The sequence below is a fragment of the Solea senegalensis genome, linkage group LG13 (genome assembly GCF_019176455.1).
Source record: "Solea senegalensis isolate Sse05_10M linkage group LG13, IFAPA_SoseM_1, whole genome shotgun sequence".
Taxonomy (NCBI): Eukaryota; Metazoa; Chordata; class Actinopteri; order Pleuronectiformes; family Soleidae; genus Solea; species Solea senegalensis.
In genome coordinates, this window is record NC_058033.1 from 19,060,802 (window position 1) to 19,204,980 (window position 144,179).

The 144,179-nt window shown below is 40.2% G+C and overlaps 6 protein-coding genes across 10 annotated transcripts; 4 read left to right on the plus strand and 2 right to left on the minus strand.

Moving 5' to 3' along the window:
• Positions 1-13,053: 13,053 nt before the first annotated feature.
• On the plus strand, positions 13,054-24,182 carry LOC122779735 (dynein axonemal heavy chain 11-like). The gene is made up of 26 exons (XM_044042323.1): positions 13,054-13,446; positions 14,687-14,830; positions 14,948-15,141; positions 15,555-15,744; positions 15,857-15,956; positions 16,079-16,290; positions 16,472-16,693; positions 16,773-16,940; positions 17,086-17,202; positions 17,288-17,425; positions 17,510-17,625; positions 17,733-17,928; positions 18,176-18,280; positions 18,377-18,772; positions 19,450-19,782; positions 19,992-20,246; positions 20,343-20,512; positions 20,599-20,821; positions 21,626-21,742; positions 21,825-21,911; positions 22,000-22,158; positions 22,275-22,358; positions 22,480-22,638; positions 22,737-22,859; positions 23,454-23,576; positions 24,051-24,182. Exons 1-26 carry the CDS (start codon positions 13,228-13,230, stop codon positions 24,180-24,182), a joined length of 4,482 nt encoding a protein of 1,493 aa, XP_043898258.1. The 5' UTR covers positions 13,054-13,227.
• A 140-nt stretch (positions 24,183-24,322) lies between these two features.
• LOC122779272 (POU domain, class 4, transcription factor 3-like) lies at positions 24,323-26,920 on the minus strand. The gene is made up of 2 exons (XM_044041441.1): positions 26,597-26,920; positions 24,323-26,246 (listed from the first exon to the last, which is right to left on the minus strand). The coding sequence occupies exons 1-2, from the start codon at positions 26,711-26,713 to the stop codon at positions 25,302-25,304; spliced, it is 1,062 nt and encodes a 353-aa protein (XP_043897376.1). The 5' UTR covers positions 26,714-26,920; the 3' UTR covers positions 24,323-25,301.
• A 7,463-nt stretch (positions 26,921-34,383) lies between these two features.
• On the minus strand, positions 34,384-51,554 carry rbm27 (RNA binding motif protein 27). Of its 3 annotated transcripts, none has more exons than XM_044042645.1 (21): positions 51,368-51,554; positions 49,741-49,859; positions 48,721-48,848; positions 48,434-48,513; positions 47,043-47,242; positions 46,270-46,587; positions 45,109-45,333; positions 43,964-44,146; positions 43,072-43,218; positions 42,529-42,682; positions 41,432-41,585; positions 41,076-41,303; positions 40,863-40,988; positions 40,139-40,264; positions 39,888-39,962; positions 39,604-39,780; positions 39,328-39,432; positions 38,126-38,353; positions 37,950-38,033; positions 37,730-37,849; positions 34,384-36,552 (listed from the first exon to the last, which is right to left on the minus strand). In XM_044042645.1, exons 1-21 carry the CDS (start codon positions 51,424-51,426, stop codon positions 36,454-36,456), a joined length of 3,135 nt encoding a protein of 1,044 aa, XP_043898580.1. In that variant the 5' UTR covers positions 51,427-51,554; the 3' UTR covers positions 34,384-36,453. The 3 variants fall into 3 exon arrangements, with proteins under 3 accessions (XP_043898580.1, XP_043898579.1, XP_043898581.1); XM_044042644.1 differs by having other exon boundaries at positions 34,384-36,555; XM_044042646.1 differs by lacking the exons at positions 47,043-47,242; positions 48,434-48,513; positions 48,721-48,848; positions 49,741-49,859; positions 51,368-51,554 and adding an exon at positions 46,745-47,012 and having other exon boundaries at positions 34,384-36,555.
• Positions 51,555-51,786: 232 nt separating this feature from the next.
• lars1b (leucyl-tRNA synthetase 1b) lies at positions 51,787-70,689 on the plus strand. Its single transcript, XM_044041448.1, has 32 exons — positions 51,787-51,916; positions 52,282-52,403; positions 52,762-52,849; positions 52,952-53,032; positions 53,558-53,695; positions 54,011-54,172; positions 54,430-54,542; positions 54,682-54,745; positions 54,967-55,055; positions 55,187-55,412; positions 55,771-55,858; positions 56,400-56,476; positions 56,602-56,655; positions 56,762-56,902; positions 57,313-57,390; positions 57,482-57,567; positions 57,769-57,834; positions 58,038-58,120; positions 59,249-59,387; positions 59,758-59,970; positions 60,115-60,172; positions 60,530-60,593; positions 61,639-61,822; positions 62,552-62,642; positions 62,826-62,966; positions 63,767-63,907; positions 65,306-65,416; positions 65,965-66,075; positions 66,793-66,897; positions 67,591-67,686; positions 68,232-68,364; positions 69,424-70,689. Exons 1-32 carry the CDS (start codon positions 51,911-51,913, stop codon positions 69,627-69,629), a joined length of 3,555 nt encoding a protein of 1,184 aa, XP_043897383.1. The 5' UTR covers positions 51,787-51,910; the 3' UTR covers positions 69,630-70,689.
• A 69-nt stretch (positions 70,690-70,758) lies between these two features.
• plac8l1 (PLAC8 like 1) lies at positions 70,759-77,248 on the plus strand. The gene is made up of 5 exons (XM_044041452.1): positions 70,759-72,194; positions 72,665-72,876; positions 73,681-73,817; positions 74,178-74,323; positions 74,641-77,248. The coding sequence occupies exons 1-4, from the start codon at positions 72,169-72,171 to the stop codon at positions 74,307-74,309; spliced, it is 507 nt and encodes a 168-aa protein (XP_043897387.1). The 5' UTR covers positions 70,759-72,168; the 3' UTR covers positions 74,310-74,323; positions 74,641-77,248.
• Positions 76,221-108,499, plus strand: LOC122779279 (glutaredoxin domain-containing cysteine-rich protein 2). Of its 3 annotated transcripts, XM_044041449.1 has the most exons (11): positions 76,221-76,284; positions 88,797-88,860; positions 90,148-90,255; positions 90,510-90,669; positions 93,278-93,364; positions 99,555-100,641; positions 101,622-101,774; positions 102,126-102,309; positions 104,489-104,598; positions 105,327-105,551; positions 107,461-108,499. In XM_044041449.1, exons 7-11 carry the CDS (start codon positions 101,718-101,720, stop codon positions 107,632-107,634), a joined length of 750 nt encoding a protein of 249 aa, XP_043897384.1. In that variant the 5' UTR covers positions 76,221-76,284; positions 88,797-88,860; positions 90,148-90,255; positions 90,510-90,669; positions 93,278-93,364; positions 99,555-100,641; positions 101,622-101,717; the 3' UTR covers positions 107,635-108,499. The 3 variants fall into 3 exon arrangements, with proteins under 3 accessions (XP_043897384.1, XP_043897386.1, XP_043897385.1); XM_044041451.1 differs by lacking the exon at positions 90,510-90,669 and having other exon boundaries at positions 100,547-100,641; XM_044041450.1 differs by lacking the exon at positions 90,510-90,669 and having other exon boundaries at positions 76,263-76,284; positions 88,766-88,860.
• The last annotated feature ends 35,680 nt before the right edge of the window (positions 108,500-144,179 follow it).

Here is a 144,179-nt window from a genome sequence, read left to right on the forward strand (position 1 = left end):
ATACGATCTGGACGACTGCAAAATCTTGTGATGTAGTAGTTACTGTATGTACATTTGCAGACTATTTTAAGTCGGAGACAGGGTGTGTTGTACTGTTAGTGGTGGTCATAGGAGGTGGTGTATGTGTGTGTGTGCGTGTGTATTTGGGGGGTAGGGGGGGAGAGCAGGAGGTGGCAGCCCTCACCTCCCTCACTAATCCCCCGAGTAACAAAGGCCTGGTTCTCTGCTCTGCTGGACTCTGAGCTCTGGTCTGACTCTGCCTCGGCCTCCAGGCCCAAAAACCTGCTGTTTACAATTTCCTTATTCTTGCTTTAAATATTGCCTCTTTCTGAGAGGGCGGGGTGAGGATCGTTGGAGAGAGAGAGAGAGAGAGAGAGAGAGAGAGGCCACAAAGGTGCTGTTTTGTCCGGTGGGAACAAGGGAGCTATTACATGAGAGATGGAGGGAGGAAGGAAGGAAGGAAGGAAGGGAGATCCAGTTGGGGGGTTGTGGAAGAGGAGGAGGAGGAGAAGGTGTAACACGGCAGCGCTGCTCAAACTGACTTTTAAAGATTGCACTGTAGTGATGACGGGTTTAAAAATATGCATGTGGGATGAGAATAGCCTGGATTTGCGGTACTTTGGTGTTGTAGTACGAGACAACACAACATGGACTTGGCGTCAACTGTTTTTTTCTTTCTTTCTTCCTTGTTTTTTTTTCTTTCTTTCTTTCTTTCTTTCTTTCTTTCTTTCTTTTTGGTCAGACCTGTTCAGCACAAGGAATAACATTCACATGCCAATACTTGTATGTATTTGGCTGTAGCTCTATTTAACAACAAGAGTGTTGACAGCTATAACAGTCACCGCTGCTGGCACCAAAAACTCTTCATTTTTGTGTGTTAACCTACTGTTTATGTGTCTGTGTTGACTGTTGGTAACAGAATGAAAATGGGAAGAGTGATAGTAAGCCTCTGCAGGCCCTGCGGACTACAAATGACATGTATGTATCAGCCTTTCACGGGCTCATACTGAATCAAGCCATTGCTAAATATTGATGTATTTTTCAATTTCCCAGTCTTCCCACCCAATCAGTCACCAGTGTTTGTGGGCTTCAGGGCTAAGTGGTGTTGGCATGATTTGGCTGATTATAGTCAATCAGCAGGGGGTGAAACCAACATTTCCTTCAAAATAACCACATATATAGAGGTCTGAAATTTCTCCTTGCGGCAGATCAGCTAATGGCGTGGCCAAATTTTCATAGACCAAATGACAGCTTGATTGTGAGCGGCGTGCTCTGTGGAATTGGGGACACTGATTTGGTGCCGTTAGGGGGACTCCAGCGAGGACAAACACTGAATATAATCAACATCTCTAAAAGTTGAACAGAATGCCGCCATCAAAGACATTGATTGGAGGAAGATATTGTAACGGAGCTGATCTGACCCAAGAACAAAAACAGCCTTAAATCTGACATTTCAGTGTGCCGCACCACAATCAGACTTGAATCAACAACATCTCGTATTGTCATTATATCAATTTTAAATGTAGAACCTGATATTCAGAGTTGATTACGCCAAGTGCAGGTAGGAGATTCATTTTCATTTGGTACGTCGCCAACCGAAGAAAGCACTTTGACAAAAGGAAATCAGTTTGTATAGTTAAATTGCTGTTTTACTTCAAGCAACTTTATTAGTCCCACTCGGGGGAATTGTGCAGCAAAAACATAATGACACAAGTGCGCCAGTAGGCAAGATAAAAAGAAGCATAAAAAAACACTACATATAGAAAATGTGTAAGTTGTGTGTGTGTGTTGCACCACCTCAACTTTCCCTTTCAAGTATGTTGGAGAACCCACATAGCACACGAAGGCAACATCCGGCCCATGTCCTCACGTTGCGCCCTTACCTTGTTTTGACTCTTGCTCGACAGATCGGCGTTTTGATATTGGCAGGTGTGACGTCAGAATCTGAGCGGCTCAGAAACAGGAAAAAATCACCTCGGAACGTTTTCAATTTTAGCCAAGAGTGGGTTCAAAGTCTGATACGGTGAGACATATGAAGAGACGATGCTCAGGATCTGTGGAGCTCTATACAGAGTTACTGCATACACAGACCAAACATGGCAGGTTCACACCTTCTCATTAATAGCATTTAACCCACAGACTTTGATTTTTGAAATGTATCAGGGAATGTAAATAATGTATATTGCATATAAAATAAGTTTAACCCTTTATTAGGCAAGGGACTTCTGTGGATATCCACAATGGCAGCGCTATGCCACCCCGTGAGGTTGGAAGTTGTATTATACTTTTTATATATATACATCTTTGAGAAAATGTTTTACCCTAGATGGACAAGGAACCATATATGGTAACTTCATTGATCATGATTTTCAACATGATAATTTGATATTTTAGGACTTGACACTGACATTTCCAAGAATTTCAATGACTGCCCGATTATTTCTTTATTTGTGGCCTTTTGCCTGCTTTATTTATGTCACTGTGGCCCTCTGGCAAAAGAATGTGGCCCATCCACCCTTGCCATAGAGTCATTTCAAAAGTCAAAAGATATTTAGTTTGTTCATTGTGGGCTATTGAAACAACAAAATGGTGGCTCGTGTAGAGATGGCTCCTGATATAAATACAAAAGCCTCATTCTGGGTATAACGAAAAACAACAATTTATACAATCAGGTGATTGTCTCCTTTACAATAAAATATAATGATTTTATTTTCAATTTCTGCCAAATAAAAAATAATTTATAGTTATATAAAAAATTGATTTCTGATGAGAAGACCTGTCTCTGTCCTACAGTGTCTGTCCATCTTCCACCTCCCCAGTCACTCCTACTTAAGCAGTAGCACAAGTGCAATGATTCAGCAACTTCTATTCGACTGTAGTCCATATGTCTTATGTTTTTAAATGTCAACATTCCTGTTTTTAAATTTTTACACTTGCACTTTAATTTGTAGTTTGAATATCAGTGCTAAAATAATAATAATAATAATAAGGATAATTGTAATGATGATTTTCTTTTCTTTCTTGCTTGCACACACAGAAAGTGTCACTGTGGACATTATTTACAGTATAATGTTGTCATATACACATGGCGAAGTTACTTACTTATTATTATTATTCTTTCTTCCTAAACCAAAGCTGGAGCATTATTTACACCATCTGCCAAACCGTGTCACTGTGTAATGGTGAGGTAACAAATGATATTACCTTTTTTTTGACAATTCTGAGGCGATTTAAGATGCAAAAGTAGTCTTTCATTCAATCAAGTGGACGACTGCTGTGAAATAAACATCACTACAGTCACTGACATTACCATGTGTCAGATAAGGGACTTTCAAGTATCTTTAGAGGACTAAATAACTGCCATTCATATCTTAGCATTTCAATGGCCACCTTAACTCTCCGAGCTGTCATTGTTTTTATTTAAGGCCCGGCCTTTGCTGCCGGTATCAGTTAAGTTTCTCATTGAAGAGGAAATCAGAAGAAACAAACATTTAAATGAGGGATAAGAGGTTTCTCTGTTTCAAGAGGTTGAATTGGTGAATCAACTCAGAGAACAAAGCAATAGCAATAGTGACCTCACCCACTTTGTGCAATCAATGAATAAAACAAAATGAAAAAGAGGACATTTCATGAAATTCACAAAAGGTGTTTTTGGGGATTCAAAATTTGAATTAAATAGTATTATTAAAATCTAATTATCTCCCCTTATATGGCCTTTCAAGAGTACTTGGAAAAACCCAAAATGTCATCTCTTCAGCTGCAGTCATTTAAGGTCATTTTTAGTTAGTTAATTGCTTTGTTTAATTTTGTTCATTTCAAAAATACAAATGCATTTAATGATGATTATAGTCATGGAAAAATCATTTCAGAAGGCAAAATAGAGTGAGTGAAGTGCCCTCAGCTTTGTCAGTATCAACCGATCCAACTGTGTATGAACTTACAGTAGATTGACAAATCTTTGTGTGGGCTTCTTGAGGCAGCAGCTAGTCCCAAATTGAATTACATGCGCATTTCTCAGCCACAAAGGGGAGCCATCACTAATTAAAACCATGTGATTGATGACAGTGACGCTTCATGCCAACGGAGGATAAATCACTCTCACAGTCACTTTGCTGCATTGGCCCCTGTCTCTCAACACCACACGCTACTGTAAGTTCAACACTTTCTCAGCTGAGAGGAGTAAACAACTGAACATGGCTTCTTCTTCTTCTTCTCCTTCTTTCTTTTTTTTTTTTTTATCATTTGCTGTGCATTATTTCCGTAAGTCTATAGCTTCTTTTCAGTGAAATAATCCAAGGAAACAAAGTCACTTGTGAGGGCCAACACTGCATGAATCTTTCTCTAATGTATATGAATTTGTCCCTCTCTAGCCTACAGTACCTGCTCCTAATTGTGTTGAGCCGAGTGAAACTTTGACCTGTTAAAAGGGAAGCTGTCAACCTGCCCGTCCATGGACAGCACTTTGTGAGTAATCGCTGTCTAATGGCGTTTACATTGAATCAGTGTTTTATACACTCAAATCCATACATGTCTACGCACATGCGTCTAAACCAAGATGGACTCGACTGTTTCCTTTTGATTTTACAAAGACAATCCAAAATCTGAAATTCAGCAGGCTAACATGAAGAAACTATTAAATATTTCTAAATCCATATTTTCTGCTAGGGATTCTTGTTTGACATTAAACTGTTTTGTGTGACTGGAGCAGTGCTGTGTCCATCGTGACGTATACCTAATATCTATGGAATCAACACAATTGTGTACATGTGTAAACGTGACCACGGCTCTTCGTGTTAAAACTGTTAAGTGTCTAATAAAAGAACCAAATGACAGAGGGGGTTAAAAAAAAGTCCCCCTCCTCTTTATAAAGCCCTCCTTTATGAACATAATCACACATGTGTTGCCACATGACACTTCACGTTAACTCTCTCTATAGGTGGACTATTACAGTGGTTTAAAACTGCTGTCGGTCTATGGCCAGGAACGATTTTTGCACTCTTTTTAAGCTGCATACAAGTCACATCCTGTCAGTGGGTTAGTTTTGTTCAAAGGACCAATTTGTGGGTCCTACCTTAGCCTGCAGCTAAAAGGCCTAATGGCGGGGGCATCCACCTGAGAGGTGCAGCGCTCCCCCCACTGGGCTTTAATTTGAGAGAGGGGTGGGTGGCAGCTTCTGAGGCTTTTACCATTACACAGGACTTCATTGTGGCTGCTGACCGTTTGATCTTAAAATAATTTACTTAATGATCTCACCACGGGAGCAATTGGTGCTGCTCGATTAGTCTGCGAGGTCTAATGGACATGGGAAAGAAAAAGAAGGAGGGGGAGGGGGGCAAAGTAGGGGCTAAATGAATATATATCTAACCTTAGGGAGGTACATTTTTAGGATATATTCAGAGGTGAAATTTTCACTCTGTGACTGATGTAACAGTATGAGCGGTTGCAACAGTCTTAGAAGCCAAATCATCAGGTAAAAGAATTTTTTTTTTATATATGTGTATATATATATATATATATATGTATATATATATATATATATATATATATATATATATATGTATGTATACATATGTATACATATATATATTTTTAGCATGAAAGGGCTAAAAAGAATATGAAATAAAACGAAACGAAATTACAGTTTCAATTTATAAATAATATTTAAATTAACATTTGTGTTGCAATCTTTTTTAACAATAATTTCGTTGTATTGGCTTGTGTGAGGTATTTCTTTTTCACAGCTGAATTTAAAATGTATCCTTTTTTCAGTTTTGGAATTATGAATGCTTTGTTGTCTGTTTATCGTCCCGCAGCTGTTGCAGCACTCTTGAATACATAAATAAATGCATTTATTCTCACTGTGGGAGACAACAACGTATATTTGACTTGATTTCGAACATTACAATAACTAAATATGATTCCATCTAAGTGTTAAGTTCTCACTCCCTTCAATTCCTAATCAAAGTATCATCTAAGATGCTGAATGAGACAAGAAAAGCCCAGTTGGCTTCAGGGAAAAAAAAGAGAAGAGTTGAAAAGGTCACTCCACTTTCAGCTCACACCCAGCGATACAAAACTGAAAGGACTTCCTGACCACTGTGCCTAGATAACACATACTGAGGTGGGGGTCTAATGCAGCCATTAGAGGACAAGATAGTTGCCGTTATGTAAGTTGGTGCAGTTTACAGTAATCCCTCTGGCAGTGTTTGAAAAGCGGAAAGGGGAGGGTGGGTGATTAACACAGATCACTGTTATTAAATCATGCAAGAAGGTTGTTAGTGCACATGAAGTTGTCTGTGACATGTCATGACAAAATCTGGCCCAGTGCAATGAGGAACACGCAAATAAATCTCTGAATGGAAAAAAATTTCCTTGCAAAGATACAGCGTGATAAGTGTCAACACATTAAATGATGAAAATTACGGCTGGTTTGCTTGTCAGCATTAAAACCTTATTCACAAAAAAAAAAAGGGTTGCAGTCAAATGATAGCTTCCTGGGCATGTATGGAGGTTTGTTTGAATCTTTTCCCCCCAAAAACTATCGAGACATATCTATAAAATGTGGAAAATCTGCTGTGCAAAGTACCATGGCTCAGTTATTTGTCCTACAGAAATGTCAGTGGAGAATCAGCCACTTTTCTCCGTTAATTTCTCAAAATAAACCTTCGATTTTAATATGCTCTGAGTGCTAAGCAGACGACGACCTGTGATTTAAAATATCAAGTAGGTGTGCAATTATGTGGTGGCTACAAAAATAGACAAACGCTTGAGTTCTGAGGGGGTTTGCTCTCTTGATTTAATGCTAAGGCTTTTATTGGGACATGAGCAAAGCTCTTCACTCGAGAGTGGGCATTGACCACACAATCAACAATGCAGTAATTAACAGCCAATATATTATTTTATAAGATATTTGTATATCATTTTCAATGATCATCATCCCTATAAGTAATAGTAGATTATTTTATTCATGATGGCAGTAATTAAATAAACAACACACTGTGCATTCTGATTATAATCCTCTGTGATATTGTACTGCACTGAAAAGAAAAACATCTACATGGGTGTTTGTATAATGACTATCCAACTGTAAGAGCCTCAGATACATTTTAAACATTTATTGACCCACCCACCCCCCACTGAACGGGAGTAATCCTCGTACCACAGACCACGAGGTGTGCATATTAAAAGTTTTTACTGAGGCTCCACAACACCTGTGATCTCTCACCATTGAGCCTTGCACTATAAGAACATAAATCACTGCTTGTGAGTGGAATATCTCATGGAGAGCGAGCATTCCCCTGCTCGTGCTGGGATTAGGAAATCAAAAGGGCACACGCTCTGCAAATGTTCCACAAGGCTCCGAGGAGGCCAGCATGTTGAGAAACAGCCAAGGAGGCGCACTCAGCTCTGTCATTTATAATGGTGCCGGACTGACAGAAGCCCCTGGGACATTACTGCTACAAACCCCAAACCACTGACTGTATGTGCCATCCAAACAAGTACAAATTATGGTCTAAACGAAGCGGAAGAGCTACTGCAAATTGCAGGAAGCGTTCTCCTGTGTCTTCATTATCTTGTTAGGTTTTAGATAAATGTATCTTCAGTAGCATATGGCAATGATCGTCACTCTAAGAGCAGCTAATTTTCCCCATGGGGAAAAAAAAACAGAACTTGCCATTCTATATAATATCATATGAGCCAAATAACTTCAGAGGATATGGATATGGTCGCTTGTCATATTGGAAAGGTTATAATCTCATCTGACTGTGTGTGTGTGTGGGAGGACATCCACGATTTGCCTTTATAGTCCATAATGTTGTCCCCACGCACGAAGGAAGGGTAAACTGTACTGTGAGAAATCCACGTATTTGATATGCAAAGATGCTCCCTATGTATCCTTGCCTCATGTTGGTCAAAACATTGATGAGATTAATTTGCATTTATGGAGTGAAAGATTACACAAGTACACTATATGAGGAATAAAGGGCCCAGCTCAGGTTAAGGCTGATGGACAGCAGCATTGTCTGGTCGGGCTTCACTTCATTTTCAAGAAGTCCACAGTGACCTCAGGCATTATGGCCATGGGGACAGTGCCAGTCTCTCAGGATGCTTATTAAGTGGGATCAACCAGACCCTCAGACACAAGTGCCTTGGCTGTCCTCAGGGGAAACCTGTAAGCGCCTGGGCCTAGGTTCCTTCACAACACCCTCACCACACCCTGCTGTGCGCACACAATCATGCAGACATATAAGTGTTGTGTGCCATTTATGTTAAAGTATTTCATTTCATTTAATGCAGTTTTATGCATTAGATCTACACCAAAACTCCAAAAAAAAATTAAGTTAATTTAAACTTAAGTTAACAAGTGACACCTACTTCTTACTTTAGTATTAAGTAGCTTAATTTGTGTAGGTGTTATCAAGGGAAATGTTTTTGGGTTTATTTAATGTTTGTCAACCATTTTATTTTTTTCAGTCTACATTTTGGTCCCACATAAGCCACTTAAACCAGTATAGGCTTAAACCCCAATTCCTAATTAATGCCATATGCTCCAACAGGCCACGTATGTGTGTGTGTGACCCAACTAAACAATAGGGATTGTACAGCCATTGAAAGGTAATGGGTGCCTTTAAAGCTTTTGTTTCCCACCAGAGGAACACTTAAAACAAGGCATTCATGATAAGCGGTCGGCTGTTGTGCTGTGGCTTCCCCTGTCCCTCAGGACAACATATCCATCACCAGATGCCCTCGGGTGTGGGCTAACAAATTTGTCCATTCTGGGGGCTTACATAACCCCCCAGGACTTTCACTATCTGGTTGGATTTTGTGTGATCTGCCACCAGAGATCTCACTGTCAGGGCGAGCTCACACCAGGCTTGTTTTTTTTGTTGTTGTTGTTGTTTTCTTTACTTTCATTACAGGGGCGTTAATTCACTGCAGTGCAAAATTCTCCACATGCAGGTTATTATTTGCCACCAACACAATGAAACTAGTTTATCGCGTCTGTATTTCCATAGACAGGCGAAGCAATGACTTATGACGGAATAACTGACAAGATATTATTATTTAGTCAATGTGATCAATTATTATGCGGCGGGAGACCACCAAACAGCAGACCCATCACCCAGCATGCGCCACCTGATGACTCTGTGTTTTTAAAATAGGCCCATGACTTACAAATTGATTTCAGGACCTTTGTCACCACCAAATGACAGCAATTGTTAGGCCTGTAAATGATCACATCTATCTATCGGTCCGTATGTCTCTCTGTCTGTTTCTCTATAAGGCTGTTTTGGAACCTTGAGTAGTTTAGTTTCCTGAGAGTAATGCTTACCTTTTCAGCAAATTCTTTCATTTCACAAAGTATGTTCTCTCCATGCTGGATCTCTATTCCCCCAGACCTCCATGAAGATCTGCCAGTGCCCTCTACAGGCTGCAGCTGCTGGTGACAGACACACACACACACACACACACACACACAGGGAGGCAAGATCCACGGCAGGAAGTCACGCACCGTGACTGTCAAGTTGTTGTGTTTTAACAGTGAGTAAATCAATTTGTCCATAATTACATTACATTTTTATCATACCATCTCTATCAAAAAGAAAGGAAATATCTGTTCCCAACCAGCCTGGATCTAAAGGTTTGAAGAATTATTGTTCTTCTTTTTGTTTTGTTTTGTTTTGTTTTTTAAATACAAATGCTATTTTACATCAAGAGACTTCTACAAGATTTTCACTGGCTAAAATAACAATGACACTACTTTGAGAGTACAGCTCTCACGTAGCGGTAACCCTGTAGAGGGCGTCCTTGGGGTGCAGACCTTTCTGACACCCAGGGGTCAGATGTCTGATCACAGCAGTTGGCTTATTGTTGCAAATACAATGTAATAAGTAGTGATATAGAATTTGTAATGAAAAATCAAGATTCAAAACAGCCATAGATACATAGATACAAAGATAGAGACATAGATACATCGATAGATACATAGATAGATTTATGTACGTATATACACAAGTGCAAATAATCATAAGAACCTAAAGGATTAAAGAGAGGAAGCTATTTTGAAAGGATGGAGTCCAGTGTGTGCATTTGGGAGCAGAGATAATTCCAGAGTTTGCGTAGAGCACAGGAGAAGGACTTGGGAATGCTAAGAGAAATAAAATATTAAAATAAAATATACGAGCCGTAGTGAAGCACAGGGATGCCCATGCAGTAATCCAGTCAAAACAATGAGTATGTACTCAGTGCAAGTGTGCAGTTTGGGAATTGTCATAAAGCTGCACAGGTGCAGGGATATGGATGTTAAGTTAAACAGCACAACAGTGTCCTGCTGTGTTGCACAGTCCCATTGCATGTGGTTGGAAAAAAAAAATTATTGGAGCAATTCGTGCGACAGTAAAGCTGTACGAGTTGTTCTCTGTTATGGCGGTGTTAATGAAGCTCAATGTGATGTAGTAAATGTTTGGAATGACAGGATGAGTCTTTTATAAATGCATAATGTGTCTCATTGGATAAAATAAACCCGGACCCTCTACACATAATCGGTTACTGCTCAGTGGAAAAGAGATTCAAGCTTCAGTGGCATAAATATTTCTCAACTGTAAGTTGGTAAAACATGTGACGTGACGATTGTCTCGTCACAAATAAAAACTATTGTGACAAAATAGAATCCAAACACATGTTTGTTGTTGGTGTAACTGCTGCACTTCCTTCCGTGTGCTTGATCCATGAAATGATGCCACTGTTTTACAATTTCCTTTTCTTACTTTCCTTTGCCTACATCAATCTTCTGTCTCCAATTCTCCAATAATAAGAATTGATAGCCAGTGTCTGATTTTATGGGGCTCTTGCGGGGGGAAAAAAATCATTCAAACAGTAATGTGTTGATATTTATATACAGTTCTGGTATCAGTGTACATAGACAGCTTGCCTCTGAATAAGAGATTGCATCATTAAACAAACATGACTGATTTTAAGTCTTGGACATATTCGCTTGCTCACTGCTGCTTATTGGATTGACTGGGCTGCTGTGATGGAGCGCTATGTTGTGATTCAGTTTAGGGAATCAATACAGCATTGTCAACAGAACTCTGTCGACACTGCCAGTCATTGATGAGCTGCTCCATATTACAGATTATGGATTATAACACAGTACAATATTCAACGGCCAAATGATGTGCAACATACAATAAAAGCACAGACCAGCATATTTACATTCTAAACTACCTGAAGTGCAGTATTATTATATCATACACTTCACCAGCACAGAACATGAAATGGCTTCATGTGATGAATGACCTTTATATTTAATATTTACAGTCAGATTGTTATGTTGTGTTGTGTTGTAGTTGTGGCAGACTGCACAACAAGCAGTGGATGGAGACATTAGGATGGCCAGCTCAGCTGTGTGACAAGCCTTGGCAGTACAATGGTCGAAGTAATGGGTAAAGTGCCAGGTTTGAACAGCAATGTTTGCTAAGGAATAGTTCTGTGTTCCTTGGGAAGGCGTTATTGTTGCAATCTGTCTTGCACACTTTGTGATGTTACAGCTCCTGGATGCCGGGGCTCAGACAGACACAGACTGACAGGGAGCAACAAAACAAAGAAATGTCTTTGTTCCTTTATTGACACAGAGACCAAACTGTATGGATGTCACTACATGGAATTGCATTGCCAGATGTCAACCTTTTTTCTCTGTCATATCATCCCATTTCAGGGTCCAGTGGTTTCTTTTGCAAAATTGAACGACTCATGTTCTGGACCATGTTAACACCTGTACTGATTTTCAGAGTAAAATGAGCATGTGGATTACATCAGGAGCCATCTTCACCTTAACTGCTTGAATGCATTGCTTCCAACTTGTTATTATGGACACCATAACACCATAGCAACAGGCAGACAAGACCCCGTAGGTGGTCTTGTCATTGCTGTGTTGATGTGGCCCAAAACAGTGATGCCACCTGCAAACCTGAGGAGTTTATCTCATTTTCTTGTCTTTTTCGTGTTGGAGATGCTGTTTCTCGATGTGAGAAAGAAGAAAACACATGAAAAAATAGACAAATGATATCCTGCATGTGTTTTATACAACAAACTGCTGTCCGTGCTTTAGAGAACCTTACAGTAGTATCTGGTATCACTTTTATGACAGGATGCCAACAATTTAAGATTCTTTAAAATTATAATTTGTTATTTATTTCAAGAGACTCCTCAGACTCCTAGGAAATAAAGTGTGGCAAAGTGGCTTGTAAATTGCTGTTGCCGGGTAAATTGCTGCGCTGCCAAGACAACAGTCAAAATGGCCTCAAACACACATTTTATTACAGTCTGTGACTCCAACACCATAATCCCTTCATGTCTAATCGTGTCATTTGCAGAATGTTAGTCACAGGGGTAGGTAACAGGTATTACTGAACATTTATATACACTACACTGAATGAAATCCCCTAATCATAAAGGTTTGCATGAAGTGAGATGAAATAAATTATGACTTCAAGGTCCACTGTGTATAGATGTAATTATAATTGTTAGGCTGAATTTTAGATAAAATGCTTTTATGAATTGTTATTTTCCATTACCCTAGAATGAGCCATTAATAGTTGCATCGCTAACGAGGCTGTTAGATTGTTTTTACAATAGTCTACAATAGACAAACTAAACACTTTTTGAGTTTTGATGCTAAATGACACCTACATAGATTACCACATTTGGAAGGGAAGTGTGAGATGAAGGGTATTCAGGTGCAACATGCAACTTCACCAATACATACATTTTACACACTGTGCCTTTAAGAAAAAAATGTTTGGCCCAAAGTACGCAGTTGGTTATTACTATTTGTATTTTTGAGACTCTTTTCCATTCACCAGTTCTTAATTGTTTTGATTTATTAGCTCAATTTTATAAACGTAATGATTAAAAACAATTTGAGTTGTTGAGTTTTTTTTAAAAAAACATCCCTCGGTTGACTTCGAAAAAAGTTACTTTACATTCAGGCACTTGGCAGTGATTGACGGTCGTGGCCGTTGCTAAGCAACGGAATGCGGACACGCCCCCGAGACTGTACAGCTCTTGCCAGTCCTCTTATTAAACAGGCGTGAAGTAAAAGTACTGCTAAGAAAAGAGGTGATAAAACATGTTATAGCTTTTCCACGACTGAGTTTCCCTTGTTCCTCCTGCGGTCAGAGAAAGTGACGAAGTGAAGCAGGTGATGGTCGAGGTGGAGCAAACATGTCCGACGACGACGACGAGAGTGTTTGCAGTGTAGTTGAGGACGTGAGGGTGAAGTTTGTGGAGGAGACAGTTTGTGCTCTGCTGCGACTCAGCCGTCAAACATGGGAAAAAAGTGCCGCTGACGAGGAGTTTCAGACTCTTCTGAAAGACTTTTTTGAGAAGGAGTTTGTTATTTTCTTCACAGCGATAAAAGGTTGTCTGGTTGCCTTAAAGCAGGTATGACTGTGTAATGTTATTCATAATTAGCATTAGCATATGTGTGCTGTGATTTTAGCATTCCCCAAACACACCAACGTTTTACTGAATTACTGTTTTAAAGGTTCTGTGAGTCACATTTAAAAAGCTTTATCTGCAGACATTAGTTATACCATCGGTTAGAATGTTTGTGTAAGTGCACAACTGCCTAAAATTTTAAAAGGTTTGTTCTTTTTAAGCCTTATATATATGTACTTGGGCCTTCCTTATAGAGGTGGCCATCTTGCCCTGCCATCTTACTACAGTAGCCTGAATGGACAAACCAGAGTGTGCATTTCACTTTCTAAGCGTAAATGTTCAACACAAATGAATATGAATTAAGTCCTTTCTGGTATGATGTGAATGAAGGAGTCCTCTCTGTTACACTCTGCACTCGTCACCAGATGTCTTTTATTCTTACTCACTTTCGTTCTTAAAATATTCAGTAAGGTGCAAAACCTAGTCAAATATGTATTGTGTTGTCTTTACATTTCAATACTAAACGTGCACTAGAACGGGATTAGAATGTGTCAATAGTTTGTACAGAATCAGGTGTTTATCACAGATGACGGATTATCTTATGTGGTTTCCATATTCCCGTTGCATCCTCCGCACTGAAACCACTTGAAGCTCAGCTTCAACTGTTTTTTTAACTGCGGTGAGATGGTGATTGGAAAAATGTCACTTCCCAGGAAGCTGGGCTTCCATGAAAGTGGATAGGGGGTTGGGTGGTTGTGGTGCGGGGCTTTTGCATGATGATGGGAGGAACAGTTTCTGATTGGCAGCATTTGAGAAACATACACAACAGTGGAGCCTTTTCTGCATCAGTCCTGTGTGGATTTTGCGAGGGTCGTCTGTTGACAAATAGCTGGTTGTTGTGTGTTATTTGCTCAGCGATATATTCCTTTTTTTTTTCATTTTTACATATATACAATTTAAATAAAAACACCATTATACCATTTCAGTTTTACATAAAATTCCTTGTTCCAGTTGTTTGTTTGCAGAATTTATGTAAGAACTGTGCCTGATATGAGCTTCCCCATTTCAAAGACCAGCAACCCCAACTGCATTGTGATAATAATCAATGTTAAATAATTTATGAAGCATTTTATTACAATAATATGTTTGGCCATATCATCCAGCATTAGCAAGGTGGCCTTTTATTTGTTTAGAATTGCCATTATTTGTTTTTTGTAACATTTTGTTTCATTGTCAAATGCAGGTCCCACCTGTTGCTCAAGACAAGAAAATCTATTTACTAAAGAAGAGGTTTGAGCCTGTGAGCTCTGAAAACTACAGGGAACTTGTGCTTTCTGGCCTCTTGTCTCCCTCGCCACTTCTGCAGCTGGCAGGCACAGTGGAGCAGGTGACTGTTACACCCCCTCATCATCACACACCTGCTGCATCTGCCGCAAGTTATTTTTGTTTGTAGCTTGCCTTTGTGAGTTCTGGATGAATTCATTTTGTGTCTCTTTTTGCATAGGTATGCGCCCCACTGCTGTCAAACAACAAAAACCACCAGATGTGGCCAAATCTGACATCTGAAGACATAATTCGACATGTGGAGAACATGTGCAGCAAAACGTCAGTCTTACGAGGACAGGTTTTAGGGGAAAGCGTCCTCCCTCTCCCAACTGCAACTGACTGGATAGAAAATTTACACGACTCCGTTGAAATGTAGGAATATACATTAAACAGCCACTTAGGTGCTAAGTGTACATAATAAAGTGTCCAAAAGTCTTGTTCGATGTTCACCATCTTGAACCAGTTTGGTCATGCTCCTCTGACCTCTGGCATAAACAAGGCATTTTGCCCCCAGAGACATTAAAGATGGTTCTGTATGAAATCCCAGTTGGTCGTCAGTTTCTGAAATACTCAGAACAGCCTGTCTACCACCAACAACCATACTATATTCAAAGTCTAATCACCTGTCTTCTTGAACTTCAACAGGTGTAAATGCATTTGGTTGCTTCCATGAGATGGCTGATTACAGATATATGCAGTAACAAGCAGTTTGACTTAATTAAGTGACCAGTGAATTTAAATATGAAAAATTCCTATCATCATCATCATTTACACACTTTTCACAGGTATAATAACTATGACCGGGTGTTGGCCCACACCATAGAGACCCAGGTCATCATCTGGGCCAGTCTAATCCAGAAGATTTTAAAGGAGAATTCATCAGATCTACTCATGACAGGCTGTAATCCCGGGCCCACCGTAGAGCTGAAGTTTTGGGCATCCAGGATGAGCAATATACAGAACATTTATCACCAGGTATTCTCTTTTACTCCTGATATCTCCTAAAAATATAGTTTAATTTATTTTCCTCTTCTGACAGCCACTGTGTGTCCAAGTGTTTGCAACTTTCACTTGCTTTTACTTGTAGCTTCAGAGTCCAATTGTTCAAAAGATGGCAAAAATGTTGGAGATGATGGATAGCAGCTATCATCCAACAATCAAGACTCTAGTTGGAAATGTATTTGAGGGTAAGAATAGTTGCTCTCTTTCCCAAAGTTGAAAGAGTGTTTGCAAACTTTTTAACATTGATTATGTTGTAATTATTTATATACTGTCTGAATACTGTATATATTTTGTCTGAATCAAAAAGCGCTACAAGAAGCAGAGGACATTAACCTCCATCTGCAGCCACTGCATGCTCATGTGTCTCAGCTGAAGAAGAAAGGATTTTCTCACTGGGAAACTCTCCTCCCTGCACTGTTTCACATACTCTTCCTTATCTGGGCCAACTGTAAATCTTATCAAAGACCAGCACGCATTGTCGTGTTACTACAGGAACTGTGCAATATGCTCATTGAAGAGGTAAGAATCCTAATTTAAAACTTCTGTGACGTATTACATCGATATTACAAGTACATGTGAAGTTAGCTTTCAAATGTGCCTTTTTTATTTTGCTTCTCTGAGACTCGGTTATTATTCTGAATACGGTTAATGATTGTGAGTTTGAGCAAACTCAACGATACACATTTTTTTCAACCTGCAGGCATCCACCTACCTATCTGATGATCTGCTGCTCAGAGAGGACCCAGTGGAAAGTCTGCAAATGGTAAAGAGAGTAATCCAAGTTTTCAGATGTTTCAGAGGCTGTTACCAGACCCAGAGGGAGCGGTTGGTCAACCATGTGAAACATGCACCCTGGGATTTCCCATCTGCCATGATTTTTGCACGTTTCAACCAGTTCCATAATCGTATGCTACAGCTGGAGGTGAGGCGAGGTTTTTTCGTATTCAGGTGTCACAGTGAAGTTGTTGGGTTTGTTTTTCAATGCAATGTTATCTTCACAGGGCTTATTTGAAATAATGCTGGAATTTCAGAGGATGGAAAAGCTGGAATTTGGTGGACTCCAAGGGAAACTCTACAGTGAGCGTGTTGCTCAGCTGTATAAAGAGTTTACTAATCACTGCCAAATGATGAAGCACAGTGAAAACAGCCCATTTGACTTAAACTCTCAGGTAAAAATATTTATAAATCACTTAATTGGCATTCCAAATGTTAACTATGAGTTAGTACTCACTGTAGATTATTCTAATTCAGTTGTTTATGATATATTCATTTAAAGTGCATGGTAAACTCTTGTCTTCTTAAATATGTCACCAGGATTTTGAAAATGAATATAAGGCTTTCAAAGAGTGGATTGTGGACTTTGAACGCCACCTTGCCAGCCTTCTATGCTTGGCTTTTAAGGATTGTTCAGGACTGGAGTCAGCTTCCAAAGTAAGCAGGATTGGATGACAGTATGATATTGATTAGTGCCAGTAAAACAGTGGGACAACTTTTGTTTTATTTTATTGTCTTTAAGCTGCTAACTATTGTTGGACCCTTCCTGGAGAGAAGACAAATTAGACTGATATTCAGCCCCAGCCTCCATTTGCTGCAGCAGTATTTCAGAGATGAGTTGGAGAAATGTAAATTCCTGTTTAAATCCCAGATCTATCAGGTACTACAGGTCACACTTTGATATTTTGTCTATCCAAGACACATGAATAGAAAAATAATTGATTTTACTTTTTTTGGATTACAGCGGGAAAGAGGTCTGATTAAGAACACGGCTCACACATCTGGGGCTTTGAAGTGGGCAAAAATGATCAGACAACGCATTGAAATACCATGGAAGAAACTAAGAATACTTTTTGACATGTTAGTAAAAACACTTATTTATTATTATTCAATCATCAGCAACGCTAGTTAGCCAGAAAGAGTTATTGGCAGATTGATTCAGTTAACTGACAGTTTACTGTCTCCAGGCTTGCAGGAAGCGTGGAGATGGCGAAGGACCACAAAATGTACATGGAAATGCTGAGTCTCCTGGAGCAATATGAGCATGATGTTTACACTGACTGGTGTAATGGTTTAGAGCAGTCTTGCTTGATCAACCTGAACCAGCCCCTAATCTCCAGAAATGCCACATCTGGCCTGGTCTCAGTCAACTTCAATCCAAAGGTAATCAATCAATCAATGTCTCTGCAAACACAAATGCAAGTCACTGCTTAATATGGTCAGCTGTCCCATGCCTAAATATGTATTTTTATATATATATGTACATGTATGTATATGTATATGTGTATGTATACTATATATGTGTATATATACTGTATATATGTATATATATCTGTCATTGTTTACACTAAACATTTCTTGAGACATTTCCACATTTCCACTGTATTTATCCATTTACTTCACTCCTCAGCTCGCTGAAGTCTTAAAAGATGTGAAATACATTCAGAGTCTCAGTAAGGGTCAGATCCCTGCAGCTGCAATTACTGTTTTTGAAAAGCGTGACATGTTCACAAAGGTAAGAAACAATCAAGTTACCTGCAGCCTAATTTACTCTAATGTATACTTATCTGAGTTAAGCCATAACCAATATGTGTTCTTGTTCCTCACATAGTATGTGAGCAGTCTGCAGCTGTTAGTACAATGGTACAACAAGCTCAAGATGACAGTGCTGGCAGTAGAACTTCCTCTAATCCGAGCTGAGCTGGACTCTATAGACCTGCAGTTGATGAGAGCAGAGACTGACTTCACATGGCAGGACCTGGACTGCGGGAGCTTCATCAGCACTACAAAAGATCTGGTCCAAGACCTTGCAGGTCGAGTCTGTAAAGCCAAGGATAACTGTGAAGCCATTCAGTCTCTCATGAAAGAATGGCGCAAACAAGCCATGTTTTGTAGAAAAGACAACAAGAGAGGTTCACTTATACAACTGGAAGACAGAGGAGACCGTGTCAATAAGAAGTACAACGCAATAATGAAGGACGGAGCTGCAGTCCATAAGCTGGTGCAGGTGCATATGGCTACATTTATAATAATATTCACTCTTGTGCATTATAGATTTTTTTATACAATACTTGGTGCATCGTGTCAAAACCGGTGATATTTGTTTTTTCATAATTAAAAAAGAAATAGAAAAAAAGGTGTTTTGACACTGTGAGAAACTCAGCAGAGGTTTGCCTTCTCTGGGTGCTTTCTCTAGTTTGTAGAGAAAACACTCAATACAGGTATGATAGAATAAGTGAAAATCAAATTTGTATTGAGGTTCAGCAAAATGTCTGTGGAGAAAATAATAAGGGACTCTGTCTTCAAGTGAAGGTACAGTGTATCATTCATTTATATTTTTTAACATTTCTGAGCTCTTGCTTGAAAAATAAATTCATAATAATGCTTCACCTGATGAAGACTTGCACTGAGACATTGCAGCAGTTGATGCAAGTTGTACCCTATGCAGGACTGCAAAGATTCCTTTTGTTTTTTTGATGTGCAGTGTTAGTGTCTAGCAGGACCTCAGGAATTTTGTTTGTGTGTATTTTTCCCTGCCTCACTAAAGACCACCTGTCTGTTCTTTATGGGTTTTTGTTCTGATTCTGATCTTCTTATTGAATATCACCTACTTATTCTGAAAATTATTCAAATTATTAACAGTTTTGTGCAAACCTTCTCTCCAATATCCTATAACATCTTCAGGAGAATATGGTCCTTTTTCATGCTGACCCAGCTTCAGAGATGTGGCAGTCATACCTGGAATATGTGGACGAGATGGTGGTGGAGGGGCTTTACAGCTACATCAGTAGCTCTCTTCAGTTTTTTGTTGACAACATGGAGTCTCGGTCAAACCAGGCTCCTCTCTTTGAGGCTCAGTTGATGCTGAATGGCTCCCGAGTGGTTTTCCATCCCTCACTGGAGCGAGATGCAGGGGACGGCCTCTATGAACTGATAGAAGGACTGGTCAGAGACATATACAAGACATCAGTGAATGTGAAAAGAGTGGCTGATCACCTGTGCATGGAGAGTTACCAGGTACTTGAAACATGCAAGACAAATAACAACACATACATACAATACATTTTGTGTTAATCAGTCTGTACATTGTCTAAAGTGCAAGTGTTTTGTATTGACCAAAAAACTCCTATTGTGATGGATAAAACTTTGTGAAATCTTTACATTGTATTCCTGTAGTAATAGTAGACACTCCAGGTGTTATATTTTATGTAATCTTACTCTTACAGGATGTAATGGATGACATGCAAGATTTGTTGGACCTGAGACAAGAAATAATGGAGCGCGTGGAAAATGTTCTGAGGAAAGCAGTAATTTACCAGGGAAAGTTTGACTGCTACACGCATCTGTGGAAAGATGACAGTGCTGAGTTTCTCAGCTTGTTTCTCCTGTATGGACGTCCACTTACAGATGAAGAGACAGAGGCTCACGGAGCAGATGTGCTCCCTGAGAGCCCTCCCACAATCGATAACTTCAAAAAACAGGTAAAACAGAAGGCTTTCATGAAATCATGCATCACATTTTTCCATACATGGCAGCTGCCCTAATTGTTTCCCCCCACTGCGGTCTTATTTTTACAGATCGATTGCTTTGAGGATCTCTACATAGAGATTTCCAAGCTTGAGGATTTCAGAGTCTTTGATGGATGGTTTCGGGTGGACATCAAGTTCTTTAAAGTCAGCCTCCTTAACTCTGTTATGAAGTGGAGTTGGCTTTTCAAAGAGCACCTTCTCACATACGTCACACAGAGGTAAAATTCAGTTCTGCATGGCTATTAAATACAGGCTTCATTATAATATTAGCGGTTGTCCTCACTGTGTGTTCTTTCCCACTCAGTCTCGATGAGCTGCAAATGTTCATTCGAGACACTGTTGAAGGGTTAAATCATCCTGTATCTAAAGGAAACCATTGTGGTCTGGTGGAAGTTATGAGTCACTTGCTGGCTGTCAGAGACAGACTAACAGCCACAGACAAGATGTTTGAGCCTCTTAAAGACACAATAGTACTCCTAGAACGATACGGTGTGGCCATACCAGAACAGGTCTACTCCCAGATGGAGGTAAGAAAAATAATTCATTGTTGGTAGTCTTTACTTAAAGGTTTAAATGCATAACATTTAAACATAAACAAATGTCTGTTATATTCAAACATTGTCAAATGAGTTCACACAATACTCTCTGTGTTTTCATGATTCTCTCTGAGAATTGTAGTTTTTTTATGTTTGTGTTTGTTGTGACATTCCCATTCTGCACACAGATTAATGCTTTTTATGTCATGACTAAGTAGGTGAGTTGGAAGAAACATGTTTGAGTAAATCAAAACAGGTTCATACATCAGAACTATGGCTGGAAACACAAAGAAGTGCCCATGAAACGTTTCAGAAATTCTACAGCTAAAAATGTACCTGGATAATCTGTAGGACTTCACAGCCATATTTTAATCACTTTGGCTTTTGATGAATGTGCAATATTGAAAATCTGTAATCGGCCAACAGCAGTTGAACGCTGGCTGAACAACTGCCTGACTGTGTGCCACAACTGCTGCTGTTTCTACCACCAGCTACACTTACGATACTGTATACAACACATAACCTACCTCACTCTCTCTCTCTGTCTCTGTCTCTGTCTCTCTCTCTCTCTCTCTGTGAGTGTGCGTGTGAGTGACTGAGAGAGAGTGTTGGTTAGGGAGGGTCAAAGAGACCGCAGACTGTTTTGGTAATTACTCAGAAATCCACAGAGGGCAATAGAGGTTCCACACTGGAGCTTTAACTCTTTTACTAACAACAGATACATAATTTGGAGGCTAATAATCTTAATGCTGTGTATTTATTTTTTGTGGCCATGCAAACCAATTTTGTCCATAGGAGCTCCCTGAGAAATGGTGTGCTGCTAAGAAACTAACCATTAAAGTGAGGCATGAGGTGGCTCCCATGCAGAATGCGGAAGTGATGGTTTTACGCAGACGATGCATGGCATTTGAGGTGACCTGTCACTCTTTGCTCTTATTTTCAGGGAAATTACATGTGCACGTGTTTGATCTAAATGTACTTTTTTATGTTTTAGGTTAAACAAACTGAATTCAGGGAGATGTTCAGAGCAACAGCACCCTTTGGTTACATTGCAGTGTATCCCTACATCAGTTTGGAGAAAGTAGGAATTTAGCAATTGCTTGATTATAGCATAAAAACGACAACAGAATGTTCTGTATGGATAACAGTTTTCATGTGTTGTTTCCAAGTCTGAAAAAGCAATTCGAGACATGGAGAAGGAAGTAGCAGAGCTCCAGAAGGCCACAAATCTATTTGATGTTATTATTCCTGACTATAGAGACATTAAGCTCTGCAGGAGAGAAATCACCATCCTCAAAGAGCTGTGGGACATTGTCATATTTGTGCAGGTAGTAGCTTAATTTGAAGTGAATCCAGCTTAATAACTATCTAAATTTAATTTAAAGAACTAAATTTACCCATTAAGTCCTCTGACCCCGGTCTGTATGCAACTTTATCTTTACAGAACAGTGTGAAAAACTGGACAATGACCAAATGGAGGGAGATAAACGTGGAACAGATGGATGCCGAATTGAGGGGGTTTGCCAAGGTGAGGTCACCAACAGTGCTACATCACATCACACATCTCTCCTGCTGTCTTACTGTCAAGTACCGTTTGTCACAGTTGCCCCTAATAAATCATTACGTTTACCTGCCTTCTGTTTGTGTAGGACATACGGAAGCTTGACAAGGAGGCTCGTGTATGGGATGTGTATTCTGGGCTAGACCTTTACGTAAAGAACCTGTTGACATCACTGCGTGCTGTGAGTTATCTACAGAACCTGGCAATACGAGAGCGCCACTGGATGCAGCTAACTGGAACAACACAGGTGCATTCAGTACTCACAGTAGAGGTCTTGCTCGAGAACCCTTGTTTTCCTACGGGACAGAACTTACTTTGCATTTTACTGTAATTCTTTTTAAACAGATGAACATCACTGTCACTGACACTACCACCTTGGAAGACCTCTTGGCGCTGCAGCTCCATTTGTTCGAAGATGAAGTTCGCAATATAGTGGATAAGGCAGTCAAAGAAGTGGCCATTGAGAAGGTTCTTGTTTACTTATAAATGGTCAAACACATTGGTATTAATTTTAATTTAACTAACTAAATGCATGATCTAAAAAGATCTTAAATGTGGCTTAGGTTAAGGTTACAAAATGTGGGTGTTGGATAGTAACATGAAACTAAGAAAGCCACCTGAATTGTGTTTAGCTTCACTTTGGGTTGGGTTTATAGTCTATAGGACTTACAGATCCAGACAGACAAACTGTTGGTGGCTTATCAACCGGACATAGTGGTTGTTGATAAGCAGCAAAGAGGGCAGTAATGATAGTTGTTGCAATCCCAAGCGAAAGAGAAACATCAAGAAGTAGGAACACAGGAAGCTTGAGCAATACCAAGGGAGCGAGAGAAGATGTGGGGAGTAAAGGTAACTGTGGTCCCAGTGATGACAGGAGCACTAGGAGCTGTAACCTCTAAAGTGGCTCCAACAGATTCCAGGAACAACGTCTCTGTCAACATTTAAATTCTGCACAATATTAAATTAAATACAGTTCACTTAAAATACTGCAGATGAATATCAGATGAAATACAGTATTCATCTGAATTGATATCATTGTACTTTCCATTATTTACATTTCAGGTTGTGACAGAAATCAGTGAAAGGTGGGCATCAATGGAGCTTTCATATGAAGATCATTACCATACCTCCGTGCCTCTTCTTAAATGTGATGAGGAGCTTATTGAAACTCTTGAGGATCATCAGGTAAATATCCAGGTCACTGAACATGACTGTCTGTGAGAGGCACTGATAGTGAATAGAGATGAGAGTTCAGAAGGAGAGGCCCCATTGACTGTCAAACAGCACAGCTGTGGGGAGAGAGGTCCCTATTGAGTCCCCTAGATTTATTGCTGCTGTAGGACACAGGCCATTGTTGCACTGTGGCAGTCTTTGTACTTGTACAGCAGATGTATCGGACCAAAGGGGTTATAGCCAGCAATTAGAAGTCATGACACTTTAGTGTGTCTATCTTTGTATAAAAAGACTGTTACATCCCACACTTTTTTATTGCATGACATGCTAATGAGGTTGAATGTGGGTGGAAATTAAACTGACACATGTTATGATGTCTGGAAATCAAGAAATATCTCCAATCAGGTGTTAGTTTTGTTTGAGTTTTGCTTCAGACCAAAACCTTAAGAAAATATGTGTTAATGTTTCTATGTTCTCATCCTCAAGGTTCAGCTTCAGAGTGTCTTTCAGAGCAAGCATGTAAATCACTTCCTGATCCAGGTGTTGGCGCGAGGCCCCTTATTTTCCCGCGGCGCTTATATCACACACGACAATAATATATTGTTTAATCCCACGTGAGATTTCGGGATTCATAAATAAAACAGTGTAAACAAACGCTCTAATCCAACATCCCATTAAAACATCCCAAAAATACAAATTCCATAAATCACAAATAACAAAAAAAAAAAGTCCGCTTCGGAGGGATTTTTAAAAAATAACCGATTATTTATTTAGTTAGTTAGTTCATACTTCACACACTTTTTTTTGCAAGTGAAAACAAGAGTGCAGGGGAGCAACCATAAATAAATAAACACTTAAATTAGATGATACTGTAAATAACATGGGCTATATAAATCCATATAGCTTACATAAATAAAAACCTATTCACATTAAAATGTTAAAATGTAGCAGCAGCAGCAGCCAAAAGCCACACTGGTGTGTATCAGTGTCATTTTAATTCATTATTTTAAATAAAGATAAAGAAAATGAGTGTGTAAGAATAGCTTCTTCTTTTTTTGCTGTGCATGAAACACAATCACATGATTTAGTAAAAGAGTAGATTCGTTTGCAAAAAATTGTGGTGTTGGTAAAAGTGTGAGATATTGTTGTTTAATCCCTTTTTTTTTTAAATAAAACAACAACAAACAGGTGAAAATACACTTGGGTGCTTCTGCATAATGTGAGGTGAAAGGTCAACGCTGACCACGACCAACAATAATACAAATTCCAATTCTATCTTTTTCCACAAAGCCACAACTCCGCTGTCATTCTTTAAGAAGTATATCCCAACAATAATAAACTCAATTTATGACTTTCTTTTAAATAAAAATAACAAAACGTGAAATATCCCTGAATGTGACGAACTGCCAGGGTGAATTTACTGAAAATCCGTTCTGAGTGTGTGCAAGATACGAGCTCAACAACACCAACACCTGCTCACAGTTTTTTTTATATATATTTAACATCGTCATTGATAATAAAGTCCCCATATCAAAATCACAAAAATCCATCAAAGTGCAACGAGTGAGTGACACGAAAATGAAAAGCTTCAAAGACCAAAGTCTTTTAATCCCAGACGAGAGAGAGAGACGCTGCTTAGAGCTGTTGACAGATCCCTGTGAGTTATAGGCTACTTAGGTTATTATTAATCACTCGATCAAAAATGTAGTAGGCTATTTTATTCATGATGTGAGAAACTCAGTGCACCGCAGAGTATTTCATCCGTTTCTGTTTCTGCCGCTGGTTGCAGAACCACACTCGAACCACGTTCTTTTTCAGGTCCAGCTTTTCTGCGATGGCCGCAATTTTCTCCGAGGACGGCCGCGGCTGGATGGCAAAGTACGCCTCCAGAGAGCGCTTCTCCGGCGCCGCGATGGACGTGCGCTTCCTTTTCCTCTCGTTGCCGCTGAAAAGGTCCGGCTTGTTGCTTTTCTCCCGGTACGCAGCCTCCGCCTCCTCCAGCCAGGCCTGGAGAACCGGCTTCAGCGCGATCATGTTGTTGTGGGACAACGTGAGGGACTCGAACCTGCAGATGGTGCTCTGGCTCAGTGACCCCACTCCGGGGATCTTGAGGTTGGCCAGCGCAGACCCGACGTCCGCCTGGGTCACTCCGAGCTTGATCCTCCTCTGCTTGAACCGCTCGGCGAAGGCTTCCAGCTCCCTGGGATCCGACTCCACGTCGTTGATGCACGCCATGCCGCCGTGCACTGACAGGGAGTGAGGGTGGGCCATGTTGGCCATCGCCTGATGCAGCTGCCCCATGGTCTGCAGGTGGTGGTGGGGGTGCTGGTGGTGGTGGTGCGCCGTTGCAGTCATCCCTGGAGGTTCCGGAGCACCCATCCCGGTCACGGCCAGGCTGGTGGAGAGGTGCTCCAGGAGGTCCCCGGCCTCCAGGGTCTGTCCCAGGTGATGGTGGTGGTGGTGGTGATGGGACGCGATGGTGGAGGGGATGTGGGAGATGGGCACCGTGGTGGAGGAAGAAGAGGAGGCTGAGGTGCAGGGGACACTGCTCATGGTATGGTAAGTCACGTCTGGTTTGAACGGGTGACTCTTGCCGTGAGAGACAATGCTGTCAGCAGCCGCCAGAGCTTCTGCCCGTGCCAGCAGGCTCTCATCAAAGCCTCCGAATATATTGCCCTGCAGCTGCAAGCAAGAGTGCGCATACTGGAGTCAGTGGGGAATTCTGTCAGGCAACTCTCAGCATCTAAAAAACATTTTCCAAAGGCATGCAGCGCCGAGGAGAGCAGAGAACCCTCCTCAAAGCGCAGGTCATAAAAATTAATATGAAAGCAAGAGCATCGGTGGAATAGACGTGGGGGAGGAGGGGGGAGATGGGAGGGGGTGAGAGTAAGGGGGAGAGATAGGGGATAGAACAAAGTCCTGTCAAATCAACTTAACAGACATTTTCCAGTGTGATATCCCCTCCCCACCACCACCACCTCCTCCTCTCACCCACTCCACTCCACCACCAGTCTACCGCGACCTGAACGTACCTGCGGGGCGGGCAGACAGACTCTGCGCATGCCCTCCGAGCCTGAATGCAGGCCGGTGTACTTGGGCTCGTGCAGAGCAGGGTGCATGGAGAAATGCTGCTTGCCGTTCATGGTCATCCTCCTCCTCCCTGAAAGCACCTCGCAAGCAGTGTGGCCCCTGACATGTAAGCCGGGGGGGCGGACAGCTTCAGAGCTCCTCTGCTCTCCTTCACCGGACTGAGCTGTTCACATTGGCGGCGCCTCCCGGCATCGCCCCCAACCTCCCCACACCTCCTCCCCCCCCTTCTTTTTCAGCCTCCCTCCTCCTTCCCTCCCACTTACTCCTCTTACAAGTTGCAAAATCTTGGCCTGTGTGCGCAAGCGTCGAATCAATCCTAACCTGATACGGAATCACTATAACCTGATAAAATATCGATCATTGTTGAGACATTAATTATGGCTATACAGTATGTCACGTATATTTTTAAATAATCCTCATCCTTGTGTGTGTGGTTTTGTACAAATTCAACATCATCTATATCAGTATAATAATTACATTTTAGTCACCATCGCCACTTCTGTTAATAAGATTATTATTAGTATTGACGTGTGTCATTAACGTGTGTTCAGCCATTCAGTATTAAAGGAAACAAGGATTTGTACTCTTTCAGCACCATGGACCGCGCAGGAGCGACCCGCGTCACCTGTTGAGCGCAACTCTTTCAGAACCATGGACAGTGCAAGAGCGACTTACGCCCCCGTGGTCCGCACATTCACATTCAGCACCATGGACAGCACTCTCTCCGTAAAACTATTGTTGTCTTGTTTGAACTCTTTCAGAACCATGGAGAGCGCAGGAGCGACCTGCACTAACCTGTGATGCGTTGTGTTGGTGAAACACACAGAAACTGCACTAAACATAACAACAGGTTCTGACACAGGAGCCTTTGCCCGGCCTTTCCCCCCCAAAAAAACGCGCACCGTTCCCGGTGCCGCAGCGTTACAGGCTTGTCATGTGACTGCCTGGTTTAAACCCACGTCCAGAAAGAGGAGCCAGGGCGGGCAGAGGTGAAATGATGACACTACAAGTCCATCTGATAGTGCCGGCCGCTTCTCTGGTTCCCCCAGACTCTGAATAATTCAGCAGCGCGGTGGCAGGCATCCATTACCACGTTGGCATGTGCTTATTCATTACACAGATTAAAAGAGCCAATGACTTTTCTCACCGTGTAAACCTGTTGCAGGCCGAATCTGGAATTAATTCGAACAGTAACACAACTCTTTTGCATATCACCTTTAAAACACGATTTTCAAACGCGTGATATCCTCAGTAATAAACTGGATGTTTTGATTGATTAAGAGACCTATGTGCTGCTGTGTGTAGTCCAAATGTAAAATCTAAATAAATACATTAATCCAACCTTTAAAAAAATCACATTAGTGTCTAAAACGAAAAAAAGTTACTCATGAATAAAGCATGAAGTTGCTTTTCTCACTTTTGGCAGCTTTCTCCACCACTGGCACCATTCATAATTGAATGGTCATTGTTTACACCTCTGTCATCTCTGTGCTTTTTATACCACGAAGATCACTTCTGACATGTTTCGTGTAGAATGCTGTCACATTTGCAGCTGCACTCCAGCAGGTGACCACAACAACTGTCACAGGATTCACAGCACATGGTGATTATAGTCAGGGTACTAAAGTATAATCCATATTTCTGAACAAAATACGGAAAAACGGATTTTGTTTTCAGCATGAAAAAACGGGAAACAACAAACAAACAAATAACGGCCCAAATTTGGTTTTTGCGAATTCCTTTTTTCGTTTTTTGTTTCTCATTTATTAATATGACGGCGGATAGACCGGAAGCAGAAGTGGCATGTAACTACCTCAAAATAAAAGTAGCGTGCTAATTTATTTTCATGCATAATAAAGTAAAAAAAAATATATATATATATATATCTTATCTTTTATCTTATTATCATGTATTATTATAGGCTACCGTTCTCCTTCTACAGCTATGTATGGTTCACATTTATTTTAGTCAAGTGAAACTATAACAGCTGGTTGTTTTGGGAGAACGTGATACATAATTATTATTATTTTAGCTGAGTGTGTGAATGCACATTGTGGAAAACCTTTAGCCGAATTACATTCCCTGCTTAAATAAAGAGCATCTATAACGTACACAATAATAGTGCTAATAATCATTGAAAATGAGAACTTGTGAAGTTATGACTTCAGTGCTGGTGTTTAGCCACAGGGTGGCGCAGTTATCACATGAAGAGTAGACCTGAGCTGCGATCGCGAGCTGCTTATTTCAGCCAAGAGGAGCAGGTTGTTTTAATGGAGAGCTGTGAGGAATAGAAAAAAGGTGATCACAGCCAAATATGACAAGAGATGAACTAATAACCCCCATCTTCAAAAATGGAGATAAATTAGACCCTAACAACTACAGAGGGATATGTGTCAGCAGCAACCTGGGCAAGTGTCAAACTGGATTCATACACAACTATAGAACCATAAATCAAAAATATTTTCCACCAAATGCTAACGTGACGTCACGTGTGTGTTTTCAACGCATCTGTTTTCAAAAAACTGACTTAGTATAAATATATAATTATATAGTATGACACCAAAAACTGCCTTCATACTGTCAAAACGTGTCCTAGTACAGAATGTCGTAAAAAAAATGTATATTATTTAGTAAACTATCCAATTATAAACTGTCAAAAATGTCCCTATACCATTAAAACTGTTAAGAATGAGTATCTAGTCTGGCCAGTAGGGGGTAGGTTAAGTAAAAAAAAACTGTTGAGGAGCAGTGGTTTAGTAGAATTTCAAAATAAAAGTGTCCCTGTTGATATGGACCAATATAGTTGACAATAAAAAGGTTTTCATGTATTTTCCTCACATTACACATTACACTTCACACTGGTGGCCAAAACTAAAAAAAGACAAGATCCTAAAGCTTACTGACTTGAAAGTAAACCGTCAAAAGCCCTAAGAGAACCTGAAGAACTTTATGAGCAGTTGGCTGAGTGTACAAGAATGCTTCTGTGAAGTCATGAGATCATAGGTTCGGTTCTTGTGGGGAGCAACAGCTTTTAAAGCTCTACATCCAAACTCAAGCCTGGGTGTCTGTTTTTAAATGAGAAAGTTAAGTACACCAAGTAAGTTATCATCAGAATGAGTAGCTCACGCCATCAGAAAGAGTCTTGCATCTCCGAGGTTGTGAGTTCAAATGCAGTCAACTGAACTTCAGACCAACATAAGAATTTAAGAATACCAGCAACGTTTCCTTCTGCAGGTCAGTGAGAGTAGCTTGTTCTGTTAGAGTAAGACTTGTATGTCTAAGGTTATGAGTTCGAGTCTTATGGTCAACTCATTGAGCGCGATGTTCAAAGTAAACAGTGAAAAGCTCTAAGAGAACCTGAAGATGAGAAGATGCAGGTAGCTCAGTGGCCAAGAATGCTGCAGTGAAGTCCAGCACTCATAGGTTCGGTTCCTGTGAGGACCAGGATTTTTAACGGTCAACTTCCAAACTGAAGATTGAAAGGAGACCGAAAGCCCTAAATAGAGCAGGAATTTGTGGTGCAGTGGTTTTGTTCACAACCATGGGAATGTATGAGTTACAAGGTGACCGGTTCAATACCCCAGCCTTGCAGGTTCCATTCCTCAACCTTGCAGGGGTGGGGCAGGGCAGGTTGTGCAAGAAGTGAGGTTGGGCCAGGGCAGGACAGGAGAGAAGAAAAGAGAAGAGGAGGGGCACGGCAGGCCAGGTGGTGAGGTGAGGTGACAGGAGAGGAGAGGAGCAGGGAGTGAGAGGAGGAGGGGCATGGAAAGGTCAAAGGTCAAATACTTTATATTACACTGTGCAGCAAAAGGTAACCGCATTAAGACACTTAGGTGGTGGTGGCCTTGGCCACCACCACCCAACTGTCTTAACGGATTTAAGACAGTTGTTGGGGTGGGCCTTCCCCCCCACTCTTCTGCTTGCTGGACTCTGCAGGCGTCCACCACCCTTCCAACTGTTTTGCTTGTTGGACTCTCTCCTGACTGAGGGGTACAACTCACTTGCACCCTGCTTGCCACTGGGGGGTACAACTCACTCGCGCCCTACTGGCCACTGGGTGGTACGACTCACTGCTGGCCACTGGGCAGTACAACGCACTTGGGGTTGGTCACCTAGTGTGCTCTGTCAGTCAGCAAGAGTTTAGGTTGGGTTTAGTTCTGTTCCAGTCAACAACTGCAGGGTTGGCAACTGGAACTGAACCTGCCACCTCGTTGTTGAGACACAACCGTATGGTTTGGAACAAATCCACCGTACCACTAAAGCCGCCTTCGTCTAGGATTGCTGTCTGCTTTTAATCTTGAGTTTGGATGTGGAGCTTTAAAAGCACCTGCTCCTCACAAGAACTGAACCTATGAGTTCAGGACTTCACAGCAGCGTTCTTGTCCACTGAGCCACCTGCTCCTCACAGTACTTCAGGTTCTATTAGAGCTCCTGACTGTTTACTTTGAACACTGAACTCTAACACTTGAGTTCTTCATAAGACTTGAACTGACAACCTCAGATGTACAAGTCCTGTTCTTCCAGCAGGAGCTATTCTTCCTAAACTGCAGAACAATACATTACTGGTATTTTTAACTTCTTATTTTGGTCTAAAGTTTGAAAGTAGTGCACAAGTTCAGTTGACAGTAAGCGTTGAACTCACAACCTCAGAGACACAAGCCATCTTCTGATGGACTGAGCTATTTGTGCTGACGATCTCGAGCTGCAGTGTTAGGTGTTTCTTAAGTTTCTCATCATTATTATTTTAAATTCTGCAGTTGTTAGAACCTGTAAAATGGCGAGGTAGGTTCCACAACAGCAGGATTGTCCCAGTCCAGCAGTCGACAGGTTCTGGTCCACAACCACAGGACTGCTCTGAACATTAATTATTCAGGAGGTTTTGACTGGTAGTATTGAAAATAGGATTATAAAATGTGGTCGTCATCTCTGACTCTGACACATGATCAGGTGACATACTATACTATGACTTTTTTTTGTTGATTTTGGACGACATACTATAGAATGACTTTATTTTGACAGTTTATATTTGGACACAAACATAATCCTGTGCTGCTACATGTAAATAATTCTCCAAATTGTATATCTATTTTAAAGAAATTCAACTCAACTCACTAAGTGCTTATACTGCGATTGTCCATCTTTGGTGACACTCAGGTGCGCAAGTGAAATAATATTAAGAAAAACAAGTTAGTGTTCAACCAATTCGCTTTTGTGTCCAACTGTGAAATGCACTCCATTCTCTACAGTAACAGTCTCATGACAGTTGTGACATTTTACACAACTTTTGAAATGAATCATCTGTGTTTATACTCGATAACAACTACAAGCGGATCCTTTCAGCAGCTTGATGAAGAGGAAATGTTCGTCCAGCAGGTGGCAGCATTTCAAAGAGGACATGAACATTGATAGTAGTCCAAAACACCCCACATCAGGAGCATGTCCGGATTCTCCTCCTCCTCTTTTTTCAGGTTTTACTGCGTGTGTCTGTGGCAGTGAATTTAGCCAGGGGCGGTCCAACAAGATTTAGGAAGAGTAAAGTTGATATGGTGGGTGTGAGCAAAGAGACACGTTTGGGGGTGTATGTTTTTTTTATTATTATTTATTTATTTATTTTTATGAGGGGTACCGGATCTGCCCAAATAAGTACCGGAACACAGGGAGGCCAAAATTAAGAGGTGCCAGATCTTGTTCCGGCAGGATCCAGCTCAAATTAATCCCTGGACACTGATGTGAAGGCCATGGTGTACTTTCCGTGACTTGGTACATTCCACTGTTCCCCTCTGTGTCGATATATTTGGAATGTTCCACTTTGTGTTTATCAGTCAGAGTTAATTCTTCCACACGGAGACAGAAGCAGGACGAGGACAGCGGAGACAAACATGTGGTCACTGCTGCCTCAATGATCCGCACATTTCTTAGATGTTCTGCTGACGCTCTGTTCACACCTGCTGTTAACATCCGACCTGAGGGATCCGATCACAGGTGTTCAGATTACACCTGTGACGTCACTGCTCCACATGTAGACACACACCCTTCATTACATTTCTTTTCAATACAAATGATGTTGTTTTCTGTTTCCAGGAAATGTTGATGTTATTGTTTTCTCTGAGTATTTGTTTGGGCCAGAAAATGTTTGAATCAGTGTTTCTCAAACCTGGAAATTATAATGGTTATGGTTTTTTCGTTTTTTGATGCTGAGAGCAAAATCTGTTTTTCCATATTTGGTTCAACACAAAAGGAAGGGGTGTTTCAGTATTTTCATTGGATGTGCGCCCCCTTGTGGACATAGCGTCACTTGCCGGAAGGGTGGTTGCTGTGAGGGCCCGCACAGTGCTGCTTTAAATGACTTTTTCTCTTCCGAAAGGATTGCAGTGTTTTGAGGCACTGAATGAAACTGTGAAAACAGACCAAAATTGGCATGCAAATCAGAACAGACACAAAAAAATAAATGTAAATGTGGCGCAAAATGGCTCAAAAGGATTAGGGTTGGTTGGTTTGAATTTGGCGGCCATCTTGGCGATTTGCACATATCGTAATTGAACTTGCAGCAACATAAAAACGCATTCATTTGTGCTGTTCAGGGTCCAGCTTCCCTCGTGTGAAAGCAAAAAAAAACTGCATTAAACTAAATAGACTCTGAGTGTTTTCACTTGAATTCCTTAAGTAAGAAATGCCCTTGCATTATTTAGCCTTATTTTAATATGTCATGATAATTATGTCCATGAGTGCTGTAATTAAAGTGAGGGGTCACACGGTCTGTTGTGGCGAGATTCGTTTGGGACCTCAGGTGTCGACGAGAGTGTGACAACAACAGCAACAGTGTTTCCTGTAACGATAGTGCATGATGCATTCAAATGTACGATATATGGCATGAAATGGCAATTGTGGAATAAACGCGCTGTCCTTTAACATGGTGACTTGGTACAGACTGTTGGATGAAACCACAGATGTGGCTTCATGACAGGATTAAGCGGAGTAATAACCCTTCGGGAAGTTTTTTTTTTACAGTAAAATACAATTCAGTTTAAGTGATGAAAGAATTGCCAAACTGAATTCAACTAACAGCTAAGTTATTAAAGGTTATTTTCCACATTGTGGACAATAAAGTTATATCTAATAAAACAAAACCATCATCCATCTTCTACTGTTTTATCCTCCACATGAGGGTCACGGGGGGTGCTGTGCCAATAGCTGACAGGGCGATAGGCGGGGTCACACCTCGGACACATTGCCAGTAGAAAACCATCATTTATCATATTTAGTTTACTTGCCTCTTATACTACTGGGGCATATTTTTATTACATTATTGAATTTTCTCCTGATTGATTGACCAAGACACGTAGAAGTAACACTGGTTAGATTTCCAAACCATGTAAACTCATAATTTAAGCACAACTTTGCTCCTTGTATGTGTCAACTACCATTTTTGGGACTTGGGACTATTTCTCTGAACAAAGTGCTAAATCACATGAGACAGTACATGAGTGAAAGAAACGAGACCACACAAGAGATTTGAGGTCATATTTTCTGGAATGCTTTTGCTGGGTATTCCCTCCCCCCTCTTTGCCAATGTTGACTTTTTTTTTTATGATCTTTTTTTTCCACAACTCAAATTTTTTTCCTCTTTCTTTGCCCCCCAAAAAACAATTGAAATAGTATTTGTTTTTCTTTCCTTTCTCCTTTTTTTTTTGATCGTCTTATAAGCACCCCATTCCTACATCTTTATTGGCAAAAGCAAACATGCTTGTAAATTAGAAATCCATTTTTTACAAACGAAAAAAAAATACATGAAGAAAATACATCCACATCCTGCAAATATAAACAGTAACAAATCCAAAACTATTATCCAATAAACATTTTACATTTTTTACACTATTGTCGTGAGTAGCATACAGAGGATAGTACAAAACACGCCGTGGGGGGGAGAGAGAGAGACAGTGAGAGAGTGAGACCACCTCTGTATCTTCACTTACACAAGCAGGGACTCTGTCGGAGCAGGTTTGTCCTTTAAAATTGCCCCCCCCCAGAAAAAACAAAAATAAAAAATAGATCACATGATCAAATCGTTTCAAAGAACACAGTGTGAAGGGGGAAAAAGCCTTTCAGCTTTCCACCACACACCTGAACCTCAGTCTGACTGACGCAGTGAAGGTGAACATCAATTCAAAATTGTCGACGACAAGAATCCTCAGAGTTATTACCACGTCTGCTGCAGGTGAGAGGAAGTCAATTAGAATTAGTTACATTTACACGCAGGCAGAAAGACGTACGTACATATACTACTACCTGCATGGACGTGTGTGTTAATGCCGACTCTGCATTCTCCACTTATATAAGTTACCAGTGAGTGAGGTTAAATCTGTCAGGTGACATTTGTTCTCATTCCTCCCACCCAGAGGATTCTGTCCAACAGTAGGAGTTTTAAAAAAAATCATCAAGTAAAACATGTTGTCAGCAGCTGGCAGAAGATGACAAACGTTGGTTATCAACAGGCGAGAGCTCAAGTCTCAAAATGCATAAACTGTCGTCAATGTGCAGAGACGCCGTATGCTATGTCATCGCCTGACATTTTAAAATGAACTAAACAGAACACGTGTGTGGGAAAACCAAAAGAAACACAACAGTAATTTTCCTCTTTCAAGCATTTACAAAATTTACAAAAGTAAATCACAAATCTTGTAAAAATCCAGCCATGTGCTGACTGTGTAAGGCAAAGAAATTATGTATATTTATATATATTTATGTAAATATATATATTAAAATCAACGGTTCAGTATTACATTCAGACACCCGTCTATGGATCTTTTCTCTCCTACTTTTTCTTTTTAGTTCGATCCTTAGTGTGACCAGGTGACAAAATAAAATTGTAATTGACACTCTTAGAAAATGTTGTTGTTTGAATTTACACAGAGTGGCACCAGACAATGAGTGAAGAAATAAATACACGCGTGGGGAGTCACTGTATGTGAGATGCATGGAATTGTCTATTTGTAAACATTGTTTGTTGTGGGCATTATTTTTGTTTTTGAATCTATTGCACTGGTTTTCCTTCTGTACCTGCACTGGCTCTAATGTCGTGGTGGTACAGTGTGCTGGGGGGTGAATAGAGAGAGAGAGAAAACAAGTGGCTCTGCAACATGCACAAACTAGACAGTGTTCATGTCAATGAAAGCCACTGCTAATCTTTTATAAATTTAAATCCTTTTTTTCCCCATACCATACTGTGCCAATAAAGACAGGTATGGCACAGTGCAATTTGTGCAGTGGAAAAATAAATAAATATTTCTCTGGCAGCAACAGAGAACGTTTGATTAGCGATGGAATGACTGTTCCCTGAAGGGCAAGGAAAAAGGAAAAAGATTTGTTTCAAAACTGAGTGAGAAAGGAGCTTAAATACCGTAATGTATAAAAATACCTATTCACAGTAGACACAAATGTTGTGCATTACTGATATTAATCATCTGGTAAGCACACTCAAACTTACATATTTACTATCTATGAACAACTCAACATTTATCTTTCTCAGCAAAAGTGAGATGTATTAAATAATTTAATCGAGGGATACAAAAGGAGAGGAAAACAAACTAACAACTGTTGACCCTCTAAACTTCTTTTGATGTACAGTAAAGATGTTTTCACTTCAAATAGTGTCTAAAAATGACTTAAATTTTGAAAAATACTGGAAAGGAAAAACAAAAAGAAAAAAAAAAGTGAGTTCTGTTGTGTTGATTTTTATCTTCAAAAATAAGTCAGTCTGCTGGAGGGTCACGGATCATGGGTGACAACAGAGGCGGCGCCTTCACCGTCTCCATGATCGGCTCTCGTACTCGTCGTCTTCGTCGTCGTCCTCTTCCTCCTCCTCCTCTTCCTCCTCACCAGGCAAGTAAGCGCTTGCTTCCTTCTGGTTGAGAGGGGGACGTTTATTTTAGTTTATATTATGCTTTTCAGACATCATTAGTTTTCGGAGTCCTGAAAACTGAGACAATTTAAACTACAGACTGCAGATAAAGATCCATGACAAGCCTTGACTTCCTCAAAACAGCCCAAAAATGAGAGCCACGTGTGTCTTGAAGCTGTGTTAGTCTGGTTCATGTCATTGTTCTTCATTTATTTGCATTTAGAATTTACAGCTTTTTGTCAAATTTTCTGTTGCCTAAAGTAAATTCCACCTACGGTCACGGCACGGCACGGCTTAGGTTGATTGTCACTAAATACACTAGACTCCTCTGTTGAATATTGAGATTGTAGACATTTCCCTGGTAATCGTTGGAGATTAACCCACATTTTTAAGATTGTTAAATGTTACCAGGTACCGTCGCTAGTGGAAACGCAGTAAGTAACTGTGCCGAGTCGAGCCGAGCCGGTGGAAACACGGCATTAGAAACCACAGCCACTTGTGTCTTGAAGCTGTACTATTATTTACACTGTTCTCCATTTATTTGCATTTAAAATTAATGGCTTGTTCTCTAATTTTTCGTCAACATCTGTTTAGATTAGACATGTACGTCTTATAAAGTGAATATTCCAGCACATAATGTTCGTAATTATTGGCGACATCATTGGATACTTGGGTTTTTTGGGGAGTTACATATTTAATCACTCGTGTCCTCAGAAAAGGACTGAAATGTGTATGTTTCAAGGGAATTCCTCACCTTGCATTAACATGCATCACAAGAAAAAATTAATGTTACATACTTATAAAATGCATATTTAAGTGACGGAGTCGACCTTGGAAGATGTGAAACTTGCTGCCACACGAGCAGACCGCAACCTCATCGACGCAAATACTCAAAGATATAGTATGAGGAGTTCATGTGACAGTAATGTGTTTTTACTCAAAGGGCTCAGATGCTCTTAGTACAGAAGAGTCTAAGAGCTGAAGTAAAAAATTTAGAAGCACAGGAGAGAAATGTAGAATTAAAATCAGAACTAAAACTTCAAAAAACTCAAAAAAAAAAAAAAAGTTTCCAAATCTTCATGAAAGACTTCTTTCCTGGTTTCTGTCATGGCATAGAGACGACACATGACTGTATTTTAAAGTGACCGTTTATATGTGTGTACGTGACGTGTCTAACCTTATTGTCCTCGTCTTTAGACTCTTCTTCCTCGGGCTCTGTTGTAACGGAGGGCGTCTTCGGTTTGTACCAGGAAATCTGCAGCACTCGACCTTTGAACTTTGCTCCTTGGTTAGCAGCCTGGAAGAAGAAGAAGGAAACGGGCAAGAAAATGGCAAGTTATATTTACTGTTTTCAATGTTTTGAGAGTAAGTACAGAATATAGAGTCATGTGACTTACGTTCTCTGCTTCACTCCGTGTTTTAAAGGTCATGACAACAGTGGTGGCATCTTGGTCGCGTAGATCCTCAATCTCCCCAAATTTCTAAGATAAAGAAACAAAAAGAATGTTAGTGTTTGTTTGATTGATAATCATCCGGAACCCTTGTCCTCAACAGTTTGTCCATAGGGCCTTACCACAAAGTGTGGCATTAGCTCTTCCTTTTCTTCCTGAGTGACCCCCAAAATAGCCAAGGCTCTGGGTCTGTGGTCGACTACCATGCGGTTCACGGCTCCACCTCGGCCCATCATCTCCCGGCTTCGGCCCCTTCCGCGGCCCATGTGCATCGAGCCGGGCTCGAGTGCCATCTTCCCGCGACCCCGACCTCGACCTGAGGGAGACCGGATCAAACCCAGTCGTGTCGCCTTAAAGAGGACAAGCAGAGGGTAAAAAAAAAGAAATAAGATTAACTGAAATGAACCAGACTGTGCAACTTTATGTTGAATCTTAATGTGTAAAACCATGTACAGCAAATTCTCCTCATCTGTAGTGCTGAAACATTCCCTACACACTCGACCGCCACTCTTTGGCTCCGCCACTCTTTGCCCTTCGCCATTAGTTGTCACTCCTCCATTTTTAAAGTGACTTGCTTCACTTGCTTCCTAACCACTCCACAACCACTCTTACATCCGCGTCTCTCTCTCACTTCTCCCTCTAATTGTCACCCTGCAATTTTCTTACAAGGACCAGTGGCTCAAACTTTAATGAGACGGGAGGGGCTGGTGCCTGGTTCGGCTTCGTTAGTGTCTGTTCCTCTGGGTTTGCTTAAGTGGCTGCAGTTTAATGTGCGCAAGGAAGGGTTGGCCAAGCTTTGGATGGATCGGGGGGAGGGGGGATAATATGCATTTTTAATAACAAGCTAATTTAGGACCCGAGGGGACATGCTAAGCAGGGTGTTGCTAAAAAAAAAGGCCTTAGAGAGACATGAAATAAATACATAAATCTATGATGAGCAGATTCATCAGGAGTCTTGTAATTTGTCATCATATACTTAAAAATAGCTACTGGGTAACATCCATAAACTTGGAAATGATAGTCAAATACTTTTAGCACAATTACTGTGACAAGCAAAGAAAAGCTATGAGCCTGCACATTAATCTAAGGCCCCCCCACCTAAATCCAATACTCTGCATTCTGTATCTCCTCTTACATGCTATCAAATTAATTAAGAGTCAATTATAAGTAAATCGCATTTGCTGATTTTCACCAAGTCACTTTGCGGTTTCACAACCTCGAGAAAAAATGCCGTTGATGCACAGTTTCTGTGGTTCAAACCATCTTATCAAGTCTTCTGTCTGTGGCAGTGCACAACATGTGTATATGTCTGTATGAGTATTACCTCCACCTGTAGCTGCCCCAGTTTTCTCTTGAGATCTGTTGTGTCCTCCCCAGAACTCATCTTCTTGTGAAAGTCCAGCTCTGCATCCAGTAGTTCCTTCTGGGCCTGGTCACATGTCATCAAAATAAGAAATGTTCAATTATTTAAAGGAAACTGACGCAATGAGGCTTAACAGTCGTACAGCCCAGAAAATAAACACAAGGATGTAAAACATTATAAACACTATATTTGACCATCTGTTAAAAAAGAGCACCATTTTTAAGCTGTCAAACTTACATCCACCTTGGTCTTGGTCTGACTGTGATTGGACTTGGTGCTGGAGACCTGAGACGCAGGATTCATTTCATTCTGTAGCTGGGCGATCTTGTCCGTCAGCTCCTTCAGGGTCTTCATGATGTTGGCTCTCTCCTCCGGTTTCATGCCTCGATTTTTCTCCAGACGGTTTATCAATGCCTGCAAGAGGAGGGGAGAACAATCAGTGAAACACAGAGTGAGGATAAAAGGCAGGGGAAGTAGAAGACAGAGCACTGGAAATTAAAGAAGTGCAGAGCCAGTCTTACCTTCTGACACTCAATCTGTGTCTTTAACATCTCTTGCTTCTTCTTTGTCATGTCCTGTTGAAGTTTTAATGCCTCCTAAACGGAATAATAACAAAAACAAACACATTCACAGGTGTAAAAAATAAAATACTACTATTATTTTGTTTCGGCAGTCGCCCACTTCTCACTGTCAGCTCCCGAGAAAAACAAAAAAAAGAATAATCCAATTCTCTCGACAGTCGGAATATGTATTAAAAAATTAAGCAACGTGCCTGCTTCTTCTTGAGGACTTCCTGCGCTTCTAGTGCTTTTCCCGTTTTCCCAAGGCTCTTTGAGGACGACTTGAGTGCCGTGGACGCGTAAGGACTCTTCTGAGTGGCTGTCATCGCAGGCATCACCTAAGAGCCGCACAGAGGGAGACGGCATCACATTTAGGTAATCAGAACGAGATTAAGAGAAAACAGGAAGGTACTGTTCAACACCAATAAATCACAACTTAATGTAACATTGAGGGAAGGAAATGTGACAGAAAGAATGTGAAGTTTATTCAGTCTTTTCCTGGAGATCCCTTGAAAGAGGTTTTCAGATTGGATGGGTAGTGTTACTGAAAGAAAACCTAAATGGCCCCTGTTTAAAAACCTGGTCTCATGCCTTAAAATTGAAAACACAAAAATGTGTAAATTAACAGTTAATGTTTTGACTTTGATAAAATACAAAATGTGGTTCTCTGAGGGCTAATCATTCCAGGTAACGACAAAATCAACACTTAAGCTGAATAACTTGGGTAAAGTAACTGCTCTTTTTCCAGACAGATATTGTGATGTCAAGCGTCACTTTAAAATGTACTGCTTCACAGATAGACCACATGAGATACCATCGAATTGATATACTGCATTGTGAAATTGCCACATGAGGAATTGCTCAACCCTAATCAACACAGTCAAGTTCAGACTCACAGACCTGTGAACTTAAGCTCAAACTATTCACACAACGTACAGTGGCAGCATCCGTGTTCGGGCCGTCCATCTTAATTGCAGCAGTGTCCCCAGCTGCCACCACCAGACGATGTTTTGGTATAGTCTTGTTCAAGACGTAAGCGGCCGGATTGTGCTGTTTTATTCCCTGCAGGAGAAAGAGCAAAGTGATTTAGATATAGGACATCAGAAAAGGATGAAGTATTTTAATACGTTTCAGCTCTTTATGTCTAACCTTATGTACGTTGCTGTGCTGCAGCCCTTGGTTGGGAGCTGACCCTGCCATCTGACTCCCCGTGTTCGGCTCCTGCTGTTGAAGCCCGGCGGTGTTGGGCTCGCGGTGCCAGTACACACGGATGAATCGGTTGTCGAGGACCGCCTCGATGCTGGATATGGCCTGTCTGGCCTCTTCATTCTTCGTGTACTGAATCAACGCTGCCTCTGGGTCGCCACCGAACACAACCTGGATTAAGGAGAGGATATGCAGGTGAGGCACACATAAAGGGGCGATTGCAGGGTGTTAAAAGGCTTAACTTTCCTTGTCTGTACTTTTTATCCCTCAGTGGGTTTACAAGCCAATAACACATTTACCTGTATATTGACAATGGTTCCAAACTTGCTGAAGTGCTCGTTGAGCTTGGTGATGTTGTTGAGCTCACGGGGGATCTTGCGCACCTCCAGCTTGGTGTTCACATACTGAGTCCTCTTGGGAAAACAACTCTTATATTGATTGTTGAAGTTTGTCCTGATACACAGGGGACAATAAAAGGAAGACAACAGTAAGATAAGAACACTGTACGTTATACATGAGAAACAGAACTTCACTTCAACCTGCTTGACACTCGAGTGTCCATTATTAGTGTGCACCTTTGTGTGGTTTAGCTTTGTGTGCACACGCAAAGCTCAGCTGCTGACCCATGAGTCACGCAGGTTTGAAACACAGCTCCACTAACAGGAAATGGGACAAGGCACCAATTTGTTTGATCAAATTTCAATTGGCCAGCTAATTCTTCAAATTTCCCCACAAAACAATAATTAATTGAGGAATAAATGCTAAGTATATGGGGACCCACTTTAGAAAGATAAAAATATTGCATCCCAATTTACTAAATGTATATCATAACAAGGGCAAACATGTTTTGTTTTGAACAGGTAAAGATAAGATTGATAAAATAACTTTTTTGTGATATTTGTAACAAATATAAAAAGGCCAGCTTATTTCGGCAGCTTATCTGTGGGTCCAGACCCAGTTTTTAGTGCCCTTTTTGTTATGTTTCCCATTAGGACAAACCATTTTAACTCAATTCAATAAAACAACACCATCCATGATCAATTAACTGGTTGATCCTGTCACTATCCAATAATACCAAGTTTGCCATCACATAGGAGAGAGAGAGATACATTCTCTGGTTTTACACCAGATGACACAGTTAAGACCAGGCCACCACTCCCAGCTCAACTCTATCAGGCTGTGGGAAACACTTTTTTACAATAGCAATGTTTTATTGGTCAATACGAACACTTGCATCTCACCAAGTGCTGAAATAGTAGGATCCTTAGATTTGATGCTGATGCTTTACTGATTATATGCAGTCCTAGTTTAAGTTGTTTCTCCTGTACATTTTTATTTCAGGGAACTTTTTGAGGGGGAAGTCTTTAAGTGTGTTGTCGTATCACTGAATTCTTACTTCACCATCCAGGGTTTCTTCGCTGCCGGTACGTCAGCTGTATTATGTCCGAGGGCTCTCTTCCTGACGCCCTGCTCTGCACTGAAGCGCGACGCGTTGTTCCCCGGAATGCTGGCTGCTGTGACTGGCTCTGTCTGGATCACTATGTTTGCAGCTGGATGATTCACACGTTGACACAAACGGAGACAAAACAATCATTTAAAGAAGACTTTTTTTTCCCCACAGCATACATAGTACAGAGTAGCAATTGAAACTAAAACAGTTAATGGAATTCCATTAAGTGATAAGTGGAAGGGAATTGGGCTTCTAAATGAACAGAACACCTATACTTTATTATTTAAATCTGTACTGAGGCATGTTTAGTCTGACAAGGCAAAGCTGTCTTTAAATTAAGATTTAAGAACTGTCCCCATTGTTGCTAGCACAATGACAATATTAAAACGATAATCTTCAAATTCTCCCTGTTATACAGATTTAGTTACAGAATTATTTATATAAAGAAACATTAGTCGATGAAAGTAGTAATTATGTGACAGCTGCTACCTCTGGATCCTTGTCCTTCATTGGAGGTGAGGCCAATGAGATTGGAGCGCTGGGTCTGGACTCGAGGAATGAACTGACGGTACTGGTTACAACCTGCTGCGGTCATGCCTGGGGATTCTGGGTTGTAGCCTTCTGGGTCGTAGTTATCTAATGAGAAAGCAAAAAACAGTTTAGTTGAAATAAAAATGTGAAAAAATGACATGAATGCAACAATTTAGACTGAACAAAATAAAATTTCAAAATGAAAAGTGACAATTATGAGTTTAAAACTTAATTAGGTTCACACTAAGTAATAAAATGTTTAATACTAACAAAAGTAAAGACAAACACACAAATAAAATACATTCACACCAATTTATAAATGCTAATTTTCAAAACGGAGCCAAAACTTAAAAAATAGTAAAAATAGGGATATGTCATGACAGCGGAAATCCTAAATATTAGAAATGATTGCTGAATGTGTAATTAAATAAAATTATTGAAATAATGTGCAAGATTTGCGGGATTTCTCGGTCTACACAATCAAACACAACAGAGTTGTAAGATGTCCAAAGCCACGTCTGTTTGATTAATAAACAGTGCAACCCACTGGCTAACTGCTGTTACTGCACTATGAATAAATGCATGGACATCACAGTGCACACACCACACCTTCACACACAGACCAACTTAAAATGTAAACAAAAACACAGTGAACATCACAGTCCACAGTTAAAAAGCAACTCAACTTGACAAACTTCTACTAATTATTGATTTAAACACATAACTCATTACAGGCATGCAACAAATTACAGGAGTGGAAACATTTTTATCACAATTATCAATAAATAAGGAACCCTCACCCCTACAAATACACAGTCCCAATCTGAACAGGAAAAGTACTGCTGCTTACATTCAGACTGGACATATTGGGGATGAAGAGACACAGATGACACAGAGGAAGGAGGAGGAGGCTGAGGAGGTGGAGGAAGAGTAGGCAGCAGCCCCACACCAGGTGGTCCAATTGGAGGAGAAGAAGTGATCACGGACTGGTGGTTAATGGTTTCGATCCCACTGGTTGCTATCAGTGGGGGTCCTGAGGGAGACACAAGCCCAAGCTAATGTCTCAGACACATCACAGTCATCACAGTGAGTCTTTCATTTTTAATTACTTTAAAACTGTTTTCATGCCACACTGATTTTGGTTAAACAGAGCGGGACAGTGGTGGGAAAGTGAAGCGCCTGTTGCAATGCTTTAAACTTAACAGAAAGCTACATTAAAGCAAATCAGAGGAAAAAAAACTGGCATCAAAAATGAAATGCAGAATAAGCCAAGAAATAAGTCTTTCTATGACGGCTGGCTTTGCTTTTGAGTAACATATTGGTTTGCTCATAATTTCTCAAAAATCTAATATTAGTGGTTTTATTACAAGAGTAACGATGAAAATGCACAATTTAGATGTTTGCATAGGTGCATAGTATTAGAAAACATCATAACAGGTCCCACCGATGCAAAATGTACGAAAGAGAACCATTTGCTTTTTTGTGTCATGAGGAAAACTAGTGCGAGACATGAATCACAAACACCTCCAACAAGCCAGTGCAACAAATCTTAAAAATAAATCTAGCAGCTGTTCAAGAAGTAGATGTCCATTTTTAAGTGTGCCAAATATTCAAGTTAAGAGTTTCAAATACGAGAGGCTCTGTAAATATGGAACTGAAAGGCAGCGTGATTTGTTATTGTTGGCACTGAAGCAACACTGCCTCAGTAAATGATGTCCTTCCATATAATATGGAAAAGGGGGTCACATAAATGATGTAATTGAAACAAACTCATTCCTCATCACTGTGCATAACATTTGTTTTGTCTGATCCTTATGAATCAGCTACAGACACCGTTAAGAAAAAGCATCTACAAGAATCTCAGGAGTGACAAATAATATTGGTGGATATATGAAAATTGTTTGATGTTGTAAATGAGTACTTAGGGGAGCTTTTTCCACTAGCTTTCATTACTGCGTGTTAACATTTGAACAACAAAAATGCACAACATCTTACCTGTCATGGGGAAGATGCCCGGAGGTGGTGGCTGGCCGAAAAGTGGCGGAGGAAAACTAAGGGAAGGGGGCGGCTCAGTGATTGGAGGCATGGGCAGGCCAGCGGGGGGCATAACCGGTGGGGGTGGAAAGGGAATAATATTTGGTAGATTGACATCGTCCACAATGAGAGGGTCGTTGCCGTGGTCGAATGGACAAAGGTCCCCACGGACGCAAAATCCTTTTTCTGTAAAGGGAAAAAGCAAATGCAACTTTTTAAGACACAAGGGATTTTAAAAACACAAACTCTTCTAACCTTCTAAGACAGTTGTACTCCAGATAACCATTGTGGATTCCACTGTTCAAATTAATCTAATTAATCTACACAGAAATATAGCAATATAATACTGAGCAGACATCTCACAGCACCAACTTGTTTGTATGTCTGTCCAATTCTGTGATCATTTGCATTTGGATTTGAATGCCATGACTGAAGGTTGGTCTTGTAGATTATTAGCCAGCTGTCGACTATTCTAACTCACACAATGTGCGTAGGTAATGCTAAGGCACGACTTGAATAAACCTGGCGTAATAGACCTTCTTCACAGCAGATAGTTGTAGGACACAGAAGTGTACATTAAGTCAAACAGTGAAACAGCACTGGAAGGAAATAAATGAGATGTATAATTGTCCAACTTTGAAGCAACACAGACATATGGCATTTTTACCCTACAGTCTCATTAAGGCTCTCGTCCCCAGTGGGTGTGTTTGAGCACTGTGACAAAAAGCTGTATGCTTCAGGGAGAGGGGGTAAGTTTAAACCCTCTTGTGTCTCTGTGAAGACCGACTTGCTTCCCTGCTTTCCACTGGGAAACGAGTGAGTGCTTAACAGTGGTCATTAGTGATGACACTAAACAAGGCAATCAATGACCCTCCTGGGGAGATTGAGACAAAGGTAGCCATATAAACCATACATTGTCCATGTCATTTACTGGAAAAACAGGTTTAACATGTGTTACAGCATATTAACACAATCACTGCATGTTACTCTGACCCCGTTTAGAAAATCTCTGCTCAATGCAACAGCTGTACAGTGCTCATTGCTATTGGATCATAACAGATAAAAGAGCGAATGTTGTTGGATTTTAAGAACCGTTAAGTGACAGATTTACTTTATTCCTACCATCATAATCCCTGCAACGCTGTTTGAGTGAAACGCTCTTGTTGATGAATGGCTTCCCGATGCCGTCTTGCCTCTGGGCGTTGTAGTAGCTAGACCAGCTGTCTGTGGTACTATCAGGCAGGTGAGCCAATGTCGCAACAGGAACGCCACCAGGTCCCGAGACTCCAGTGGACGATGAAGACGTGGAGGAAAAAGGGTGCGCAGGTGTGGGCAGGGGAAGCAGAGGGGCTGAGTGTTGTTGCTGCTGCTGGGAGCCCGTGGTTGAAGAGTTGTAGCCATCAGTATCCTTTCTGTCCAACTCAAACTTTGACTTAAAGTCTGTTAAAGAAAAGCAGAAACCGACAAGCACTGTAACAAAACACATACACATGTCATACAAAAAGTATTTGACCACAGCAGACATTTAAACATATTAAGAGTTTTCAAGACTGCAGCTTCTCGCATGAAGCAAATCACTGAAGAGACAGAAAATAACCTGGCATGTAATGAGGCCAATTCCAGCCTGTGTTGCCGAAATCCCACAGATGTGAGTGCAAAGCTGTCCACATAATTCCTTATCGATTCAAACTTTCAGCAACAATTCAGCAAAGCTATATCCACATCTCCAGTCAGTTTGCATCACACCCAGGAAGTTTCCATCTGCACCTCCGCATCACTAGTGCACAGCTCAGCTATGGCGGCCGGCGCTCCAGGAGCTTCTTCCACTCCTGGGTCTGTTTCCCTGTGCTGTTGTTATTGGTTGTGTGGGAGGGGTGCACGGGGAATGTTCTCACCTCTGCCACCTCTGTGCTCCCTGTCCCTGCTCTTCCCTCGGCTGCCACTCCTACTCCGGCTGCGGCTGTAGCTCCTCCCACGGGGGCTGCCCCTGCGGCGCTCGTGCCGCTCCCGCTCACGGTAAGAGTCGCTGCTGCTTTTCACATGCCGATCAAAGTCACGGCGCTTGCGCTCATCTCTTCTTCTGTCGTCACGATTCCTGTGGAATTGGCAAGTTACAGGGAAAGTTTTGAAATCCAACATTCTAGTAGCATTCACTCTTACTTAATCGTACTTAAACTAAGTACACAGCGATCATATTTCAATTTCAAACAAGCCATTTAATACTTGTATTAGAACATTATTTCATTATTCAAACATATTTCTCTCTTCTTTACAAACTGCATCAATGCACCCTATTCATTTGCTGCAGATGAAACTCAATATTTTAAAGCTATTAAACCCTTGCCGGGAGCATAATCCCCTCCAATCCCAACACCCTGTTCAGACCTGGTATTAAAATTGGTCCTCATTGATCCAATCACGGCCAGATCGTGCCACGTACAGGTCTCAACTATCTAATGCTTCTCGAACACTTCCTCAGCTCTGATCACAGGAACCACATTTGGAGGGGGTCTGAGGATGCAATTGTCCACATTCCTGAGCTGGATTGAGTATTAGAGACCTCCTGAGGTGATGTTATCAGCACCTTTATTTATTTATTTGCAGCCACTGCAAAAATATTAACATTGATTATATAAGTTTTTAAAGAACGAGAAGAGCTTTGATTCAGTAAAGTTCCTTTCATCTCTTTTCTCCCTCGCTCTCTGTCACTTTCACTCATACACATCTGTATAGTCAGACTCATTAAAAACATCATTTTGTTTTTGCAAACAGTCATGGAAATAGCTAAAATACAGTGAAGTGCAGATCTGTTCATATGTGGTCACAGGAGACGCATTCAGGATGAACAGGGCCTAAAACACCAGCAGCTTTTACACAAACAAGTCAACAGAATTGGTGGCATGCATGGATGGTCACAGTAATTAACTTCATGAAGTAAAACATAATTTACATGACCAGATGACACCTCAACTGCTATAACTGGCAGTCTAAGAGTTACTGGTACGGACTACAGGTGTTACAGAGAAGGGACAGGCAACTTGACACCAGTGTTTTCACTGAGCTACAAGCAGGACCTTATGGGACTTGGAACAAATCATGCAAATACATCCACACATTATCTCTTCACAAGACGATCGTGCGAAATGATGGACTTTCCATCTGTGTGTACTGTACATTTCAGCTATGAGCAGGAACATAAATGATGTACAGTTCACATACGAGACATCTAAAAATGCCTCAAACACGGCCAATAAGCAGAGCTGAATCCCCAAAGCCACAGTCATACCTGGAATCGTTGAAGTCAGGGCGATTTCTCTGTGGACTTCTCCGCCACCTGTTTTCCCTCTCATCCTCTGGAGTTTCAGCCTGATGGGTAAAATAACAGTTACTACTTAAAACTCGCATTTATTTTATGTTTTGAAAACAGAAACGTATTCAAGGGAGTGAATATTGGTTACAAGGTCAAGTTATCAGAATAATGACATGCAATGATATACAATATTTATCAAATATTTAATACTTATCAATAAAACCACTGGAAAAGTATTTTGATATAGAACCAGAAGAACTTACTTCAACAACATCAGGTTTGACTGCAGGCGGTTTGACCTCCTCTTTAGGAGCCTCCTTGGTAGCAGGACTTCCTAAGTAGTTTTTCGTGGTCAGACACTCAAAAAGTTTATCCACAAATCCCGTCGTCTCTGCAAAGGATAACTCGTGTCAATAGATGTAATCTTCACTTGTATGCAGTTTCTCATCATTGTCTTTCTAAGAGGAAACTGGCATTAGGGCAATTCAAGTCCTGATATTCCTCTTGAATCTCAGAACACTACATATTTCTCTGCTTGCGGCTCCATGACAAGCAATAAATAACATATAGAGAGAGATGAGTGGATGAAAATGGGAAAAAATGACACGCATGAATGAATAAATGAGTGACTACATGAAAGGAATTAAATGAGGAATGTATTTGACTGCAGCCAACAAAGAATGGCCTGTGACAGATGGGCTGTGACAATGTCAGTGAATATTATTACGAACATCACTCGGCATCTAATCTGACAAAATACAATGTGATGTTATTGCAAAGGCACAGCCCAAAAATGTAAATTTGCTATGTTGTTCGATCACAGTCATAAAGATGCCCCATAAACACAATGATGTCCGTCTGTGATTGTATTCATATAAATAATACCTAAACATTTTCAGATTAGTGACATTTTCAAACGAAATGTCCTCTAGTGGACATGAGAGGGACATATGCTAAGACATAATATTTGTTTATTTGACAACTTTTTTTAAACCTATCTTCATGAATTCAGGCATTGTTAGGAAAGTAATTTCACTCTCGGACCTCAATAGTGCCACTGGTTGTAGTTCCAAAATGACTGATGACATAACTGCTAAGCCTGCAGTGTGTCAGTGGGATTTATGAGCAGAGTAAGATGAATGTTGTTCCCTTGTTTGCTGAATGATAGAAATCTGTGCTGAAGGGAAAACATCACCACAACTCCACTGACCATTGATCGCTAGGGTCTATAGCTTGCCTTCAATCATACCAGCAAAAAGGTTATGCGTGTTTGAAGTTCATACCTTTCTGTAGGAAGACATCCAGCTGATCTGCACAAAGTGCTTTCAGCTCCTTCTCCGGTTTGTCTTTCTTCACAAGAGCAACCACATAGTTGGCTAATGCAGAGGGGTCTGCATCACATCTGCAAGTTACAATGTCAAAATGTTAAAAATGTTTGTTTTTAGTGCAAGATAAAGGGGAAACAAGTGGATCTAACTGGGATGGATAAGTGAAATAAATTTATCGAATGTAATACAATGCATGCCGGTGATAAGTCACTGTCCCAACTATTTGAGCATGTTCATAATAAACTCAAACATTCTTAGTGCAAACCAATAACTATGGTCTCCTACATTTACTTTACTGTTTTATTTCTCACAGCAACTTGTCATTCAACAACACATGTGTTTATTAATGCTTGATAAAGGATAAAATAAATAAACACACATTAATAAGTCAAAACCTGCTAGGTCACAAATTGGCAACTGAAATGGAATAAAAGCACGGCTGTCGAGGCTTTTGCAAAGGCTTTAATAGGAATGAGAATGAATACAACTAAGCCAAATTATGAATTAAACAAATACAAAAAAGTAGCTGTAGACTGATATGGGTTTTTCTATAGGTGATGCTGACCATAAGAAATCAAGGCAGTTTGATGTTTTTTTGATGCCAGCTTTTTCCATTTTACTCAAACTGATGAAAGATAACAGCTTAATAATAACAAATGACAAACAAAAACTGCTATTGAGGCCGTTTTTAAACAACATTGATCTGTCTTTCCATTCTGCATTTTGTGTCTGCACTGCAGTGCACGTTTATGTCATACATTTTAACTAGATAAAAATGTATGAAACAGTTAATCAAAAATAAACTTTATCAGATGAACATTTGGGTGAAAATTGTTTTAGTTCACTTAGTGGCAGCTGTCAAGTTTTTGAAAACAAGTCGGCTGATGCAAATGACAGCATTATTTTCTAAAAAAAAATTGCAAGAGAGACAACGTTTAACTACTTAACTGTGAGAAAGTGAAGCAACTTAGCAGCACTTTTCTGACACTCGTGACAAGTCGTCAGTACAGTTTGCTAACGTTTACACAACACTTCATCTTCTGCTGATAGAGTCCGACCGGCTGATCAGTTATTTAAGGTGTAATAATGTACAGTTCGTTGCAACAGCTGCTTAACAAAATACTTAATTTGTTGTGTGTGCGACTATAGCAACTAATAAAAGCTTGTTCATTTAAAAACACCGAGCCACACATAAAATATAACTTAGCGATGCAGTTGTAAGCTATTTAAATCACAAGTAGCAGCATGCAAGTAATCTGTTGCAGTTTACTGGGTTGCTACAGAGATGCGATAAAGTTACATTATCGTGGGCCAACTGCGTGCCTAACTAACCTAAAATAAGAGTGAGACTAACACGCAATACCGTGCACACAAGTTTCACTTCTTTAGCTGGTAAAGAAACCCCACAGTCTCTCTTTAACATGCAAGGCCAGTTAGCTGTGAAGGCGGTTTGCTAACTCGTGCAGGGAATTTGTCATCAGTTTATAGCAAGTCTCCATTGATGCCAAGCTAACCCGCTGACTAGCCAGCTAACATAGCTACGTAGCATTCGAGCAAAATGTCATTTCAATTAAACACTCACATTGGCTCCAGGAGTTTTGCCAACCACGACTTCAAGGCTTCCACATTCTCTATGATCATCGTGAGAAAGACTATAATACTGTCTATTAAATGAAAGTGCGCTTTGACAACAATACTCTCATCGTCTATTAATTTATAAGCTTTTAGGCCTTCAGTCTCTCTTCACTCACTGGCAGCCTGGTCGTAGAAAGCGTTTTACGGCATGGCAACACAAAGCGAGTTGTCGTAACTCTGGCACTGACGTACGGTCTGCCGTTATAATTAATCGTATCGTGTTTTTATTCATCTTTGATCTCTTTCATTTATATGACTGGGGTTGTACTTGTATATTTAAACATACGGTGTTAACCGAAATCATCACGATCTTAATATATCTAATATTGGGACGTAACTATCAAATGACTATAACTCCCAGAACACCTTGCGTGACACTGCTAGTCGGTGTCATCAGCCAGGCACCGGCGGCGTGGGTCTCTTGTCAAACTGTGAACTATTTCTGCTGTCTGAAGAACAGAATCATAACTAGCTGGGAACTTTTGTCAAAATGACGGTATGTCCAACGCTTTAAAAATATACACTTGAACGTGATAAATGCAGTTTTAGTGGAAGTGGATACGTTATTTTTGCAATGTTAATACATTTACTGTAGCTTTAGCCTAAGTTAGCTAACAAGCTAGCTGTCGAGCCAAGTGCCGAAAAAAAAATCTGACAACTGGACGAGAAATAACAGCTGTTTTGTTGTTAAACACGCGTCTGCCATTACATGCTTTGATTTTCTCTTCTCATGTACTAACAGTCTCCTGTTATGATTAAGTCATTCGTTGCAAATTGAATGTGCGTATGTGACGTTCACCTGAAATCATCATTGTACTGTTTTTTCTACAAGTAACCGTCATTCATCCATTCATTTTCCAGGAACGGAAAGGAACTGCAAAGTTGGACTTTCTGAGGAAGATTGAGCGAGAAATCCAGGAAAAATGGGAGAAGGAGAAGGCTTTTGAAAATGATGCGCCCTCAACAGTTGGGGAAAGCACAAAGTGAGCAGCTGTCAAGTGATGAGGAAGAACTTATTGTGGTCTTATTCAGACTGGGGTTTTACTCGCGTTCACAGAGTTCAAACCAAACTCGTCTGTCCTGTATCAGTTGTAAGACAGTTTATGAAAGAACATTTTAATGTAAGCAGTTGTACTCAGGAATGTCAGAACAGTGCACTTCCTCCTATTGATATCTGAAGCAATTATGAGGTGGCAAATTCCTGTTAACTTGTGTATTATTTATGATGGTGGAAAGGCGGCTATGTGTGGGTTATGATTTGCAGTATGCTTCATTGGACCCATGAAGTTTTTTAAAAGCTTGAAATACTTGTTTTAATCGGTTGTGTTTTGTTCCCTCTAGCAAAAGCAAGTACTTTGTCACCTTCCCCTACCCTTACATGAACGGTCGTTTGCACCTTGGTCACACATTCAGCCTGTCAAAGTGTGAGGTATGTTTGCATACAGTAGCAGAAAGACACAACACTAATACATTAACCATGTACATCTATGCTTATGATAGATAGTAAGTTAAGTTGATGGTTTTCTTGCAGTTTGGTGTTGGTTATCAGTCCCTGAAAGGGAAGAAATGTCTCTTTCCATTTGGGCTACACTGCACAGGAATGCCAATCAAAGTAAGTGTTTTTTTTTCAGTTCATTATGTGAGTGTTGTATTCCTATTTATAATGCAGGGGTTATGTTTAAGTATAGTAATTGATTGTATGGCTATTTGACAAGAATTCCACAAATTATTCTTTTTAGAAAAAAGAAATAATATGTATTCTTTTGCCAATTATCTTTTCTTAATTTTCCTGGTCAGTCAAAGGAAACGAAACAAAAGTGGTCCCAAAATCCTTGAAAAAAGACAATTTGAAAACATTAATTTATTCGACTACACATTTTCCTGGCCGCGTTCCCACATTTCCATTTCAAGGTTTTATTGCAAAAAGACATAATTAACTTTTTTTTTAAAAACAGTGATAGATGGGGAGAGTATCAAAGCACACAGACTGACTGACACATTTATGTGATAATATGCTGTGTTTTGTTATTATTTAGTTTAATTGTTCTTGTCTGTTTTTTGTTGTTGAAAAAAATAAAAAAAATAATTTAACCACACCTGCAGTGTCTGTCATCATACATTAATATTGTATCATCAGGCCTGTGCAGACAAGCTAAAGCGAGAGATGGAGCTGTATGGAAACCCCCCACAGTTTCCAGATGAGGAGGAAGAAGAGAAGGAAAAGCCAAAGACCTGTGATGAAATAATCATCAAGGACAAAGCAAAGGGCAAGAAGGTTGGGATTTGATAACATTTTTTTTTTCAGATGAAAAGTTTTGGGAGAAGCCACCTTTTTGTAATGTGATCCGTGTCTTCTTCCAAAAGATGGCACAGTATTTGTATCTATATATATATATATATATATATATATATATATATATATATATATATATATATATATATATATATATATATATATATGCATACATGGTGCTAATAACTATTCAATTAATATAATAGTTCTTATTTCTTTGTGTTGTCTTACCAGCACACTTTGTTCAGTTCACATTCATTTTATTGACAACAGTGTAACTTCTCTTCTCTATTTTAGAGTAAAGCCGTTGCCAAGTCTGGATCCTCCACATTTCAGTGGGACATCATGAGGTCTCTGGGTCTGAATGACCAGGATATTACCAAGTTTGCCAATGCTGAACACTGGCTGGAGTACTTCCCTCCCCTGGCTGTTAAAGACCTCAAAAAGATGGGTGTTAAGGTAACAAAATATAATATTCTAAAGCAAGCAAACTGCCGTCTTTTCGTACCTGCTTGTTTTTGTACCCATACAAGAGAATACACAAGTTAATCTATTGTCAATTTATACAACCACTTTAAGATACACACATTCTTGTGACACTGTCATGACATGGACTTTTTGTTTGCGTGACTTATAATTACATGGATTTATTCATCATCAGGATCATTTTGTCTAGCAAATAATTTAAGATTATTTTGCCTAAATCCTCGCCACAGGTGGATTGGAGGCGTTCATTCATTACCACCGATGTGAACCCCTTTTACGACTCCTTCGTCAGGTGGCATTTCATTACTCTAAAGGAGAGGAAAAAGATCATGTTTGGCAAAAGGTAGGGTTGTTTTTGAAGTTTCCTCGTGTTTTTTTGTTTTCTTTGTGTCTTTTGGTTGACAGCATTTCTTTTTTTGCAGCTCTGAATGCTCATTATTTTGGTTGCAGATACAGTAACTCTGCCTTTGATCCCTCTGCAGGTACACCATCTACTCCCCCAAGGATGGTCAGCCCTGCATGGACCATGACAGGCAGACAGGAGAGGTACCTGGCTCAGTGAAATACTGTCCTAGTTTTTCAGAAATATGCTTAGATGATAAACTGTGTGTCCTACAGCAACAATAGTCACTGTTCTTACAATGTTGCCACAGGCGTGAGACTCTCTTTTTTTTGCCCTGCCCTGCAGTTTGATGCTGAAGAAAATTTCACATAATGAATTTTAGGTGTTTCTAATTTCCACAATAACATTTCATTCTCATGTGTAGGGAGTTGGACCGCAGGAGTACACTCTCATCAAGATGAAGATGGTCGAGCCATACACGGCAAAATTCAAGTCCAAAGTCTTTTACAGCAGGTAACTCATTTACTCCCAAATAATCTTATTTGGGAAGGAAACGTTCTTAGTTATGTTTCTTATTTAGAAACACAATACCTTAAACTTTGGATTCAGACAATAGTAAAGTATTAATCCTGTCCTTCCCACAGTGGTATGAAGGGTAAGAACATCTTTCTGGTCGCTGCCACTCTGAGACCAGAGACCATGTTTGGCCAGACCAACTGCTGGGTGAGACCTGACATGAAGTATGTCGCTTTTGAGACAACAAGTGGCGACATTTTCATCTGCACCAGAAGGTCTGCCAGGAACATGTCCTACCAGGGCTTCACCAAAGAGAATGGAGTGGTGCCTGTGATCATGGAAATACTGGGACAGGTAGTCATTTTGCTTCAATATTCAATAATTCAATAACTCAATTACTTTGTATGGCTATGGTGCAGGCAATCTGCAAAACGGATTCCTATAAGGTGTTTTTAATTTATAATAAGCTATCATATAACAACTCGATCTCTGAAATCTCATTAGTTCATCCATAAATCCAGGAACATTTGAGCCAAAGTTGAAGGAGTTCCCTCAAAGCTTATCTTAGATATTGCATTCAGAAAGAATGAGATGGGCAAACAGACAAACCTGAAAACACAATGCCTATGCCCAAGCAGAATCACATTATCAATGCAAATATATTCCAATGATAAACTATACTAGGCTCTCCATCCTTTTTGCTTCTTTGTAGGATATCCTTGGCTGTGCACTGAGTGCGCCTTTGACCTCCTATAAGATTATCTACGCTCTGCCAATGCTCACCATCAAGGAGGACAAAGGTATGGGTTCTATGGTTTTGTAAGACAGAAATATGTCGCATTACAATGTGGTTGTTAAGCATTCTTTGCCAGTTCTGCTCATACCAGTCGGAATACCTTTGAGTGGGAGGTTATATTACACTTTAGTGTCAGTTGACAGTTGCAGAACAGTGCAACAAAAGCTTCTTTATCCATTTTTGAAATGAAAAATGTGATCTTGCTCTGTTGCTGTAGATAATATTTTGTGCACTGTGCTGCAGCCTGCTAGTCTCAAAGTAACAGTCCACAGTCAAAAGAGTTAAACAAATCTGTATTGCTGCTGTGAATGAATAGTTGTGACTGCTTTTTGTATCATGCATCTGAATGACTAAGTAATAATAGCAGAATTCCATAATCGATAAGATCCTTTCATGTCTAGTGTGCCATACCGAGGTGAGAGTGTGAATATGCACAGGTGGTGGTAGTGGACATTTTTAGTTCTTGGCTTTGTATAATGTGTCTTACAGTAATTTTTAAAGCATTAATACCTTTCGTGCGTTGGCCCTCTGTATGTTTTACCTAGGTACTGGTGTAGTTACCAGTGTCCCTTCAGACGCTCCCGATGACATTGCAGCTCTCAGGGACATCAAGAAAAAACAGGTGAGGTGGTAGAATGTAAACTTCTAATGCAATTTGCAAAAGTGTCACTAATCAAAGACACCTGCGTCGTTTAAGCACATGCTACATTTTGAATTTAATTCACATTTTTTGCTTGAATTTCCAAGGCCTTACGTGAGAAGTATGGAATTGAGGACAAGATGGTGCTGCCTTTTGAGCCAGTAAGATAATCTGTTGAAGTCTGTTAGTTTTCAGTGAACAGTTCTATTGAAAATACATAAATATAAATCAAAATATTTGTCCCCCCCATTCATGTGCAAATGTTAGGTCCCTATCATAGAGATTCCAGGATATGGGAACCTTTCAGCTCCGCTGGTGTGTGATGAGCTGAAGATCCAGAGCCAGAATGACAAAGAAAAGCTGGTCGAGGCCAAGGAGAAAGTCTACCTGAAAGGATTTTATGAAGGGGTGAGTCAACGTGGTTAACGAGCAAAACGCAGCTGCAGAGTTGAGCAAATCTGCCAGAACCCCATATGGATTCTACTCGAGGTTTGAAACCTGTATGATTTATCTCCTCAGTGATTCATACCTTAAGGCTCGACTAAATTATTAATTAGCCAGCAATTAGTTATGTGTTGCCCACACACAGTTTGAGCCCGTCTGATGGAAAATTGTGTGCTTAAGAGCATGCTGATTTTGTGAAATAGTATTCACTCACACAGAGACATGTTGATCAGTCTTTTAAATTCTTAATTTTCTGAATTTTACTGTCACGTCATTATATTGGTCATCATGTTGAAATGACAAAATAAGCTGCTTTCACAGCAGATATGATCATTGGTGATGATATAAATTACATGTCTGTGTTCTTGTTTCAGATAATGCTGGTTGATGGCTACAAGGGGCAGAAAGTCCAGGATGTTAAGAAGCCTATCCAGAAGATGATGGTGGAGAGGGTGAGACGTTATCCAATATAAAAATTCACAATTATAAAAATTGCAATGTAAAATACTGACTTCACTTTGTTTCATATGTAACCTGTCACAGGGTGAGGCCATGATCTACATGGAGCCAGAAAAACAGGTGATGTCACGTTCAGCTGACGAATGTGTCGTGGCTCTCTGTGACCAGTGGTAAGTGCAATGTGAATTTTCGTCATCAAAAAATGTGGGTTGTTCATGGGTTGTTGCAAGAAACTATTTGACTTCCATGGTTACAAAAAATGAATGGCAGTATGAAAGTGGAGTATCATTGTTAAATGTGTTGCATTAAATTCAAAACAAGTATTTCCATTTGAAGAATTCTAGTCTGAGCCTTTTTTCCATCTGTCTCAGGTATTTGGACTATGGTGATGCTGAGTGGAAGCAGCAGGCCAATGAAGCCCTCAAGTCTTTGGAAACGTAGGTCATCAACCTCACAAACTGAAGTTTATCACATTTAACTCTTCATCAGGGTTCTCATGAAGATCTGAAAAATATGGATTGTATAAAATACAAAGGGAGTGTTAGGGAGTTATTTGTCTGAGGGGACAAATAATAGCACCCAGTCCCTGTGTTACTGTGTAGTAATTCTCTAATATGTGTAATGTTGTACAACCCTACAGATTTTGTGACGAGACCAGGAGAAATTTTGAAGCGACTTTGGCCTGGCTGCAGGAACATGCCTGCTCTCGTACCTATGGACTTGGTAAGTGATTTCCTCCATGGCCTCTGTGTGTCAGGACTGCAAATTTAACTTTATTTGTTTGACGCTGCTGTTATCATCACTTCATTCTAAACCAAACGTATTTCTTGTATTTGGATTAAAGATTTTATCCTGCCAAGGATAAACACAACCTTCTTGTGACTGATGTTTATACTGCTTAGTTATTTTATGGTCCATAGATGGCGACAGAGGATTGATGATAAAGCAGCTTGCATCATTTTGCCTTTCTACTTCTACAGTAATGGATGCTGACTGAATGGCAACTGGTTTACAGTACATTCTAGTGCAGTACAGTAGGCATGTTGTGAAGTACTGTAGAAATGTCCTCTTACATTTTCAGAATGTAAGACATGTTTCTAACAGCTTACTAGAAATCCTTGCTTTATTGTTAGGTGTTGGTTGTGAAGATTCCTTTCCCGTAAATCCGCAAATGTCATTCATTCACTCAAAGTTCTTTCTCTACATACAGAAAAAAACCTTGAGCCAAATACTGCAAATGTAACACACGTACTGTTAAAATAAATACATTATTTTGTATCGGTATGATTTTCTTTGGTAACACAGTGTTGGATTTAAATGTGTGATAAGGTGCATTAATTTATTTATGTTGCATCGAAAATTCAACCTTTAATCTTCATCATGCTTCATCAAGCTTCATCTTGCTTGTAATTGGAATTCACTAAATGCGCTCAGTGCGGTCTCCCTGCACCCATGAACATGGTTTCAGTGCATTTTAAAATGAAGTAGTTTGATAACCTTTTCTCCAACTTGTGTTGCTCCAAATTTCAAGAAAATAACAATTTGAGCAAAAGTGGCAAAAGAGGGGAAAAAGGTTGTGTCTGTAAGAACAACAGTTTGCCCATGTTTTGTGGCTGAGTGTAGTTCATTTGACGATACAGATTTTTCCTTTCAGCTTGTTGGCCAATAAATCCATAATTTATCCCATTGTTTTGGTGTTTTTTTGGCACCAGCTTGTTGGGGTGAAAAACACAACATAAGATCATGACAGTGCGGTGGAGATAACAAGTGCCTTTCATAATTTGGTCTCTTTCACGTTTTCCTCTTTCATGATTATGCGTATCTGTATGTGTGGTTTCCTGGTTACCATAGGAACGCGGCTGCCTTGGGATGAGCAGTGGCTGATTGAGTCACTATCAGACTCCACCATCTACATGGCTTACTACACTGTAGCCCACCTTCTCCAGGGAGGTGTGCTCAATGGACAGGGAGCTTCACCGCTGGGCGTCAGGTATTGACTTACACACACTCACACAGCACACACATGCCTACTCATCAAAGTAAGCAGTGATTAAACCTTAATTGGTGCACTTTCTTAAGGTTGAAGTACATTTTCTGCTTTATAATATTTTATTAAATATGAAAAAAATCTTATTTAACATCAAATACAGAATTTTGAGAGTATTTTACTTATATTCCATTATTGCAGTGTTCATTATTTTCAGGTGTCTTCTTTATGCAGCACTGAGATAGAATATTAAAGGGAAGTAAACACTGTCAGACTATGTATTACAAAAAATTCCTAGTCACAGACTCTCCTCACCTCAGTCAGTACATCCTTGATCATAACCCGACTCATTTTTAAAAAAAAATTTTTACAGGCCAGAGCAGATGACCAAAGAAGTGTGGGACTTTATCTTCTTTAAGACATCTCCTTTTCCCAAGACTGACATCCCCAAAGAGAACCTACAGAAACTGAGGAGGGAGTTCGAATACTGGTACCCCGTGGACGTCCGTGTGTCTGGCAAGGATTTGGTCCCCAACCACCTGTCTTATTACCTGTACAACCATGTGGCTATGTGGCCCAAAGACAAGTGAGTTTGCACACAATTCTCACTTACATAAAATGTAATTCACAACAATCACATGATCAATTTAAGTTTTTTTTTATTTTTTTTTTTTTATTGTAATTTCTTTTACATTTAATTTGATACTAATCTGAAGATGCTCAATTACAGTGAGAAGTGGCCACAAGCAGTGCGAGCCAATGGACATCTTCTCCTTAACTCTGAAAAGGTATGGCAAACATGAACAGTGTAAAATATTAACCAGCATATGTTTATTAGAACAAAACGATTCCAACTGAGCCTTCTGGATAGACTTCTTGTAGATATGAAACCTTAGTAAGTTATGACATTGGTGATATATATTTTTTTGAACTACTCTTCTCATGTGCCAGAAGTTGACAAAGTTGACAAAAAAATGTAATTACTGTGTGCTGTTGATTTACAGTTGCCTTTCTTTGAAATAGATTTGAACACAGTCTGTCACACGATGTTTTAATTCCTCTGTGCTTTGTAATGAATTTAGACATACTTGGGTGGGCGTACTTGACAGACTCTCACTGCTAACATCTGTTTGTCTCTTTACCAGATGTCCAAATCAACTGGAAACTTCCTCACTCTAAGCCAAGCCATTGACAAGTTTTCAGCAGATGGTACGTTCCGATTATATTTCAATCAGTCTCCTTTATTTCCTTTCTTTGTCTTATTTGCTCTACCTCCTTTTATGATTTTGGTTTTCAATATTTCCGTCATATTTGACTGAAATGTGGGATTAAAAAACTGCGTCAGGTATGCATTAAAGGTGATAACGTTGTTCTTTCATAGTGCATGGGCCATTAACGCTTGATTACGCTATAAAAATCTTATACCCTCTTGTGAACTTAATTAGAAAACGCCCCATCTTCATAAGTGGATGGATATAAGTGTTGATATTGGGTGCTGTGAGCCATTCTTATGTCAGATGTCTGCAAGGTAAATATATCTGCTATAATATAGGTGTAATCTGTGAGGCAGTATATATTCAGTATGATCGCTCAACTGAAACAAATTAATGTCCAACATGTTCCGATTAGTGATGCAATCGTGTATGATCGTCTTTCCAGCAAAGCAGTTCCCGCTGCTGCATTGGCCTCCACCGGACAACGGTTTCCCTAAAAAACAATCAGATATTTCTCAAAGGAAAGCTTAAACACGAGGTGGAGAAGTGATGTATAGTGGCAGGATTGTTTTCTGAAAGTGTAATCTGTGGGGGGCTGTGAGTAAACTTTTATATCCATCCTTCCTGCCCTTGGAGTATCTGAACTAGTCAGTCTGTCCCATCTAGATTCTTTCAATGTTGTGACGTAGCTGAATAATCACAGATGTGCATGTTTTGTGTATAGAAGTGGTCTCACCTTGGGAGAAGGCAAAACCTCCATGGCCTGACCGCAGACTTCCTGTCTAAGAGCGTGGCTATATCTCTGCAGGATATTTGAAGTTTTAGTATTCCACCAAGTCTGTAAACTTCACCTGTTTTTTTGCAGTAGAGAGAGTAGAAAAGCCAATTTCAGTTTATCAGAAGAGGAGACCTGTAAACATTGGGCATGTAATGTTTTTGTTCTGAAATGTTAACCATCATTTAGCTTCAAACATATCACATCTGCTGTTCTTCCTTCCACTTCCTGATGTTTCAACACAACTCACCATTTCTTCTCACAGGTATGCGTTTGGCTCTGGCCGATGCCGGCGACACAGTGGAAGATGCCAACTTCGTAGAAACCATGGCTGACGCAGGCATCCTGCGTCTGTACACCTGGGTGGAGTGGGTGAAGGAGATGATTGCCAACCAGAACAACCTGAGAACAGGACCTGCTGACACCTTCAATGACCGGGTCTTTGCCAGGTAGATGTCCAATTTTATGTAATTAAACAGTTACCAAGATTTAGAGCTCATATCAATTATAGTCAAATTTTCCCATTAAGCAAGGCTGAGTCCAGGGGTTTTTGTGTTGGTAACCACCTTACCAAATTTGAGTGAAGTTGCTTTTAGCAGCAGTCCTCCACATTCTCTCCCTCTTCCTCTTTATTAGCAGCACCTGCCGCCTCATAGCAGGACACTGATCTTCTCTCTGTTCTTCTCTACTTAATTTCCTTGTCTTTAGGACATTTATATCATGTGACAGAGCTTTTCTGTGTGTTTTGACATCCAAGTAAGTCACATTTTGTTAGGTAAGACATCTCTGCTTGCAAACCAAAGGCAGCAGTGTAGGCAGGTGCTGTTACGCACAGCAAACAGACAAAGCGCTGATAAAGTGTGCCAAGGGTTTTTATATTTTTTTTATACATGTTCTCAGCCACTATTTTCTAACATATATAATGTGTGAGGAAGAGAAATTCTGAATTTGCTTTAATAATGTTGGGGTGGAGTGGCTCAGTGGTTAAGACCCTACCTTGTGTACCAAAGACATCATGGTCGCAAGTTCGATTCCACCCCCTGGCTAATTGTACTTGATTCCATTGTAAGTCGCTTTGGATAAAAGCGTCTGCTAAATGACATGTAATGTAATGTAATGTAAAAAATGAATGGCATAGTGACTTTTGAAGACAAATTGAAACGGCTTGTTCTGTTTAGTGAGATGAATGCAGGCATCTTGAAGACTGAGCAGCACTACGACAGGATGATGTTTAAGGAGGCTCTGAAGAGTGGCTTCTTTGAATTTCAGGTAAATAAAACACCCTTATTAGAACAATGCTCTCTGTTTCTGTATTTATATAAAAAAAAAGATACATGGTGATTAAAAAGGCTGAGGATTCAAATCTCATTCTGTGGTGCATTCACTAGATTAAACATTTGTTTCAGAATGGTATAAAATTTTTTTTAAACTGTTGGATGTTTGTCTGAGCAGGCAGCCAAAGACAAATACCGTGAGTTGACCATCGAAGGCATGCACAGAGACCTCGTCTTCCAGTTCATAGAGAAACAAACTCTGCTGCTGGCCCCCATCTGCCCACACCTTTGTGAATACACCTGGGGTCTGTTGGGAAAGGTAAGATACACATACTCCAGATTTGACATTATACTTGTGTGTTCTGAATTTCTTTTAAATCTGTTTTTTTTCTTTTATCCTCTCCACATTTGTCTTTCAACATTGTCTACCCTGTATAGTGTCTGTCAATACAAAAGTATGTGAGATTACATTTGCGTTACACATTACCTGGTTACACGTGGGATAAAACAATAGAGGCACACAGGCTTCATATATTCCTGCAGCTCTGCCAGTCCCAGTGCTAGTTGCCTGTGTGAAATGGCTACGAACACACATTTTCCCTCTGTTTTCATTTCATGTCCACCCGGAGCTTGTTTTAACACTGTGGACTGGTTTTTTTTTTTCCTCTTATCAGTATTGAAGGAATACACACTCTGTTGAACACTCCTCACGGTGCAGAGAGCCAAGAATATTTTTAACACTCCAATTTATGAATATGAAAGGGGTGCTGCCGCACTGTAGATGGGTTTTTCAGTTGTCGCTTAGCAACAACAAAAGCCCTACAAACAGTGTTCTTTCCACTCGTGTGTTCTGCACTGCCGGTTTAAGACCTAAGAGGCACTCATTGGACACATTGGAAGACACAATAGTGTGCGGTTTGCACACGTGTCCGGTTAATGTTGTGTGTGTGCCTCATTCTGTTATGAAGCTGCTGTAACCTCCGGCTGTGTAGTGTAATTGGTTTTAAAACCTCCTGTGGGCACTCGAACTGCAAAGGAAAAGAAAACTTGAAATCCTCAATCAACAGTCTCTCCTCATCAATACCCTTATCAAACTTGACCTTTCTCTCTCCCTGATAGACTGGTTCTGTAACAAAGGCGTCGTGGCCCGTGGCAGGTCCAGTCGACGAGATTTTGATTCGTTCCTCGCAGTACCTGATGGAGACGGCACACGACCTCCGACTGAGACTCAAAGCGTACTTGCTCCCCCCAAAAAGCAAGGTAAAAATATGTGTTGTGTTGTTGTTGTTGTTGTTTCACATGCACTACTACCACTCGTATCATCTTGTAATGGTTTATTGTCCTTTTGTCTCTCAGGTATTGTGTAATGGTTTCATTGTTGTTTGATGGGCAGCACAATGAGGCTGGAAAAAAGAAGAGTAAGAAGCTTGAAAACGTCAGGAAGCATCAGAGTAGAGTTGTCACGTCTGAATCTAGTGTATAATCAGGATATCAAGTGTTTTTAAATCACTTATTGAATTATGTATGTGTAGACATAATGAGACAAAAATCTGTGATTTTATACTTTACATCCCTGGGAGTGGATAAAAAACAGCTTTTCCATAAAAATTAGGTCTGCCTAAAACCTGATCTCAGTTTTTTAATTCCATGGTCAGTTTATCTCCCTTTTTTGTAAAGTGCAACAGTCACATCACCACAGTCCACAACATCTAGTCCATGCAGACTGGAGGATGGAAGTCCCCCCCCTTTCTTTTAATATTTTCTGCAGGATTACACATAAAGTTCTGAACCTAATTATACTGACCTTGTTGGAAGGATCCAAAATAGGCCAGAGAGAAGAGCCCAGTATATTTTTGGGCGAAATCAGATTATTTACTAAGAATTGGAAATGTTTTCTCTGAAGTCTGTTGTCACCTTCTGTCTGAGCCATGGCACCCTGTGTCATTTTGGAGACATTATTAACTTTGTTTTGTCTTTACAGCAGAAAAGCTGATTATATTGTTTAATAACAGGTTGGAAATTCAATAACTTGTCATACCCCTATTGTTGCTGGAAGAAAAGCAAACAAGTATTTACAAGCTTTGAAACAGCCTGTATCTTGTGCTCCCTTACGGCTGCTATTGATTTGATGCCATGTTTTGGTGCCGTGGTTGCAAATAGGAATATTGATTTAAATATGATTGTACAAATCAACTAATATGTATTTTGAAAGATAGTTTCACAAAAAAAAATGCAGTGAATAATTCTTCAGTGATTGTGTTTGCAGCTTATTTTACAAACAAAATCCATCATGTGTTTTGTTCAAACATGAATATCCTCACACCTGAGTCATAGATAAAATAAAGGTATTATACTTTGCTTCTGTAGAGATATTTCATTATTATAAATACCCATAGAGAAGTTATCTCAAATTTTCTAAATGTTTGATTTATGTAGATGATATTAATTAAAACATACTGGCATGCATGCAGTATACAACCAGAGCAGACCTGACAGCTGTCATGTACAATAAGTTCACAGATGCCCACACAAGGAACAAAACATTCTTCTTGATTGATCCAAATGCACAGTTTGCTTGTCAGCTTGAGTATATGGATTGTTTGTTTTATTATAGGGCACAAATAGATTGATCTGAAATGTTTCTTTTTACACCAACAGAAAGGCGACTCAAAGCCTCCAGCCAAGCCTTCTCACTGCAACATCTATGTTGCCAAGACCTACCCTCCATGGCAGCACAGTGCACTGTCCCTGCTCGGCAAGCACTACAAGGTGAGAAACAAACAAAACAGCCTAACTCGGGCTGGGTATCGTGACTGGATTCTTGAATCAATTCAATTCCAATTCATAAGGTCCTGATTCAATTAGACTTCCAATTAGATTTGATTTCATATCTGTTCATTTGGAGATACTTCAGTTTCCGTACCAATGTGCTGTATTATAAAGATCTGTACTGAACTGACACCAACGTAGTTACAATTCAATATTTATTAATTATTAAAGATGACCGCACAGTGCAATTCTACAATACTTCAAACTTGAACCTTTAAAAAAATCCCTTTGAGTTAAAAATATACAGCCTAGAAGCCCAGTTTGAAATAACTACCAAGTTGTCCAGGAGAGGGCGCTGCGAGACCCTCTCTGCTCATCAGAAGTAGACAAAAAGCAATGTTATGTTGTTTTGAGGAAAACAGACAAACTGATCGTCTTTGGTAGACGCCATAGTTGGTGAAATAGTTCATGTAAATGATGACTTTTTGTGTTACCCACTCTGTCTCTCTCTTAACCGTCTTTTTCTTTTTTCTTGTTTGTCTATCCAGAACAACGACGGCAGCCTTCCAGACAACAAAGTTATAGCGAGTGAGCTCGGAGCCCTCCCTGAACTGAAGAAATACATGAAGAGAGTCATGCCTTTTGTAGCCATGATCAAGGTATGTTTGAAGGCAAGAGAGGAGACACCACAAACATGTTTTGTGTGTCTGTGTAAAGGATTGTTGCATCCACCCAACTCAACCAAAACCTCCTTTGTGTCATGCCAAAGTGTAGCCAATATGATAAAACGTTTGTTTCCTGCTTAAGCTTTTAAGCTTTTAAGCTTAGCTTTATTGCAATCAAAATATTTAACACATTCTGGTATAAATTCTTAAGTACATTTAAAGTCAACTCATGAACCATCATCAGGAAGATGCTTATTAACATTTTAGATGTCTCATCTCAAAGGTGCTCAGGGCCTGGTTCATGTGTTCCATTCGTCTCTGCAGTGATCAATAACAATGAAACTAATAAATAGTCATGAGTGTAGTTTATGTCCACACTTTTGTTTCTCATGCGGGTCATTCATCTTTTAAGTGGCTTACTCTCTCGCTGCTTTTCTGGGTTCATGGTTTGTTTTGGCATCTTTTTTGTTCTGAGAGCCTTTTTTCCTTAATCTTGAGGCAGAATCAGCATGACAATGAACATTCAGAATTATACTGAATTATTAAACCAAATGTTTTCAGCAGGTGGATAAAACATTAGATGTCCTCTTATTCGAATTGCTGGCATGTTGTAGAAAAAATTATCTGAATAGTTTAACTTGTTGAAGTTTAGTTTTTTTTGGAATTTAAGTCCTTTGCTCAATCGTTTGGGTTCTCCTTTGTGTCGTGTAGGAGAACTTGGAGAAGAATGGGCCCAGGGTTTTGGATCTAGAGCTGGAGTTTGACGAGCGAACAGTCCTCACGGAGAACCTCGTCTACTTAACCAATTCTTTGGAGGTGTGTTGAGTAATTATCTGCCTTATCTTTAACATAATGGGGTTTGCATTTCTGTGAACCAAGAGCTAAACATAAAGGTTGCCATGTATTACATCTTTTCCTTAGGCTACCTTAGGGAACACAAGTATTTCCAAATAATTGGTTTACATTTATAAAAGCTGCATTTGTCAAGCTATAACATTTGTTAACAAGTTGATTCAATCCTTAGATCAGCTGTTGATCAGAAAAGGGCTTGATACCTAAGCACAGAAGCTTATCTAAGTCAAAACTTGAAACTCTAAGATATGTTTGTGAACCCAACACAGATTTAACCACAGAAAAGAAAAAAAACACTAATCTCTTAATCCAAATTCCCATGTGTCTGATCGATCATAGCAAGGGGATGATGTGCCACACAAAAGCCACCAAATCTGTCTTTTGTGAAACAAACACAATCACCTTGAAAAGTGGCAGCACACATAAATCAGGAGCAGAGATATGGTTTGAATGGTTTGAGAATTTTCTTTCTGTGCATTCAAACACAAGTCTCTGTTGAATTCAAACCAACCTTATCCACATTGTTCTGTGAAAGATGTTTAGCATTTTCTGTGGAAAATGGCGGAATATAGAAAGTTCTCTACAATCCTTTCACTCGGCGCCCTCACACTGACACACATCACTGACCCTCTTCTTCTCATCAATTCGGCTCTACAGTTGGAGCAGATAGACATCTTGTTTGCATCTGAGGCTGACGACAAAGTGAAGGAGGACTGTTGCCCCGGGAAACCATTCTGTGTTTTCAGATCAGAGGTAATTTCTCTTGGCCATGTTGGCCGCACTCGAAACTGACTTTGTGAATGTCAGAGGACAGATGTAAGTGTGATTTTGATATTGGCGGTGAGGTGCCAGTGCAGAGGCCAAATGACACTAAAAGACAATACCTTTCCCAGCCAGAGCTTATTCATCCTGTCCTGTTCATCTGGCAGGCACTGCAGAACTAACTGCTGCTGTACCACCAGACTACAGAGCAATTTCTTTCCACGGGCTGTGACTGTCTTTATCCTGCACACTTTCATGACTTCATTATTTTTTGATGACTTCATTATTTATTAATTCTTTGCTATAACTTGTTCTTTGTAAGAAGCATAAAAGGACTACATTTGTCATTTCATTATATGATTGTGGGTAGCATATTAATTTGATTCTTGAATCTCTTTCATTCACATGTCACTTTTTAAGACCTAATTTTCCTCTGTTGCGTATTTGCTTTAATATGTTTCTTCCCTGTGTGTTTGATTGTGTGCATCGCTTTGCCTTGTCACTGAATTGTTCTTGTCATTCTTTCGACTGCCCAGCCTGGAGTGTGCGTTTCCCTCGTCAACCCTCAGCCGTGCAACGGCATGTTTTCCACGAAGATTGATTTGCGGCACGGAGACAGCAGAGACAGCATCGTCCGCAGACTATGCAAGGTCAACAGACTCATTAAAGGTTAGTAAGACACATAGATTTGCATTATGAATTCATTAACTTTGTTGAATATTGGACTCAAAGTGGATACAGATATTTTAAACTTGTTTTAGTTGAAGGTTTCGAAGAGGTCATATTAGATTATGAGTGTGTGCACACACCATCTTTTTAGTGGGAAAAGGCATTTTACACACACATTATTCAACTGAAGTCAAATAATTCTGATCATTGTTCACAAATAGACCCAGTCCTTGTTAATGTGACATTATGCCAACAAGCATTAAATAGAAATAAGGTTTCCTTATTTTACTAGTTTATTAGTCATCAAAGCCTATCTATTTTCTTTATATGAGGACAATTTAAACCCTTGACCCTGTATTATATTCGCATAAGCAAATTAAAGCTTAAAATATGGTGCCTTTTTAAATATATCTCACATTTAAAAAGAGTAGTAGAGATTCAAAAAATGTAATCATCACACATAGCTATTAAAAATAAACTGAATAGATGCAATGTGTGGAAAAAACGAGACAGCCCGTTTGGTTTAACTATAAAAACTGTAAATGTGCCCTATTTATTGTGACGGATAGCTTTTGTGCTGCAACAGTAAGATCACTATAAAAACAGTAGTGGTGCTCATATCGCATACTTGGGGAACATTTGCAGAAATATATTAGCTTATAAGTGGTGCATTAGGAATAATACAGAATATGCAGTTAAAGACGGTGTCCCCGTGTAAATATACAGTACATTCAAAATACTATGGAGGCAATTAAGTGCAGTTGGTAACAGCAGATATTCTACGTTCCTCTTGGATTATTACTCCACCATGCTTTCAGCTCTCTTATGGACCCATTGTCTTTTGATTAATTAGTGATTTATTTTTGGGGAATATTATATTAAGACCAGTACAGCACATGACCCACTTAGCTTGTTAGCTTGTCTTCCCATCATTCACCTACTTTTGCCTCAAATTTCTGTCCTTCTAAATTGGTTCTCAGTTTTCTTTTTATCCAGTATTGACGTCCTTCTCTCCTCTTCCTGTCTCTCCTCTAACTTTGCCCCCTTCCCTGCCACCAGACATGTCAAGAGTGAAGTTGATGAGGTATGAGGACCCCATACTGGGGCCACGTCGAGTGCCTGTCCTGGGACAGGAGGAACAGGGCAAACTGCCCATCTCCAGCAAGTCAGTGTTCAGCATCAATCTGGAGGAGAAGAAGGTCACTCTGGCTGATAATGGCCTCACTGTGGACATAGGGGACACTCTGGTTTATTTAGTTCAGTAGAGTAGCAGTCACTCACTGAAGAACACACACGCAACCTCCGGGGGGGTTCAGCAGTGGATCATTTTGTAAAAGGTTTTAATTCATCATGAAATGCCAGACAATTGGCAATTTTGGTTCAAAGCCATAGAACGCCGGCTCAAAATTGTACATGCATCGTATCATTAGTCCTTCTGTTCCTGCACCATTTCATTGCAACACTCTAACTTGCATTAGATCCGAAAGCTCGTCCTTTGTTGTGTCAGTGGATTTATAAAAGATGCGAAACAAAAACAATAATGTTATAGTTTTAAACAAAGGAATCAATAAGCGACATCATGAAAAACGGAATATTACAAAATACCTCAATGATTCAGTTATTCTTTCTCTTGCTGCTGAATGCTGCCACAGGGAATATCTGAATCTAATGGGACCTTCTATCTTTTTTTTCGATCGCAACTCTTCCTGGTGTGCATTCAAATCTGGGTTTAATCGGAGCAAAAGAACACAGACTGAAGTTCAGCACATACGACCTGATAATCACAGAATTTCATATAAACGGTGTAACCAAAAAATAATGATACAATTTGCAAAATATCACTGACTCCACTCCTAATTTCTTGCTATAGGAGTTTCAAACCCGGATTTGTATTCTGTCTTTTCATTGTCTCCAAGGTTAAAGTTGAATTTTGTATGTTTTTTTTCTCTGTGGGCCATTTCCTTGTCTGATGTAGTACAATAAAGTAACTATTTGTATAATCAAGTGGTTTGAATAATGTTTTGTTTTATTTTTCCCCAAAAGGCAATGAACAACCGTCTACTACCATATTCTGTTTTGTTGCCGACCAACCACTTGGTATTATGTTAACACATCGGGAGACTTCCTTCCCCTGCATCGCCCCCCCCCCACGCCTGTTGTTTTCATATAGATGGTAATTTTGCTGCTGTGATGTTTTCACATCGGAGGTAAGGAACATCGTTCCCTTAGCCTGTCAGACAGCTTTCACTGTTTTTCTCAGTGTGGGTGGCACATGTCTGACTTGTGCTTTTCCAGAGAAACATAATAAACCCATTGAAAAATCCAGCCTCTTGCTGTTGTTTCTCCTCTGTGCTGTGTTATTTGTTCTGAGGGAAATAAGAAAATAACCAGTGTTGCACAAAAGAATGAAACAGACCTCCTCTTCATCATGAGATCTGCTGTGATGAGGCTGTTTGTAAGCGATGAGGAGTCTTAAGTCAGGAGGCTTTTACTCGATATATCAAATAAATTATGTGGCTTTAGATTTCAGTATTTCAAACACTGAATGTTATAGCGTACAGTCCAAATGAACACTCAGGAGTGCAACTGCAACTCATACAAATCAATGCTGAAAGCCATGCATGATTGCAGCCAGTTAGTTGACCCTCTAGTCTCAGACCTTTAAAGGATCTTCCATGGTCTAAAGATCCTGGTGTGCAGACACTGCAAAGTTTTACCCAAGAAGAAGACTCGCAAGTTGCATTTACTGACAGAGTGGCTCCTCTACGTGCTGACTTAAAACTCCTGTCATCAAGAGATTTCTTAGTCTTTATTGTTGTATAAAGTTAGCACTTTGACACTACAGAGTATTAAATCCATTCATCTTCTACTGCTTTGTCATCCACAGGAGGATCCAGATTGAAAAGTGATTTTCTCCAGAAAAGAGTGAAAGAAAGAAGAGGGAACACTTTGTACGCTGAGTAGCGACAACATTCTTTACAATTCTTAACCACCGCTTTGCATGTGAGTGTGTGAACGGAGCCTCCAAACCATGGTGGTTTCAGTATGTGACCTTCCACCACGTAAAACTCCTTTGTTCTCTCACACACACACATACACTGTGCTGCATCAGCCTATGTGTAAAGGTCAATTTCAGTACTCAGGAAAGTGTCTGTCCCCTCTAAACATGAACCACAGGTGTTTCATTACTTCTAAAATGCGTCTTTCACTTCCTGGCTCGTCGCTGTGCGAGGCTGTGTTCCTGCCTTAGAGGTGAGTCTAACATTTCAATGTACATCTGTTTAAACACATCATTTTTAATAGAGGCAGTCATGGGTCAAACACGGTACGAGATTAGAGTTCTTGCATTTCAGTTTGTGCGTGTATAGTTTTGCAAAGGAGAATGAATATTTTGTAACTTGATTTAATTTCTCACTGTACATGATTAAATGCATCTTTGTAACATTCTGACCTGCTGCTGTGTTATGTGTGGTACAGGCAAAGATTCTTATTATTTTGTCCCAGATATTATTTTGTGTCCATGTACTACGATGTGTATCTGCCCTCTCTACGTTGGCTCTTCTAGCAGGGGGCACTGTAAAGTCTCATCACACAGAAGACAACTAATGCATGACTTATCTCTGTCACACAGCTTCTGGCCGAGTCATACAACTGCTGGTTTATCTGCTCCGACACACACCCTCTCAGTAGGGAAGTGTCATTCTACCTCCCCCTCCACCTCCTTTTTTGCTGACTCCCCTGCTCACCCTCTCCTCTTTTCATCTCCTCGCCTCACCCCTCGCTGAATGCCAGGAGCTTCTAGTCATGGAGCAGAAGACAGTCACACACCAGTAAGTGTTTCTTTGTCCCTGGTGGTACACAGTGTTGTCACCACTGAGCACAATGGAGTACAGCCAATAGCTTACTCATTCTCTTCTGTTATTGTTGCTTTATTTGTCCTTGTGTGCCTTGTATGAACGTTGTGTAAGTCCTAAATGAGATGAAAGCATGAATACATATGTGTTCTGTTATATAATGTAGTTTAATGGTGGTTTGGTAATATGAGTTGGATCCATTGGTGTAATTGTGGTGCTGTGTTTGTGGAAAGCTTGTTTGAATGAAAAACATGCTGTTCAAAGAAAAATGAAATTAGCTGAATGAATTAAATTCTCACTTGCAGACTAATTGGTTCATTCGAGTTTTTTTTCCTCATATTCAGCCTGAGATTACAGTATCACTGGCATATTGAATTGTGACTTCATTCCTCAACTTTCTATCTAAAGATAGATTAATTGAGAAAAAAAAATATTCACAATTTTAGACCGGGACTGTTGGTTACCAGAGACTCAACATCGGAGTTTGAAGAGGAGGGGAGTTTCACTCACCCGAGGTCAAACAACACCTCTGCAGTGACAGACCCTATAATGACACAGCCCGGACTCGGCGTCACCACGACCACCATCACCACTGTCACGCAGACGGGAGGAGGCTGGAGCAGCGGCTTGTTCGACATCTGTGGAGACAAAACTACATGTATGTAACATGAGCACACAACAACACAACACAGTGTACGAGTTCAAGACCATCACTTTCTGTGTGTTTGCATTATTATTGTCGTAGTATTGTTATTGTAAATGAACATTTCTGCAAGATTAACCATGTAATCTATTACATGACATACACAGTGACAATTTTTTTTAAAATGCATTATGACTTATTTATGTAAGAAAATTGGTCATATTAAGTCATAAAATGGCCATGATATACTGTATATCATCCCAGCAGAGTTAGTCAAACACAGTGAGCTGCAGCTATTGTACAGAAATGCAGAACATGAACAAACCTGACAATCCTCACTACCCCTCTCAAAAGAGGAAAGGTAAAGAAAGAAAAAAAGGATTTGCAATGGAGAAGCTTTAAAATATGAACCGAAATAAAGCAAAGTTAATGATTGATACTGGTGTGGTTAATTTTCTTCTGGATGGGGAAGCAAAACAGAAACCTACAACCAAGGTCAGCTAATACTCTCTGTCCCTCTTTCCCACACATGGTGTTAGTGGATATATATAATGTTTTTAAGTCTCACTGCTGCTGCTGCAGACACACTTGCACTTTCATTCTCCACCTGTTGATGGCATGAATTATGTATGTGTATGTGCACGTATAAGAAACACTACAGTATGTGTCCATGTTCCCGAATCTTTAGCAACCACACTACACTGTTTTAAATACAAAAGGTCTCTGTTGCACATATTTTACCCAACTTTAATTAGTTGGAAATGCTTTTGCTTTTATTGAGAATGAAGGTGCACTGTGTCCACACGTCCATGCTTGCAGGTATTCTTGGAGCTCTGGTGCCCTGCTGTTTAGACCTGAGTTTAGCTCACCAGTACGGTGAGTGCCTGTGCATGCCGCTGTTACCAGGTTCCACTTTTGCCATGCGAGTTGGGATCAGAGAGAGGTACAAGATACGGGTGAGTGTGCATGTACATTTGCAAAAAGGAAAATCATTTTTGTCCAGTGGGAGCGAGTGAAGATTTGTGGTACTTATTTAATTGCCCCCTAAGGACACCGACATGAAAACACTCACAGCATGGTTTCTGCTCATAGGACATTATCCGTAAAGTCATTTTGCAAAAAGCAAATAAAGGTGACAAAATAATTATTTGGTGATTTACTTGTCACAAGCTAGTTTTTAGATTGGACACTAAAATAATGTCAAATTTGCAGCATTAGAGTGACTATTCAGTGAATTTCTGTGTTTATATGTTTGTGTTTTCTGTGGTAAAATGGTTCTGAACTGCCTGCACATGTGTGTGCATGTATATCCACAGGGGAGTGTGTGCGAGGACTGGACCACAGTGTATTGCTGTTACCCTCTGGCTATGTGTCAGATGATAAGAGAGATGAAGTGGAGAATGAAGACTCAGACATATCATGTGTCCACTGCCCTTGAGTGCTCCTGAGGAAACTCCAGAGAGTAAATGAGTCTTTTTTTTTTTTTTTTTTACAATTCGACACAGGCTGCCTAAGACCTGCTGTGATTTGTGGTATGAATCGCATGAAGAATCGATACTATAAGGTTCAAATTTACTTCTAAATGCCCCTGAGGATGCCCTGGACAATAAATCAAGCCTCTCCAACCCCAGCCTAAGCCTTGATTAATGGGGTAAACAACCAGTGTTGTTAAATATTGCTGTTGGACTTATTTTAAGAGTGGACCCATGGCTGTTTTTCTTCATTCAACAATTCATCAACTGCATTTTCAGTGCTGATGCAAAGAACATGTTTGTGTAGTTGCAGAAGCAGTCACTGGGAGCAGATACATGTAGCACCGAGAATCTGATGTAATTCTCAGACACCGTTCATCCATATATTACCCGGTCCACTTAAATCTTTGACGGTCACAGGTGGAGCTGGAGTCACTCTCGGCTGACATTGGGATGCAGAGACAACAGTGGCAACCACTGAAGCTTGCATTCACACCTATGGTGAGTTTGCAAAGTCTTTGGACTGTGAGAGGAAGCCGGAATATCCTGAGAAAACGCAGAAATTACACAGAAAGGCCCCAGTTGAACTGGGATTTAGACCAAGATCCTTATCCGCAATAGTATTAACCACTTGACCACTGTGCTGTCCACTCTCAGATACCAAAAAAGCTAACTTTATTCTGAATGTTATGTATACACCTTAACCCCAACAAGATATCAAGACTAGATCAGAACCAAAACAGTTTAATGTGTATTAGTTAAACCTGCTGACGAGTGTAGCTGACTCATTTCTTACAAGAATAATCACCATCTCTGGTGTCTAAGCATGTTTAGTTTCAGTTGTTTTAGAAACGTAAGCCTCAGATATGTCTTTATAAACACAGACACCCTGAGAAGTAACGTATTCATCCAAAAAACATTAAGATCGCTGTCGACACTTCATGGGCTTTTTGCACAGCAGCCATTTTGGTACATTTTAGCAGGAAAAGCTCCGGTGTTACTTTTAACACATTAACAATGGTCAGGACAGTGTGCAAGTGAACCAGCACGCACCCTGATGAAATGAGAAAGCTAAGTGGAACTCAGCCATCGTGCCAACCTGTGATTGTCCTAGCGTGACCTGTCAAAATGGCTGCTGTGCACGAAGCCCGTTCCTGTGGGCAGAAAGCATACAGATGAGGTGAAATCCCGTTACGATTTCTGCAAAACACTCACATTTAAGTCAGTCTCGCGTACCAAAAGGTCACCAGACACATTCAATGTGTTCAGATCGCCCTCAGACAAAGAGGGAAGGTGATGTGCAGAAATATAAGGTGTTTCGGTAAATTGAAAAATGGGAATAAATCTAAGTCTCGCTCTCAAATTTGGCTGTCACATCAGTTGTTACGTAAACATTCACTCGCTGTCGTTACAAGAAAAGGAGCTGATTTATTTCATCGTGAACATGTGTGCGACTCCATTCAGTATGCAAACCACTTGTCTTAAGCCACAGTGGAGCTCAGATTGCAGTTCAACAGTTCAAGTACAGTGTGATGATGACAAAGTCTATTTCCATATTCCTGTTCTTCTTTTCCCTCATCCTGTTCCCCGACTCAGCCTCAGGCTGTTCAATCATACCATTAATCCTGTCCTGATGGCTGCGGTTCCCCCGAACCTGAAATGCCACCCGGCAAGGATATGAAAATGTTGTTTATCCACAAACAGATGGGTCCTTAAATGCCAAATATGTCATTTGTAAACTTCTACAGATGTGAATTATAAAACCCCAGTCCTATTTATTCATAGTGCACTTCACTCTTCATGTAGTTAATCTGCAGAATGACAATCAATGTGATTTTAAAGCCACTGTTACTCTCACATCTGATTATTTTGTAGGCGGTTTGAGTGCGTCGGACGTCCTCATCCCTAACCAAGGACAATCCGAATCAAATCAAAGCCTCCAAAAACAAAGGTAATCCACACCTGTAACACCAAGACAAACAATTCCAGACATTGATCTGCACATATTTCTTTCTTGTGCTACACCCTGAGAGAAAATACCACATTGCTTTCCACTGTGAGGTGTTTCACTCGATAGTTTGTGTCCCTCTGTGGACATTTTTAATTCAGAATCACACAGCCAGCCCGTAATATACCACACTGTACCCATACAGATCAAAGAAGCAACGGCAAACACATACACAATTTTGCAATTAAAATAATCCCAGCTGAACGACATTCTTAAAATACATCTTTACATCTTTGTAGCTCAAAAATATAGAATATAATCATACTGATGAGGAAGCTGCAATATCTATATACCGTTTAAAAACAGGCGTCAAATATACTCAAACTATAGGGCCCCAGTGTTCCCTGATGACACCAGGATGGATAAATGCTCCGGCAGATCCTCTGTTCTCTGCCTTGTGGGGTTTTTAGCGAGCAGGAGCTGCCTCGAGCAGCGCTGCCTTCAGGCACCGTGTAGCATCTCCAGATGTTATCACCTCCGCATTAGGAAAAACTCTGATAGTTAAATTTTTTGCATGTCCCACTATTCATTTAAACTTTATATCTATATTTACATCCCTTTTTCCATAGTACCAACATGAGGACTTAGTAGAGCTGCAAAAAAAAGCACATTTAACCGTACACCAGTCTGTACATCGCCATATTATATAGAGACCTGGTTGTTAACAGCTTCACTGGAGCTCCCGACAAAACGAATAACAGTCCCTATAGAAACACTTTCAGTGATGCCTGCAGCTTATCCAGCATTATTGTTATCATTATTGTGGGGGCAGTGTTTCTGGAATTAGATGATTATTGCACTTGTCAGCGTTTCCTCCCTGTGAGCACCAGCAACACAATTCCCTCAATTCAAACGTGCTGTATGTTGTCTCATGTATGAAATAAATGTGACTGCACTTCAACCCCAACCACTGCCCCTGTTCATTACATCACACACTCACACACACACACATACACACACACACTCAGCCTGCATAGCCTTACGTCATCTATATAAGATATACGTCTGTGTGTGCGCCATTAGAGGGCAGCGTTGCCCCAGTACTTGCCCCGGCTCACTGTTTACCTCACTCACAGCACACTCAGTGGGGTGACATTAGTCTTAAGTGCTGATCTGGGGTCAGAGTTTGCACCTCCACAGCAGTAGTAGAGGTCACGATTTGGAACGGTGAGGCCCGTCCCAAGTCAGCAGTTGGACAGGGACCATAAAACTTCTGCTGCTGCTGCCGCCTCAGCAGAAAGACGACTATCCCTACAGAGGCATCAGGTGTAAAGTACAGGCTGTTATTGACAACAGCCCCCACAGGGTAGTGTGTATGTGGGGGCAGGCGGGTGTGATGTATTCAGATGCAGCTAAACAGGCTCCTCCCATGACTGTGCTTGGGATAAACTGTTACTCATGCAGATGAAACACTGCCATAGAAACATATGAATAGCCTCTCATGTTGAATATATAGTGCAAGTGAATGAAATGAAGTGGTGAATTGTGGAGTGCCTTCCTTTATAGTTTATTGTCTCTACCTCTTGAACTGTATCTCCTCTCCTGTAGTTTCTTTCATTTTTTCCTTTTCTCCTTTTCGCTCATCAGATTCACTCACCCTTCACATTTCACCTTTCAACCATTGCCCCCTCTCTCTGTTTCCCTCCTTCCTTCCTTCCTTCCTTCCTTCCTGACTCCTCATCATTGCGTGTGTTTTTGACTAAAAAGAAAGGACATAACAGTAGAGAGGTGTGGAGAGACCTGCTAAGCTGGCGCAGTTGTCCCCCTGGTGATACTTCTATCCAGGACAACAAGCACCACCTGGGGTTTACATAACACACACATACGCACACACACACAGTTCCTCTCATGTGATACTATATGTTCCATCCTTGCCCTTTCTGTGTGTTTCTGTTTTGTTCTTCTGTCTTGTACGTGTCTACATCCAGCTGCTGTTTAGTAGCTCCCTCAAACAGGAAGCTATAGGCATTATTTTGTGCAGCAGTGTGTTCGCTCTGAGCAGACATGTCTTGTGTGTGTGTGTTTGTGTGTGATAATGGAGGCTTGGAATTTATTTTCACCTCTCCACTCCTTTTAGACTAAGCAGGGGGAGGTTTTAAAGATTTATTCTCTAAAGACAGACAGGAGGAGGATTTTGTTGAAAGAAGGATTTGACTTTTAAAACCACTGTCATATACTGGGGTTTTTATACATGAGATTTACCTGCTTTTGTAGTTTTTGATCCACAACAAAGACTGCACTCTTCTCTGCTAAAGAGTTACTGTATATCCTTAAATGCCATGCTTTGACAAGAAGAGGGACAATTATTTATTTCATAGAGTTTGCTTTGTGTCCTTTGAGGTCATTAAACAGTCCCGGTTGTTCACAAGTAGTTTATATTTTAGGGCCAGCAACAATACAGGTATCGCTTTGTATTTCTTGTATTGGTCACGTTTCATTTGAGCACGTTTATCTGTGAGCTGAGGCAAAATGAGGACATATGGAATATGTAACGCTTAAAACCATTATCATATATTCTGAGTAACACAAAGCTCAGAGTTAAGTGCTGAATTCTAGGTTTCTGTAACTGGTGATTAGAGAGAAACTGCGTGAGTATTAAGACTTTCTGAAAAATATACAGAAGATGAAATGCTTCTTGGGTAATTGTGGAGAATGTCAGTCATTCTTGTTTGAGCACCATAGAAAAGGTAGCTGCTTCATCATTTTCTTGATTAATTCCCCCCCTCTCTCTCTCTCTCCCTCCCTCGCGTTGAACCTTTGCACAGTTATGCCAGGATGCTGATTTATGCACTTCCTCCCCGGCCCCTTTTTTTTTTGTCAAGTCGTAATTTTCCACAACATTTCCCCCTTTTCTTTGGGCACCTGTGGAGTTCCAGCGGTGGCTCACATGTCATTACTGGCCTTTTTAAATCTTCCCCTCGCAGCTGAAAACATGCACATTTTGATTTGCGATGTTGGGACTGAGGAAGGATTCTCTAGCAGTGTTCTTGTTGTGCAAGGATGCAACCGACTTCTCCCTGCAGACTTGAAGGACACACTCCGCATGATGCAAGCGGTCCTAAGCGTCCAACAGGAAACCCGGGGGGATAAACACTCTCTTTGAAGGTGTCACGGTGGCCTCTCTTGTGACAACTTCAAAGCGGGTGTTTAGGTGATGATTTTTTTCCATATTCCCCCCCCCCAACCCCCATTTCGCTCTGAAAAAAGTGAATTCTTAATAAAAAAATCACTTCACATGAAAGCATGTGCTTATGTAGCCACTCTATGGCAGGGCAGGACCTCAGCCTCACATCCGTCTGCAGATAAGTGTGAGGACCACACATTTTAAGCAGGAGCACAGATAACAGCTGAATATGTTCCCTCCCTGAGCTGATAAACATGATTCTTCACGGCCTCCCCTCTCTCCAGACCTAAACATAATTTTAGTTTGAATTTAAACATAAAATTCTTCCTCATCCATCAGTTACCAAGTCTATTCTTTTAAGGCCTGTGAATCTTTACATGCAGACATATGCCTGTTTGCTCTCATGGGATTTTACTGTTAAAATGTCATTGGCGATCAACAGTGAGTGCCTGGAATCTTCAAGTTAAACACGTCACTTGTTTTATTTTGGTAATTCTTCCAGTTTTTATTGTAAGATAAGCTACTGTCATCACTTCCCTGGCTCCAGCTCCAGCTTTAATGCAGAGACACAACGGTGATATTCCCACAAAGAAAGCAATTATACTACACTTTCTTTTTTCCTTTCTTTCTTTCTTTCTTTCTTGACTGGATTTGTTTGTAGTTAGTTTAGTTGTATTTCCACTAGCATAGTACCTGGTACCTGGTACTTTTTTAGTACCTGCTCTGGTGAGGTGCCGTCACAGGAAGTGACGTCCAAGACAAGAATCAAGCTGAACAATGCCGAACTGTAGATCAGTTAAAAATGTGCGTTAATCTCCAACAATTACCAAGGAAATGTCTAAAATGTTAATATTTAACAGAGGAGTCTGGTGTATTTAGAGACAGTACCGCTGATCGCGAGAGGCATCACAAACCCCTGCCTCTGTACTTCAGCCCAGTCGGGCGGAGTCTGTGCTCCGGTCATGGAGGAAGTACTGAACAAATAGTTTTAATGAACTGATTCTAATGATTCAGTTACACTGAACACAACTGCTTTAGAAGTCACTAGTCACTTTGAGGCTTGTGTGTTTGTTGCGTGTAAAATGAAGTCATGGCAGTTTCATGCAGCTGTGCAATGATGACTCCGCCCACGTTGAGTAGGTACTATTTTTGTAGTGGAACGCCAACCTCAACCGTGCCGTGGTGAGGCGAGGTGAGCTGGAACCATAGGTGGAAAAGGGGCTTTAAATAACGTGCAACAACATCTCTTGAAGATGATTAATTTGCCAATTCAAAATTGATTTTACAGATATGGCTGTGTCACGACTGACATTGTGATTAGGGTCATGATAGTTGTTGAAAGTGGGTCACCATGTAAAGGAACACAGTATATCATATTTGCATTGCATTTCATTTTGCATGACAGCTCAGATGCATGACCCCCCCAAAAAAATATATATATTCATGCACTAAAATATTTATTTTTGTGCCGTAAGACAGCACAGAGTGGTCGGAGCTGTCAGTGTCGACCAGCCCTTACATTGTCCTGGGAGATTTACTGTTCAGTGTCCACTTTATTTACCACTAGCTGATATGACATATGCAGTTCTGACACGAGTACTCTGCCATATGTCTCAGTACAGTCAGCAGTAGACAACGGCTTGCAAGGAAAGGTGGAGAGAGCTTGTATAAATAAACAACTCTGCCAGTCTTCTTGTTTGCTAGGAACTTATATTGAGACAATTTTATTTAAAGAAAAAAAAAAATCCAGACTGTAGATTGAGAAGAAAAATAAGAAGGAAGGATTTTACACGTGACTGATTAAATGTCTATCAGTCTTATGTCACTACGCATGTTATGCAACAAATCGTGCGTCTTTGTTTCACAAGCATAAACAAATCTCAATCTAGTTACATCACTCTTCATAAATATTAATGTGTTCTGATTATTGCATTAACCCGCAAATGCAAAACTCCACCAACCATCACCCTTTGGTCAGAGGACACTTCTTTGACACATGTTTACCATATAGTTGAAGCAAATATTATGTGACTTAACCCTTAGAACACAGAACATTTTGGCTGCTTTTTCCCCCCATTACTATGTTAAAACGTACAGTCTACAGAGGCTATAAGAATGTGCAACATAGATTGTTGCACACTTATATCCTTTTTTTCAACCAGTTTCAATCGGATTTTAACCAACTATATTAGCAAACCTGAGCAAAAATGTTTAAAATCGGACTGAATTTGCAAATAAGTCTATTCTATCACACACCCTGGATGTCCACATAAGGAGTTGTGTACTGATAATTTCCTTTCCTTTCCTTTCCTCACCGCTTTAAAAAGCTTCTTGCCTTTTTTAAGACCTAGTTTTAGGGTTATGGTTAGGTTAGGTTAGGTTTTGGCGTCTGCTCTGAGTGTCGAAATGCTCTGACAGTGGGTTTACATTGGAATCAGTTGAAAGCCAGGTGTGCCTCTTTGTGTGTGTGTGTGTGTGTGTGGAGCCTCATAGCTGACATAAATTGAAGGATTGTTACAAGTTGGCATGTGTTGTTGCATAATGCTTTTATCTCTATGCACTTCCACCGTCCAACCATTGATGTAGGCGTTCTTTCATCTGCTGGCACCTCGGCATTGAGTAAGAGTGTGTGTGTGTGTGTGTGTGTGAAAGCGTGAAAGCATGCACATGCACACCTGTGTGTATGATTACCACATGTCAAAAGACTGCAGTGCCTTGGTAAGTGTGGAAAAACATGTTGGCGTGCAACTGTGACAGCAGTGCGCGGATAGAGAGAGTGTGAGAGTGAGTGGTGATGCTCAGTATTTGGGATTCATCCTCTCTATCCCTCATTTCTCTCACGCTCGTCACCCCTCACCCTCTTCCCTCTCTGCTTTATCCCGTGCTCGACTTGTAGAGCAGCTTCAGATGTTGGTTTGTTTTGTCATTTCAAACACATCAGTTGCAGAACAATTGAGGATCTATACATGTCACATTTGAGTTACTTGTTTTGGTGATGTTGTGTACAGATGTATATCCTTATCCTGTTATTTACGTGACATTCATCGTTTGTCATTTTAAATCAGAGTTGTTTTTCCGTGTCAGTGTGATCTATAGCTCAGTTCAAAGCAGGAGAAAAGAAAAAAGGCCCAAATTTCAAAGTCTATACTAATCCTCATTAGCTCTCTAATTTACGTGTCATATTTCAGTTGGATGACTAGACAATGTTTACACGCATACAAAAATGTGATTATTGTTAGTCATCAGACCCAGCCTGTTTACATGACTTGGATGCTTCCAATAATAGTCCTAGTTTCCATGCAACAGCCCTGTGATTAATAGCTGAAATCATCTGCTCTGATTAATTCACCAGTATTCAAGGTTCAGATTCAGGTTTCCCTCGTGACACTTGTGTGTGGTATTACCTTGTCATTGATGCATATTGAGTATTAAACACAGTATTAAGCTACATCCAATATAGTGGAACGTGTACAACAATGTCTTTTCAGAGAACGACCATCAATTGGAATGGACACATTGTCCAAATGAAAACACAGACTGATATGTTATTGCTTGGAGATTATTAATAAATAATGAAATGAGGACAAAGGCTGCTTAGAATAAAGAAAAAAAACATGCTCTGCGAGCCAGAAAAAATGTGGCCAAAAGATAATAGTTTAAATAAAGCAAAAGACAACTTTGAATTATTAATTAAGCAATGTTTTACATTTGAAATATTTAGCTCTGCACAGTTTACAATTAATATTACTAGTGTCAAAGTAGCACATTGTGTCATCTGCCTTTGTTTCCCCAAATCCACACAGTGATGAACCCAGATTCATTGTTTCTCTAAGGATTTTCTAAGAATTAGCAGAAGATCAAGCTGCAGGCTGCGTCTTCTTTACTTTTTCATTACTTGTCGTTTATTATTTTTTCAGAATAATGATTGATTTGAATGAGCTCAAAGAAAACAATTGAAATGTTATTCCACGTCAAAATCATTTGTTGTTACCAACAGATAAAGCAAATGTGTAATTGTTGTGGCTCAAACAGAGGATTTGAAAAACCATTTACTCATCGTCGAGGTAGTTATTTTGTGCATATTCTGCCCCAGTGTGATGCGTTTGTGTTTAAGACAAATACAGTATTAACCTTAGTGCTGTGCGTTTGACACAATCTGAAGACAGTGAAACAAAATACCAAAGATAATGTTACTTCTGAAGATCCTTTCATGTGTTACGACGTCAAATCAAAACACCGGTTTCCAGAGAGGGAACGACTACTGGAGAGTATAAATAAACCAGAACCAAACTGCCTGTCTCTCTATAAACACAGCCCAGGCAGCCTGGGATCGTGCAAGCATGTCCAATCTAGAGTGTCGGGCCGATGCAAACATCTTTTGAGGATGACGCGTCAATCAAATGAAAATAAAACAGAGAAGGAGCGATGAGGCATGGAGGAAACTGACTGGTTGAAGTGTCATTCAGTGCACAGAGGACACACACACACACAAATGTGTCGAAATGTGAGTATACATGCAAAGAGTACATGTGCATGTATTCATAAAAATAGTCAGAAAAGTTATTTAACCCTGGGGAAAAAAATGGAAAAACAAATGGGAAGGAAAGACACTAGGTCAAATAAAGAGACATACAAAGGAAGAATATCCCGACAGACGAGCGATGACAGCAAATAAACATACTTTAGGGGAGACACTGACTGTGAGAGACACTGTGAGTGATTGTTGCCCCAGTGAGAGACAAAGAGAGTGAGGTACACAGTGGCAGCAGGGATTCAATTATAGAACACTGCACTCACTCCCACTCACAGGGACATCAGTGAACATCAGTCTGTCTGGAGACTTGTATGTGTTTGTGTGTAGTTTGTTTCTGCATGTACGGCTGCAGCACAATGTACGGAACATGTGTGTGTGCCATCCCAGCGTGGACTAAAAGCTCTCCAGGTAACTACGTCTGTGGTTTTGTTGTGAGTGTGACCTGCAGCGAGCCCGACAGAAAACCAGAAAATGAGCAACAAGCTCTGGCCCCGGGCTACAACCACTCATCCCTTTTGTTAGCACAGATGAGAATTTGAGCATCAGAGACCCCCAAATAAAAAAGCAAGACAGACACAGAAAGACAAAGACAGGCGGAGAGCAAATGTTTGTATATTATGTGAGAGGGAGGGAAGTAGAATGAAGCCTCTAATCTCCTCACTCATCCCCTTCTGTGTTTCTGTGACGAGTTGGAGTGTGGGGGGTAACTAAGTTGACATTTCTTTGTTGACATTTGGTTGAACAATGTAAGGAAATGAGCAGGCGAGGATGAGAGGAGGTGCAGAGACAGGCAGAAACACACAGACTCCAAGCGAAATCAAACGCGGGTGAAAACAAAATGACAGCCAAGTCTGACGGGCACCTCAGATCTTGCAGACAGGTAGTGAGGAGTGCAGTATTTTAGTCTACATAAAGCATTCATGTGTTCTTTGATGTTTGTGCAGCACAGTTCCTTTTGCCTCTCTCTGTTTCTTGCAAAAGTTGACTCCACATTTACATAGGAACACACATGTTTATCACGTGCAAGTGAAGATGCCCTCCTTCCCCGTCCGTGACAAAGCAGGCGAATGGAGCGAATGTGGCACTAAACCATTTCCCAGGGATATGAATTTTTGCCTCAATAATGCCCTGCGCTCTTACAATAGAGCCGCCTTTGCATTTATAACATATAATAATAAGATAAGAGAGATATGAACATAAGGTGTTGAGTAAGAAATTAAGACAAAGTTCAAGAAATTACCTCTTGAAGTAAGAAGCAATGGGTGAAAGTGTTTCATTCACTGTAATTATTGGGGTAGAAGTAAGAGCAAAACTCATTTTAAACATATTTTATTCTGTATGGCTGTGGAAGAAGGCTTTAGTTTATGAATAATTACTTTATTAGCACGAAAACACTTAAGGAAACGAAAGCTAATGTTGGACATTGTTGTTAAGAGCACAGCACGGTGGTTTTCGATCACCATTAATACATGTGAAGGGAAAAAAATCAATAACTCCTTAGTGCCTTTCAAAAGCAAAGTGTCCTTGAGGCTTCCTCGTTTCCTCCACTCTTGTGGTCATTGGATTGTCTGTGAACATGACCACGTCCCTGCAGCAATTTAACCCTAATTAGCCCTTTAAGAAAGGCGACTAAATGATTATAGCCTTACAAATAGGCTGCATTTGCATATAGAACAAGTTAGAGTACTATCTTTACAGCTGTAGTAAAAAAAAAACCCTGAATATATACTGTAACAGTCAGGAAAGAGGTTTTTGCACCAAAAAACTATTTGAACAAAACAAAGTCATAATTTGAAAGAATGATTTTCTGCACTACCGTTGTTTTTTATTCAATAAACTAGCCCATTACTTTTGGTCTCCACCGCCGATTGACAGAAATGTAATAGAAAATAACTGTCAGGCATATTGATGATGAAAATAACTTGAGTGCAGCTTTGAAAGTACTTGAAACAGCACTGTGTAGTTTTTTTTCTGTGTTGATTCCTTGTTTCAGAGCAGAAATGAAAAGGTATTGATTTTACACGACGACTAAAGAAAGAAAGAAGAGCACAGAACGGAGTAAAACAGTTGAAGTTTCACATTTAAAATGACAAGACAGAATCCTTCTTCAAGGACTTATACTATGCTACTTCAGCGGTGCAGTTTTCTGCCAAACTTTCAAATGATTGAAGTAAAGCCACATGATGGTGTGTAAATCTGGGGCTTTTGGACACACATTATTGGTATTTGGACCTGCAGAGTTGGCTTTAGCCTTACTATTTTAGCTGGATTGGTAAAAAAATAAATACAAGTACTATACCTGACAACATCACATTGTCTCGTTGTAAATGAATAAGGGTGCTGGAGCCAATCCCGGCTGACATGGCAAATGGTGAGGGTACAGGTCACCAGTCCACTGCAGGGCCAACATACAACCATTCACTCTCACATTCAGTGTTCTCACTTGAACTGGAATTTAACCCCGTGACTTTCTGCCTGTGAGGCAACAGTGCGAGTCACTTCACCGCCGTATGGCCCAGGGCCTCTACTGCGGCAGCCAGGATACAACAATATCTTCTGGAAACACATTTCAACAATTTAATAACACGCTGTGAAAACTGTCACCCTTTATCTAATTATGCCACGATCTCCCCTATGAGAAACAACTTTTAGTATTTCACTGAAGTCTATACCCACAATACTTTTTTCCCACAATAATCCATCTTATGAAAGTTGCAAGTTGCTCTCCTGGACCAGACTTGTAGAACTTGCACTGTATACCTTAATTACTCACATGTTTTTGTGAAAGTCTTTGCTTTCAATCCATTCATATGTTACTGTAAGAAACCACTGTAAATGAGCACATGTAACTTCTGTCTCATATGTATCTATCGTTGACACAGTTACATTAAAGCCAATAAATGTGGTTAAGGTGTTATTTTTATGGCTATAGTAATTATAACACTGCTCCGGTATGATTAGAGTGACCAAAATGCCCACTGGTAACTGTCAATCCCTGTTGATAATGATCATTTGATCCATAAGCTGATTTTCTTGTCAATATTTTAACATTTCTGTTGAACATTTCTCTTTCTCCCTTATTATCAAACAATAACAATTTCTCTGCTGCCCCCATCTTTCTCCCCCCAAGTGTTCTGTCTCCATGACATATCTTGTCATACTCTATCCATGCTTAGCAATCATGTAGAGAACCCTATACAACAGAAGACTCACCGTCACGGTGCTACTGAGAGTCAGGATGAGTCAGACCGGAGTCGAAGAAAAGGAGGCGACCCGCATATGTGCATGGCAGATAAATTGGGTTTAGAGGGAGGAGGTCACGGTGGGGGAGGAAGTAAGGAGAGGGAAAGAGTTAGGGAAAAAACATCATCCGCCATGGTCGTGCATGACTGTTCAGCCTCAGTGTTCTGAAAGGACTATGAATGCGATTTGCGACGCAGTGCACAGTGTAGTTAACTGTATTCAAAAAGTGGACATAGAGTCTTGTGGTTGCAGAATGAACTCAAGATTTGCAATTTGGCTGCATGACGTTCACAGGCAGCACCAGCGACCAGGCACCTATTGTTCGGTGAAAGTTGTCAATCACATGGGAGCGCATCATGTGCAATAGTAGGGCCAAGTCGTACTATTACGAGAAGAACGTCATATAATTTTATAAGAATAAAGTTGTAATATTCTTTTAAGTCGTACATTGTCTTATAAAGATTATCCCAAAGTCCAGATGCTAAAGATAATGACAAAAAGTACTTCTTTATTTGTGAAGCCCCAATCAAAATGTAACTTTAAGCAGGTCGCAGCTGATCATCTGAGATTTTGCATGAATAATATTACAATTTTATCCTCATAATATTATGACTTTATTCTTGAAAGATTAAAAAAAAAAAAAAAAATGTCTTCAGTTTGGCCTCTAATACTCCGTTGTACAATTTGAGACCAGAAACTCCTCAGCAAAATGTTTACTGATATTAGAAATGAAGTGATGAGTTGGCTTATTTTCCCCATAGCTTTCCTTTCAAAGTGATATTTTATGTGTGGTATTTAAGGTCCAATAACTAACCTACGTAATTGGGTGTAATAGATGCATTATAATTATGGCTATGGAAATTGCAAATTAGCTTCATGGAACAGGCGCCGTATAGCAGTGAAGCATGTTATAAAAAAACAGAACAAAAATTGATGGTGTGGAGGTGGGCGTGGCTGGCACTCAGCTGCATGATTGAGTGCAGGTGTGAAGGTGGCTCATGAAAGCAGTCGCAGGTGAGCTAATTGGCACAGCTGTGCCTGCTTTTAAATCATGCTCATGCTGACTATATAGTATATTATATTCAGTAGCTTGGCTGGAACCGGAGAGGACTGACTGCTGCGCACGCTGCTAAGTAGATATGATTTTGTGTCTACACGTGTGTCGAGAGAACTCACAGTGTTCACATTTGAGCTGTGAGCTAAATGCACAAACCTGATTTTATTGACTTGGAATCTTTAGATAATGTGATACCTGCTGCGTTAGAAAGCTATAACTTGGTGTATTTTGCTTCTGATGCATTTACACATTTTGAAATTTGTTGAAAACTGTTGAAGACTCTATCAAAATCATAGTAGGCCTGTGCTATTTTTGGTGACATGATGGATTGTCATTGCCAGTAGCCTTTTTTAATTGTTCCTGTCCCAATTTCTATTTGGTACACACAGACATTTGCTTTGCTCCAGCTATGGCTGCATTGTTGTAGGTCTGTTGGAATTAATTTATTCATGTCTTTTGTTGCCAGCCTGATATCTCTTGTTTTGGGCTTATTGTAGAGGATTCAGGAGGAGCTGGATTGAGAACAGGCAGTACAGCAGAACAACTGCCAACCAAAAGATGGTAAGCTGCTTTTTTTTTTTTTCCTGTGCTTAAAAAAAAAATCATTAGCACACATGAACACACACACACACACACATAGGGTTGAACATTGCGAGATGTTCCAGTTCTAGTAGTGTTTCCATCTTTCTGTTGCCTCCTCTCTGATGAATTAGCATTGAGGCTGTACACGTATAGCAAAAGTAAATGTTTATTAGATGCCAGTGCAGTCTTGCATTTGTATTTTTGTGTTGTATTATACTGAGGATTATGAAGAAAACTATTGCGAGAAAATTGTAACAAAAGGAAATCAAAAATGATCCCATTTTGCATGCTCATAGTTAAAAATAAACATCAGGTCATGAGCAGATTTGTTTGGATCCTGAAATAGTCTGAGAAGGAAACTATTACTAGTCTAGATTTTCTTCTTGTGAACTTTGTAACTGACAGTTCACGTTTCATTTCTTTTCGTGAGCTTTAATAATTGTACTGTGAACTATAACAAATTGAAGGTAGACAGGTGTACCTTAAATTTAATTCCAAATGCACACACATTCCATTTTTCTTCTCTTCTCTCTAAGTTTCCTGAGGCTTTTGTTGCATAGTGCAAAGACAAAAGAGGAAAAGGTGGCCTCGGAACAATGGCCCTGCAGAGAGAAAAGGTTAACAGAGGACACAAGAGACGGTATGAGTTCTCTCCTGATATGATTAATGAAAATCTACATCAGGGTGAAGGACTATCTTAGATCGAGTGCCGAGCTCCGGACTGTCAGATATACCATTATAAGACCGATTCTAATGCAGCATTGAAAAGGAGGGGGGGAGGGGGGGTGAGACAGTGAAGATAAATGTGTCAAATGTGGGAATTCATTTCCAAAAAAATGACATTATCACAAAGTAGATTTCTAAAACACTGCACTACTTTAGTTAAAGCAGCGCTCTATTCAATCCTCTGCTCACTGTACATCTTACTCACTAGCTGCCATGTCCGTGTCTCTACTAGGAGTCAGACAATGACTTATTAAAATGTAAATACACCTCCTTCTGCAGTGAACTCTGCAGTGCGGGAGAGTAGGAGGGAGGGAGATCTGCACCTGGATCAACATAACATGACTAGACTGATTTTATCAAACAAATAGAAAGTGGTTGAGGAAGTTACACTTCAATATTCTGTAAAATGTAATACATGAATGTACATGTATATGAAGGTGCTGGATATCAATTCTACAGTAATCATCTACCTTTTGTGTGCTGCCATCGTGTTTTTATATTCAATTAATTATGATCTGTTTACTTGATTTCACTCCACAGTAAACTCGATCTTCTCAAGTGACATCTGCCACTGCCATTTCTGTCTTTGCCAGACCCTCTTGAAAGGGTGGCTGCAATCTGGTCCTCCTGGTCCTCCTCCAAAGCCAAGTAAGAAAATCATTTATCGAGGCTGCCAAATGTTGCTTCAGTTTTCCCTTTGCTGTTTTTCTGCTTTTTTTTTTTCTTTTTTTTTTAAGATTCTCTGCAAAGCAAACCAACAACAAAAACAGGGCACGCAGATGTTCAATCAAACAAGCACGCTAGTTACGGGGGAAAACATTTTTATTATATAATTGTGACTCTTTTTGCTTCCCTTTTTCACCAAACAAGACTCTATCTGTTTATTTCCTCCCCTACTGCAGCCCAGGTTGCGTATTATTAGTTAATCCATCGTCTTCCTCGGCCAAAACACACAGTCAACTCACCGCCATTCCTCCTCATCTGTTATTTGACTCAGCCCAGTGTGGAGCTATAATCTGAGTTTTCTGAGTGTGACTCCGGCTCATCAGATGAAAGTCTGAGGTAATCTGACACATTCACCCATGCTGATAATGGCCATATTGATTTTTATTGCTTCACAAAGGTGAGGGGACATAAAGCATACAGGCTTTACACTGTGATCATCAATCACAAATCCTTCTTATAAATGCAGCAATTGCTTACTCATCATTACGTGTATTCATGCCATGCCAGTCTTACGCTGCCATCTTATTCATCATTCTTCGATCAATAATGACTGCTTTGTACATATTCATTACATTTAATTCCTAATATCTTATAAATGTAATATTTTATTGTGCTCCTTGATGCATTACTGGATTATTTGAAACTGCAGTTCTCTGATCCTTAAATCAATCTTTATTTTTTTGGACCCGATTTTAAATTTAAACTATCCAAGTAGTTTAAGGGATATGTCCATTCACTGCCCATTTACTTTGCTCCAAAAATTGCCATGTCCATCACAACCTAAGCTGCCGTTACTACAGACGCAGTGTGACAATTTAATTCCAGGTTTAACAAGGAGGAATTGTGTATTTGTCAGCGATATTCTTTAATATGCTAATCAGAGAGGTTTGCCCATCTCAAGTTTGCATAATATACCCTGACATGACAACTGCATCGTGGTTTGGAATAGATGGATAAAACTAATGACATGGCTATCCTTCGGGTTTGAATGGTGGAATAACTTTTTGATTTTTTTTTCGTGCAGACATTTAGCGTTTCCTGTCAGTGAGAACGTCGTCTCCAGGGTCCTTCTTGTTTCACAGAATGTGTTCCTCTGAGCTAAGAATTTTTCCACTCCATGATATTCCTGTCTTTTATATGATGTAGCAGAGAAAACTTAACAGACAACTTAAGACGTTGAAAGAGTCCCACCAGGATGTGTCAGGAGGTCCATCCATCTCAGTCTTAAGTCGAGGTTTGGATTCTCATCATTCATTCTTTGTAGCCACTGGTGCAGAAGGGATCTTTTTTCGTTCTGCTGTCTTCTCTCGCTCTCTCCATTTTTTTACTACCTGATGACATATAGGGTCAGAGCTAGTTACATCTGTCAAGACAATGAGAGGATGATGTGTTTCTAAAGCTGGGAAAACACTATGATTGTAGGGCTGAAATTCTCCCTTTTTATGAAGTTAACAAAAGTAAAAGTAACCATATTGTCCTTATCACCTTTTTTCTTAAAGTTTTCGGCAAACAAAATGGCACAAATCAAGAACGCAGCATGCTTCTGCCTTGTTAGCATTCTCGCTTGTTTCCTGAGAGCCTTCAGACATTTTTTTAAAAAATTTTTTATTGACTATAGCCAGGATGATCCGCAGGGACCGGCGTGCCAATTTTACGCTTGCACTGCAGCACGCTGTGGCTGTGACTTGACAATCAGACTGTACAGTATGAGCACAAGCTTTGGCTTTATATCACAGACGGTTTAATCATTATAGTGTGAATTGGAATTAAAAAAAAACGCTTCTGGTCAAGACGAGGTCAAAAATCACAGAGAAAATTGTGGCAACAGCAGCAGGATTTGTGTTCTCATTTTTGGTTTGCATGCATATCTCTTAATTATGTCAGCCAAGTATCCCAAAATTCTTGACACTCTCATGTAATTCCCTTGGAATAATGGACTATTTAATTGTTAGAACAGAATGCGATCTGTGAACAATCCTACACTCTATATTTGGTATATCAATATAACAGGATCAGGATTAAAGAATGATTCTGAGAACTTGTCATATACCCTGTGGCGGTGTGTCATGGACCCCCGGGGGTCCCCAGACACCATTTGAGAACCACTGCCATATCATATATTATGTTGTAGGTGTGCAGTGTTCTATTTTGAGGACTGCATAAGTGAATGTCATTGGAATTGTTGGCGATACATTAAGCTCAAAATACTAAATGTACTGGTTAACTGCTTAAATAAATACTAGCCACAGCACGGGCAAATGCACAGCAATGCCAATCTGGAGATGCATAATGCTGCAATATCTCAACAGCTTCACAGATATTTGACACAATCTTATAACCAATTCACAGAGATTTCCCAAAAGATTAATCCATATGTTTTGGGAAATCTTCTGACTTTTTTTTCTCCTAATGCCATCCACAGGTTGACATTTTGGCAATCACGCCGGTTCCCCTCAGAAGGACAAGACATATGGCGAATGGCTTTATGAATCAGTCTTAGAACAATTGCTCTAACATTTGGTGTAGATATAGCCTCAGTGCCAAGAGACCCCCGTCCTCTCCCCCCTGACTTATTCTCCAGTATCACAATGAAGTTGACATCTGTGCTTTTGATGTCATGAAGATGGATTAATTGCCATTAAAATGGACACACACACACTCCACACATGCTCCTATTCTCCTCAGGATTGCTTGTAACTCAATTATCTTCCGGGCTAATTGGCCATTGTTAAATAAGATCGTAAATATTACGAGGGAAACGCATTTCAAATCAAGGGGTAGGTTACCGTCTGTCACATGCTTTTACACCTGTTACACCTGCGTACCAACGTGTTCACATTGTCGTGAGCACACTAGCAAAGAACTCTTATGAGTCTGATCAGTCTCCACTACTGTATATGCTTTGTATCACTTGTAGATTTTATAATCCCAATGTCTTTTGCAGGTGCCTCTGGCTGGACCTCCTTTGGTGTACCTGTGCTCTGTTGGACTGTTTGGTAACAAGGCACTCTATATTTTGAAGTTAATCATCGTAAGTGCATATATTTATATACATTAATCCACATCCTCCGTTATTACGTACGAGGAAATCATCCATAGTCTATTTTCGTCTCAACGGAAACATCATTTACACAACTGTGCTGCTGAAAGACCATTAACTCCTCAGGAGAATGTTTACTGACATTTGATTTTGCAACCAGCAGAATAACCCTCCCTCCCTCTTTACTAAGTGCTTCTTCCTTCCCACTTACTATGCTTCACTTTTCAAACCATGAGACTACCTCAGTTTGTATATACAGTCTGTATGTGGCAGAAGGTAATGCAGTCCAAACCATGTTTCTGGAGGCTGATCATTTACCCAAAGCAACCCGAGGAACTGTACTGCCCTCCTGTACACATTACATTGCAGAAATACTTGCACCATTTTACGGTGGTGAAAGAGCGTATTTACTCTGAGATTTTAAAGGCCTTTCCTCCTCTTTCCCTCTACTCTGTATTGAAACTGTAGGCGTGACAAAGGGGTGGGTAACTGTATTATTGGTGCCTTCATTCAGTGCAGCTGCTGCACTCTCAGGTGACTGTGTGTGTGTGTGTGTGCTCTCTTGTAGCTTTGAATTACTGTTGCATACCAATAGGTGCTTTTAAACTCTTATATTTTCTGTCTTTCACTGTGAGACACTGTGTTAACGACAGTGATGGTACAGGATCATCAGAGCTTTTCCTCCTCCTCCTCCTCCTGCAGTATGGACTTCTCCATCAGTCCTCTGCCCTTGTGCTGGTAATTTAGCAGCGTTTTAATGTCAGTGTATTTCAGTCATAAGGAAATCTATTTTCTTAATTCCTTATACGACGGAAGGCGTCCCATTTCAGTTTAATCCAGTTTTACTTTGCTTTGGGTTTAAGACATTGGGAGATTCTCCTGTCTGTAAGTAATATTGACAGATGACAGAATTTTTATTTGTGTTGTTGTTCAGATGGAAAGAACACTGGGATCTGCTGGCGATTTCAATGTTTCTTTAAGATCATTTGAGTAAATGTGGCATGCTTCGTGGATATAAAATGATGCAGACAGGCTTACGGAAGCATATTTGCAACCGGCTTCTGTTGGATGTGTTGAGGACCAAAAAAAATCTTGTAAATACAGACCCCGAAAAAAAATCCCAAAACAGACCACTAATTGCAATATTGGGACAAAATATCCACCCACCTCTCTGCTCTTATTCCTCTTTAAAGAACTGTTAAATTCTGAGTGAAAACTCCCAGGGTGACATTATTTTTCTGTTTACCTGGTAGCTGTTGCCCCCTGGTCACACATAGTACGAATATCTGCTGATTCCTGCTTGTTCCCTGCCTTTATTTGCCCACTCCTATGTCGGAAATCTCATTTTGGCCGGGAATACAGTCGGCACAGGCACTCGTGCATCATCTTTTGAGAGTGAGGAGGAGGATGAGGCCTTGTCGCATTCACACTGCAACTTTCTGCATGAACTTAGAGTTTCAAGGGAGTTGAACACTATCACCGCAACCATTCGGCTAATTAAAACGAGATAGAATATGAGTCCCGGTGAAATATTAAATATTAACTTGACTGTGACTTGCAGCATCTATCATTTGATAGACACCGTAATTAAGATAATGAAATTTAAATGTATTAGTAGTTCTATTTAAATTGTTGCCGTGGAACAGATTTTTTCTGTCGTGACAGTCTAATCTAATTTGGTGCCAGTGGTTTCTGCTTTGTCATCAATTAGGTCTCTGTAAACTGTGTAAAGTCTTTCTGTAATTTACTATCAGAGTTTGTTTTCATGTATAAATTAAGTCATTTATATGTTAATTGCTAATTCACTGGCTGCTTTTTTGGGGGGGAGTCTGAAACAATTCTGTCTCTGCAGCTGTTGCAGTGATGTGGAGATTTCTAAAAAATGCCTAACATGGATTTAGAGTCGGGGGACTTGGAGCTGTCTGACAATTTTTTGATTTGTCAGGGCTGTGTGAAGATTGAGTCCACTGCGGATCAAAACACACTTTAAGCACTACCAAGGCCACAGTGTCCCATGGCTGGGATGGTTTATGTGTGATCTCGACTTCATTATAAGCGTTTCAAACAGTGGAAGCTGCGTCAGAGACGCCCATAGTTTTTCATGTGTCTCTTTTATTTGAAACTGAAAAACAAAAACGACAGGGTTACAAGATTTCTGTCTGGGAAAATAAGGTTGTTTTTAAAGTGGAAATTCATTCGAGAACAGCTAGTTGTGCTGTGTCGTAGTTTGTAGCTCTCTATACTTGAGCCTTTTTAAGTGAATAATGGTAAGTTATAGCTGTAACTGACTAGTGAGACGCTTGTAAATTAGACGAGTCCTAAACTAAATTAGACGAGTCCTAAACCTATTGTCTGGGCTGCAGATATTTCCTTTTTCGTCCGTAGCCTTCACAAAGGATATGACATTTGTGTCTCGGGGGATAATTGAAGACATGATTTTTCACAGCCTCGTCACTCCCTGCCTCTGCCCTACGTGGTTCTTCCTCATAGTCCCATGCATTTCTAATTACAGCCTTTCTTTCTTCATCTCTCTTGTCTTATCTTGTCTTCCCCCTCACACACACCCACACCACCCCACCCTCCTGCCTGCCTGCCAGCTGCCCGAGTGCAGAGTAAGAGCAAAAAAATACTCTCTGAGTTAGTGCTCGTTGAAATTGGAAAAGAGAGAGAGAGAGAGAGAGAGAGAGAGAGAGAGGACTTTGGATAGCAGTAGTTCATGCCTGACATCGCAAAGCTCTCGTTTTACACGGCGAGTGATCAATACCGCTTTGTTAACTCACTTTTTGAAAAAACCTCTTGTGTAAATAAACGAGTAATTCAACCTTTCACTTATAACACCGCCTCCCTATGCCAATACCCGCTGTACAGACATTGAATCCAGAGTTTGTGACTGATTGCTGTGTCATTGTCGCCTCAAAATAGGTGCTGCTGAAGTGAGCGACAGTGAATGCCGTCCCCTCCGGGGAGCGTGTCAAGAATAGTATACAAACAAAATAATGAGTTGGGTGAGAAAAAGTGAGACTCTCACCTTTTGTTTTGTGTGTTTGTTGGAAGAAGGGAAGGAAAAAGTAGGAGACGAAAATAGAGTACAATAGACGGTACATCACTGAAATAGGTTGCAAGGACTAATGCTTCCTTCCTCTCTCTCTCTCTCTCTCTCTCTCTCTCTCTCTCTCTCTCTCTCTCTCTCTCTCTCTCTCTCTCTCTCACACAGCGAGACTTGCCAAGTGTAATGCTCATAACTCCTCTGGGTAATCTTACACCCTGGGGAAAAAACAATCAAATTTAACATGTACACGCCCCCATAAACACAAAATGACTTCCAAAATTAACATCCATTGATGCAGGGTAAAGGTAGGACATGGCACTGTAGCTGCAGATGGTTCAAGGCAGCTGATGTGTACAATATTCACTAAATGTATCACTTAGCGATCAATATCACACAGCTATAGAGTAAATTATTTTTTATTATCTTCTATTTTTATTATATCTCTTTAAAGGAGACACTTTTTAAAGATGGAGTGCACCGTGTCCTTGTCCCTGGCACGTCAAATCAATGCAGTTAAATGTAATGTATTTGTTTCAATGTGCCAGTATTCAGTGAAAAACAACGGTTTGTTGCCCTGCTCAAATAAAGCCGACAATCTTTATTATACATTTTTATATATTACAATAAGGCAGCTAAGATTCATATTTATTTGAAAAAAACCCTACAGTGAGATTGTGAAGCCCTATTAAAGTGCAAAGTCTTTTCCGATAACACCAAATACTCGGAAATGTCCTTTTTATAGCTGATTCCATTTTAGGAATACACCCATTTCATCACTGATGGATGAAAATTAGTTGTAATCAATGCAGTGTTTAAAATATGTAACATTAGATACATGTTTTGGTCTCAATTTGGGCAAATTAAACTGAAATGCAGTCACCACACGCTATAATTAAAATAAGGAGTGACACTTTTAAGAGGGCCTTAAAACTGCAACTGGATATATAAAATATTCCATGACAGTAGGAATAGGAACAGCTAGACTTGGACTTTATCATGAGTAAAGGTGTAATAAGCTATAAGCAATGACCAGAACTGAGCTCAATGAGTTTGTGTTTTCATTCATTCAGTTATTTGGGATAAGGTCACATTTCAAAACATCTACTCTACGGAGTAAAACTGGCGGTGGAACTTCTGTGTGAATCCGAAATAACAAAACCAGGAAGGTCAGAGGTGTAAAAGCTTCCCTCGTTTATCTTGAGAGAGATACAAAGAAACATTAATTTTGCTTGAAAATGACTGGTAGCCTGTGGCAACTGCATAATAATTTGGACTCTTTTGTATGCTGTTTCATGACATTATGCTTTAGCGATTAGATCTTCAGGCTACAAAATCTCGTCTCTTTTTTGCAAACAGAATATTCTGTTTCATCACTCGGAGATGAAAAGTGATGGCGTTATTCAGGTGTATCCAGACAGCACTGTATGTATCTACTATACTTTCTACCTGCCACACACTTTGAAAGAACTCCGGTGATGTATTCACCACTTGGCTGGATGATCTGTTTTTTATGACTCTGGTGATATATGAAGACAGCAGCGTGCAATCATCACCTGCATCGCGGCTACATAATTCCACTTTCAAGTGACACATCCATCGTACACAATGTACAGTCCGCATTTGCTCATTCAGGGAACCACACTTCCCTTTGTGTTTAAATTTGTGACTCAGTGGGACTATTAACTCATCTTCATCAGAATCCTAAAACCATTCATCCATCCATCTTCTACCGCTTTATCCTCCACATGAGGGTCGCGGGAGGAGCTGTGGTGGTGGGGTACACCCTGGACACATAGAGACAAACAACCATCCACTCTCTCACTCACACCTATGGTCAGTTTAGTGTGCAGTTTACCTATATTGCATGTTTTTGGACAGTGGGAGGAAGCTGGAGAACCAGGAGAAAACACACACACAAGGGGGAGAACATGCAAACTCATCCTAAAACCAAAAACTGTTAATTCAAGAGCAGGTAGAGATGCAGGTATTAGCCACAGATTGATAACTAGCAGAGACGATGTGCTGTGAGTAATGTAGCTCATACTGTATTTAGGGGAGGATAATGGGACAATAAAATATACATGCACTGTTTATATGGTGACAGAGACATTTTCAGAGTCACAATCATTTCAACTGAAAGCAGCGGCGAGAGAATCCAAGACGCAGAAATGATCCCTTCATCGCTTTGCACCCCAAACAATTTCTCACTTGAGTGACCACACGCACGCTTGTTCTGCAATCTGATTAGGTAGAGACTCTGAGTTGGAGAAGACACAGGAGAGAGTCTTTACTCCTCCCTCCAGTGTTCTCTCTCTCTCTCTCTCTCTCTCTCTCTCTCTCTCTGGTTAAACAATCCATTCACTTTCTCCTGTAGCAGAAGAGTCATTTAAGAGGACAAATGGTGCGGCTTATCTCTGACATACATGAGGTTAATGGCGTTCATTTGTCAGATTAGCATTAAGTTCTATGAAATGGCACTTAAAGTTTCAGAAGAATATGCTGAAACAGATGAATTCAAATATGTATGCACAGAGATTGGACATATTTACATAAACACATCATGATCCACATATAACCAGGATGAGACCTGACATATGGTGCTTTAAATGATGCTGGCATCATGAATGATTGTCCATTGGCTCTATAAAGTCAGAAAGACCAATTCTGAAAATAACTTTTTCTTTTATAAAATGGGATGGGGGGTGTTATGACCCCAGCTCACATGTTTTGGTTTGCTTAGCACTTATTTCCAGTTTCTCTCCAGTTGTGGGTGTGTCTATGTGACTGGTGTCACACTGTGAGTGGTTGATTGGAAGGAGATTGGCTCACCATGAGTGGTTGAAGAGAAGGGGGTGTGGACTACAAAAACTACTGAGCTACCTCCTCACCTTTCTTATGTCTTTGCAAAATAGTTAGTAGTTTAGCCGTAGTGTGTAAAGATTGGATAAGTTGCAATATGGGTATTTAAGTTAATTTTAATTAAAAGCTGCAGGAAGCACATTGTTTGCTTTTGAGAGTTTTTTGTTTATCTAAAATTCTCGTAATTTTTGGGCAAAATTGTTAACTTTTAAGTTTAACAGAAGTAGGAGAGAGAAGCCATTTTGTTTCACCTTTGCTTTCTCTTGTTTTCAGTTTCAGCTCCGGTAAGTTTTTCTATTTGCAGGTAAGATGTGGTTTAAAGACAGGTTTTGGTTTGTTATTTTGGCATTGATCCTCTGCTACACTTGTTTAAACAAACTTTGGATTTATTTTTGCTTTCTTTGGAAAGACGAGGTGGAAGACACACACACACACACACACACACGTTACCCCTGGTTTCTCTAATTGAACCCACTCATTGACATTAGTGAGATATACAGCTTTCAAATTCACTTTCTCAAGATGTCTGATCAGCCCTGTCCTGCTTCACAATGTACATTTTAAAACCAAGAGCTTCTCAGGACAACAATAGACTTAAGTTCACAGTTTCTGCTCTTAATTCCACGTTTCCTCGCTTACGTCTGGTCATGCTGACATCTCCGACAACATGCAGGAATTTTAGAGCGAGAAAGGCAGCTGGATTTGTTTGTGTTTTGGACCAATCAGCATCTGATGAAGATCTCATCCTGCCAACTATCAGCATGTGGGTGTTAATGACAGCAAGGAGCGAATGTTCATTAACATCAGTCGAGCGAAGAATGTCATGGAAGGTGTTTCTTGATGGAATTTATTTATTTATTTTTTCCCAGCTGGCTTCACCAACCGTCGTAGACAGTAAAAAAAAAACAAAAAAACAGATGGTCCATCCAACCTGCCAAGAATTCTTTGAAAGCACCTGCCCTTTATCCAAATAGCTTTTGAAAGGGCCTTCCAAGATGGTTCTGTGTAGCAAACCATTAGGCAAGTGCAGGCTAATTCCATGCACGAATGGAAAAACTATAAAGAAATTCTGCACTAATAAAGAACATAGTTGGGACAACTTACTTTTTAAAATAGCTTTTAAAGTAGTTTTTCTCTCGCTGAGCTGGAGCCAAGTTGGAGACTTTGTTACTAAAAGAATAAACATTTGTGGGTTGACATTTCACATGTGTTGTAGGTGAACAATACAATTATGACATGTATTTTTGTGTTTGTGTGTGTTCCAGGTATTACTCATGCTGCGGGAGCCTATATCTGTTCACACAGTCACATTATGGGGGCTCGTTTTCCTTATGGGGACGAAAAGGAAGTACCCACAACGGTAATTATTACATATTAAGATGGAGACATATTGTATTGTTAAGGTTAGGGTTAGTGTAAGTCAATATAAATGTCCTCTGATGTCGATGTGTGGCTGGGAGGGACAGGAATTTTATCATCCGTGTGATATTTGACAATTCTTTACGCATGTTTAATACACGGTGACCCTTTCTATTACTCACACTGTTTTGTAGAGGTAATTACAAGCGAAACACAAATGAAGTTATGTAATTAAAGCCATTACACCAGACAGAAAAACACTTAGCACATGGCTATTTAGGTAATTGCGACACATCAGTTCAAGTAATTATATTGCAGGATTATAAAGGAAGGAAGACGTTCATAAAGTGTGCTCTTTGTTGATCCAGAGTGCAATGAATGTGCTCAGTTTTTCTCTTTTCCTAAGGATTTAAACAAAGTAATGACATAGATTAAAGATAGTGATAAAGAAATTATTACTACACATAAATGTTTAATCTGTTTTTAATTGATTGGACTCTAGACTACTTCTCAGGTGTCTGAAAGCCTCATTATTTGAGAGTTTTACAAACCTGAGCTCCGTTGTCATCATCACACTTTCAAAGAGAAACATACACCGAAACATCACAAACAACGGTTATGTGTTATTGTTATTGCAAAAGAGACATCAAATGTCATGTTTACTTTTCAACAGTGATGCACTCGGCTCCCGTCCAATAACAGACAGGTGTACAACTACCAAACAACTCCCACACACACACGGGATCCTCACAGGCTCCAAATACAATCTATTCTGGTGATCATAATTATTTGATGAAAGAGGTTCTGGTTTCTCAACCATCCCTTTTGTGCATACGATCTCGCCGTGAATAATTTAGCATGGAGAGCTGGAGAGGTGCGTCCCGTTAAAAAACGAAAAAACAGCAGGTGCAGTCAAACCCAGGACACAAGGGCACGAGCATTTTCATTCATTAATCCATGTACGTCCTCTTATCACACCAGGCACCACCAGTATCCAGCTGATGTCAGTTGGATCAATGTAAGGAGCCTCGTGGATGGACTGATGTTCTTGCTCTGTCCCCTCCTCTGTCAGCCACCATGGAGGAACTCCAAAGGAAACTGAATCAGCGGTACGAAAGCACCAAGCCCAGAAAGGTGAGTTATTTATGGCATCGCTTTATTTCATTTTTCATTCCATGGGTTTTTTTGACGACGTTTGATTAAGACATATTGAGGTCATTTCTGTCTCAGAGTGTTCTGTTTCATAAAATGTTTTTCGTGCAACTATTTTATTATGTACCGCTAATAAGCTCAACGTTGTAGCTCAGAGCTATCTGAAACAGGAGTGCTGTATTTGTGTCTGATCTTCAAACAAGCGTCAGAATAAAACAGTTTTGTCTTGCATGATGACATGCCGCTGTGTGACCGGAAATGAATCATGCAGTAATTAACAAGTATTCACGTTGCCTTCACTTAAAAAAAAAAAAAACAACAAAAAAAACACAGGTAAGGTTCAAGCTCGCGTCGTCCTACAGTGGCCGGGTGCTGAAGCATGTGTATGAGGATGGCCAGGAGCTGGACAGTCCGGAGGAGAAATACCCTCACAGCTTTGTCCACCGCAAGATCCCTCCCAGCCACCTGGAGATGGAGCAGCTTTGTGGGTTTGAGGACGCTCACGGGGACCAACAAGGTGGGAGATTTATCTCTGTGTACGCTCACTGTTGTGTCTGACTTCACTGAGGTGTGATTGGGCAGTAAACTTGTTACCAGAGGGAGAAGATGTGTAAACTCCATTTGTATTAAATATTAAAGCCCAAACTGTTGAGTTCTTTTTCTTTTTCAGCTGGTCCCCCTCTAGGGGGCGCCACAGCGGATCAGCTGCTTATTCAGTGATCTGCATATTTCATTGGCAGAGATTTTACACCACTATCTACTACCTTCCTGATGCAATCCCATGTATCTGGGCATGGGAACGGCACTATTACGAGTATTCTGGACATGGCCACCCTGTGGCTGGGGTCAAAAACCTAAGCTGTTGAGTGATTTGCATAAAATGATTTAGGGGTGCTTTAAGCTTTAACCCCTTAACACAGAGCGTATCGCTGACGACACGTTCACACTTTGCATTACCGTAGTTACGCAACAGTTTGTGCCATCGAAAACATTCCAACGGTTTCTGAAACAACACGTCAAAAGCCAATGTGTGGTTATTGCGGTAATTTCACTCGTGCTGTTTCAGGATGGTCCTGGGTATGACATTAAACTGCATCCAGGCGGAGTGGGGAGGCCGTGCGTGGGATCAGTGCACCCCGACCTGAAACCTATAAAAAGCGCACAGGTGACCGTTACTACTCACTCTGTGGCTGGCGAATGCGGTCGGCACCACAAAACGGAGCGACTGCTTGTACACGAGCCTAGCATTTTTTGGTCTGTTTTTGCACATGGATGCACAAGAAAACGTTTATACATACTGTTCAAATTTCAAATTTAACATGCAAAATCTGTCGTTCGTGTAAAACTGCAGTGTTTAAATTGTTTAAGCAGTATTTTAACATGCAGCTAATTGGAAATAACTGCCAGATATTGGAAGTTATTCTGGAAAAATGGGCAAAAGCACTACAGGACATTCTCTGGTCCTTGTATGGTTAAAATAAGCAAAAATGTGCCTTTGCCTTTCAGACAATCTGAATTGATTCATTTGAGGAGCTGTTGTTTGTCTATATTTTCATAGTCTGTGAAGAAATAAAAGGTCTAAACTTTCGCCTCTGACACCAGTCAAAGTACAAGGATGCAAAGGCACTTTTTAACTTTCCAGCGGCCAAGTAAAAGCCAAGTTTGTACAGCGCTACTAACTTAAACACATTGCTCACAATGAACAGTGTAATCACCCGTAAAGGTTCTCCCTTTTTTTCCAATCAGTGCAACTGTTGGATATAGTTAATGTCAAGCCAAAACCAATTTTCCAAAATGTATTAAGAACGTATAATCCACCACAAAAATGTACACAACATTGGTCTAGTTGTCTGAGCCTCTGTATCGCCAACAACATCACCGTCCGCAGGCGGCGGGTTAATCAGCCTCAGCAGCAGCTCCTACAGAAACAGTGTTGGAAGAATTTTAGAATGCTGTGTTCTCCTCTCCTGCTGCATAAGAAAGATATTAATGCCCACAGTGATGACAGTGTTCGTGTCCCAGCTGCAACATAATCTACCCGAGTCCTAAATGCACAGGTCATTAAGGTCCATTACTTTGGTATTTCAAAGGCAACAAAATTATAGCCGCTAACACAAGAGTAGGTGGATCATACGATGACCTCTGTGATCCTAACACTCTCTGAAATGAACTTTTCGAACAGCTACTGAGCCATTTTGTATATTAACATCATTTTCTTTCTCCCGTTTCACCTGTAAAGCGCTTGACAATGGTTCCTAAACAGATTAATCACCATTTAAACATGCTTCTTAACATGTTTCTCATATATATATATATATGTATATATATATACATATATATATATGACGTTTGCTTTTTCAAACAACATTTTATTTTGGATACTTCCATTATTTGACTTGGCACACAGAAATTTAATTATTCCACAAAAACCAAAAACTACCAGGGTCAAAATGATTAGCCCCCTTGAGAACAGACCTTTTTATCAAGGCCTTAGCACAAACCACCATGGTGCAATGACGTGCTTAGCTTTGCTCAAAACGCTCAAACTTTTAAAATCAAGTGAAAACTGAGGCTTATCTCCCAATTTACACACCGTATACAATCTCGAGTGAGAGTTTAAGTTGTCACTTGAGAAAGCATCGTGCCAAAAACGAAATAAATCTGTTTCCTGACAACATTTCTCATTCTGCATCCAGGTCTGTGTCCTCCAACGGGGCTCATTGCCCAAAGAATAAATGTATACAGAGGAATGGGAAACTACAAGCCAACTGCTGATCTGACAGAGGGAGCAGAGGGAGACGCCAGCGTAAGTTGTTTTTGCAAGATTCTTGCATTTTGATAGTAATCAAGGTGAGAGTTGCATCAGATTTCTTTCTGCCTGAATGTCAAGTATGAACAGCTGTCTTAATTTTCTAAATCCATTCTCGAGTGCGGTTCAAATGAAGTCGAATCGAGACGACTCCGCTGAGTTTTAATTAAGAAATCGAGCGTGACAACAGCTATCTTTATAACGCAACAATGTGGCAATTGAATAAAACTATTACTATCTGGATGACGGGAAACACAAAGGCGCCCTCAGGGAGTCACAATTTATTGTTTCATGATAAGAGAGAACGGATAAATAGCAATGACCAATGTTTTTTTTTTTAACAGTGTGCTGCTCAGAATTTTTATTTTACAATTTCAATGGAATAAAAACAGCGAAAAAACTCTTCCTCTTACATGAAAAAGCCAGTTTTATTGAGCTGCCATGGAAGCAGATTTGTAATGGTGGGATCATAGGAAGGGCAGGTAAAGGTACACTTGCTGCTCGCTTGATGTTGGTTGGTAGTTATCACATTTATCAGTAAAAGACAGCAATCTGGATGCAGTTTTTTCCCTTTTTTTGTCCATTTTAGTGCATCATTTAAAGGCAGGTGCAGTGATCCCTAGGTGAACCTTTACTGTGCAATGTGCACTGAGTTTCTTAGTAATTAGTTTGATGTACTTTTAAAGTGATGTTGGGTTATTTGACCTATTCTTTTCCCCCCTCAGTCCCAAGTGTTGGATTTTGGCAAGATAATCATCTACACTAGCAACCTGCGCATCATCAGGGCACCACCAAAGAATCCTGAGGTGTCGCGACACCACGCGGCGCCGCATGTGGACATGGATGCAAAACCAAAGGCCAAGGAGAGGGTGAGCAGGAGGAGAGCGAAAGCTCTGAGTATACAGGACGCGGAGGACAAAGAGGCGCACAGCAGCAACATTAAGACCACGGTAATGGTCCTCTGCCAAATGATTCTCAGTGGTGTTGTAGGATTTTATCATCCCATTTTTTTTTCTCACCATGTCCCCTCCCTCCTCTCCTCTTTTTTCTTTCTTTGCATAAGTCTCGCCATTGATTATTCAGTTCAAATTTGCTTTCAAGAGAATAAGAATTGTAGTTTACATCTACTCACAAAGGGGTGATTTTTTTCCCCCCCTCATCCCACAACCGTCTAAGTGCCACCTTATTTGTACTGCCATTATTTTCCTTCTCCATGTGGCCCCCTCTTGCTGCTGCAGCAACCACCGGCCCATTGTCCTCGCGTAATCTATCAACTGTGAACAGATACTGATGAGTCCACAGTTTTTACTCTGCCCTTGCTGCATTTGCCTGCCACTTACCAGGCTGCAAGGATTACCCACTCCCTCCCTCTCACCTCCTTGGATGATTACTGCTCTCTTTGCTTCACTCCCCTCACCCTTTTCCCACCTTTCTTGTTAGATTCCCATTTTCTCTAGCATACGAAAAAAAAAGGTCCATCTTCCACTTTTTCTCTCTCTGTTGTCTTGCGGTCTCTCTTTCTTCCATGGTTCCTCCTTTCGCCGTCTTTATAGTTCTGTAAGCGTCAGCATGGATTTATACCTTGATTTCGCTTTAAATGCAACAGCTTAACTGTGGCAGCGTGTCACCAATGCTAAGTGCAACTTCAGGGAACTATAGTGGATGATTAATCTTATTACTTTTACCTTGAACTGTCAACCATTTAAAAAAAAAATCCCTTTCTCCCTTTGTCCATTACAGTAAAGCCTTCAACACCATCTCGATGCTGTTCATTTTTCTTTTACTGCAGATGTTTTATTGTTGTATTTATACTGCACTGTGACAATACAGTCCATCCTATAATGTGCTGCTTACTTTCAGTTCCCTTGATTTGATATTTATCAAAGAAATGTCCAAATATTTTCTTTCTTCCATGTCACTGCTGTACTCCAGTCTATCTATTTCCTGTGGCGGTATCTTTAAAGTAGTTCATGAAGATTCAAATATAACCTCATTATTGTAACGATTCACTGACTGTAAAAATGATGGACTGGCCGTACATTACGATGGAACTCACTTGCTTAGCAAGAGCAAGAGCATTTCATAAGAAATACAATTGGAAAATGAAAATGCCCTGTGTCGATCAGGCGAGGCAGGGTTATTTATGTAGCACATTTCATCGCAAAGAAAACCCAATGTGCTTTAGATTAAAATACAGTAATAAAATATCCAGTGGTGGAAAACCCATAATACAATTTCGATACCATTGATCTATACCTACACATACACACTACACACCCACTTAGTCACATTTAATATTGCTTGACAAAACAGAAAGGTAAAGGGCCACAGTGACTAAATGCACTTTTACCTGCTGCTGATTTTACCTGAGGCACCGTCCAAGGACTTCAGAGGTCTGATGGGATTGTCGACCCCTTGCATTGAAATGTCAGAGGTCAAAAAAAGCTGTTCAGTGTTTTCCAGTAAAGGGCAGACCATTTAAATTCCATATACACATGGGTATACACAGCCATCTGTTTTGAAACAACCTAAATTATTAGTAATATTTAAAATATGTGGGAAAAAAAAAAAACACCCAAGTTGTTCAAACGTGGCCAAATCAGATTTGAGGATTCAGAGCAGCTGTGACGCACGATGATTACATTGCAGTACTCTATACACACCACAGCTGTTTAGATTTGGATGACACACAACTTTATCTAATGACCTTGTGCCAACTTTCGGCTTAATCCCAACCTGGGCATTAACTTTTTTTAACCTTTTTTTATAACGTGTCTCTCACTTGTACTCGCTTCTCCTCCTCCTCCTCCTCCTCCTCCTCCTTCTCCTCCTCTAATGTGTTTCTTCTTCTTTCTGCAGGAGGCAGACAGCTGCCAGCATTGTGGTGGTTCGGGCTGCGCTCCCTGCTCTCTGTGTCACGGCAGCAAGCTGTCTATGCTCGCGAACCGCTTCAACGAGTCCATCAGTGATCTGCGCTGCCAAGCCTGCTATCCCCATGGTCTGGAGAAATGCCAGTCGTGCTCCAGCAAATAGCACCATTTGGCTGACACGCACGTCTGTCTGTCTGGCTGAGGGAGTGCGTGCGTGAGTGAGTGAATGAGTGAGTGAGTGAGTGGTCAGACTATACTCAGTGGCAATAATGCTCTAATCCAAAATGTTCTTGGTTGGGTGTTTTAATCGCGACGAGGAAACATAAGCCATCACTGGAAAAGGGGAATTGTGAGAGACACAGAATCATAAATTACAATTACTGCGTGCAGTGGAAACGGCTTGCGATAAAAAAAGAACACATAATCGCTCCTTTGTTGTCACATTATTTTGCATCTGCACTCAGCCTCCTGATAACACCTTCAGTACATGCTTCCACAACACAGTTATCCTTCCGATTTCTGCCATGTCCCTCCGCTGCATGACAGCTATTGGCATTATTTTTCTTTCCCTGAAAGCACGGGGAGAAATACAGGAGAATAAAGACTGTAATATGGAAACGTAAATACACACAGATTGAGAGACGAGAGTGGGACATAATTGGAAACATAATAAATATAATAAAAGTGCCTCGCTGCTGATTATGGTGTGTCACAGAAAGGGAGAAAGTCACACACTTTAGAAAAGCACACACTGCACGCCAGCATTGCAAAGGTGTGACATTCAAAAAATACTGATTTTTCGTTGGAGTAACACTTTGTCGAGAAAGTGTTCCAGACGAAACGAGAGGTGACAAGAAAATCATGGAACAGTTAAATAAACGACAGTAAATCTTTAAGGCTGTTAAATTGCGTGTGTTATTGTGATTGTGTTTTATTTTCGTTAGCGGTTTTTATTGTTCTCAGGTGTTTTGACTTCATTCACACACTTTTGGTAAGTTGATAAAATAAAATACCTCCTTCGTTTCTGACGCCCTTCTCTTTTACTGTGTCCGACGACTGCTTTTATAACATAATCTTTGTTTTATACTCGTGTGAGGTTGTTTTATTCAGATGGGAAGATCACGAAGCTCCGATGAACTGCTGTCTTAATCTTCAGCCTCCGTAAGTCTTGTATTTTCACTGAGCATCAGTCTGATGTCACTATTATATTATACACATATTATATAGTTTTTTTATGGCTGTAATCTTACAGTTCCATAGTTAAAGTGTGAAAAGTGATTGCTTACATATTTGATCTCTTTCACAGTCGCTAATAGTTGGAATATTTGTGTTTTCACAGCAAACCTAATTCATTCAGTCGTTGCATATTTGTTATTACATTCAATTCAATTCAAATGCACCAAGCCACAAAATTTAGAATCGTACCATTTCAGTATGATTAAACAGGGAAAGAAAAACAAAGTTAAACATTATAGAAGCAATAGCTGAAGTTTTTTTTTAATAAATTCTGCTGCACAATTAGACATTTTCTGTGGCAGCAGCGTTGCCCAAGAGTACATGAACTCATTACAAGTTATTGTGAGTTCTCCAATAAGTTTTAAACAACAGAGATGTCTCTATATACTGTATGTGCAAAGATGTTTCTGAAAGTGGATCCTTTGTAGGAAAACACAGTATTAAAAAGCCTAATATGCCCCTCTAACATTTCCATAATCAGATATGAACCTTATAATTTATAATGGCTGCTGAAATTGCACCTTTACTTTTTTTACTCTCAGGCAAAGATGATCAATCAGGGTTAGCAGTAGATTGTACTTACTGTACCACAGCCCAAACTCATGCCAGGAAAAGCACAAAAAAACAACAACATTACAACCCACCGTGCCTGCTTCCATTAGTTTTTGCGAGTCGACTGCAGCCTGCATACAAGCCCCATCAGCAATCAAACACTTGCAATTGTGGGATGACAGAAGAAGCCTGAATCTTTCCGGCTCCTTATTCATTCTCCTCTCTCTGACTGACTGCTCGGCTTAAAACTGGGCCACACAAAAAAAAAAATCTGAGCTTTTTAACGTTGTCATGTTAGCCCCCTACAGTCCCACTTAGTGTTTCGCAAGGGAACCTCAAATGTGACACTAAATACGACACTAAATACTATGGGTGTGCATCATGCGGGGAACAAGAAGTCGGGGCAAATGTAGAGCAAGAGAATCACTAGAGAAATGCATATCACACACTGTGGATTAAAAAAAAAAAAAGGGGTCCGTGTTCAAACAAAAAGCCTACATTTGTTCCAGCTGCAGGATCGCTGATTCGGCTCAAGCAAGAAAAAAAGGGGAGAAGTGCACCTTTACCCTGGATCATATGCCCCAAATTGTATTAGTGCAAACAGAACAAAAAAAATATTGCCACATCTGTCAAATAGCTGACAAGATACAACATTTTAATGTTGTTAGCGCTCTATTAGCACAACGCTTTTAACCCACCCACAGTTTTGCTCTTTTCAAAGCAAAGATCCTGCGACCTTTCCTGATTACGCCGTTGACTTGACATCTGTGTTTACTGTATTTTGGTGCGTCCACATACTCCCACACATGCATGAAGCTACGGTTTAAACGATGGAACATTACAATAAAATAGCAATTTATTAGAGATTTGCATCATTAAATTGCTATTTTATTATATTTTATATATGTATTGTATATATAACATTTTCCTAGTGACAACATTATCATTTATGATGTTTTATGGATATGTTATCTCTTATGGCCCTTTTATAATAATATATGACCCAGGGAGTATAAGGGAGGGAGGGGGGGGCAGACTGTGAACATTAATCATCTAACTCTCATATGAGAATATTACACCTTGTCAAGAAGTGAGACACATTTCATCTCCAAGCACTTTGGCTTTCCTTGTTTGGTTTGTAGATTATTATACCTTCCTGTGCGTCTCTGCTTTGACTCGTTCAATCTCCATCTTTCAGTTCATATATTCTGTATCTATATATATGACTACCTATATATCTTTTTGGATGTGCACGTACAGCTTCTAAATGTCTACAATTGTACATTTTTGACACATTAGCAGCAGCAGCAGCAGCGACGCAGTGGCGTGAATGCAGACACTGTCCTCTCTAATTAAAGAGTGGCCTGGCTCAGCCTTTAAGCCTCGATCACAGCGAGCATCAACCATCGACTCAGTCAAAACAACTCCCATTAGCCGAAGTGACCTCTGCAAATGTAGTCGACGGGGCAAATGAGAATAGTAACCTCCTTACCCCACCGTTGAAATTAATAGTCCGTGCAACAGAGGCAGTGTTATGAAACAGATAAATGAATCCATGATTCAGAAGCTTTGCAAAAAAAACCACTGCCCCAAGGTCAGTAATTTAACTGCCTCACTTTTGTCTATTACATTGTGAATCTCTGTTTTTACAAATTGAGTGTTTCTGTGTCATGTGCGGTGTTTATCTCGGCTAATTTACTCGACGTGATGGGATTTACTGTGCTTACATTGTCACTACTGTACATTTTCATCCTCTGATTATTCTCAGCAGTGGTTTGCACACACCGCGGATCGAGGTCCGGTTGGAACAAGGGCCGAGTTTGCTTGTTCTCCCCTTGTGTGTGTGGGTTTTCTCCGGGTTCTCTGGCTTCCTCCCACAGTCCAAACAACATGCAGTATGGGGATTAGGTAAAATGGACACTGTAAATTGACCATAGGTGTGAGTGCAAGAGTGAATGGATGTTTGTCTCTATGTGGCCCTGGGATGGACTGGCAATCCTATCGCCCTATGTTAGATAAAATTGGCACAGCGTCCCCCGCCACCCCCATTCAGGATAAAGCAGTAGAAAATGCATGGATGGATGGATGGATTATTCTCAATTAATTGTTCTGCAAATGCACATACCATGTTATATCATGAGTGTATGTACAGGCCTGTGGTTTTCTGACTTTCATGATGTATTTGAACACATCTTCACTGTCACCTCTATCTTTGGGGTGTCAGGTTTTCCACCTTGTGCTATAATTATGATTGCATGGGTCCCAACATGTGTCAGTGAAGGAAACCATATTGAATATCACTGTGTGTGCACAACAGTGACTCTTTGACGTGACGTGTTCCATCCATGCTTTATCCTCCCTCACGAGGGTTGCGGGGGGTCCTGTCAATGTGCCTACAGTCAATTTAGAGTACCTATTCCCCATGTTGCATGTTTTTAGACTGTGGGAGGAAACAGAAAACCCTTGCACACATGGGGACGTAATGTGTTCCAACCACTTTAAATAACAAAGACAACCAGTAAGATTACAGGTAATGAAATTACTCTACAGAGGTGAAGCAAAGACAAACACAAACAAAAGAACAAACTCTTGTCTTTAAAAGCCTTTATAAATCACAGGTATTTTGCAAGTACTGCCGGCCAAGTCCACAAAGATTACTGGCAAGGTGAAAGACAAATTGCCCACTCCGGAGGGCAACAGCAGAAGCTGTAGTAGGGACAAGGTGGTTGTAAGAATTGGAGACAGGAATAATAACATACCTATAGTGAGGATGACAGCTATAGCTGTGAGAAACACAATGAGGAGAGGGAGCAGCCAGGGATGGGGCTGTACGTTGTCAGGAGTTATTGCTGCAGAACTGTTTTCTAAATTGTCCAAAGACTTTGCAAATCAGACCAAATGTCTTTGTACAAAGCACTTCACTGGCTCTAATACCCCGATGTCAATAGTGTATCAGCTATGCTCAAGCAGCTGACAAAGCATAAGATGGGGGGGAAGGCAAACCTGCATTTTAATGACAACACCTTGAACTGCAGCATTGAAGATCCACTTTTTTTCTTAGGATGAGACCTTTTCCATGTACACTTAGATAAATGAGATGCATCAAAAGGAGTGAATAATCCCATATAAGAGGTGTAACGGTGAAAGCATAAAAGAACATAACACGCACTGCTAATGGGGATAGAATTATATTTCCTTGCGAGTCAAAGGGCATTATATAAAATTAATGTTGCATGTTGGGGGAGGAAAAAGAAAAATCAACCAGAGGGATGAATGACTTACAAACAGCAATTTAGTCGTACATCTGACAACTGACAAAATACTAAATATGAGGTCTTATTGTAGTAACTGATTTGTCCAAATCCATGGTTACTGTAACACAAATAGGATAAATCCTGTGAAGATGAGCTCAGTCGTTACAGGTTTCAATAAGAAAACATGAGCTGAGAAGAAAGATGGACGTGAAGAGACACAATCGAGAAGATTATCAATAAGATACTTGCATTATCGTTGTATGTCAACACAAAATAATAATTTACTGAGGTTTGTATTCATTGCTTTAGTATGATTTTTGTGATGAATTTGTGTCTTTTTTCAGAATAGAAACAAAATATTTGTGTGGGATAATATTTTTGTTTATAGTGATGATTCAGTCTGTAATAAGTGTACGTCTCGGCTCAGACATGCTGAGATAAAGGGACGGAAAAGAAAAACAAAGACTGCACCAAATTCCTCACAATAATTAGGGCAGTGCATCCATTGCAGTATATTGGCAAATGCATTTAACATGTAGAATAGATGATATCCTTTTGCATATGAGCACAAGTCACAGTTTGATTAAAGACAATCTAGAATATACTAGAGCGTGTTTCACGGTGTAGGTACACGGAGGGGGGGAAATCAGACTAAAACACGCTGACTCTTGACTCTAAAGGGCAGGTTTAATCGTTTAATGAGCAAAACAGCTAAATGTATCCCCTAAGCAAACACCATCGCTCTATAATCTCTTACCAAATTTGCTTCGCTGCTGTAGCGTGAAGTTTCATCATACGCTGAGAATTTGTCAGTCAAAACAAAGTCGATTTTAAAATTCAAAAAGGCCTCCGAAGTGGCCGGTGGAAGTTATAAAAAAAACAAGCTCAACTTTTGCTCATCAGAAACTTCCAGTTCAATCTCAGTAGGTAAATAAGCAAAGTATATTGCAATGACCGCGGTCAATAAAAGCTGTAACAAACACAGGTTTTGATGCTGAAAATCTCTCCCTTCCAGAGACAACAAGTCAGAATCTGGTCTGTTATATTATTATTATTATTATATTGGAAAAATATGACTGCCTTTATGACAAACCTTTATACCATGACATATTTTTTTAAGGACCTGGAACTAACTGCATCAAAACTGAAGTGATGGTTTTGGTTCTGTAAACTCACATTTTGTGCCTTCACTTACATGGTAGCTGTTATTTAAAAAAAAATGTATGTTGATATTGAAAATGAATCATTAGTAAAATATTTTATTGAAACATTTGGTACTATCTCAACTAAACTTCTTATTGAGTATCTATGCATTTTTGGGTGTCATTATGAGTTGACCTTTACAGATCATGTTTCCTCTGTCACCCTGTCTGTCATGTCACTTCAGGCCTATAACCCAACAGGCCACCCAGCTCCTAGCACAGGCTTTGGTCGTCTCCCGCCTCGACTACTGCAACGCCCTGCAAACAGGCTTCCAGATTGTCCAGAAGATGGCGCCGGGCCTGGTCTTCAATCAGCCTAAAATGGCACATGTCACCCCTGAGCTCCACTGGCTACCCTTCAATCACTGATGCTCGCCCACACAGTGCTCCATGGGTCTGCTCCCACCTCCTTAAATGCTCTCCTAAAGGCTTACAGTATGTTACCCCTCGACTGCTCCGTTTATCAAAGCATTGACGTCCGGCGGTGCCAACTCCCCGCACAAGACAATCCAGACTCTTTCCGAGTGACGTTCCACGCTGGTGGAATGAGCTACCGAGTGCTACAGAAGGGCTTTCTGTCTATCTTCAAGAAGCTCTTGAAAACACAGCTCTCCGAGCACTTACGTTCTCTGCAATCTCCTTCTGCACTCTTACTCTCTGTCAATCCACTTTTCCTATCTAGTGGATTTTTTTCCAAGATGTAGCGTATTCCTCTTTTGTAAGTCGATTTGGACAAAAATGTCTGCTGAATGTTTACATTTTTAAAAAAGTAATGAATAGAATATCATTTAAAAATCAGAGTAGCCCAACCACATGTGGGTTCAATCAGAGGCTGGTTGCCTAAATATTGAAATAAAAACAACGCTGAGGCAGCACGATAACCATTACTGGTTTACTGACTCGACACAGAATCACCCACACACTGATAATATACAGATTTGAAATATTTTGAATCAATCATATTTTGTCATTCCACTCGGGCCACCAGAGGGAGATGGCTATACTGCAAGTGGTTATGCACTTCCATCTGGTGAAATAAGCTCTGCTCCCGCACGAAGTCCTCAGGGGAATATGAGCTGTTTTGTATACTTCATCTCGGAGTGCAGAGAAGCCCACACTGTGCGGTAGTGAACCAACCATAAAGTCACATAACACTGAGCTATATGATACATAAAAAGCACAAGGCTGGAGATATTAACGCGGTGGAGGAGGCAAGAAAATGAGCTCTGTCAATGTGCGGCATGTTTGCAGCGGGATGAGAGCGAGCGAGAGCCGGTCACATTTCAAACATCGGCTCGTCGTCCTCGTCGAAGGTGATTGGTGTTGTATCTGACGCTCGGCTGGGAGATGTGCAGGAGTGCAGCGCTCCTTCAGAGCGACTGCAATGCTTTATTGGTAATCATCTCGGTAACTATCTCCCTGTTTGTTTTATTAACTCTGCTGATTATATGAGCTCACAAGTACCATCTGCATCACGGTGTAAATGTTTGTTAGTTTTCCCTTCGTTAAGCTGACTGATGGTGGATGAAATTGTTTTTCTTCTTTTATAATTCATCCGTCTCTCTGACCCCGTGGTTGTTGGATGTTTAGTAGCTTTCGTTGCACTTTATTGAACTTGTAGAATAAAAGATGGATAATGATTTTGGATGGGTCAGGAACAATGGTAGCGTGTAGGAACATTGTCAGATAGTCAGAATCAGGCCCAGCAAGTTCAAGAGGTCAGTTAAAAAGGTCCAGTGTTTAACATTTAAGAAGGTTAACCCTTAGTTAACCAGCACCCATGGTAATTTCCCCTTGGGAATAATACACAACTCCTTATATGGACATCCTGGGGTTGTGTGTTTATAGGTCACATACTCAGGCTTTAACAAAAATAGTTTTTTCTTACATGTTGTTGAGTCAAAGTTATGATTCATTTAATATTGCATTTTTAGAGGTGTTATAAAGTAGCAATAATTGTGCAGAAGTCACAAAATTAGCCAAGTTTTGGCTCAGGTGTGTTTGTATAGTTGGTGAAAATAACGTTTTTTTTCATCAGATTGCCTACAGGTTGTGCTGAAAAAAGGGATATTGCGCATTCTTATACCGTCTGTATATACTGCATGTAATAAAAACCACTTATATGCACTTAAGACATGGTGGCAGTCCTCTTTTTACTTTCAATCTAAATATGTCTTACCCTTATAATTCTGCTTTCAATACAGTGAAACAGCTTGTTTTCTGTGTCTGTATCTCTTATGCTTCACATTTGTCCTCATTCTGTCCCTGTGTGTGTGTGTGTGTACTCTGCAGGGCGTGGCTTCTTGGTCTCCCCTCCCGCTGCTTTACCTGCACACGTGCAATCAATCAGCTAATCAACACCTCAGGCCTCTGCAGTACACAGTCCGTGGCTCTGCCAGTATGTCACCAGTCACCAGTGGAGGACAGCTATTTTAGCCCTTCCTGTGCCTCGGCTCCGCCGTGCCAGCTCGACCGCTTGCCAGCCACACTCAGTCAAGTCCCTGGGTGCTGTTCCGTGCCAGTTTGCAGATTCTGTCCTGTCTAAGTGTCCACCCCCCTCCGCTCCACCTCATCTTCACTCAACTCAACCCTGCTCCACAAACCGGCTTCATTCGGCCATTTGCAGCCCTCTTACACAGAACTGACATTTTCAGGATGGAAATTACAGGTATTGAAAGTTGATTCATACTTTGTCCTGTGTGTTTCCCTTTTTCCTCCAAGCCCAGAGCTAATGCCTTAATGCCGCTGCTTCCACCACATATTCTCTGCCTCAGCCTTTACTCTGCATGAAGTTTATTTGCAATTATTGCTGCTAGAAAAGTGTGACACTAGAAATTGAATCCGTTTTACTTCTGTGAAGATGGATAAAATTCATCTTCTACGTAATTTTAAATGCAAGTTTTGTTTTTTTTTATCAAATCCATATCAAAGTACATTGTCCTGTTGAGTTTATTTATATACTGCACGTGTGTTATCCCCCAGTCCAGAATAAACCCGGGGTTAAAGCAGCCTATGCTAGATTATATCCCGGGCACATTATGGCCGAGAGCGCTTTAACCCCGGAGTATAAATTAACCTAGGTCGGACTTAACCCGTCTAGGCCAGAATATACCCCTCTTGTATAACGAGGTTTTGATTGTATAGAATTACTTGACTTGATTGTTCAACATTTTTTGGAGGTTTCAGCTGTGTCATGTAAGATAAGTGAGAAAACGAACTGATTCAAATAACCCTAACCCAAAGAAGAAACTTCCAAAGTACAATCATCAATATCACCCTAAGAAAAATGTGAAATGTCAAAAGTTTGTTAGTAATTAGAGACTTAATTTGGATAATGCTTTATGCAACTTAAGTAGTTGATGACTTTAAATTCATGTGACCGTTTATAAAGATCAGTGAGTGAATATACTGTGTAAATACAATCAAAAATCTCTTTACACAAGAGGGGTATAGTTCATACCCCGGGTATACTCTGGCTGGGCCAAACTATACCCTGGGTTTATTCTAGGCAGGGGTTAATTTGATCTCTTACACCTGGTTTTGCGACCCCGGTTGGAACAAGGGCCTTTCTGCATGGAGTTTGCATGTTCTTCCCGTGTGTGGTGGGTTTTCTCTGGGTTCTCCTGATTCCTCCCACCGTCCAAAGACAAGCAGATTTAGGGATTAGGCAACCTCATTGGATGCTCTAAAATGACCGTAGGTGTGAGGGTGGATGGTTATGTGTCTCTACATGTGACCCTCACGTGGAGGATAAAGCGGTCGAAGATGGTTGGACGGATGTTCACTGCAACAGCTTTGCGACTCGATGATACTCTTGCATCTTATTTGAATCATGTTTCATGTCAAAGTAAATGAGAAAACCCGTCTGCAGGTAATACAAGTAGGGAATAGCTCTTACGACCCCCCCAAATTGCCCTACATGGGCAGTATGAACTGCTGATCTCTAAAATGCAGAGGCTGAAAAAAATCAGTTCCCACTTGAGTTAATCAAGCTTCATATAAAAAAAAAAAAAGAGAGAGAGGGGGCCAAGATGGTCGGTGTAAACAAGGCCTCAGTGTCAGACCCAATTGTTGCAGGGGTGATATTAAGAGATGGTGGTATAATGTGGAATGAAAGGTCAGACAGAGATGAGGGAGCGGTAATTACTTTTAATACATCCCCTATCAATATGTTTCCCTGTGGCATTAAAATATGTATGAGCAAATAGAGTAAAGAAGCAATTTTAGTCACGGTGAAGAGTTTATTTCTAAATGTCATGGCTAAATGATTTGAGCTTTTTCCAAAATAGGAAATACTACACTTTAAGTTTCATATTATTAGTCATTATAACAACAGTTTTCAGCTGTGATTGCAAACACTTGGAGATTGACAGGCGGAGATGCAAACTGCAGAAAAGAATGCGTTAAATGTGCCTTCTAAGTAATGAAATGAACTATGAATCAAAGTTCCTTCATGCCTTAATGCCACTGGGTGTGTTTCATGAGTATGGAAGCAGCTGGAGAGGTCATTATTCCAGAACACCAGTGACACCATTCAACTTAATGCTTAATGCTTGCGTAAATAAACATGATATCAAAGTTAATTAGCGTTCTCTGCTTGGTTTGAGTCCATGCTGTGGCAGCGAATCAACCAAATTCACTTTATATGAAAAAAGCCAGCATCACATGACATCAGCTGCTGGAGGTCTGTGGTCAATGCTGGTTTTTCCAGCAGGGCAATTCACCCATCAGCTGTGAATAGAAAAACTCGGTTAATACTTATTTTAGTTTAATTATGTCTGTCCCAAAACAGAAATCACTTGCAGGGCAAAGAATCTGCTTCCTGTTCAGACTGTTCATGCCCAGTGCACCTGAATGGTCGTGTGAAGTGTTTTTTAAGTGGAAGGAAATATGGATGCAGATTTACTTCACAGAGCTGAGATGTTCAGGCGAATCTCTTAGTTTGAAAATACAGTTTTTAAAATTAAAATAGTCTCTTTTTATTTTTTTGCCTCTGCAGACATTTTTGACATTGCAAAAAAAAGATCACAAAGATCTGCCGAAACATGTCCTCAGATTACATAGTTGGAAGAAGGAATGAGAAAAGAGTCACATTATATACAATTATCTGGTACCTCACTGAGATTTTTGGTCTGGTGATAATTTTTGAGAGCTCGACGCTGGTCAGCGGAGGAGATGATGGAGAGGCAGCAATTTACATCCCGTCGAGGGGCTCTCATCCTCTCAGACTGAGACGGCGCGAGGCACACAGAGATGCTGTGATGGCAGAAGCAGCTGCAGCAGTAGATTACATTATAACAGAGAAACTGATTGATACAGAAGAATGGCGAGTTTGGATGACAATAGCAATTATGAGAATAGTGTGCCAGTGCTGTGGCGGCGGCGCCATTGTGTGGTGTGAATGTGTGTGGGTCTGTTATTCACGCCGGTTTTATTTCTGACGGCTTTAGAACTATTAATATTGTTTATCTGCAGTTTTTACAGTAGCTGTCTTATTGCTCATAAATGAGGCCGTAAAGCCGTTTATACAGTATCATTTCAAGTTCAAATTTAACGAGGAGCAGGGCAAGAATCCACAAACCCTCTTTTCACACCATACTGTTATCACTCTTGGCTATTCTTGTGTTGACACTTGATTTTATTAGATGCCAGTAATGCGTGTGGTCTGGAGCAGACAGTGCTCGTGATGAGCCGCGATGCTGTGCGGCAGCTGGGAAATGTCTAACTCAGTCCGGATGTGGACAGTCTCGTGTTGTGCCTAAAATAAAACCTTGTTGGCTGTAATTGGAGATGGACAGTGTTCAGAGTGTGGCCGAGCAGACATAAAACAAAGGCACCGTTTCACTTTAATTCCCTCTAGTCTTTAACTTTAGGAAAACAGTCTGTCTGTTGTGTTCTCTCTCTCTTTCTCTCTGCAGCCTCCCCTTTGTGCCACAACTAACTGATTTATTTGCCGCTAATTTGTTGACGTTACAATCGAATTGAGACGGTGGGTTTACTGTTTATTCTTCGGGGCCTTTGCGGTTGTGCCTCGAATCCAGTAATATTGAGGACGATTGATCTGCGAAGAAAAGCCACATGAAAGGCCCACAAATGTGGACGTTCATTTCCCAAACTCCCGTCGTGTCATATTAGTTGGTATCCTAGTCACTAAAGTCACTCTCGCCTCTGTAATCTTTCTTTGTCTTGACCTATACATTCTTACTCCTGGATTTTGTTTTTCTTGTCCTGTCGTTTGGCTCATTTGAGGTTGTTGTACCACAAACTTAACCGCCCGCAGACCTCTTAAAAAGGACATCGTATACGCAATAAAGTGAGTGCTAAAGCAGAAGTGACAGTGGCCTGTTTACACTGCAGGATCACTAATTATGCCTGAGACTGCTGACTTCATTATCTGTCTTACAACTCCTGCGTGTTTGTGTTTGTGTTTGTGTTTGTGTTCGTCACGAGGACAAAGCTCCGTCATTTGAGGGACGGCGTCCAGAAAATAGTCAAACGTGTCGTCAAAGAGCAGTGACATGAGGATATGGAGAAGATGGAATATGAGGCAGTGTAAGGATGTTGTCGGAAAAGAAGCCTTCACATGTGAAGATGCAGCTTATGATTCCTTGTTTTGCATAGTAACTTGTAAGCCAGCCAATAATGCACTGAAAGTGTCTGCTCTGTCGTCATGTCCCTGCTATTCTGTGACGGAGGATTTGGTGTCAAAGCCAGAAACTGGTTGGGGAAATGTGCCACTCGGTGCCATCTCCAGTGGTGGGAGAAAAGGGAAAGAATACTACATTTCAATAATTTCCTCATTTATGCACATAATCTGCGAGCGATGTTTTCATGCCTTAATTTACATTCTGTGAAATGCATATAAATTAGATGGCAAGCGCTGCTCTTTGACATGCAGATATCATTAGACATACAGTGCCTTGTTTTCTGTGTTGAGGGAGAGATACGGATTCATATGTGTATTCAGATTAACTCCATTCTATAACATTTTATAAGAAGAGAGTGGAGGCACACGGGGTGAATTGAAAACCACATTTCACTTGAATCATAGTTTAATTTGACAAAAGAATGATTCTAAAAACACTTTTTAATCACCTATGTGGCCTGTTCTGGAAGTTAGCGTTTGGATCACGTCAAGTTTTCTTTTAATTACACTTTTTTAATTGTTTTCAGAGTTGAAGATGCTAACCGTTGCAGCTTTGGAAGTGGATTGCTTATTCCTCTAAAGAATGTTGTGTGATTCTGCGCTGTATAACGTGCTATACATTTTCATTAGGAGACGGGAGACGTCTCGTAAAGAGAAAGTTTCTCTTCACGAATGTGTCAGATGCTGTAACTACAGAAGGTATCCACTGTGGCCTGTAGGTTGGTGAATGGTTCGAGGGGTTGGACATTGTAAGAGCGTTCGTATTTGTACGTACAGTTTGATGTCAAGTTTGTTTTTTTACAAACCTCAAACTAAAGTACGCACACACACACGCACTCTTATGTCCACAAAGCCACGCTGTTGTAACTCACGGAGAATGAGACCTGACGTTGTCCTGCTGATACAGACGTAGAGTTTTGACGGGAGCTTATATACAAAGTTCCAATATAAGCCTTTGCATCAATGGTCTCTTCACACACATTATGCAGATCACCCATACTGTACCTATTATGCTGTGTGAGAGTGTACACGGGGAACATTTTCTCACTCGGAAGTAATGCAATCTATATATTCCATCAGCAGTGAGGATGCTTCAGTCCCTGGTATCACCCTCTTATGGGTCCTGTGTAAACGAACATCGCCAACTGATATTGTCACTGCATGCCCTTTATTCTCAGGGGAGAGACTGAAATCAAATTGCCAAAGAAATGTCTTCATTTATGGCCAGATATGAAATTTGTCTCAGCTGCTTCTATATATTGTTTTTTTTTCCTCCCATTTTAACGACTTCATCACGTCATCGTCATGTGTGGAGTCTGTTTGTCTTTATTCGTTCACATTTTAACAAACTTGAAGCGTTGATTGGCCTCTTAAGCTCGGCGTGATGAATAAAGATTGGTGCTCGCTGGATATTTTATGATGGCAGGATTTGAGGCAATGAGGCAATGAAACATATAAAATACAGACGTGAGCTGGATAAAGGGAGGCTCGACGCGACCCTTCACACATGATTATTACATCACATTACACTATCTTTTTCATCATTTTATCATGATCTCATCTGGTGCCGTTTCTAAATCAATGGAAAATAAAAAATAAAGACACTATATTGACCTGGGAACACAGGGAAGTGATGTTTATTTCTTCTGAATTCCTTAAACAATAACAACAAGCAATTAAGAGAAAACACAACAACATAAAGAGAAATCACGACGTTCTCTTAATTGCATTGTGATTTGCGCTTCTCAGCCACCGTCTTAAACAGATACATACGTATATATTTTAAGGACCGTCTTATGTAAGTGCCCTTAACATGCTACTGCATGTTGGATTAGCTCTAGCATGTTGCAAAGTGGAGGAGTACATTTGTCTCGGTCTGTCAGAGTTAATTAGCCCTAAGTGTTTGTTAATCCAGTTTAACATGCAGGAGTTTCAAAAGGCTTCTGGAGGATGTTCCTCCCGCCAGAAAGGAAATTCATGGCAAGCAACAAACAAGTTTGCAGCATCTTCCAACACTGTTTCTGCAAGAAAAAAAAGAAGAAGCGGCACTGGGAAAGGCTTCTAACCAAACAGAAATAAATGAAATGGAAAAAAATGACAATGAACTAACTCAACGGTCTTAAATGGCTATTTATTTGAAACCCAATTTCAGCATTAATAACCCCTCAGTAAGATGCATGAGACTAATTTACTTGCAGGCTGTGGTTGAAAAGATTCATATTTCTTTTCTTCTCTCCTTTTTTTTTTTTTTTCTTAATGTAGGGCTCCTCATAAAGCAAGTGACGGTGTGGCACATCAGGACATCGCCGCGAAACAAGAGCACAGGTGATTAATGAATGTTTGTGGAACGATCGTTTTGTGTGCTTGTGTTCCCCGTGTGTGTGTGTGTGTGTGTGTGTGTGTGTGTCCACACATGCTTAATTTATTATGTATTTTTCTATTTCACACAACAGCTGTGTTTTATAATTCAGCCGTAAATATAAAACCTTGGTACATGCCAGTAGGTGGTAGAGCACTTTAAAAGCACTTTGAGATTAAGGCAATAATGATGATTATGGGTTTGACACTTTTAACTAGAGCATAATTAAGGTTTTTTTTCACATTAACTGACGACCAGCAGGTGAGAATTAATAAAATACGAGAAATATTCCTCACTAACTCTAGAGGTATACCGTTAAATATAAATAACTTTACCTTCAGAGAACACAGCTGCAGAAACTAAGTGTTGGGATACAAGTTAAGTCGAGGAGAAATGTATCTCTACGAGGATAATAATTAACAATTCTGACACTATACCAGAGTAGGTAGTATGATACAATATCTTCATTTATAATTCGGACTATATGTAGTCCATAACCTGAATTAAAATAGGCCAACATTCACTTTTAAGTCCTCCTTTAGCAGAACTCTCATTACTTGCCTTGTAGTCATCCGTTGCTCCTTTTTGGATCAGTTGATTTAAAAGTCTAAATAGACATGATTTTAAAACACAACATGCAACAAGAATAGCAGTAGCTGTGGGATATGGGTTGTGTCATTGGATTACGATTCTATTTTTTTCTTTTTACATTTGCCAGTTGGTAAATGAGACAGTAACTGCATCAAAGGCTCCGACGCAACGGCACCTAAATAATTCATAATTGTACAATAAAGCCTAAACCTTCCAAAACAAACAAACAAACAGCTGACTGTGCACATTTTCTTTTTATATTTGGACTGGTCCAAGCAATAAAGCATTGACTTCTTGTCCCTTTTTCTCCTGAGTGTACAGCCCGAACATTTACAGACTGTTCTTGGAAATGTGAAACTGCAAGAAAAGGAAAGTGTCAAGTAAAAGTAAAATATTGCTTCAACCCTCCATACAGTCCACTGTGTGTGCTGCTTACGTCTGGGGAAAAAGAACCTCCTTTTTATTTATATAAAGTATGGGAAGAAAAGTTTTTTTTCTTAACTATACATTTGAAAGAATGCAATCTAGTATGAGGGAGGTGGATCTGTGGTTAGAGAAGTCTCTCTTATTTGGTAAAGGCATAATCGATCAACGACTCCTCTCTACCCAATCTTCTATCTACCATTTAAAGCTCAAGTGCTCTGGAGACGACACTCAACTGCTTTGTGTGTGTCTCTCTCTCTGTTATTTCTCCACGCAAAGCTTTTTAATGATTTATCTGAACCATTAGTCACCTGAGAGTAAAGTAAAGGAGGGCGCTGGATGTCGTGAGAACAGAACTCAGGGAGGGAAAACAAAATGTTCTCGGACGCTTTGAAAGTCCTCGCCAAGTGCAGCAGATTACACACAGATGATTTACTCGATGGCTCCGCGACTTACACCTGCTGGCGTTATGCTGCGAGCTGAACAGCACGTGAAATACGAACAAATAAACCGCCAGCTGTTCACGCTGTGACGGATGTACAGTACGCTTTCCCAGCTGAGCTGCACGTTCACCGTGGACAAATGTTTACCTCTGTGAATATACAGTTTCACACTTTTGTGTAAAACCAGGAGAGCAAATATGCACAGGATCGTAGACGTCGGGGTTGTCGAGCTGCGAGCTGTGAAATTAGGATTTGAGAATATCGACTAAATCGATTGACTCCCTGATCCATGATGGGTGCGTCTAATTCTCTGCAGCCTCAATCCAACTTTATTTATAAAGCACTTTAAGAACAACAGCTGAAACTGTACATCAGAGATAAATAAAACAAATTAAACATAAAAATGTTATTAATTTAAGGGTTCCTTTCGAAGCACCTTACAAAAATGAATGAAATACAGGAAGTAGAAATACAATATGACATATCAGCTGACGATCTGAGAGAACGAGTGTGAGGATGAAGGAGGTCAGAAAGGTAGCGGGGGAAAGATTGTGGAGAGTGAGAAGGAGAAGGAAAAAACAACAAAACATACTATAAAAAAGATAAAAACCAACGTCTCCTCCTGAGTCACTTTGCAGTGTGCATGTTTCAGCTGAAAACATGCAGAATGTTTGATGCAATGTTTCCCGACAGTCTTGAACCAGAACAGGATTTCTTGACAAAAGAATGGCAACATTTAGCCATGTCTCCAATATTTATGATGACAAGTTGGAAAAGCTGAATGATCGGGACATTCACTGTGACTGCTCTTTCATAATGCCACTAAATTATTGGGGGCACTTCTACCGTGAAGAAAATGTGCACAACTAATCGCAACTTACAGGAGCAGCAGTCTCAAATGGGGGAGGGGGGGGGGAGAATCTTTAAAAAAAAAATATTCCTAAGGACTAGTAATCCTCGTACTCTGAGTCAGCAGTATTCTCACTTTGCTGTCAAATGTGTGCTATTGAGTTTCACTGGGCTGGATCTCTGAATAGAATCCTTGACTCCTGCTGCAGGGATGCACGCATGGATGACACATGCACAGATACAGAGATGGGTTAATGGACTGTCCTCTTTGTAAATATACCTCATGCTATATTTTGATGGTGAAGTTGTGTGCATCTGCTTTTGAAAGAAAAGGAGGTAACGCTTTATATTAGGGAAAACATATTCATGCTTAATAACATGCATATAAGTAGCATTCTAGCCCTTTATTAATAAATATTAAGCACGTAATAGAGGTAGAATAAGGTGTTAATACTAATAATTACTAATAAAGTATGCTACTTATGTTATTAAGCATGTAGTTAATGGTGAATAAGTGTTACCGAAAAGTATATTAATTACATTATTTGACAGAGTTTACTTTTCAGGATGAAGAAATGCAGAAGGGGGGGAATGTAATTGTAATAACCCCGGTCCATTGTTTACCCAATTAGTGAGAGCACACAGTGATTGAAAGTGTCTCCCCTGTAATATCAAAGGTGCCCTAATGTAAGAAGGATGATTCTGCATTTAGTTGATAAATTATTCATAATAAGTGTCAGGTGTTAAATTATTTAGCATCCAAGTTGCTGCTTTAATCATATTATATGTCATTTAGACTTCAGAAGTGTTCTTGAAGCTTCTTCTTGGGGAAGGAATCATTTTTCTTTTTTTTTTTTAATATTTAATATTTTATAAGTCAATGAAAGTATGATCGGTGCGTCTCATTTAATTAGGACGATCGCGGTGATGACACTGACGGTCATCCATCACCGTGCAGAGAGGCTTGAGGATGTAACTTTACGAATGCCACCTTCACGCTCGTGTGAGTTGTTTTTGCTCGTCAGCTGATAAATGAAGCGCTTATGGAGCATAAATGAACAGTTGGCGTGAATCGGCTAATGCGAGACTCCAGTGTAAATGTTTGCAGCGTTGGTCAATTAGACACGTTGACATTTTAGTTTGATCGTTAGAGTCATTTATTTGTCCACGTTGGATCCAATTTTGTAGGGTTTTTAACGGCAATCTCCAATGATGCCACACTGTGCCAGCTGATCTGCATATAATATATAATATTTTTATATACACGTGTGGTGTGGTCTGCCCATGTACAACTTGATTTACAATTATTCATTTTCTATTAAATGACTTGATTTTAAGCCATTGCTTTGTGTTTGGCTCTGTTCATTTTCCTGCTCCTGGTTTTGGCCTTTAATTTGCCTTTAGTTTTCCTCCTGGTGCCGGTTGGAACTCGGTTCATTTGCTGTTAATTTTGCCTTTTTGTTTATTTCTTTGTTGTAAATTTAAGATTAATTGTTTAGTGTCTGTTAATTGCTAAGTTTGTTGATTTGTTGACTATTTGGATTAGTTGTGGTTGGTTTTGCTATTTCCTTTTGAACATTTTGAGTACAAAAAGTACTCAAAATGTTTAAAATTGGAGTGTGAAATATGGAAATACGTCACAGTTCAATGTTCACTTGGCTCGTTTTTATGAAAAAAAAAAGAAAAACTTCTGCACAATTATTGCTACTTTATATCACTACTAAGAATGTGATATAAAATGAATCCTAACTTTGACAACACATACGAAGATGGGGAAAAAACGCATTTTTTAAAGCCTGAATATGTGACCTATAAACACACCCACAGGATGTCCATATAAGGAGTTTTGTATATTACTCCCAGGGCAATTAACCATGGGTGCACCTGTGGCACAGATCTGGTGTCTCCCTGTCTGTTGAACAGGTGTTGTCGATCTGTTTTCCTGGTTCTGGTATTTTCTTCAGGATCCTGTTTTTGGTGTGCAGTGTCACGGGAGCTTTAGTTTGTGGACCCTGGAGTTAGCCTTAATACATTTCCTGGGGTGAAATTCCCCAGGTGGCGTTGTTGCAACACTTGTATACATATATTTATAGACGGTGTGTGTTTACCCTGCTGGCTGTCACATTTGCATGGTTCCAAGTTGGAGTCTGTTTTTGTTGCATCACAGTGACATTAGTATTTAAGACGTAGCCTGAAAAGCTCTCATCAAGTTTTAGTGATGCATAATTATCTTGAGGGAAGGGAAACGTAGTCAACGTGATCTGACATGTGACTGTGGTGCCGTTTGTCGAAATGTTACATTTGGAAGTGTGGAGCGGCGCTCCGCTCAAAGTCAAAAAGTGATCGGTGCAACTTTTCTGAGAGAGTGAGAGACAAGACGGCCTGCACTGGCATCAATATGGATAAGTAACAGGAGAGTGTACGGGAGCGGATAAGATAGATGGTTATTGTGCAGCGAGACGGCAAGAATTGCATCACCTCATAAAACACGAGATGAACGAGATGAATTTGTGACATGATTTCTTTTAGAATTTGAATAAATGTCTCGGTGACACACGATTGCCACGCAAACATCCTGTACTGTACGTTCACACGATCTGTTTTTATTTTGTGAGAAAATAATGGGAAAACTCATTAGAACTAGAACTTTCAGCCTTTTGGTGTTTGGATTCATGCATTTTCTCTTCACACAAAACTTTGACACCATTTAATGGCTTAGAATTCCCTCATTCTGCATGTACAAAGACTTTTAGGATTATAGCACATCAGTGCAACAAAAGTGTCATAATTTTTTTTTTTTTAATGCATATTGATACGGCGTCGCTCTGTAACTTTGGTATCTTTGTAGTTTTTAATGGAGGGGCTGTATTGGTGTGTGTGCGTGCCACACAATGATTACTTTTGGTGTAAACAACTCATTGAAGAACACATAGTGAAAGTCTCGGGTGCCCGTTCCTCAGAGAGAGATAATTTCCAAGAGATGAGTCGACCATTGTCTCTGTCAACGGGAAGCTAATTGTTTGTTTGCTTTCACTTCTCACTGATCTGAATACTTCCCTCCAGCAGGGCACGCCATGTTGGCGGCAGCGGCGGCAAGAGGGGGGGAAATTGGGGGTTGGGTGTGCGGCAAAAACATGTACAAGCAGAGGGAGAAGGAGGGGGTTGTCATTCATGCCCACGGTAATGAGAAATTATTACACCACAGATGCTCGTACAGACTGTATTATTGGCCCTTAAGTGGAGGGGGCATCAGTGAGGTATAGCGTGAAGAAGAGTCAAAATGATATATATATTATAATTAAGTGACACAATATTAGTGTTTTTAAGCGTTTTTATGACATGAAAAAGTCAGTGATGAGACAATGCCTGACATCTGGTCAAGTCAGATGCTATCTATAGTGAGGGAACCTTATCCTAAGTTATGGCTGTTAATAAATAAATAATAAATAATAGAGAATTTTTCTCTCACACCGACTATAGCTTTTTTTGTGTGTGGTAGTTTTAGAAGGCTACACATCACAGGACCTTAACTTAATCAGCTTAGAAATTGCCTTAACTGTTCCTTAAGCCCTATTGTCCTTGCAATCAAATAATAACATTGATTTACTGTACTGTTGGAGTAAAATTGAAACCTTTGAAAAGAAAATCACCAGACGGTGGATCTGAGATGGACGTCTCATTCCCACAGCAACAGAGGATGTTGATCAACATCCTCTCCCTCAAAAATAATGCTCTTCACTGTGTTACTATCAATTATAACACATTTTATGAGTAAAATATCTGTAAAATAAATGTGAATTAAACAAATACAGCAACACCATAATGATTTTAAGTTTATTTTTCAGGTGAAACAGCCCTTTTTAAATGGCAAAACAATACTCTTTCCATCTCCCTTACTACTACTGTACCTATGTGCTTGTGTGCACTGGCAAACAGTGAAAGCCCTGCAGCTGGAAACAACATCCTCACCATTCCTGATTTGGCACCTGATCCAGCAGCAGCAGCAGCCATATGTGATTCCCTGGAGCAAGACATGGCACCCCACAGCTACAGTATAGCACAGATATGAGAGCATCAGACAGCGGAGTGAAATGCATCTGTGCATGTGTCTGTTTGCACAGATGCGTCTGTGCAGGAGGGTCAGTTATATACCGTAGGGCTGATATTCAATTACATGATGGAGTGTTTTTGTGTGTGTGTGTGTGTGTGTGGCGAGACCGATGGCGCTATAAAAATGCTGCATGCTCTGAAGGTAAACGCCATGGCTAATTTAGCTTTCATAATGAGACGGCTGAGAGGAGGAGGAGGAGGAGACTTTGGGAGACACTGCATTATAGAACAAGTGATGTTCCACTTTTACTTAAACTTACGGACGATGATTTGCACCTTTTGACGATGCATTAAATGTCTTATTAGTCATTTAAAAACATGTGCAACAGAAATGCAGGAGAGGGGAATGAGGTGATTTAAGGTCAATCCGGATGAGAGAAAAGGCCTTTTGTGTTGTGACTGCACGCTGCTTCGCCCACCCAGCAGGAAATTACCCAAACGTGTGCACACACAGGACCTGATGATCAGTCCGTCATCCCTGCTCACTTTATTGAATATTGGTGTTTTGTGTCGGTGTCGAGCAGAAGTGAGATTATGCTGTTAATTGTTTTCTTAATGTGTTCTTAATCAGTTTAATCAAATCTGTTAAAGCTCTATTTTACGTGTACGGGGAAGTTTCCTGCCAGTTGTGATTTGTCAGTTCGATAAAAGGTCATTTCTTCATCATACTTGATCTCACCATGCTCCAATGACAACCTAAGGCTAAGCTGAATAATTCCGTGAAACTGGAGGCGATATGTTAATACGCCGCTTCTGGTAAAGATGTACATCTATTACCCAAAGTCTGTAGTTCACCTTAAAGCAATGGGTAGACTAAATTTATCCTTGTCCAGAAAAGAGAATACATTGGACTTTCTTCTGCAGGCACTGCACATCTCTGTATGTCAGAGAGCGTTTGGAGAGCAGCCATTTTTCTTTTCTTTCTTTTTCCTCCCCTCAAAATGAGCGCTGCCGTGTCCGTGAGAGACGGAGAAACAAAATTGTGTTGATCCCAAATGGCACTCATAAATCTGAATAGAACTTCTTTCATGTGAGTAATTCACTTCTGCCCTGACGCTACGGTCGGCTAACTTCAGGGCTGCGGCCGACCCATCCTCATCATAACCGTGTCCCAACCCGAGTATCACACACACACACAGGATCATCATTCTTTGTTTTAGTTGAACCCAAAGTAAATCATGCTTTGATTTCTTGTAGTGTTCACAATGAAGCTGTGTAGTGAATCTGATTAGGTTCTGATTGGCTCAGTTCCCTCCTCAGTATTTTAGATTGATTTCAGTGAAAATACATCATTAGCTTTGTCCACAAGCAGCAGTGACACGACTGTGAGCGTGTAGGTTTTGGATCATGAGCAGCTTTTTATTCATCCACCAGCCATTAGCCTTTTCATTGATGGTGTTATTGCTCTGGTTTGACTATGGCTCTTTATTTTTATTTCTCCATTACAAAACTACATGCAGGTTTACTCATTTTTAAGAATAGAATGTGACCCACGTTGGAATTCTGAACTCTTGTCTAATTATTTGTGAATATTTAACTGATGTTCCGACAGACTCTGATGGGAAATCCTATAAATCACACCCAAATTCCATACTCCATATAGTCATGTGTAATCTCATGTACTGTAAAGTTGGTAAAGCTAAATATTTTTGCAGGGCTTAAAAACACAAAGGGAATTTGTTAATATTTGTGTTCTTTGGACCTTTTGGCCAAATGGGTTGTGAACACCCTTAATTATTAATTATTTTTCTTAGTCGTGAGCTGCAACAAACAAATTTTCTTTAATCTTTTAATGATTTCTTTGTTATATGGAGCAAAGAAATGAAGACAATATTCACATTTAAGAACCTTAAACAATTAGAACTCTTGTTTCAATCATGAAGAAAAGCTTCAAACCAATGAATCGAGTGTTGAAATAGTTGACTATTAATTTAGTCATCGTATTAATCTTCGTTTCATCGAGCTCTAATTGAATCCTTCCTGATCCTTACCATGGAGTTCTTTACCATAGGCATTTGGGTTTGATTCCTGGCAAAACTCTAGTGTGAAGCAGCTTTGAGTGGAACATTTCACTTTAATAAATGACCATCATAGCTGAGTGGTGCAAGGAATTAAATGCATAGAATGGTTCAGTTTCTCTCCCTTAAACCTTACATCACACCAGAGGCTCAAACTTTTCAGATTGACATAATGTTGGCCGGCCCCTCAGACACAGTTATCCTATGGTTGACTGGGCCTGATGTGTTTAATCATTGAGTCTAATTAGGAGGTTGTTTACCAAACTGCTGATATGCATTAGCCTTTTCACATTCACATGTTTATTTTGGTTGTTTCTTTTCATTCTGTGGCAGGGCACATGGGGGGGGGGGAAACGCACACTCTGATCCCATATTGCGTGTGTTTCCACGCACACCTACCAGCACCAATCACACATAATCCTAACGCATTTGAAGCCAGAATGTGACCTTGCAGTGCCACAGTGACACAAAACTGAAATTACTGTTCCGTCGAGTTGAGTCTGTGGGGACAAGAGGCTGAATAATGTGCCCTGCGGTGATGAATATGTGACGGTTTTAAAAGTAAAAGTCACTCCACGTATTCTCCAAAATGATCTGATTTTGAACTGGAATGCGACTCCATAGAGTGCAAACCTCTGCCAAGGCCACACAATCCTAACACTGTGTGTGGCTCTTGTAATAGAAAACTAAAAGTGGTCATATGATTCGCAAAATCCATCATGGTGAATACACCATTTTCTGTGACTCTGATGAAAATGTCAACTCTTGATATGAAAAGATCGCTATCGATATGGAGGTGTCACATGACCTGCAGAGAGAATCTTGCTTCCCCCGGTGTTTGCCTTTGCTACAGTAGTAGCCACTGACTGTAACCTTACTTTACGATATAAATAATCCATTCAATCTGGAAATGGCTGAAGCTATAAAACGTAAAACACCATATGACTCTTCTTTGGGGCAGTTAAGGCACTTTTTAATGTCCCAACTTCCCAAGGTGAACACAAAGGGGGGGGGAAATAGAAAAGTTAGATATTTACAAAAATGTTTCGACATTTCCCCAACAATCAAACATCCATAGCTGAGCTTGCAAATGCAGACCTTCTCTTGCTTCTCTTCAGTTCTCTCTGAAGTGATGACATTGCAAGAGAGATGAGGACAAATCGTTGTAAAGGGATCAGGACAGACTCTGCACTTACTGGAGATTCATTTAATAAAGAGACGAGGGCAAAAACAAAGAGACAAAACAAGAAAGTTGGGTGAAGAAGTCGAGACCAATTCCTCTGGGTCTGAACAAAAGCCTACACTTGTTTTCATCATGGTGTGGAAGCTGCTACAGAAAGTAAGTCAGAGGAGCAGCGGTGTGTGCGTGCATGCATTTGTGTAGGTGTGTGTGTGTGTGTGTGTGTGTGTGTGTGTGAATGTTATGGTTGGTCAGGCAGACTTTGTGTGGGCTGGCGCGGTGGGCTGGGATGGTGCCGGAGCTGGAGAATACATTTAGTCTCAGACGACTGCTTCTGTCTCAACCTGCTGCTCGACTCGTGTGAAGATACGAGCCTTTGATTCTTCCTGACCTCTCATCTTCTCATCTCTCTCTTCCTACGGCCTCCACAAATTTCCCTTCTCGCTCCTTTGTCTTTGTCTATTTTTCATTTTCTGTATCACCCATCATACCGTCTGTCTTTTTTTCTTTTTTTTTTTTTTTAATTAAAGCCACTTTGATTTTTGCGAAGCTAAAACAAAAAAGTTCACCGTTTCAGTTCAGTGACGGCAGAAATTTGATTAGAACACACAAAAAAATGATGAAAAGTGTGAGATGGTGGTGTCCTTGTACAAGTGAAAGAAATGAAATATAGCCCCATGTTAATGCACTTACTTTTTAATTTAATGAACTTAACAAAGTAGACATTTCAACACTTATTATTGGTTTTGCCGGCTATTAAGAAAACTTTCCAACTCTTTTGTTGCGAAACAAACGTTTACGTGTTATGGATTTATCCATTTATTTATCTTTCACCCACTCCTCCTCCACTTCAAGTTCCTGTGATATAGAAGGTTTATGCTCTCTTGCACATATTTGTTTTCAAATTAAAGTGCAGTAACTTTGTTGTGCATATAGCCTCTGTGTGTAAAACTGCACCAGTTAATCTTGTTGGAGTTGATTTCATGCTGCAGAATGAATTCGGGACTGGCCAGTGTGCTCAGCAGTTGCACCGTGTGATGGATTTCCAATTTTGACTAAGTGTCTAAATGTTCTCTATCAAACTGTTTTAGCGCCAAACTTGTAAAACTTTATATTTTGAGAACAATTTGGAAGAGGACAAATTGGACACTCCCCACCTCTCATCTGTAACGTGTCAGAGGTCTGTCTGTTAAGAACGACATTGTCTCCATGTCGCGGACGGCGTTTGAGCCAAACACGTGTGATTTGTAGGGAGGTTCGGATTCGATACGATATCAGCACGAATCATACATACTTTAATTACTTTAATTATGTGGTGTGGAATGTTAGAATAGGCTTGATCAAGTAATATTACTTAAACTGAGAACATTCGGTTTTTTGCCTAGTGATTTGATTGGCTGATGCTCACACGACAGCCTGGGAAGTTGAACAGTTGTCGACTCTTGATGCTCAATGCTGCTACATTCAAAGTAGTTTGAGTTTATGCCTAAAAGAAAAGGAGGATCCTGAGCATCACCTACTTACTATTGGAAATGTTAGAAGTGGTCACATGGAGAGACGGTTCTGTCGGCGTAGAGGAGTGCATTAAAACTGAGAAGCAGCTTGTCGCTTCATTACAGCTGGAAGAGTTTTTGGTCTTAACTGTGAAACATTTAGATGAGGTTATTCATAGTTTCACCTTTCTATATCGCATCTCTTGCCCTTTTCGGGATTTTACATTAAAAATGGAACAGTAGTCAGAGGGTCGAGTTCTTCACTTCGCTCTAAAAGCATAAAAGTTACATTTTAAAATAGGATTTAAACGATTAAAGCTCCATTACAGTAAATAAATTGTTATAAATCTGTTGTATTTGGAGAGCCGAGTGTGGTTTCATTTGCATTTCTGTGCATGTAGCACGCACCACTGTTTTCTTTTGTATCTTTTCATATGATAGAAGTAGCTGAGATTACCTGTATTGGTTATTGTGACTGACGTGACCGTTTTGAAGCTCTTGGACTATGAAAAGAAAAGGCTAATGAAGAGCACAGCACCTCAAACGTGATGTTATTCACCGCCAAACGGTTGCATAATGGAATTTCTCGTCCTCGCTGATCTCTCACCGTTTCGCTCACACATTTTTCCTTCCTCCCCCTCCCTTTGTTTGTGTGCATGTGGTTTTGGAGGACAATTATTAGCTATCAAGTCGTACTCATGCATATTTCCCGGCAGACAATTCATTTCATAACATAAATAATATGAGAATGTGAGACGAGGCAGAGGGAGAGATTGAGGTCTGTCTCTCTGAAGATGTTGGATCTCTGTGGCTGCTGCATTGAGAGGAGGGGAAAAAAACATGAAGCAATTTCCATCATGATTGATGGTGGCTTGCAGATTTGAAACAGACTTAATTTATCGAGTGGAAATGGTGTGGAATACTGTTTTGTTCATGAACATTTTTTTTGCTTTAATTGATTGAGTGTCATGCTGAATTTAGCCCAAGTGATGAGAACAATTTTGAAGCGATGCACGCCCTTTTCAACATCTGAATTTCCCACTTCAATGCAAACTAAAATAATCACGTTATAGCCGCTGGCTTGAAAACCTTTTTTTTTTTTTACATATTTACTCGGGCGTAGAAAGTACAGTAGAGCACATATGAATGAGAAATAGAGTTCAGCTACATTAATCATTTGCCATTGATGGATACAGCCACTATCTGCAATGATGTATCATGCGTCTAACATGTATGTGAGGAGAGAAATAAAAAAACACTGAAATCTGCTCTGCAAGACCTCAGCGAGGGGAGGCGGGTGGGGAAGCCATCATGTAATTAGTCCATTTGAAGAGAATCATAATGAATGTGATTGCCATATAGACTGCTCATTTGAGTCCGATAGTGGATCATATAATTAGCATAAAGGGGGGCCCTCCTCCCACCCTCAACCCCTCACCACTGTAATCAAACTCTTTTGATTGTACAGGCTCTGAACTGAAACTCATATCACAGGCACATAGAGTAAAAAGTGTGGAAATTCATTTACAGTAATGGATACGATGCATGTCCATGAAACTTGGAGACCGTTCCAACACTTCTTTTCTTTGGTATTTACAAAGCCACAATGGTTATTTCCTGGTTGAAAGAGATTTGTAGAATCAGAACTTAAATATGGGTTCTCACAAATCACAAATATACCCATGTCAATAATGAATAAATATCATGCTCTAAATAGTCAACTCAATTCTGCAGAAAAACGTCAAAAAGAACTCGATAAATATGTAAACCCAAAGTTATTGCTCTGCATAAACATACTAAATAAAATGGAATGACAAAGGTTGTGTTGCACAAAGCTGCTGAAGATAAGACAGAGTTCAGGCTGTACCCTGGGTGATGGAGACGGTGAGGATGCTGGTGGCTTTGGTCAGTAGTTTTTTTGTTTTTTTGTGCCAGATCCTCAGTTGCTGGCAGCGTGGACTCCATTGTCTTTTCTGCTGACCTCACCACTCTCCTTAGGCCCTTTTTGTCTGAGGTGCAGGAACTCCTCATTGGTCAGGAGGTGGTGAGGGTGTGTGGACTGAGGTGGGCCCTCTTTATCCGCCACAAGAAATGTAGATACGGGTCGGCCTTTTTCACTAGAGAGGTGTGCAGGGAAGGGAGCGGGTTGTCAGCCACCAGGAACGTTGTGTTCTTGGCAGTCTCCACAGTTCCACAGATGAGGATCGGGAGTATGTGTGGGATGTTTTTTCCCTGAAATCAATCACCAGCTCTTTGTTTTTGTTATGTTTTTACAAAGTTCAGGACGACACTGCTCCAGTTGCACTCGTCAACATAATGTTACACCTCCTCTCTGTAGCCGGAGACTAATCGAGGAGATGTGGATCACATGAGGAAGCGGCAAATGCATTTTATAGTTTGAATGAATATAATGTATAACAAATATCAAATGCCCTGAAGTAACCCAAGTACAAAGAGTTAAAACAAATAGTTGTGCCAAGCTTTGCATACATAAAGATCATTTACATAATTATCTAACACATGTATTTATACAGTGAAGTGGAGTGAGAGCGACAAGTATTATCCTCTCTCTCTCTCTCTCTAATCTTCCCCATTCTACTCCTCACCAACTATCGTCCATGTCACTTTTATGGACACATCCTCCTTCTTTCGGTGCCGTAATCGTGATTTCAGAATTACGGCGGTGATGCTGCAGAATAAGAAAACCCCGATAGAGCATCTGTCTGGAGAGGAGGCATCCATCTCTTTGAGATCAGAGTAAAGGGCAGCAATGGGAGTAATTATCTGCACTATCAACGTCCAACTTTTCCAGAAGATCCTCGCAGCCAAAAACACTTTGAACGTAACGACTCATTCATCAACATATATGGGCGTTATGAGCTGTAGTTCCTTTTGTTATGGAGATTTTTGGTGATCAGGTGAGATGACCACTGATGGAGTCAGTGATGAGTTAAGTTGAAAGAGAACTGAGACAATGCCTAGTTTGTGTCTTATTAATATTGTACACCAGGACTGGTTATAAGAACATATGCATGTACATTTAACTTAAAGTTGGCTGAAGATTGAAGGAAAGATATGATGAAAAATAAATCAAATTGGGTTAAAAGTTCATTTGGACAAACAGTTTTTTTTGACTTGTGAAGGTTTTTTGAAATGTGAGGTTCACATGCAGCAAAACAAAAACCTCAGCAACTGTGGTGATGGTGGTGGTGTCAATAAAGGAGCACAATTGTTATTGTTTTGACACGGACCGACCAGTGCTCTTTCGATCGGGTCCGTCAATGTTTTATCTCTCACAGACAAACAGAAGGCTCGTGAGCTAATGAGAAAGAAGAAGAAGAAGAAGAAGAAGAAGGCGAGAGAAACACAAATTATCAATGACAGGCAAACAGAAGGCAAGAAGTGACATTTGTGAGCGTGTGTGTTGCAGAGTTATCAAATGCAATTAGGCCATTTTGAATAATTGGTCGCTGGAAGCTCTCATTAAAAAAAAGCATCTCAAATTTTAAGGTCTTTGATCAGCCTACGGCCCCTGAATGTAAATAGTTCAGTGAGTGTATAAGAGGCAGAGGAAGCCAAGTTCACAAGAAGCATAATTTCTACTTTGGGGTCCTGAACCACGTTATTTATTTATCGTTTGTTTTCTTTGTCCGCTTGCAGTTATTTTTTATTTTTTTATTTTTGAGGAGGAGGAGGAGGAGGATGAGGAGGAGTTGAATGCAGTTCTGGCTCATTCACAGTCGGCAAGGGACAACTTGAGCACAAAAGCAGAAATACTTTTCTGTCTGCTGATGCACCTATTGACTCTCTGTGTCTTTGATTGCCTCAATTCCCATGTATCAAGTTCTCACTATTGATGGACTGAGGCTAAAAACACTGGTTACTGCCAACGTCGCCCTCTATTCCGTATTTTACTCCTTAATTTTCTACTTTATTTACCTTCATTTCAAGTTATATGTGCAGACAGACCTTTTAATTGTTGCCCTGTAACAAAGGAATTATACTTTTTATTTTTAAAACTGAATCACTTTGGTTTGTGGACAAAACAAGACATTCCAGGTTTGACAAACACTGATCAACATTTTTTTTTTAAAGTTTTCTGACATTTTATGGACCAAACGATCCCTCGATTAATCGATTATGAAAACAAATCGTTAGTTGCAGCTCTACTCCATACTATACTGTCACCTACAGTGGAAAATACCACTCATGCCTATTCCAAATCTTGCCGTCACAATGCTACATTGTAATGAGGAAAAAAAAACCTTTGACCTTTTCTCAAGGTTTGTTTGAAACCGTGTAAAAATGCTTGAACTGAATGTTTCTACAAATGCGTGTCACACTTTCCTGGTCCCTCACTGGGCGAGTACAAGAATAACTGTTCCTCCGCTCGCTCGCAGCGTTCGCCGTAGCTTCACATTTGATGAACATCATCGTGAGAGAGATTTGCCAGCACTAATTGATTTAATATGCCCGGAAATGAGTCTCATTTACTCGACAGAAAACACTCACTCTCACCACCGCCAGTTATTGTCTGTTGCTGTATTTTGACATCGCTCTCACTTAGCAGATGCACACACAGTTGGTGGAAAGATGTTTTCATATCACTAGACGGAGACTGCTCAGGAGTTCATTAGTGGCTTTTTCTTGAGAACTCAAGTCACATTAAAAGGTGGTGTGATTGACAAGTACTTTTTTTTATCACACCTTTTTGTTAATACAACAATGTGTTCTCTGTGTCCTTGAGACAAGTCATGGTACATGCAGCTGCGTATGGGAGGATGCACTGCGTGGACATAAGGTGCGGCCTTTCCCGGCAGTAAAGTGTCTGTCTTAGTTGTGTAATTTCCCGCCTCCCGCCTTCTCCCACACTGGGCTGTCGTGTAATGTCATCAGCGCACTGGCAATGTCCGAACTCACAACTATTAGTTTTCTACACGCCTCCCTGGGGAATGGAATTGTTTGAAGGCTGAACTAATAACGGGGGAAACTGCACTACATCTTCCACTGCCCTCTTTCGCTCTTTTTCTCCCGGTGATCTCTTTCTGTTTCTGAGTGAAGCGACTCAGCCCTGAGCCATAAATAGACCAATTAATAATCCTGCACAAACACAACCACAGTATGCACACTCATTAATGTACATTTGTTTCAGATGTCTCCTCGTCATCGGCTGTTTCATAATCCATATATTATCTTAGTGCCCAAATCTTCTTTAATCTGCTGTATGTAGAATATCCTTATTACTGCTCGCAGCTGCCTCACCTGCTCCTGAAAATAGCTATACTACTATATTTACATCTGTGTTCTTACTAATTATTGCCTTTTGTTGATCACTGATTTCCTCTGTGAACGTCTTTGTGGACCTGCGATCAGCTCGTACCGTCGAGATATCAGGATTATTCGCGACTTGCGTCGTGATTTGTGAACGTGTTAATGCAGATGGTAAAAGGCTGTATCGCTAACCCCAACTGAGCATCAAGCAGCAGTACAGTGTCACACCCCCGCGATAGAAAGTTGTGCCAAAAATGCTAATAATAAACGTCGTATTAGATCTTTTAATTCTATATCTGCAAAATCCTTTAAAGGCATGGGGTATCAACCAGCATATTTTGGTTTTAACAGCAAAATTCTAAAAGAATATTTAGCAAAAGTTACAATTAGCGTACAAGCAGGCTAATTAGTGAAATCAGCTGGTTTAACATTTGGTGGAAATTTGACTTGTGCCAAATCAGCACCTGTCTAAAGAAAAGTTCCTCGTCATTCATATTTTTTTTTGGGAGTATGACGAAGCATTTTTGCAGATTGAAATTAACTCTGAGCTGAAGTCTCACCAGTAATTACCCCGCACAGGTGTCTCTCCCACCTGTTTTTCTCGTTCTAATATTCCGAAGCTTTGTCGCATTACCTACGGTGTTTTCACTGAACAAATGATCTGATCCTATCAACCTTGGTAGTAGATCTCTGTCTTTGTGCTAATCTCTGTAATTTAACATTGGCGTGGCAGACACGTTGACTAAGAGACACTTTAACAAACCCTCACCATTTGGAATTGAATGGGGGAAGTGTTTTTAATGTCCAATATTTAATGTTTTAGAGGCAGAAGTGATTTTAAACGAGTGAATTCAATAGTTTTGGGTTTGACTGTTGAAAAGCTTCTCATACTAAAACCTCACCTTGGCTTTTAGGAGGATGGAGAACAGCTTTTGTACAGTATGCACGGTACAGACACAGACACAGACACAGGTTTGTGCATCTATTGGTCCTAGGACACTGAATTGACACCTATTCATTGACAGCCTGAACACAGTATATCCATAATCCGCTAATACCTCATTTTAATCTGAGGTTTTGGTCTCCATGAGAACTCCTGGTCCTGACGAGGTCTGTGTTTATGCCAGAAAGGTACACACACACACACACCATGAGAATAACTCGACAGGCAGCCCAAGTGTTCTCTCGCACATTAAGTGTCTTTTCAGCTCTCTCCAGTAACCAAAGTGGTTTGTGCCATGTGCCCCTTTCACTCGCTGAAGAGCCAGTTGCCTGCTTTAAAAGCACAGACGCATTAGTGCTATTGTCAAATCACCAAGATTAATCTCTTTTTTTTTTTGTTCAGAATGTCCTCTGGAGTGATGTGCTGGAGACTCAGCGTGACAATGAGCATGTAATCTAAAATGTTACCTAATCCTAGCAGACAAGGTAATATTTTACCTTCTCAAATGGACAGAATTAGGATTTCCTCAAGACCATCCAATGAAATGGTCATAATTGTTATTTTTAGTCCAAATTAAATGATGTTTGAGTTACTTGTCAACGTCCTGGCTCCAGTCCAGAGCAGCTGTTGTACCAAAGGGGGTTTAAAAGTGGTCCACTTGGACTGCTGGGTGAGGTGTGTAAATGAAATGATCCAGAGTGTTAACATTTTTGGAGGGTTCATCAGCAGAATTTGGATTTACTACCCATGATTTTGTTTGTAATATAGGTGAATCACTTTAAATGATTTGCCTTAGAAGTCTTTTATATGTACTTTGGGCAGAAGTGTGCCATCTTGTGCCACCATGCTTCTATACAGCAGCCTGCATTGATTTCATTATGTCTTCTGATTAAACTTGTATCTACACACCGGAAATTGTTAACAAAGGCAAAGGAAAACTTACGACTGTCTAAAAAAACGAACCAAAAGACTAAGGATTTTGTGTTTTGAAGTAGAAACTTAAATGCCGAATGCATTAACCAGCTATAAAAGATCAGTATGGAACCTCATTAGTGTATATGTGTAAATTAGTGGACAAATCTCAGGTGCAGTGGCGAGCATTGTTGCCTCATAGTGAGTGGGCGATCACCAGTTCAAATCCCAACTCTCTGTGGAGTTTGCATGTTCTCCCATTGTCCTCGTGGCTCATCTCTGGATATTCCAGCTTCCTCCCACCATCCATAAACATGCACATTTGGTCACTCCAAGTGTGAGAGTGAATGGTTGTTCATCTCTGTATGTTACCTGTGCAGGAATGTACCCTGCCTTTCACCCTGTGCGAGCTGGGATTTGACTCCTGTGGCCCTCGTGTGGAGGATAAAGCAGAAGAAAACGAGTGAATGAACCACGGGATAATCAGCCATCTGACTCTTGAAGCCAGTTTGTGTTATTATCAAAGGGTAATTCAAACCCTCCACTAGTATTACCCATAGAGTGGAAATCTGCCCATTAGCAGTCCTTACTGCAGAATGATACCTGAATGACCATTACCACATTACGGAGACATCAGTCTCCCTCCAATACATTTGGGGGGAGTGTGGCTTGGTAATTAATTTGGGAAATGACTGCTTTTATTATCTTATAGCAGTTCACTGTGTGTGCAAGCTGTCCCCTACACGGCCTGATGAAAGGCTGTGAAAGGTTTAACAGGGTTTGGTTTTGTACTTGGAAGAGAGAGAGTGGGAGAGATAAAAAAGGGAAATTTGGAAAGTTGAGAGGCCAGGGCAGAGTCACGCATTCAAGACATGAATACTGAATGTGAATAATAGACTTTCTTGTTTTAGATTTTGCTTTAGAACCTCTTTAGTAAAGGAGCGGCATGGACCACATAAAAACTACCCAGGTAAAGTAGTCGTCAGCTGTGAGGCATTTCTGCTAAAACATGCTTCAAAGATTATGAAGATACATTTCTAGTAAAAGTGTAGATGGGAAAATGAATTAATGAATATAAATGATGATTCAGATATAGACATTCAAACATTATATAAAAACCTGCTCTCACAGGAGACATGTCGCTAAGAGAATAAGATATAGGCCAAGTACATGCAGTTATAGTGCTACAATGATGAGGTAAATACAAAACTACACAATCATGATGTACAAAGTGAACATCATGTGTTTTTTCCAGTCGCTCCTGTAAACAAAATTTTTATATATATATATATATATATATTTTTGAACATGCTTTTTTTTTAATTATAAGATTAGGGAGGAGAAAATGGAAGCTTTTTATCATGAAACACTCGGTTTATTCTCACACTGCCATGTCTCTTCAGTGTTCCTTGGGAAATTATTTAAATTAGTTTCTGTGTGATGCTGATAACATTTGGTAATTGTGGCTAAATTGCTTTGTTTATGGATTGTTTTTTTCTTTAGATGGTTTTTATCCATTCATCCATCCATCCAGACCATTAGCTTTACCACTTATCTGTTAGGCACGGTGCAGTGGCTGCAGTCAATAGATTGCTCTTCATACGCTATAAGAATTTCACATCTATACGTCACATTTTTTTTGCTTTTTATTTTTGCTATTATTGCGGTTTAGATTTGAGCCACTTTGGTCAAAAATAATGAAGTTTCTCCTGATGTCCCTGCTGATATTTACCTTCAGGCTACGATTTCACTTTGGTCTAAATACTTTGGGGGAAATAAAAATCATCAGAACAAGCTAGTTATGTATTTATAGTGCTCATTAGCATTTTAATCTACTAAATTAAGATACATCAGCACAAAGTGTATCTATTAATCTAAAAGCTAAGAAGTGCCGTGCTGACATAGCCACAATAAAAGGGTTTTGACATATAGCATATGGTTGATGCACTAATCATAATTTGTATGTTTGTCAGTGTGGTTTTAGAAGTTGTACAGGAAGGAATACTGGAAGTATTATTATTATTATTATTATTCTGACTGATCAGAATGTGAAAGCAGACGAAAATGCTTATTCATGCTGGGATGACCATAAATCTGCAGTGTGGTGAATTTGTCTGGCCCATCTGAAAGGACATTCCAACACAGGTCACAAACACTGTTACCCTCCCAAAGTGTTCTCTCGCTCCGAGTCACATCTAACCCGACTAATCAAAGGGGACATGAAAGTCTTGCTCCTTTTTGAACCAGAGCCATCATCATCATCAGTGGCGGCGGCGGCGGCAGCAGCTATAGGGGCCTGGTTGGCATTGCTAAGAGTGCACGGCTGCCTAATTTACAAGGATAACTCCCGGCTTTGCTCGAACAAGAATCATCACAAGTCTGACAGTCGTGAGAAGTTTCACTCGAGTTTAAGAGCACATTGTGACTTTCTGCAGATACCCTCTCTACAACCCTGTCTCACACAAATACATTCCCACACAGCTAAATTGCTTTCTTTGAATTACATTCCAACACCACTTTTGTGTTTTGCATAGCATAACGGTGGCATACGGTAAGTATGTTTGAGAACAGTCTGTCACGGAGGTGGCAGTCATGGAACAACACGAGCAGCAGCAGTACAGAGGTTCAGACGAGGCCATACATATTTATTTTGCTCTCTGCTGAACCATCTTTTTTTTTTCTTCACAATTAATCGTAGAAGTTCAATAGTTGATCGCAAGTTAGTAACAAAACATTCAAAACAAGTCCATATTGACAATTTAAATCCATTTTTAAAGTCACTTAACCTCCATTTTCCAGAATAACGTTCAATATCTGGCAGTTATTTACTGCATGTTAAGATAATGTAATGTAATGTAACATTTTAACTAAAAGTTTTATTAAGAAAAAACACTATTTGTACACGATTTTTGTTTTATTTTGAAGTTTATTGAGTTTTTGTCTCAAAGGCCAAAAAAAAATGGAAATTTATTTAACTCTGTTTTTCCAACTCTCTCCTCTCTGGTGACAAAAATGCTGATTTGCCACGTCACGTCATGTTTGTCAACTTCTCAGCTTTCAGAAACTGTTGGAATTTTTTCGATAGCACAAACCGCTGTATAATTACGGTAATGCAAACGCTCGCTGTTAAAGGGTTAATGAGCGTTTCTACTTCAGAAATGTCAACGCGGAAGCATTTGCACTACTGTATGTATTAGGATTGGGTGAATAAACAAACCAGACTGTA

Coding starts and splice junctions, on each gene's coding strand:
- LOC122779735 (XM_044042323.1), top strand. CDS start 13,228: ATGTCCGACGACGACGACGAGAGTGTTTGCAGTGTAGTTGAGGACGTG. Junction 14,831..14,947: donor TGGCAGGCACAGTGGAGCAG/GTGACTGTTACA, acceptor CTTTTTGCATAG/GTATGCGCCCCACTGCTGTC. Junction 16,291..16,471: donor GCAATATGCTCATTGAAGAG/GTAAGAATCCTA, acceptor TTCAACCTGCAG/GCATCCACCTACCTATCTGA.
- LOC122779272 (XM_044041441.1), bottom strand. CDS start 26,713: ATGACCATGAACGGCAAGCAGCATTTCTCCATGCACCCTGCTCTGCAC. Junction 26,247..26,596: donor TCTGTCTGCCCGCCCCGCAG/GTACGTTCAGGT, acceptor TCTTGCTTGCAG/CTGCAGGGCAATATATTCGG.
- rbm27 (XM_044042644.1), bottom strand. CDS start 51,426: ATGATCATAGAGAATGTGGAAGCCTTGAAGTCGTGGTTGGCAAAACTC. Junction 39,781..39,887: donor CACAGATTGAGTGTCAGAAG/GTAAGACTGGCT, acceptor CTCCTCTTGCAG/GCATTGATAAACCGTCTGGA. Junction 39,433..39,603: donor AGACCAAGACCAAGGTGGAT/GTAAGTTTGACA, acceptor ACATGTGACCAG/GCCCAGAAGGAACTACTGGA.
- lars1b (XM_044041448.1), top strand. Junction 52,404..52,761: donor ACAGTTGGGGAAAGCACAAA/GTGAGCAGCTGT, acceptor TGTTCCCTCTAG/CAAAAGCAAGTACTTTGTCA. Junction 66,898..67,590: donor ACTTAACCAATTCTTTGGAG/GTGTGTTGAGTA, acceptor TCGGCTCTACAG/TTGGAGCAGATAGACATCTT.
- plac8l1 (XM_044041452.1), top strand. CDS start 72,169: ATGGAGCAGAAGACAGTCACACACCA. Junction 72,877..73,680: donor CTGTGGAGACAAAACTACAT/GTATGTAACATG, acceptor CCATGCTTGCAG/GTATTCTTGGAGCTCTGGTG. Junction 73,818..74,177: donor GAGAGAGGTACAAGATACGG/GTGAGTGTGCAT, acceptor GTATATCCACAG/GGGAGTGTGTGCGAGGACTG.
- LOC122779279 (XM_044041449.1), top strand. CDS start 101,718: ATGGAGGAACTCCAAAGGAAACTGAATCAGCGGTACGAAAGCACCAAG. Junction 101,775..102,125: donor AAAGCACCAAGCCCAGAAAG/GTGAGTTATTTA, acceptor AAAAAAACACAG/GTAAGGTTCAAGCTCGCGTC. Junction 102,310..104,488: donor CGCTCACGGGGACCAACAAG/GTGGGAGATTTA, acceptor TTCTGCATCCAG/GTCTGTGTCCTCCAACGGGG.